The sequence below is a fragment of the Scophthalmus maximus genome, chromosome 17 (genome assembly GCF_022379125.1).
Source record: "Scophthalmus maximus strain ysfricsl-2021 chromosome 17, ASM2237912v1, whole genome shotgun sequence".
In the NCBI taxonomy this organism is placed as follows: Eukaryota; Metazoa; Chordata; class Actinopteri; order Pleuronectiformes; family Scophthalmidae; genus Scophthalmus; species Scophthalmus maximus.
Window position 1 is genome coordinate 1,605,617 of NC_061531.1, and position 144,179 is coordinate 1,749,795.

Here is a 144,179-nt window from a genome sequence, read left to right on the forward strand (position 1 = left end):
GCACAGTTAAGCAGTACAGTATGATACAGTATGCTTGGTTGTGTAATAGATAGTGCAAGTAGATTGTTCGGTGAAGCTAAGGCTCTCAGATAAAAACAAAACAGATATAGTTTACTAGATCTGATTCATTGGTCGAAACAAATTAAAATGATGGCAGCAGTGATAATTGCCCCAGAACACGCTCGTAATCCGCCTCCTTCAAGTGCACAACACGATGCCCTAGCAGCGTTCGTGGCAGTTCAGCTGCTGCACAACTGAACCTGTGCTGCTTGACACAGCAAAGTCTGTGGAATCATATTCCACGGCCAGGACAAAGGAGGCATATGGCCTGAAGAGTGTTTTTCAGATGGCTCTTTATACCTGCTAGGCCTGCTATTCTGGGATGAGTGGCTGGTTGCCATAGAGAAAGCTGGAAATGTTGGACTTGTTATTGGGTGCTGATTTGTGCATTACCAATGAATGGGAGAATCACATTTCAATGAAGGGGAGGAAAAAGCAAAATGGAATGTTTTAAAGCCTGATTGTGTCCATGCTCTGACTGTATGAAGATGTTATTTCATCCTGCTTCTTTTCAATATGACCGTTTTTTGCCGTGACGGTTTGATCGAGGGAGAGAAATGGGATAAAGGAGAGAGAGAGTGTATAGTAACTATTGCATTTTAGCACTGTCAGACTGGTTGGCAATAACAACAATAAGAATATTACATATAATGACTTCAAATTAAATCAGGTACATTTGAGCCACTGAGGGAGGTGAACGGATATGTTCAGACGCGTGTTCTGGGCGAAAAACAATAAATCAGCGTCCAATACATTTAAATCTTTGAGCATGGTGACCCATTTATTTACAGTCTGTACTTGAACTTCACCACTTCCGTCAAGTCTTCATACAGCACGTCGGGTTTACCACCCCTTTCTCGCTCCCATGGTCGAACACTCAGAAACCCACCCACTCATCACCTGGAGATCACCTATGTGCATTTTCCTCTAATGCTCCACCTAGTGTACACAATATAATACTGCAGGTGATCTTCAAATAAAACAAACAAAAACATATTATGGCTCCAACAACAACAACAACAATAATAATCATTATAATTATAATAATATGAATACATGCATTGTTGTCAATGTAGACAAACAGTTGCCAGAGCTGGTGATGTGATTGGCTGTTCCTTGAGAACAGAAAGGCAGATTCCTCTGAAAATGTTTGTTTATCTGTATCAGAATAAAACTAAAGTAGACTGATACAAATGTGAATCTTATAAGGGAAAACGTCAGATCACAGTAATGAATCTCACGTTTGGACAAGGATTCTGAAAATGGACAGTTTGTCATACTGTGAGTCTATTTATAGGACTACCAGCATTTCCTCAGTTCTGCTTTCATTTTGATTCAATGACTATACCAGTGTTGTTGTCAGGGACAACAGATGCTCCCCAACACTGTATGTAACAGTTAAAAGCCCAATACGTATTTGAGATGAACCAGTGAATTATGGGGGAACGCTTGACCGCTGCAGTACTCACATGAATTCATTCAAGATGTAGTAACATCAGACGGGTGGTGTTTTTGTCGCAGGTCATGTTGGAGCAAATGCAAGGCCTGATGCACCTCGAACTGTCCGGCTGCAACGACTTCACGGAGGCGGGCCTGTGGTCCAGCCTGAACGCTCGGCTAACGTCGCTCAGCGTCAGTGACTGCATCAATGTGGCAGATGACGCCATCGCTGCTATCTCACAGCTCCTGCCCAACCTATCAGAGCTGAGCCTGCAGGCTTACCATGTCACGGACACAGCCATGGCCTACTTCACAGCCAAACAGGTACAACGCCAACACAAAGGACACCTTGGTCTGTTTGTGTTGTGTCTGTGGATTTCAAGGATGTGGATTTGAAATATAATAGATAGTATTGTCACACATTCACTTCCATTATCAAATCAACTTATACCACCCTCCACTGCAGGGCTACACCACTCACACCCTGCGGCTACACTCCTGCTGGGAGATCACCAATCACGGTGTGGTCAACATGGTGCACAGCCTCCCCAACCTGACGGCCCTCAGCCTCTCCGGCTGCTCCAAGATCACCGACGACGGCGTGGAGCTGGTCGCAGAGAACCTGCGCAAGCTGCGCAGCCTGGACTTATCCTGGTGCCCTCGGATCACGGACATGGCCCTGGAGTACATCGCCTGTGACCTGCACAAACTGGAAGAGCTGGTGCTGGACAGGTCAGTGTGTCCTGCCTTCATCCTGCTGACCGGCAGGTAGAGAGAGGTTGTCCTGTGCTCAGTGGAGCCTCAGTCCTTCCACCAGGTATTCTCATTGCACCAGTCTTGGGAAGACTGTGGTCGACTCATGTGTATTGTTGTGTATGACTTCTGTTTTTAGGTGTGTGCGGATTACAGACACTGGTTTAGGATACTTGTCCACCATGTCGTCATTAAGGAGCCTCTATCTGCGTTGGTGCTGTCAGGTAACACAAAACACTATATCTGTCTGTCTGTCTGTCTGTCTGTCTGTCTGTCTCTCTCTATCTGTCTGTCTGTCTGTCTCTCTCTGTCTGTCTGTCTGTGTGTCTCTCTCTATCTGTCTGTCTGTCTGTCTGTCTGTCTGTCTCTCTCTCTATCTGTCTGTCTGTCTCTCTCTGTCTGTCTGTCTGTGTCTCTCTCTATCTGTCTGTCTGTCTCTCTCTATCTGTCTGTCTGTCTCTCTCTATCTGTCTGTCTGTCTGTCTGTCTCTCTCTCTCTATCTGTCTGTCTTTCTGTCTGTCTGTCTGTGTCTGTCTGTCTGCATTATCTAACATCAATAATGTAACATTGACAAACCTTCATTGTAACTGTGAGATATTGCACCATTGTTCACAGTGTATCTTTTTACAAACTGTGTGTGTGTGTGTGTGTGTGTGTGTGTGTGTGTGTGTGTGTGTGTGTGTGTGTGTGTGTGTGTGTGTGTGTGTGTGTGTGTGTGTGTGTGTGTGTGTGTGTGTGTGTGTGTGTGTGTGTGTGTGTGTGATTGCAGGTGCAGGATTTCGGACTGCAGCACTTGTTTGGAATGAGGGGTCTTCGTCTTCTGTCGCTTGCAGGTAAGATTCCTTACCTTCCACCTTCCCCTCAGAAGCAGACCTCACTGTGCCTGTCTGTGTAATCATCACACTGAAACACACGTTCTGAATATAATACCACAACTGATGAACTTTAAGAACCTTTTTTCTTGACACTGTTTACTGTACTCTACAAGAAGGTCAGGTTTCTCTAGTCGAATGCTAATGTGGACCGTACTGAGCTTCTTACTTTCAGATTGTATCGGTAGAGCAGTCGGAGAACTCAATATGAAAGTACACAGACTAAGGATGTGCACATTTGTATATATACAATACATGTATTTGTTTCAGTGAACAGAAAATTTGCCCTAAAATGACATCCATGAAGAGAAAAACGTACATGATCATCTGAGTCGACTTCGCACGGACAATAATCCAAAAATCAGATTATGTTGGAATTTGGTAAATAAACTTTTTGGACATTATGACATATGCTTGGGATAAACTTGTGCACATAGAGGCCACAGCATCATTTTGTAGAACTGAAAAACTAACCAATACAAAATGCAAATAATTCATATTTGCTCTTGGAGAGTCTACACACTTAAGAGCTGAAGGTCGATGAGTTAAGGTTAGGAAAAATCAAATATAGTGTCCAAATATTTTGAAAATCATTATTAAAGTCAGCTTTCAAGCAAAAAGCCAAGCATTTTGTAATTCAAGGTTGTAACATGAACGGTTGGACTAATAAGTAATCAGTTGAATTATGTTGAAGAAATGTAAGATAGAACGGATGCACTGTATGTGGGTCAGCACCACTGTTACCTGCGTTGTCGTCCCCCCCCCCCCCAGGCTGCCCCCTGCTGACCACCACTGGACTGTCGGGCCTCATCCAGCTGCAGGACCTGGAGGAGCTGGAGCTGACCAACTGCCCCGGAGCCACCGCGGAGCTCTTCAAATACTACTCCCAGCACCTGCCCCGCTGCATGGTCATCGAGTAAGACCGCTGACCCCACCCCCCCCCCCCCCCCACCGACCGACTGGCCGACCAACCGCCATGCTTCAACCTTCCTCCTCTTTACTCTTCCTCACCCTCCCCCCCTCCCCCCAATGCTAACCAGGAGACTGAACTGATCCGACAACACCACACCACCCCCCTCATCACCTGCCCCTCGACCTCACGTCTTCCTCCACACCCACTGAGAGGACCGACCCGCCGGCGGACAGGGAGGCAGGAGGGCAGAGGATTGGACATGCCACACCCGGAGGATGACGGGACGGCATTTGAGCTTCACTGAAGAAGATGTCGGAGGGAAGAGCTTGGCGTGACGTCTTGTCTGACAACAAGTTTCTTTTTCAGAATCGACGAAAGGCTTCTGTTTGTGGAGGAGAGCTCCTGTACAGACTGATTTATTTTTTTCCAGCTGAATGGATACTGAAGGGAATATTATTTACAGATAAATATGCAGAGTAAAGATATTGGGAAAAGGGAAATAAGACTTGAGTGTTTGAGCTGATATGGTGGAACTGGCTCACACACATACTGAATATGGTATGGTGAACAAATGAGTACTGATATTTCTATTTCCCTCCCTCTGTGTGATGAACTGCTGCTTTTCTTTTCCTCAGACGGTATCACAGGTTGACTTGTCTTCGTGTAGGGAGCTGGAGGAACAGGAACATTTCAGAAAGTGAAGGACAGGGATGGGACATCTCTTTTTCTCTGCGTGGTGTGGGTCATTGACACGCAGCTTTTTGGGATACCACCAACCTTTTCCATTTTTAGTTCACGTCTTATCAGAAATCGAAAAAGGAGAAAAGTGAAGAAAAAGAACCCTACAAGAACTGTTTACATTGTTATATTTTTGCGTTGGAATTGCACGCTAGATTGGCTTATTGTTTCTCTCCTCTCTTCATTTTTTGTATAAATTATTATTTAATTTACAAATCTGCTGGAGAAGCAGTCATGAACTATGAATGTTGTGTTTTTGAAAGGGGAGTCGTGTTGCCGAGGCAGTGCATCATGAAGCAGGCAGTCTAACAAGAGTGTTCCACTTTCTGCTGAGGTTACTGACATGATGGATAGATATTAATCATAAATAGAAAAGAAGGCAGATGTGGGGCTTCAACTTATATACTAATCAATAACCAGGGAGTTGGGTTGGTGAGGTTTTGTCCAAAACGGGGTGCACATGTTTGAATTGGAATCAAAATCATTATTCCTTTCCATCTTTTAGAATCTGACGGAAACACATTCTGCTGAATCTGCTCATTCCTTGTGTCCTCCATGGTCAGATTACCTCAACGGTCAAATGTGGAGGCCATGGGGTTCCTGTGTTTATTAATATTGTGGAATGAACGAGAGCCCGGGACCCTTGTAATCTCGCAGTTGGGGATTTTACAGTTTTTCCTATGGACCCAGAGTCAGAGGAACTTTTGGTTTAGTATCGCTTATATCTGGGAAATGTGGCCACGTGGCCACAGATGATCAGACGCAAACCTCAACACGATTAACCGAACCTAAGTTGCAATAGACAACAGCTCAGAAGAATATATTGTAATAAATTAGATTATTCCTTAGAGAGACCTCAGATTTCATACACATCCACAAACTGAGCGAAACTTCACAGACAAAAGGTTCTGTCTGATTCTGGGTCGGAGGGGAAAAACAACCAAAGAATTTATTAACAATGGAAATAAGGAGGAAGGTCCTTTCCCACCATCTGATATCTACAGCAGAGGGGATGGATGAGCCCGGCGGTGAGCGACTGAAGGCTTGTCGTCGTTTGTGTTAGTTTGTGCCAAATGCAGCCGCTGCACCGACCCAGAACACGGCAGATCGTGCATGTTTTTCAGTTGGGTCTGCCTCTCTGTTTCGAGAAGGCTCGTTTTAGACGATGCTCCGCATCTCTTCGTTGTACATAAATTTATTTATTTATTTATTTATTTATCCATGTATTTATGTATGCATTAATATATTTTTTTTTGTCCAATTCATGTGATTTATTTATCAAAGAGACATTTTTTTTCAAGGGTTTTATTTTATGGAACTTGAATAAGCTAGTGCATTCATTGTTTTTGTTGTTGTTGTTGTTGTTTTTTTAAATTTCATTTTCAACGACTTTCTGACATGTGAAATAACCTTCATCTCACACATTTGACATGCTCTCTTTTAGACTCCATCATAAATTCCTCATAATGTTCCAAGAGTATATTTTCCTCCGTGTCAGATTCTTTAGCACCGTGTCATCACTAAGAACAGGGGGGGCAAACAGCCTGCCGTCTCTGTCGCGGCGAACCAGTGTTTACAATGTCTGCTGAAATCTGATGTGACAATGTGGAGGATGAGGTTGTGTGGAAGCTTCTCACTGGCAAGACGATCCAACCCAAACAAATCTGGACCGGTCCTGAGTATTATCCAGCTGCAGCAGCTTCAGCGCGAGCTCTGTGCTCACTAGCTTTGGGTTTGGGTGAGCTCACTACTGCGTCTGGACCTTTATGGTGGTGCACAATACTGTACATACAAGGAGTGTGCTGATATGGGTTGGTATGTTTTCATTATAAATAATTCAAGAGGTATCGGACTTCATTCATTGACTGTATCCATCCACTCGAATTGGAGGAAGGAACTGTACGAGACCTGTAGCCAAGACTTACATTGTTTTCACTTCTGGAGTTATTATCAGTCGGCTACAGCCGAGTTCTAGTTTGTCGGAATTCAACACCTGAAATACATAATCAGAAAGAGAATTGATTTGTATTCATATGAAATGTTGTTTTTGATAACTGAATGAAATTGGTTGTCGCAAAAAGTTGAAGCCAACGGGCTGAATTTCTGTTGATTCACCTCAAAACTCAAGTGACGTAAAATGTCAAATCCTGCGGGCTTGTTTGTAATGAATTGATAAACTCTCAAACCCTGACTCAAATTTGACTAGTGAGTAATACTTTCAGTGTTTCCGCTTTGAAAGAGCCCCTGAATGATTCAATTATAAGTTTGCATATCATGAACTGTGACATGTACAGTCACGCGTTTCTCAACTTCAAGTGACAGACTTGAACCTGCCTGAGGTATAATCTACGATACATTTTCTAAGGTAAATAATTCCTGTAATGTCTACTACTGTCTGCAGTCTTTGGTCTACATCTGTCACCGTTTTGTTACAACCCTTGTACAGCACAAATTTAAGAAAGCAGTCAAATAAATACTGACAGTTTACTGACAATGTTGAAGTGGTCAGAATCTGTGTGCTTTGTCCCACTGGTGCCTGTAACGACCAGACTTTGATCCGAGGTGGTCTTTTGCTTGTGTAGGCTCTGTTGGTTACAAAAACGGAACCGGCGTCACACGGACAAACGCCACATCCAGGCGCGCGTGTGGTTGGCGAGAGGACGGGTTTCGTGGTAAGAACAGAAAAGAACTGTTCCGTGTGTAAAGCTGTGCATACGTGAGTATTTCACCTGATGGCAGGTGACATGTTGCTGAGAAGGCCGTCTTCTTCTACAGAAAGGACACACTACCTTGGTAAATGGATCAAATTGACAGATGAAGAACGAGAAATGCAGTTGGGAGCTGGTAAATGCGCCTTGTCATCAAACTACTGTTCAAACTTTCGAAGGAGCCGTCCCAAGTCCAGTGGGCCGGGCTGAGAGTGGAATTCTACACAGGCTACTTGGGTTGAACAACGTATATAATATAACATATATATATATATGAGTTCTTTCAGAAAGCCCTTCTGCCAGAAAAGCCCATGGAGAGCACAAAGAGCCGCAATACGTCCACATTGGGAAGCGTTTTTGCTGGATGAGTGAGTCGAGAAGGGGACTGTCCTCCAGGAGAGCCAGGCTCCTTTTTAAAATTAAATACAACAATATATATATCTGAGTCTATATGCATTTCAGTGGCTTGAGCTTTCATGCAACCATTAGTGGTCATGTGCAGCCCCCTGTTGGATTCTCGGACGCATTGCACTGCTTCAGAAAGGGAAATCCCTGCACCATACAAATAGGAACACAAGAACGAATAAACAGCAGAAGAGAACCGAGGGACGTCACGGCGTCAATAGAAAAAAACTTTACTTGGAATTTACTTACAGCAATTAACAGCAGCAGCAGAGAGGTCACTGATATATTCCTGGGGTTAGGAATATATCAAACTAAAAAAAACGATAGTCTTACAGTCCTGCAGTATTAGTTAGACTCTCTTTTCCAGTAATAACTTTACAGGACATTTGCTGTAGCTGTTGCAGAGATCTGACAGTTCAGTCACAGCAAAGGAAGATTACAGAATGTCAAAATGAGACACAGGACACATGGGAACCATGTGGTGGCCTGTTTCGTCCAGAACCAGGCTTCACAGATCTGAAACTATTACACCCATCTTATTGATCATCCTTTCTTGTTTTCACAACAAAAGAAGGAGAAAGTGGCTTTAACTAGATAATATCATAACAGCGGGTGAATTTAAAACACCAAGTATTAATCCCTACTGTAGATAGTATTGTTAATTATCATTTAATTTACCTTGATCTTTACCTTCAACACCTGAATAGGAAACTTATCTGTCCCATTTGGACTTTTACAGATCAGACTACTGTAAAAGAACAGTCCATGTCAATCAAAAGAGAGGCAAATTCAAATGAATCCTGTTGTTGTCTTCCTCTCATAACATTACCTCCGCAGAGGAGAACATCTCCCATCGCAGATGACGTAAGCCTTTCTTGGATTAATTTTGATGATAATGGCTGACAGCTAATGAAAATCCAAACAGAAACCTTCCACTGGACTTCAAGCAACTTGGATTCTCAGACTCTGGGACCTTGTTTTCCAAATGACATACAAAATGTTCTTTCTTCTGGAAAGAGGAGTAACAGTCCAGTTATTTTTTTTCCTTTGCCCAGGTCAGACACCTCTGACATTGTTTCTGGTTCAGGGGTGGCTAAATATGAGCAATCTGACAGTTGTCGTCGCCCATAGGTGTTGATAGACCAGGAAATACACATTCTGGGGGATTTATTTTTAGCTGAAACATACTGTTACATCACTGCTTGAATTAAATTATGAAAAGTGAGGGGACATGACTGTAAGATGATGAAGGGTCATGACAGGTTCTTTGGCTCGACACCGAGCCCCCCGTGTCCCAGTTGTCCCTAACCCTCACCCTAACCCAACATACAGGAAATATCACCTAGATGTATGAAAACTGGTAAACTGGTTGTGTGTGATATTTGGATCGACAAAAAAGATGGAACCATGCCCTAAACCAGACAGGAAGTTGGCCATTGTGTGGTTTTAATAAAATATAAATAATTTCCATGATATGTTATGTAACATAAAAACAATGGCCTATCCATCAGTATGATTTTACAACTTTCAGTAAGTATTGAGAAGCAAAAAAGTCAAACTGTCATAAAAAACGTAATCATATATAAAGCCTTAAGTGTTGCTTCATTACTCAGTTTTATTCTAAATATGCATAAAATGCTGGCATTTTTTGTAAGGTTCCAAGGTTGTCGGCAACCCTCATTACTTTAATGATAACATTCCTTCAGAGATAATGGACTGTTCCAAAAGTCACATCCGTCCCAGGAAGTGAAATCACCTGCTGGTAGAGTCGCTCGTCCTCCAACCGGAAGGTTGGTGGTACGATCCCAGCTTTCCCCGGTCCGCATGCCCATGTGTCCTTGGGCAAGAACCTTGATCCTGAATTAAATAAAGTTATCTGTTTTAAATTTTAAAGGCACATATATAACGACATGTAGGCGCCTCATGAATGCACACCAGTTGGTGTCAAGACCTCTACCACACGGCTGGTAATGGCTGCCTATAAAAGTTTTCATCAACGCTGTTACCGTCAACCTGTTGCCATTCGAGAAAGCATGCTTTGGCGTGAAATGAAAATATATACTCTTCTTACCAGCAGTCGTTACATAATATACATGTTTTCACAGCTTTCATCCCTAAATATGATCATTTGCGGATCATTTTCCATTGCTTTCACACAAAAGGCATTCAATGACCACACATGACGCTCCCTGTTCTTAATGTTTTTTAAGTCAGTGTGTTGTGACTGACAGTGTTGGATTTCTGAGTGAGACTTGTTGTCAGTGTTGACTTGATGTCTTGTTGTCAGTGACGACGAGCTCATTGTGACTAAATGTTGTGATGCTCAGAGTGAGTGTTGGATGTGACATTCATTGTTTGGTCCAAATGCATGTTGGTTATCAAAAGTGGTTCCAGTACTGAACGATGCTTGTTATCAATTTTTTTTGAAACTGTAAATGATGATGTTTTGACGTTTAACAGCCCTGGTACGATGACATTTACATCACTGTGTCACTTGTAACAGGAAGTAACCCACGTGCGACGATTTAGTGTGTGAACTAGTGTGTCAAGTTCACATCATGTGACACGTTAGCTTCATTATGTCCTCAGACAAACAGAAATCAACACACTAATCAAAGCCTTTTCTTAGATGAGCACAATATGACCTAAAATAAGTTGTTTTAAAACTACATATTTGTCAAGGCCACAAGATGGAGGAATAATGCAACAGCGTCCTGTGTTGTTGTTGAATTTAGTGCTGCGAATTCCTTTATGAATTAGCAGTTCATCACTTGGCGAAAACCTAGAATGACACTTGCAGTGTTGTGTTTTAGTATAAAGAACAATTTCACAGTGATAACATACAGTGAAGCATGTGAAGTGTGGCCCCAGAGTGTGTGTGGCCCCGGGGTCGTCACTCATGTTGTGTTTATATATATATTTATACTGCACTTTTCTAGTCGTTTTGACCAATCAAAGCTCTTTTCTTTACAGCACAAGTCACACCCACATGCAGCACCCGGGTGAAATGTCTTTCCCCAAGGACACCTCGGCATGCAGACTCTGGGAAGTGGGGCTCGAACCACCGACCCTCTGGTTGGTGGACGACCCCCTCTGCCCATTATGTAGGTTTATTACAATGACTTTACACTGGACGGACAAAGTGGCAAGTATTTAATCATAAATCACGTGTTAACATGGATTACTGTTGACACAGGTTACAGAAAAGAGCTGAAAGTCGAGAGCACAGTAAGACGCAGTATGTGACCTGATGTCACTGTGGACGAAAGGTGTCTGCAGAGACAATCTGACCCGACGACAGGTAGTAAAGCAATGACTTAGAAAAAAACAAACCCAAACAAAGAGATTCTCTGTTCTGAAGTTACTGTACTGCGATGAGCCCACCTGAAGGTCAGTGCAACAATGATGGAGTGTTGAGATATGCAAATGTAAAAAACAAACAAACTGTGTGTACGATGGTGTAGTAAGATCTACTGCGAGATGGTGGGAGGGCATGGTTTCATCTCATGCCCTTCCTACTGACCTCCAGTGGTGGAACTGAAGAAGTAGAGCCCGAGCGATAACACGGACTCACGGCAACTCAAAACTGAAAAAAGATCTAAACGTACCACAGAAACTGGAGGGCAGAACTCACACATCTAGTCCCCCGATCAAAAAGCTGACCAATGACGTCAGCCATTGGTTTGTGAGTGACCATTTTGAAGCCTTGGGTTCAGCATTTTGGACAGTGCCATCTTGTTCAAGCTGTAACTGTTTCTCCATGTATATATAGGGATTTTTCAGTTGTGTTTTCTGTTTTGCGGTCATGTTTTTTTGATTCGTTGTTGTGATTGGCACTTCAGGGCCACCGTGCTGAAGAGCATATAAATGCACTGAACGTATGGACTTAACAGTTCTTGTCGAATGAGCACCCTGTGCACACATTGAACGGGATGAAATACGGACGACATAACAACTGAGTTTATTCTAATATGTGTTACAAATGTTACAAAGCAACTCGGGGAGCAGTCGCTCTCTAAACGCGTCAGAGGTTAACCATTCCAACCGCTTCTCTGTTGTTTTGGCACTTTATAAAGGGAATACATGTTTTTAAAAAAAAGTATCTTAGACACAAGTGTGGGCCTGAAATGTTCAGCACATAAACAGTCTTCAGTTTTATCCATGGAAGTGTGGACATGGAGCCCTGAAAGGAAAAAGTCAGCAGGGTGAATAATACAACAAGACATGTCCTCCAAAAATCCTACACTCTAATCATTTTCTTAATATTTCCTACAGTCAGTTATATCATTAACGCAGCTCACAGTCATAAAAGGCAGCCATCTTTCCATTAAAAGCATCATCATCATCATCATCATCATCATCCAGCTCTCCACAGCATTGAGTTCCTCAGATCATAAACTGAAGTCAGACTGAGCAGGGCAGCATTTGGCACAACAGGTTCTAATGTTCAGATTGGACATGTTTCGGGGAGGAGGGGTTAGTTCACCTGCTCTACATGCTGAGTTTCTCCTCCAGGTCACAATCGACAGTTGAACATGAACATTAATCTGCCCTCCGACAGACACTGGAAAGAGTCTGGTCTGTCCACATACTTTTATATGAATGTTTGCTCTTATCGTGCCATGTTGTACTGCCCGCTTCACCATCCTTCCAGAAAATATATATATGAGCTCACATTCCAAAAATATGTTCATATTTGATGCATTTCCTAAGTCTTGTGTAAGAACAATCCACCAGGATCCAAAAAGGACAAAACAATAATAAAAAAAAAGAATCTCATTTTTTTCTGTAGTAAAATATCAGTCATTCAGCAGTGATGGCGCACAGATCAGATCAGAGGTGGCTATCTGATTCACATCTGTCAGCAGCTCCATTCTCCAGCGGCCCAGGGGACAGTCGCCAGTTGCTCTCGTTGAGCCTTCGGACGCGGTACGTCTCATAGTGGATGTTGTGCGTCACGTCTTTCAGGTCCTGCAGGTGAGACCTGCGCACAAACACAAACGGACGTGATTCACAACTTCATATTTCTTTTGCTGCTTCATCCTATATGGCAACGGCGACAGATGCCGGCGTTGGGATCGTCAGACGAGAACGAAATTGCGGTTTTAAACATGCTTTCAGGAAAGCGGCGTAAAAGAAGAAGGTGGTCTGTTCGTCCTCTGAACGACGACAGACACGTCGGGGGCGGACTCAGTGTCCTGTTGAAAACCTCCCTCATTCTCCCTGAATAACACTGTCTGGCTCCAGCTTTCACTTTGGAACTTCACGGCGGACCTGTTTGAGTTTTGCCTCCAACTCGTCCACATTGCCAATGCGCCGGACGCGCCCGCGAGCGTCACGTTACAAAAAACGAGAGGTGCACGACCTCGTGAAACAGCCTAGATGCTCACTGGACGGACCGATGCGTCAAGCATAAATCCAGCTTAAGTGTCCTGTACCAGAAAAAAAAATAATTGCATTAAATAAATAAAATTCAATCATTACTTGGGAGGACATCTCCTAATGATGACATTTTGGAGCCGACAGATCGTTTCATAATGATCCCAAAGATTTCCAATACTTCTCACGGTGACATAAAGGATCTCTGTGTGCCCAGCGGTCCCTCTCTCTCTCTCTCTCTCTCCACGTCGGTGTCCCGTTTAAACATCCATAAAGTTTCCTCGGCAGTAGTTCAGCAGATACTGCTTACACTGTGTACATGATTGAGCCTCCAGCTGCTGTCTGTCACATCACCCTCATCTTCAACACTTCCACATCGTTCACCGTCCTAACAAAGACTCCTGCGTGTTTTGTGATGAATCCAGTCGCGGCGGCGGCGGCACGGTCACACTCACCTGATGAGCAGGTCTCTCAGGTTGGCGAACTCACAGTGAGCCACGTTTTCAACTGTGGAGGGAGACAAATTTTTGTTGTAGGTTAGAAGTCCACTGATTTGAATAATGATAATAACTGGACCTTGTGTTGGACTCATCATATTTACAGATACAGTGGAGAGTTATGTATCTGTATTCCGTTTACTGAAATCACCATGGTACCAAATAAAGACTAAACCGACCTGAATGTGAGAAATACAGAAATAACCAAAGGTAAATTTCAGTTATGACTCATATTTCTTTAAACTTACATTTATCTGGAATAGACACATTACAGTAAATGAAATAGCTAGGTTTTATTTTATCCTGGTTTTTTTTTCAAGCTTGTTAGTAAGTTAGTTAGAAATTAATCTCGTAGTCCCACTGAGGGTAAATGTCATGAAGACACATTATGTGTCTATGTGCCTTAGGACTTATTTTAATTTAATTCAATTTTAATTTGGTTAGCCCCAAATCACAAAAACATTACATCAAGACTCTTTACATAGTGAGGTCGAGGTCTTAATGATAATCATTCATCATCATCATCCAGTAATCCTCCTTATATTAATGACAGGCTGTTAATAAATGGAACATGTTGAGGTTTATCAGGGCTGCTAACAGACTACGGCCACAACAAGACACTTATTGATGAGAGTTTTCTCTGTATTTCCGCCCCCTGTTCAGGCGATAACTGTGGCAATGTCACCGCAAATGAAACATTTACAAAACAGCGTCCGGAGTGTGTGATATCTTAAACTGCCGTCTGTTTCCCTGTGAACAGTGCCCGTAATGTCACGAGAGAGCCTCTCTCCTCATGCTCCTGTTATGCAGTTTGTTTTCCATCATGTCCTGTCGCTGTGGTTAGTTGTTCTTGAAACACAAGTGAACATTACCGCAGCAGAAACAGATACAACAGCTGTGGCTGTCCACACACTGGATGTTAGTAATACATGGGTGTTGGCATGCAGTGGCGCCGTCAAAGGGGGCCAGTGGCGAGTTGCAGTAGCATATGCATACTATGCTACGTGCTGGTAGAATGCTTCTCTCTGATATTTTACATTGGGTACTGTACTGCTAGGATATATTTTTTTTTTATAGTGGTTAAATAGTATATGTGGGTCTAAGTGTCACAGGTTTGGAGGAGCAGGACCCAAATGAAGGTAAAGGGGAAAAAGGAGTATTTTAATAACTAAGGTAACAAAACAGATTTAAAGGAGAATAAACACAATCCAACTCTCCAAACCTCAAATCCAAAGCCCCAAAATATACTACAACGGAATAATAGAATCCTGAAATTCAGTTACGGCTTTTGGATTTGGTGTGCCAGCCCGGGATCTCCACTGGCCCCATCTGGGGGCACCGCTGTTTTCACGGCAGACATGATATCCAGAAATTGTCCACGACAATAGAGATGAGGTTGCACTACCTCCTTACCACCACCACCTGTCACCATCTGTACACAGTGGCAGTATGTACAGTAAGAAGTTCTACACTGACATGAAAACCAGGGCCTTACCTTCGATGATTCCCCACTTTGTTTTCCGGCCCAGCACCTTGTTTCCATTCACCTGGTGCTCCTTGTCGGTGCCCACCACAGCAAAGGGAATGCTTTCCTGAACACACAACACAAATATCACTCGGTGGGGGGGGGTCCGGGGTATCTCTAATCTCTGCACAGTAAAAATAATGATCTTATGGACCAGTTGCATATAATAATGCTATGGTTACAGTTACAATGTGAGCATTATACCAAGTAAAATAATGACATGGAGATCTTAATTATTATAGCAGATTTTAAAAGCTAAATAAACACACACCCACACACACACACACACACACACACATTCATACTGCACTTCTCTATTATATATTACGCTTCTCTATCATAAATCTCTCTTACACTGCCAGCAAGGACAGTGCTGTACCCCCCGAGCCAATTCAACTTGCGGATTGTAACGGACATTATGATGCTCAACAAACCAAATACCATTACAAATTCAAAAACATTTTTACAAACAACCCGGTTGGATTAGCCCCATGCGTCGGCTACATTTCTATAGTGAAGTTTCACACAGACGTTACCCTGATCCTGTCGTTTATGAGGTGCTCCTCTGGATCTTCGTCGTACTCTTTCTGGGGGTAGACTTGAATCCCATTGGAAGCCAAGTCTTGCCTTATCTGACAAAAGGTCAAAGGGGTTAAACACAGGTCAAACGGGGCCTGACGGCCGAGCAGTGCTCTGACAGTTTGATGTTTCCGTGTGTGTGGTGGACTGTCCACTGTTTCCCTTCAAGAGATGACACAGGTACACAATAACCTAGAAACTAATAACAAAATAGGTTATTACTGTAGGTTATTGTGTCAAGACGGCCAATCCCTCCGACTTCCTCTTCAGCATGTATTATTCTTGAAATACATAGCGGTGCACTCTATTTTAGATACTGCGGGCCATTTATGACACAATAGAAGCATCACTATTAACATAGAATGATGTGATTTCATTCAAACCTTTTCTTGTAATTATTCTCATTATTATAATTAATAACAAGGTGAATTTAAAATAGTGTCTCTGGCTGCAGAGCCATGGCTCTGTGCCGCTCTGCAGAATGGCTTGGCCACACACACACACACATCGTGTTCCATCATCCCGTTCCCTCACCCTCTCTTTGAACTCCTGTCTCTCGTCGATGGTGAGCGTGTCGGCCTTGGCGATGACGGGCACGATGCTCACTATCTTCCCCAGCCTCTTCATAAACTCAATGTCGATGGGGCGTAACCTGGAGACAGACACATTCCGGTCAGTCTGGATGAGGATGCAAGTGTCTGGCATTGGAACGTAACAATGTGTAAAGCCGGTGATACGTAGCCAACACTTTGTTAGGAGGATACATACTGTACATAGTTTTCATGGTATTCCTCTCCTTATACTTTATGGAGCACTGGGAGCACCTGCCATGACCATGGTCCTTCTACTGGGACATTAGTCCCCAATCCAGCCAAGATGTTCAATGGTTGCATTTGAAAATCATTGAAAAAACTCAAACCCAAGGGTTTTGTGTAGAAATGTTATATTCATTCAAACTGTATCCACTAGCCTCTGAAGCAGAGAGAAACATTATTAAAACATTTGATAGCTTACTGTTAATTAAATTTGAAGAAAAAAAAATTGGGCAGAGACAATTATTTATAATATTCCCTCAAGGTTAAAGCTCTTAAATGCTTTTGTTTCATGTCTCTATCTGCTTCAGAGGCTGAGAAGTAAAGGTTTTAGTGATGCTGTCTTTACCTCCTCTCAACCTGACATCCCACTGCCTCCTGGGAGGTTATGTTGTCTGTTTGTTTTATTGTCAATGGGTTTATGCAGTACTACAGACCGGATTCCCACAAAACTTGGTGGAGGGACTGGACATGGGCCAAGACAGAACTCTTTAAAATGTGGTGCGGATTTGGACAAAGGAGCAGACCTTTTGACTTTCTTTAACACTGCAAGATTTACCAGGGAATAATGTATGGATCTTCATAATAAAAATGATGCGTTTTTAAGGGACTGACATGGTTTTTGTGCAACGTGGTGCGGTTCACAATAGAAATCCAGATCTTTCTGGTCTGCTGAGTGACATTCGGTTGACATCCAACCCGGTTTGAGAGTGAAATATGGGACTGAGTCTATAAAGTGCAACAGTCTGCTCAGCAGTGAATGAGTACTGACCTGTGTCCGGTGGCTGGGAGGAAGTAGACGCAGCAGTGGACTCTGCTGTCAGGTATCCTCTTCTTGCGGTTGACGTGCAGCTCCTCTCTCAGGTATTTCTCATACTGCTCGGTGACGTACTTCACTATGGGCTCCCAGCTGAGAAGAGGAGCGGTAGAGAGGAGTCAGTGAGCGATTGGAATATTCCGTTCCCTTCTTATCATCTACAACTCCGAAGAAAGGGCCAAACCAACAAGGGAATGCCTTTTCAGTGTGTGGCTGCTGGGACTTGAACTGTGAAGCTACTGTACCCACCAGCCATCACAACTCCCAGGAGGCAGTGGGGTCATATGTGCCCAGGCGTTTCACTCACAGTATGCACAGTGTTCAAAACAAGGGAGAATATGTCGGATGAAACAAAACATAAATGTCCAAATAAGTGAGTGTGCGTGTTCATTGTCATTGTCATGCTGACAGTCAGAATATAGAATATCTCTATGTGAAACTTTTAGGTCTATCTCGTTAACATTGCTCTAAAACACAAAACAAACCAGGAGTTTATAAAGTTAATGATTGTTAGAATTATTCACAAATACTATATTACCTCCACGTATCTGTACTTCACTGTGTCCAACCTCCTGCAACTCACCAGTTTTCATTGTTGATCTGGTCTCCGAATCCTGGAGTGTCGATCACCGTCAGCTTCATTTTCACCCCCTTCTCCTCGATCACTGGACAGAGGAGCACAGGGGGGGGGGGGCTGTATTACTGTATGAATGATGTTCTGATTTCAGCTGCTTTTCAATGAATACGAAACGTGGATTTTCATGGTCAGAGAACTGACTTCACAACAAGAGTCACAGGGCGGCTGTGGCTCAGGGGATGGAGCAGGTCATCCACTAACCAGAAGCCCGGTGGTTCGATCCCTGATCCCTGAGGGCTGAGCTGCATCACGTGTACAATAGAATCGCTGTATGAATGGGTGAACGTTACGTGAGCGGTCGATAAGACTAGTAAAGTGCTACATAAATCTGGCCATTATGACAAAAGTCATTTTATCAGAAATTGGTTTTACAGAAAACAGCAACTGATGTTACAGCAACATCAATGCAGCAACTATGACTTGTCAATGGTAGCCAACAATGGGCGAGAGGTGGGGTACAACCTGAACAGTCCATCACTGTCCAGGTGATGGAGCCAGGATGAGCCAGGATGGTAGAGCCAGGATGGTAATGCATAAAGTGTTTCCATACCAGGGTGCATTTGTGATTTAAGCTGAGCATCAGTGTTGGGTTCAGAGTTGGGAATGGTGCAAAGGTAGTGACTTAGAAGAGTTTTCATCTGAGTGTGGTCTAAAGATGAGGTGAGGATTGTCCATGTGAACAGCAAGCACAGTAAGAAGGACATGAGCGCACTTGTATGAAGATGAGACCAAAGTGGGCTGTGTTGGTGTGAGTGGTGCTCTCACGTGTGTGGCCCTGTGTGAATCTGTGAGGAAACTTAGCAGAGAAGCAAAGACTATCATTTCCAGGCCATTGCCATTTGTTGAGTAAGCTCACAAGAATCCCCTCTGAGCTGCAGCGTGAGCACAAACATCTGGAACCCGGTCATTAAGATTCTCTCTAACCTGCAATAAAGTCCTTTCCGTGTGGGTCTGGACCAGTCAACCAGTCTGAAGAACAGCTCAGGAACTGGTTTCACTGGTTCACACACCACCTTCGACAAAGGCGCGTGATCTAACTCGAAAAACACTTCCTGTTAACACACACTCCTGATGGCTGAAGAGTTGGTTCAGCTTTCATTTGTTCATATTTGTGGCTTTGGAACTAAATTGGCCTTCAGTTGATACTATACATCAGTGGTTCTCAATCTTTTTACATCCTGTACCCCCTCAGAAAATATCCGGCTCTGCAAGTACCAACATCATGACCCATGTAAAAAATACAGAATTAGTAGAATAAGGTCACCCTATTCACCCTAATCACACTGTGCAAAGAGTAGCACTAGAACTGGCACTTAAACTATGGTGAGATATTTGTGCCCCATTTGTGTAGCAATGGGAGATTTTGAGCACATCTTCTTTTTCATCTTATTTTCCTGGGCCCAAAATCTCCCATTACTCCTTCACAAAAGAACAATAACAATTAACAAATAACAACTGTATGTCAATATCATATTTCATTCAAACACATACACACACACACACACACACACACACACACACACACACACACACATACAAAGGGCGGCAGCAAGTGAGAACATTGACAATTAACTAACAAGATGAAACTTATCTTCTCTCTCTCTCTCACACACACACACATACACACACACACACACACACACACACACTACTGAGAAGGGTGTGCCTGCCTCTGTGATCCAGATCAACGATAAGGGAAAATGAACGGTGCACTTTATTTGAACACTGCGGCCACATACACAGACTCATCAGGTGTCTCTCCCTTCTCACGGCGCAGCGGCAACCTTCCTCAAAGGTACAAGATAGAAGTTAACGTTGGCCACCGGCTCCATGCTGCTGCTGGCTGTTGTTTACTACACTCTTCTTCTTTGTTTTTATGGCGCACAGCGCACCTCTTTACTGCCACCTATTTCCACCGTGCACCGCACCTGATGCCGATCGTCAGACCCCGGTCTGCTGCTGTGTGAAGTGGCCAAATGCCGATAAAACGCGGCCCGCGTACCCCTACAGAGAGCCCACGTACCACCAGGGGTACGCGTACCACAGTTTGAGAACCACTGCTATACATGATGTTGGTGGAGTATGAATGAGAACAGAGTTAATGGATTTTGGTCAATTTAGTTTGAAAGCAGTGGAACATGATTGAGAGTTTGGTCCAAAGGGAATCTGTTCACTGAAAGTGTGAAGAGTTTTGACAATGTGACTCCAGGTTTGACCCATGCATGTTAGCAATCCATACAAAACTGGATCATTCACATCTGTTTAGTTGGATATGACATTTCCCAGCAAATTGTGGCATGAAATAGCAAATCCACCTGAATGTGAAGAATCATGGCTAAATATCATTCCACCCCCCAATGGTTTTGAACAGAACTTCAATGAGTTTCTTGTAGAAAGGTAATACGGGTTTTGTTTGTCCCTTCCAGAGATCTTGTTTTGTAGACCTCAAAAGAACATAGAATCAAAAGAACATTCATGTGACAACAAGAACATTCATGTGACATGTATAATACTGGAGAAGGGCAGGTACTGATGAAACCCCTGGGACCCTTTTTGAAAAGACTTCCTCTGTCTTCGGCCACAGTGCATCACACCGCTCCCCATCAGCTTTGAGCGAATCTTCAGTGAACTGAATTGTGTAATCCTTACATGCACTGTGGTTGTGTTGGAAGCTCGCCAGTGTGTCTCTGATCAATCCTCAGGATGATCTGTCGACGTTTGCCTTGAAGGCAAGAGGGAGTTATTTCCTTCATAAAGATCTTTAGTCCACAATGTCTTCCATTTGACCTGTCCACTGTGGTGCACGATTATCCTCTCTCTGGCGTTCACTCCCTTATTATCTTTCACACCATGGATGCCATGGATACCTAACTCCATACCAGCTCCTGGTAACTGTTCTGACATTGTCATAATGCCATGTCATAATGATATCGTCATTCTACCATAAGAGGACAAATGATTGGTTAATCAACATAAGCTGTAGGCTGTGTCTCTAATGTTATTGTGTAACTACACTACATGATCTAATTCTCTGACTCCATAGTGATGTTATGATGACATCATTCCTACCATATGATTCTATCCTTGTTAGGACATTGGATCGACTTCCATTCATTGTGTGCAGTTAACCCTAACTGACAAGCTGTCCCCTGAAACCTGTTGCCAAAGGTTTACAACGGAGACACAGAGACTCTCACTGGCGTTACAGTCGCTGGAGGGTTACAGTTGTGCAACTGCATTTCCCAAGAATTTACAGGCATTGAAGGAGCCAGTCACCGCAGATGTCTGACTCCAGTTTGAGGCTTCAGGGAAGTGACACCAAATGCCTCTCAGTTTGTCCCTGAGGCCGGGGAGGTGGACGTAAAAACCCTCTGTTAAGAGTGAGACTGCTGAATGGAACAACGGGCACAGGTGATCGTCTCCACTGAGGAGTGAATGAGAGTAAACGTATGCTGCAGCAGAATATACAGTATAGTGCCGGGTTACGTTTTAGAGTCAAAAACAGATTGGAGATCCAGGTTCACTGTGACAGTCTCGTCATGCGGAGACCAGCCCCACTTCCTCTTGTCCTCATCACACCACCTTCACTTCCCAAACAGACATCTGTCGCTTCTGAACAACAAATCTGAACCAATGTCCAGAACTTGTACAAAGCTTATATCACAATTTAACACATCGGCTCACCAGGAGATTTTTTTAATAAGCTTTTTAATTACACAATTTGAATGACCTTTCTTCTGTTTGTACACTTTCTCACTGCATTGCTGTCTGTATTACCTAATGCAACATCTGCCTCCTTTGGTTTCAGGCATCACATAATCAAACACACGTGGACCTGACCCGAGCTCGACCGACTGATCGCTTGGTCGCCTTGCACAGACACATTGGTGTTGGGGTTTATGTTTACTGATGTGCGCTGATATGAAAACTTTTCTTTCACAGAATTAACAATGCAGAAAAATGTCTTCATGTTTTACATTTTCATAATTTATAGTTACTTCAAATAAAGTTTGATGGATCATGTTGGTCGGGGCTCGACACTGAACAGAGACGCTTTCAGACATGAACTTTGGACAACATCTGCAGAACTGCGTCCGGCTATATGTGCTGTTCACATATGACGAACGCAGCAGGAGATTGTTCACAACTGCAGATCATCTCAAGAGCATTCTGTGGTGTCAACACACCCACTCGCTCGCTGTGAATTCTCAGGACACTTGACCAGAGGGCGGGCAGGAGAATGTCTGGAGCAACATCTTGGGATATTTGCATTCTCACATACAGCTCAGTGTGTTCATGACAGTGTCCTGACCTCAGTGCATGACTGAAATTATGTTATATTTATGTCTCTCTCCTGAGAGAGCACCTTGAGGAATGGAGCACAGGAAAATATATTTTGCAAACTCAAAATTATATTTGGAAGAGAAACGATAGGCAAGTACAAAAAGATTTTGTCTGAGCGAATACAAATCAATTCTGTGGTCAATAAATGTATTGGCATGTTTACCATAATCCATATTAACGTGCAACAATAACCTCTCTCACGCAGTTTTCGTCATATCCACTCACACACACACTCAGACACCACAGATTGTCTCCATATTCTCCTTCTCCACCTTTACACTGTTGCTCGCTCAAGTTTGCCTGCACACACGCTCAACCTGCCACTGTCACAAAATCAACCAATCAGAGAATGCCAATCCTGATTGGCCGTTGGGTGTCCAATTACAATGTTTCCACAAGAAGACGAAGAGACGGATTTGGGGAACCGCAGCCCAGGTATCTAGCCACTGAACATGACAGAATCAAATACTGACAACAGCTACAGTATGTTAATATGAGAAAGTAATATGAGAAATATTCAAGAGTGACTCCAGCCAGTATCACAAAGATCTTGTTGGGTTGTCAGGGGTGTTCAGTAATAAAACAGAAGGTTTTATACAACAGGGATCAGAAGGTGTTGTCTGTTTCAATAACGTTGCAAAACCATTTGCTTCAGAATTAAAAAATTATCTGTGTCCATGTGAATTTTAGCTTGAAAATGGTCATGGTGTTAATATTAAACTTCTTTAAACTAAAATGTGTTAACCCTCAGGCGTTACTTTTCTACCCTCTTAAGTCATTAAGGACACAAATGTCCACTTCCAAAAAACTGCTATAAAAACTTTACAGATTAATATTTTATTCTACTTTTTTCTGCATAAATCTCTTAAACAACTTCAGCACTGCTCAAAACTACCAAACATCCAATCATTTTGAGGATTTTAACCCTTTAAATGCCAGTTTGATTACTTGATGTCAAAAAAACACAAAAATTTAGTTATTTTCTATTAAACAAATGTCTTGAATATGACAAAGATTATCCAAAATATTGACTTGTATGCATGATTGGTTTTTGTGTAGCATCAGATTTAAAATTGACTACCCTCTTACATCATTAAGGACAAAAATGTCCACTTCCAAAAACTGCTATAAAAATAGTACAGATTAATATTTTTTTCAGGAGTCCAATGTACGCTCTCACATCGGTGCCATCGACATCACTCCAGTTTCGCACTACAAGTCTTCCATTCAGGTTTATCATGTTGATAACAATGTCGATGATCTCTGGAGTCAATAATAAATCAAAAGAGGTTTCCATGTTGCAAATCCTGGTGATGGTGTACCATGTCGGCCCCGGAATCAAACCTCTGGCAACAGGAACATAGTGGGTAGTCTCTGCATTAGCAGGAAAACAGACTTGCCCACTTTTTGAAGTCCATTCTTTTGCAAGATCCATTGTGTCCTCTCTATTTTCAGTGGAAAGGTCACGAGAGAAAGAAGAGGAAGCAGAATGGTCTGACTCCACAACAAAGTCCACATCTGACTCTCCATCTGAGGATGTGGATGTTTCACTTTCCTGCATCTCTCTGGGAGTTACAACCCGCATGATTTCATCCGAAGCCTCTTCCACAGAGAAGCGCCTCTTGGTCTTGCTCCTTGGTTGTCACAGCAATGAAATGACCAGACAGCAGGAAGAGAAGGGGGCCCCATGTTTTTATTTATTTGAAAGAGTGTATGTTTGGCTTTGTTTGACAGAATACTTAAGTTACTTTATCAGACATTACAAGTTCTACAATATGGTCGAGCTAAGGTCAATCTGTCTACTTCAAAGCCACATGAAACAGCAAACACACACACACACACACACACACACACTCACAACACAAGCACAAAAACTAATGAAATGTATTCATAGGCCTATAATGGGGAAATGGCTGATTTAAGTGTTGAACAGTAAAAATGACAAATTTTACTATTTTTCTAAAAAATTAAAACCTAACATTACAGAATGCATGATTATATTTTGTAATGGCTATGAGATTAAAACATGTGGTTTTAATGGGACTTAATGGGACATTTTTGTCCGCAAATGACTTTAAATCTGATGCTACACAAAAACTAATAATGCATCAAATCCAATATTTTGGCTAATCTTTGACATATCCAAGACTGATTTAAAAAATTATCCCCCAGCCACCCAACATTTGCTATATGGAAAATAACTCATTTTTTGGGTGTTTTTTCATAAAAAATATTAGCATCATGTAATCATACTGGCATTTAAAGGGTTAAAATCCTAATAATTATTCAATATTTGATAGTTTTGATCCGGACTGACATTGATCAAAAGATTTAACCCCAAAAAGCAGAGAAAACATATTAATCTGTACTATTTTTAGAGCAGTTTTTTGGAAGTGGACATTTTTGTCCTTAATGACTTAAGAGGGTAGTCAATTTTTTTCACAGTGTTCTATTGATATATCAGAAAAGAGAAAGACTTTGTTACAAAAAATTGTGCCATATGCACTATTACAGCCAAAATGATGGCCAGATCAAGAGGGAACATTTGCCCAAATGGACAAAAATGTCCATAGTGATGCATGAGGGTTAATGTCCATGTAGCATCAGAAGCAATGTATGTCCTACAGAAGATACTATCCCTAAGAGAGCAATACATCACAATATGGTTAATAGAATTATTAAGGCACGTGATATGTTACTGTCATGACAACAAGCAGAGAAAAGAAAGTCTTTACCGTGCTGCGGACAGAGAACAGGGACATAAACAGAATAAACCAGACTCCATGTTTGAAGCCCATATTTGATATTCATGGTACACTGTCTCCTATGAAGCCATAAAGGGACATATCATCCACATACCTCAGTCTCTGGGATCGTAACTCATTCCCTCGGTGTGTGACAGTGTGTGTTTGAATAAGACACTGGGCCTCATGCAAGAACCGTTTGTACGGACACATTTGTTCTTGAATACACGTGATTCAGGAGAACTTCCCGCATTCACCAATTTTCTCTTACGGAAGCCTGTGATAATTCAGAAATGGCCTGTTCGTACGAACTAGCTAAACAAACAGATGTGAGAGAAATTTGGAATAAGAATACAAGAAGGTTTTTGTATGAGGCCCATTGTCTTGGTGCTCAGCTCAAAGCTGCATCTGATCAGTCCCCTCTCCGCTGGCCTCTGTGTGTGTGTGTGTGTGTGTGTGTGTGTGTGTGTGTGTGTGTGTGTGTGTGTGTGTGTGTGAGTGTGTGTGTGTGCATGTATCATAAGAACTAATGGGTGGATTGATCATTGGTTTATGTCCCTCCGGATGAATTGTTATCACTTTTACAGTCACCATTATTTGTGGTCTGATCACACTGAACAACCCTACAGTCATATATCATTCCTGTAATTACCAGTTATTATTATTCATTATTCGAGCTTAACATAGAGATGAGCTCTCAGCACCTCCACCTCTCAGACACATAACCTCTGTTTTTTCTCATCTGCCGTCGTTTGACAGACGACTTCTTTCTCAAGTTCACACTTAATGTGGCCTGCTGCTTCACTGTGAGGACCCAAGCCTCGCCGTGAGGACCTGGCATTGAGGACCCGAGCCTCACCGTGAGGACCCGAGCCTCGCCGCGAGGACCTGGCATTGAGGACCCGAGCCTCACCGTGAGGACCCGAGCCTCGCCGTGAGGACCCGAGCCTCTCCGTGAGGACCTGGCATTGAGGACCCGAACCTCACTGTGAGGACCCGAGCCTGGCATTGAGGACCTGGCATTGAGGACCCGAGCCTCACCGTGAGGACCCGAGCCTCGCCGTGAGGACCTGGCATTGAGGACCCGAGCCTCACCGTGAGGACCTGAGTCTGGCATTGAGGACCTGAGCCTCGCCGTGAGGACCCGAGTCTGGCATTGAGGACCCGAGCCTCGCCGTGAGGACCCGAGCCTGGCAGTCAGGACCCGAGCCTCGCAGTGAGGACCCGAGACTCGCTGTAACCTCTCCATGCCTCGTCTCTTTTCTTTTCCACTGTTGATGTACATTTCTGGCAGCGATTGCTGTTTGGCCAACGGTTGTCAGCTCATTCAGCTCTTGGGAGAACTGTTCTCCAGTCTCGTTCTATACAAGCGCTGGCCCTCTCCCTACCTGATCCTAACCCGACCCCTCTCCCTACCTGACCCTAACCCGACCTGACCCTAACCCGATCCCTCTCCCGACCTGACCCTAACCCGACCCCTCTCCCTACCTGACCCTAACCCGACCCCTCTCCCTACCCGACCTGACCCTAACCCTCTCCCGACCTGACCCTAACACGACCCCTCTCCTTACCTGACCCTAACCCGACCCCTCTCCCTACCTGACCCTAACCCGACCCCTCTCCCTACCCAACCTGACCCTAACCCGACCCCTCTCCCGACCTGACCCTAACCCGACTCCTCTCCTTACCTGACCCTAACTTGAACCCTCTCCCTACCTGACCTTAACCCGAACCCTCTCCCTACCTGACCCTAACACCTGACCCTACCCCGACCCCTCTCCTTACCTGACCCTAACCCGACCCCTCTCCTTACCTGACCCTAACCCGACCTGACCCTAACCCGATCCCTCTCCCGACCTGACCCTAACCCGACCCCTCTCCCTACCTGACCCTAACCCGACCCCTCTCCCTACCCGACCTGACCCTAACCCTCTCCCGACCTGACCCTAACACGACCCCTCTCCTTACCTGACCCTAACCCGACCCCTCTCCCTACCTGACCCTAACCCGACCCCTCTCCCTACCCAACCTGACCCTAACCCGACCCCTCTCCCGACCTGACCCTAACTCGACTCCTCTCCTTACCTGACCCTAACCTGAACCCTCTCCCTACCTGACCTTAACCCGAACCCTCTCCCTACCTGACCCTAACACCTGACCCTACCCCGACCCCTCTCCTTACCTGACCCTAACCCGACCCCTCTCCTTACCTGACCCTAACCCGAACCCTCTCCCTACCTGACCTTAACCCGAACCCTCTCCCTACCTGACCCTAACACCTGACCCTAACCCGACCCCTCTCCTTACCTGACCCTGACCCAAACCCTGACCCTAACAGGTCTCTAAGATCTCTCATTTCTTGACTGTGGCCCAAAGCTTTTATTGTGTGTGTGTGTGTGTGTGTGCGCGCGCGCGTGTGGACTCACCATGGCTGACTGAATGCAGTCTGACTGTTTTGGAGATCTCCTCTGCGTAGTTGGGCATGCAGGACTTCCGGCTGACTTTCGACTTGAACAGCGTGTTGACGAGTGTGGACTTCCCCAGACCACTCTGACCTGCAGACACACAGAGGGGACGCTTTTACCTCCGGCTGTGTTGGAGTGTGCAGAACAAGCTGCCAGCACCATTGAACTATAGTGTTAATGATGTGTTAGCAACTGAAGCCTGCTCATAGCTTGTGATATGATCTCAATGTGAAATAAACACGTACATCATTTCTGTTTGCTAAGTGCAAATGTAGCATGAGGCAGCGATGCACTTCCTGTGCATGGTCTGTCAGAAATTAAAACAATACAGACTGAGTCTATTCCTTGGTTTTCGATGAACTCATAATCGTGAAAACTGTGTGAATTACCAAGTTTTCTGCATTTATTTGTCGGATTCATTTGAGTTAGTGTGAACAAACACAATGTGCATGAGCTGCTGTCGCACAAACCAAATCAATCCAAGCGTTTGTGCCTTCAGTCGTTAAACATTCACAATGTTGGAGGAGCAAGTAAGTGTGAAGATAACTGGCTATACATGGCTTTCATGTTCACATATTCTAAGTTATTGTAAGTAAATAATTAGCATGCTTTAACTTAATTATTAAGGCTAACCTTCCCTTTTCTGCCAATAGCAGTGGCTCCATTATGTCTCTGTGTGTGGCAGGAAAGAGCAAAACCACTTCTCCATCACACAATTACACTTCCTCTTTCAATATGACACACACACACACACACACACAAACACACACACACAGCAGTTTGAATGTAGATTTTTACTTTTCAGTTTGATCTTCTCAGTGAAGAGTGAAATATAAAGAAAAGAAATACCATTGGTCAGACTGAAAGCTTGCCACAGTGGAGAGCTTTCGCTAAGTGGCTCAGAAGAGACTGACCTCACTGAAGAGCTCTGTGATTGGCCGAAAGCACAGCAGGATGGCTGGTTTGAATTGGTGAAAGAAAATCTCAGCTCACACACACACACACACACACACACACACTCACACACACACACACACACACACACACACACACACAGGGGAGGGCAGGGGAATGGGGTGAAAAGTAGCACTCACACAGTCCCAGTCTCCCCTATATTTCTGAGTTATGGTGGTAGATAATAGTCAGGCGTGTCTGTGCAGCAAATCAAGACGTCATAGTGAAATTGATCTTTGAGGACACAACATGTCATCTCTTCATCATTTTATCCAATTAGACATTTGTCTGAAAACCTGTCATGATGACGGTTTGAGATGAGATGAGATGTATTGTCCCTCTGACATGTCTAATGTTTGTTCTCTTGTGTGCTTCCAGGTTGCCTGTGTGTTGATTATATATATGCTACAAACATACATTTTTTAACCAAACTGGAGACTATGTTTAAGGTTTACTATTATTAGTTGCTATTTGTGTTTGTACTCATGTGGGTAAAACTCACCAACCACCATGATGTTGAACTCGAAACCCGCCTTCATGGTCTTGCGCCTCATCTGGTCCAGTACCGCTTCAATGCCAACGTAGCCAAACAGGTCCGTGCCCCGGATGAAGCTCATCTGCTGGCCTGGCAGCGACTGGCACAGCTGCAGCTCCATCTCCAGCTCTTTCTTCATCTCGCCTTCCTCCATTCCCTTCTCCTTCCTCTTCTCCTCCTTCTTCACTGGACAAAACTCCACGCAGTGCTCCTCTTTTTCACTCGTGGAATTCTGGGTATTCGTGCTGGCAAGTTGCGCTTCACTCTTGCCCTCATCTTTTTGCTCTTGTCCCATTATGCCTCTCTCCTTCTCCTCTCGCTCCTCCATTGGGGTGAGGGGTTCTGTCTCGAGCTCTCCAGCAGTGTCTGTGGGCAAAGACAGAGAATGATCAGAGTTGAGTTCAGAAATGCTGTCATTTCCACTGATTTGATACTATTTGTTAATCAATAAGCATTTGTTCCCCTATATAATAATTTTCGTTTGGTTGGTATACCATCGTGCCTGTGAGACCACACTGCATAGCAATGTTCTGGGACCACAGACAAACTGCCGTTTGTCAAGAAGCTCAGCAGATCTCTGACTTCAAGTCAGAGTTTCAATGAGGGAGAATATATAGGTGCAGCTCGCTAAGCAAGTAATTCAATTCAAAAAGTGTAACTTTCATCTATTCTAGATCCATTACACCGACAGTGAAACATGTCAAGCCTTTTCTTGTTTTAATTTTAGATGATTATGTCTTACATCACATGAAAATTAAAAAAAAAAAAAAATCCCAAGATCAATCGAAAAGGGATTTACAATACAGAAATATCCAACATCTGAAAAGAATGTTAATCTAAGCACTCGATCAGCCTGTTGCATTGCCGAGGGGTTGTTGAAGCCCAGGTTGATGTGATAGCGGCCTTTCTCATCTCCCTCTTGACAACAGCCCATGTTTTTCTCTATGGGGCTCAGGCTGGACAGTCCAGCACCGTAACATCATGGTCAGCAAACCGGTCAGTAGTAGTTGTGGCTCTGTGGGCAGGTGCCAGGTCCTGCTGGAAAAGGAAATCAGCCTCTCCATAAAGCCGGTCGGCAGACAGAAGCAGGAACTCTAAAACCTCCTGGTCGACGACTGCGTAGAACACAGTGGACCAACACCAGCAGGTCCTGCAAATCATCTCCCACTGGACTTCAGGCAACTTGATTCTATGACGCTGTTCCTCCAGACGCTGGGACCTTGATTTCCAAATGAAATACAAAATGTGCTTTCTTCTGAAAAGAGGATTTTGGTCGCCCACTTCCTGAAGACGTCTGTGTGTGGTGGCTGTTGATGCTCTGTCTCCAGCCTCAGTCCTCGTGAAGCTCTCCCATGTTCTGGAACCTGCTTTACGTGACGATCTTCTCAAGGCTGCGGTCGTCCCTGTTGCTCGTGCGTCTTTTCCTACCACACTTTCCAATATGTTTCTAGACAGGACTCTGTGAACAGCCAACCCTTTCAGGGATGACCTAGTGAAGCTCACGCCTTCCTGTGGAAGGTGTTGATGACTGTCTCCTGGACTGTCAACTGTCCATTCCGCATGCTCCCCCAAGATTGTTGGTAGCTTATACTGATTTTTACATCACAGTTTTTTTAAACTGATTTAACCTTCACCCTTAACCTTTTCACAATATTCAAATTATTTGAGCTGCAGCTATTCATGAGCAGTGGTTACATGTGTATAGGATAGACACACACACACACACACACACACACACACACACACACACACACACACACTCGTCACTTGGACTTAGCTGAGCTATATGTGACAGAGTCTATCCCTACTCTCATCTGCACCAGGTTGTGTGGGTAGTCCTGTCTGTGCTTTAAGAGGATTGATGGCACTGACAATCCCCATGAGAACTCAGGGCTGTGTGTGTCTGTGTGTGTGTGTGTGTGTGTGTGTGTGTGTGTGTGTGTGTGTGTGTGTGTGTGTGTGTGTGTGTGCGCGCACTTTACTCATAAAATGCACACACAAACATTTCTCAGTTATGCTGGTTTCAGATGACTGTGTCATAATTGTACACACACACACACACACACACTCACACGCTGATGGTAAGTGTTAGTCCACATAATTTAATCAGCTATAAATATCCAACTGTTCAACCATTGGAACAGAACTAATCCTCACGAGTCATGGCTGCGAAGGACTGAGCAAGAGACACAGACAACTCAGTTTCACTCTCTGTTTTACTGTTAAAAGATGTTTGGTCCATTAAATGTCATAAAATTGTGAAAAATGCCTATCGTGTTTCTCAAAACCACAAAATGTTTTTTTGTTTTGTCCACATACCAAATATATTAAGTTTACTGTCACAGAGGAGCAATGAAAAAAGAATGTATTCACATTTAAGAAGCTGAAATCAGAGAATCTTGCCTGAAAAACTACTTGAACTGATAATAGTTGGCGATTCATTTAGTAATCGATTACTGATCGATTGATCGATTAACTGTTGCAGCTCTAGTTTTCATCACTGGGTTGCATCGTAGTTGTCTGTCTTTAGACTGAAGTGCAACAGTTAAAGGAGGACTGTACATATTTCCTTGTCACGCTCTGGAGAACCTTGAAAAAGTCTAATGAAAATACCTCCAGCTGTCAGTGAGCCTATACCTCTGCTCACATTACTGAACAGAAAAGCTGCTTTACAAACTACAAGCAGCAATTTGAATTTGGCAATTCAGTGTCATCTAAAAATAAGCAGTTGGTTGATCCAGTTTTTTGGGAGCTTGACTGATACAAGGCATTAAAAGTCAGGTTATCAAAACCTCCGCCTGATTTGTCATTTTGCTTCACACCTGCATTTCAACAATTTCTGATCAACACATTGTCTATGGTGCATTTCCAGAACTTCAATTGACAACATGTTGCTATCTACAGTAGTGTACCCTCCTGTGGAATGAGATCAGTGGATGGTGTGATCAATACTCATGGTTTTTATGTTTTTAGTGTAATAGACAGTAATGTTCATGTCTAACCCCCTCAGTCCCCATTTAAAACAATGACTGAAAGCCTCACTGCGGACAAACCGTCAGGAGTGAGAGTAACAAAGAGGATGAACCCCTTCGCCTCACTTCCCTGCTCTACAGACAAATACACACAGACGTCTGTTGGACCACATTACCATTGTGTCTGTGTAGACAGCACAACCACCCCAGTTCTCACTGGTTGTATCGAGCAACACATGCTGCAGCACCACAGACACCGCACAGCAATGTACTGTGACATGAAGGAGTTATATCATGTCACTCCTGCCTCACGCTGTGGATCTACAGATGAACCAATGACGGAGCTTCAGACGCGTTGTCTGTATGCTGATCCAGGCTTACCAGCCTGTCCTGACTCATCGAAGTCTTCTGTTTTTAAATGAGGTATACTTCAGTATCACCTCAGTCATTGCCTTGAAACTAGTTTGTACAATGTGACAAAGTGTCCGAACCGTACACACAGTGAATCACTTCTCTGAGTGTGTGAGATTGTTAGACTGAAGCCGGCAATGACCATGAACCATGACAACAAACAGCTGAATTCCCCTGAGGCTTTTACTCCTCAGCCTGAGTCGTAAGTCAGCCTGAACGTACTGCACAGTGAGTCCGAACGAGCGACAGTATGTGTGGAGCACGGCAGTAAACCGACATCCAAACTCTTTGCTTTGCCTTGTTTTTCACACGGTCTGCTTTGCTGAAACAGTTTGGTGCTTCTTCTCAAGAGGAGATCGACTGGCTCTCGACTAGTTATCGCTCTCACTGCGTCAGAGAACACTCAAGCGGGGACTTGATCCAAAAAATTATCCGATCCTTCACTCAAAAGCCACGGATCGATCTGGACCTGCGAGTTTTTGTGATTCGTTGCACCCCTAACAAAGATGCTCAGCAGGGCTGCACCTCGTCGTCGGTCTGTCTATGTAGTGTCTCTTTTGTATGTCTATGACGGTGAAAACATGAGCAGCCCATCGCGGCTCCAGCCTTTGAGTCCATATATGTGAACAGGCCGCTAGAGTCAAGCATTTCTGAGTGAGGCACTGACTATAGGAAAGTTGGGGTTGTGATGTGGCTAAAAACAAACAGTGGACAGTACAACAAAGTCCAGACAGGATTGCAGGAGTGAAACTAGACTCAGCGACAGACAGAGAGATTTCTCTATGGTCCTCGGCACAGACATGAGTTCAGACTGTCTGTCGCAGGTTGGTGCAGTTGCCTCCTGCTGTGGGGCTGTAGTGGAAAGGATTGTGTGGCTACAGCAGACCAACCTGTGCCCATGGAAAAACCCTGAGGCAGCATCAAACAGACAAGTTGGAAACAAACCAACACTTCATCCATATTATCTAAACCTTTCTTTGGAGGTCAAAGTGAAAAGCAAGAGCAACTACAGTAAGTACAGCAGGTGAAGTGTTTCTGTGTAATAATCTTACTTTTGACCTTAACTTTCTCTTCCAAATAACTTTGGTTACCCCAGTTTGTTCCCAACCTGTCTGATCACATGACCCCCCCTGGTTTTTGACTCGTCTGAAGATTCAAGATTTAATAACCTGATTTACCCTTTAATCAAAATTGGGATAGTAGATTCATGGGTTGAAGAAATGAGTGAGGCTGAAAATCAACTGTTTTGATAATCAATTCATTATTTCAACTTTAAAGCATATGACAAACCTTTTATGCGTTGGTTGTGTGTGAGGATGATGTGCTTTTTTCTTCTTTTACCTGACGGGAAACTGAATCTCTATGTATGGGACTGTTGGTGATGACATCACTTTGAGTTTATAAATATTGTGATGATGATTTTTTTTTTTGTATTTTGTTTTATAGACCACGTTATTACTTGATTTATCAAGAGAAAAATCCAAAATTATAATACAAAACATGATTTTAATGCAGTCTGACTGTGTACTATATTGTGTGGTTCTGGGGGAAATAAAATAATAAAGATATAGTATAGATATAAATAAATGAAGGAAATATCAATATTTCTTGTTGTATATTAAAGCCTCTGTGTGTTCAGACCTCTCTTCTCTGTAAAGGGTCTATGACACCAAGAAACATGCAACATGGCTGCCTTCTGGCAAGTTTTGACTCCGATTTGGTTCAGAGGAACCAATACCATTGTTACCGTGGCTACGGCCGTGTTTTACAGCTGGAAGACCCTCTGTAAGTCGCATGACATTTTCAAACACATGCTCTGAGTGATGGACCAACCAGAGCAAACTGGCCTTTTTGAGAGGCCGGCCAAGAGCTTAAACGGAACGAGGGTGAAAAGAGGCGCTGCTGCGGCAGTGAACGGTCTGAGACAAATCATGTGTGACTTGAAAATCACAGCAGGTGAAGCTCTTGCAGCAGACCCCACACTGAAATGACGAACCTGCACATGGCCCAAATATGGACACTTTCACAGATGAGAAGCAGATAAAAGAAAATGCTCTTGGTATTCATACAGCCACTACAGCACCACGTGTACACGTGTTTGAAAACCTCCTCAGCAAAGTAGAACTTTCTGCGTCTTGCAATCCACAGTGCACTTCAGTACAGACGTCAGGGATCTGCCTGATTCAACAGTAAGAAGGCAGCTGAGGTCTAATAACCCCCAACCCCCATTCTGACCGCCAAAGTGGACCAGTCCTGTCAGCCCTCATTGTTCACCCAGAGGACTGAGTGTACCCCACTGATATGCATGGAGAAGGAGAGAAACAAAAAAAACCTACCTCCCCTCATTCACAAAAGCCCGTTGTGTGACTCCCTGGTCGGCAGTGATGGGCTCTCTGAAAAGACCGAGACGGGAATGAACTCTCTCTGCGTCCTAAACTGCTCCTTCTGCAAAGTCCGTCTGCAGTGATGGTGCTGCGCTCGCTCTTTCCCTCTCTGACTGCCTCTGTTTCTCACTGTCGCTCTGGTCCTCCCCGATGTCCGGAGGAGTGGAGAGAGAGGGAGAGGGGGGGGGACTATTCACATGCAAATGGACCAAGCAGCTTCCACTAATCCCCGAGAGGAGCTGAAGAAGTTGGTATAACCAACAACTGACAGCACTTCACGTCGTTGTACCAATTAGATCGACAAAAACTAGGATGTAATCATTTTACATTGTTATCATTTTTCAATGACTACATGAATTGCAACCACATCAGCATGTAAAATCCTTAACGTAAAAGACTAAAATGTAGCACTCAAAGAACTAAACTTAACCAAAATCCCCCTGTAGACTTAAATAACTTTTTTTCTTTTCAAACACTGATATGATCTACAGATTGGCTGCTGCACATTTCTCTTCCTGTGCATTCAGATGCTCTCTCTGGTGACGACAACATGAACACACACACGACACACTGTGGCTGTAGGAGATCAATCACGAGGAGCGAGGGGTAGAGAACATGGCCAAAACTTGATGGGTTTGAAATATAATAATGACAATCTACAGCTACAAAATCCCGACCATGAGGTGATGTTAAATTAAGGCGAGGACCAAGAGCGGTGAGTGGCGTCACATCATCTGTTAGAACCTCATCAGCAGGAAGCTCCTCCGACGGCTCAGTCAGCTCAGATGGATCATGTTTGACTCAAACTTGTGTTGGTGTATTACACATGCTGTCCATGTTATGTCCCAAAACTTTCTTACTAACACATTTCAGGAACGAGACAGCTCAATGTGGTCTTTTGGCAACATCTTCTAGTTGTTGAAATGCCCACATTATAACCTTTTGGAGCACCAACATGCATCTGGACTGAGCTCAACAGAACACAGACAACATTTACTTGTGCAAAATTAAAGGTTGAAACTAAAAACATTTAGAACAAAATTCCAGATAACTCTAAGTCGAAAGGTCAGAAACACAAAGTAGTTTGAGCGGAAGCTCTGTGTGCTGTGTGGACGGAGAGAAACAACTTGACGCGGGAATATGTGGTTCCAAATTAAAGCAGCCTCGAGGTTACGCTCATCGTCTGTTGCAGTGAAAAATGCACACAAAAGAAACAACTTAAAACCTAAAAACCTTAAACTGAAGGTCAGTTACCATGGTAAATCGTATCTCCAACTCTAACGGCGTGACGTAGGAGGACCTCGTTCTTTCCTCGGTTGCCATGGTGACTCGTAGTATCGGAGCTCCATTGATGATGTCTTTTCATAGTGGTCGTCCACGCGCGTTACTCAGAGTGAACACACTCAGAGTTGAGTTTCCTAAAACAGCACCTCTACTGGTGACAGGAGGTACGCCACAAATACTTTGTGTTAACCGGGTATAACTAATGGATGGATGGGTAAGAACCAATGATAAAATGAACATTTTCTTGTCTTTTCATTGAAAATTTAATTGGTATACGATACGTTTATACAAGAAGTTTGTTGATTTCTTTTTTTTAAGATTTATAAAAATAGTAAGATAGCTTCTCCCCTAAATCAATTTTTTTTTTAAGACACTTAAAAAAGCTAGAGCGAGAAACACTTTAAACCAAATGCGCTTTTAAAAGGAGAATAAGGGGAAGGGTGACTGTAAAGTTGTAAAAGGCATTTCCGTGATTTTCACAACCTCCGTTACAAAGACAGTCATTGTCCACACACAGCAAACTGTCAAGTTGAAGTCTGGTGAGCTGTAAAACAATATCATACATTGGTATAACTTTACTGAGGATACATGTTTTCACATAGCAGTTTCAACAGTGAACTGATTCATGTTCCAGCTAACTCCACCCCCCTGAAACAAACTGACCTGTCCCATCTCATTTCATTACGGATGTGTTAACAGGAAGTCGTTTTTGAAAAAAATGATGTCCTCATATTGGGACAATCGGTTTATTTTGCTATATAAAACAATTAAGTCACCGGGGGGTGATCGAGTATAATTTTCTTTTTAATGCCTCAACATTACTGTGCAACATGTGTTTGTTGTTCATAGGAACTGTCGGTGACATCCACTGGTCAGTGTTCACTTTGCAAGCATTGGAGGACATTACAGTCACCCGTGTGTAACAGAGTCCAAACCTGCCCAGTGCTCACTGTTACTGTTCAAGTATAAAACTGTCCACAACTCTTCATTTCCATCCCTGAGCATGGCTTTGCAAAAGCAGGAACATAAAACATATAGTTTTCTTTCTACTTCTGCATTCATTTTCCTTGCTCTATACTCCAAAATAGGAATGTCCTAGGAACAGTCTTTCACACCGACTGGCCTTTGTGAAATGCTGCAGAACAGTTTTGTTCAGTTTGAAATACTCCAGGTAGTACTTGAGCTTTTGGTACATTAGAGGAAGTGTTCCTTTCAGGAATTTAAGTGTTAGCAAAGCTGCCGTCAGGTAAGAATACAAGTTTTCTATTTTAACTGTCGCACAGAGCAAAACTGAGCAGGAGAACCCTCACAGCATCTTAAAATCCAAAGCGTCTCTCGCACACTTGACGATATGTCTGATGAGTTTTTTATATTTTCTATCCCGTACACGAGTCCCACATGCAGACTCAAACCAGCAAGGAATATATTGTGTGTATCAAAGCCTGATCTTATTCATCCACAGAGCTCCATTGTTGTCCAGAAATGATTAGAAACACAAACTGTACGCAGACATGTTCAGTATCAGACATCATATGCCAAGTGTATTTAATAATGCTAACTGTACCTTGAAAACAAGTAACGCTATCATCATATTCCCATCATTAAACCAGCACTATCATCAATGTCAATATTAATCTCAAGCACGTAAAGCATTATAAAGCCACAAATGTCTTACTTTTATTTCTTTCCTCTTTGTTCTCTAGTTGAACTGTTACCAACATGCTCTCTGTTCCCTGAGCTCAGACGCCGACACAGTCACAGCTGACGAGCAGGCGGACTAGTTTTCACACGTTCAGCTCGGGAGTGTGAAACTCTTCCACAACAGAGCGACTAACAGCGTTGTGACTAACAGCATGAGGCAAGCACGTGGAAACGGCCCCGTACGTGTAAGGTGCGGGACTGAGTCTAGGTACAGGTTGTTTAAAGGGGCTGAAAACAGGAAGGAGAGAGCTGTTTTTTTACCTGGTATGGAGAGCCAGCAGTCACCAGTCACACACACGTACAACTGGGCAGGATGTCCTTTCACTGCCTGTGTGTGAAGGGGCGTGGCAGTGTGTGTGTGTGTGTGTGTGTGTGTCAGAGTGTGTGTGTGTGTGTCAGTGTGTGTGTGTCAGTGTGTGTGTCAGTGTGTGTGTCAGAGGATGATGCATTTCCTGGCCTGTGGCGGAAACGGTTTCCTAGTTAGATCTTCTGGCTATAGAACTATCTCCACAACAACTCAGCATTAGATGACAGTAATGTACATCACTATGTTCCAATACAAGGAGTAGTGAACGGGAAACTTTGGGAAACGGGAAAACCCTGGGGAAGAATCCGGACTTTGGGCTGACGGACTGTATGCATCATGTCATGATATGTGGTAACAGCGAGTTCCATCAACATCTTACCCCGTTCACCAGATTGCCATCAGACTGAGCTGGACCACACGACAGGACGGGTGTATGGGAGACACTGTGATCTGATCCGGAGTGTGGCCAGGGCCACGCATTGAACACAATAGCCAATGGAATCGTTCACTATGTTAGGTGCCTTGAGATAATGTACGGTAATGTATGTTAATGTATCAAATTGAATATAATTGATTTGAAATATATTCTGGTTACGAAACACATTTAAATGTCAGATGAGAAGGAGTCTCTAAGTTCAGAGACTCCGATGTCCCTGAATAAAGCATGCACAGATAAAAACAACCCCAATCGACTACATACCTAACCCCTTTGGTGAACTAAGGTCCACCATGTGGACCCCTAACCCTCATGACAGCATGAACCACAATCAACAAGGACTCATTACATCTGACGTTCCTTATTTTATGCTCGTAAAGCAACACGTTTATGCTTGTGCAAGCATCATGTTTCACCAAATAGGCTTCGCAAAAACCTGTCAGGATTCCTCTGTGCCTCGTGCTTAGACAGAAAAAAATCATGTTTTGGAATCCAAACAGTCGTATTATGGCTAGCTTTCTATTGCAAGTATTCACAACAAATCTGTGTACGACAGGGTGTCTGCTCATTGTAGGACAGTTGCAACGAAAGCCACACATCAACAGTTCTCAATTATACACATGGTTTAACAACCACAGTCACGCTATGGCAAGACTGCAGACAGATGTGGCCTCCTATGATACAGTAAACTGTCTATTCATAGCAGAATATTAAACTGTGTGGAAAGTTTGATGCTGTAGCTGCAGTCGGGTGTGAACCGTAGCTTGTCTCCAGGAGACCTGTCCAGGGGGACCCTTCCTCTGGCCCACCGGCAGCTGCAGGCTGTCCCGCCTACAGTGTAACGTCAATCAACACGGCCATCGCGATAATGAAGCAAAAAGGTGACCAGGAAGAGTAAAAACACACACACACACACACACACACTGCAAACATACACACACCCAGGACTGTTGCAATACAGAGGATAATGTGCACACACACGCACAAAAGTAAACATATGATCGTGGGTATTTCCTCAGAGTCTGAGGTGGGTTGATGACCTGTTGATAAAATGTGAGTGAGCGAGGCAGCGAGTGAGTGAATGAGTGGGTGAGGTTTACAAACAAGTTGCACCATGTGCTATTTCCTTCACACTTCTAGAACATTTTTGAAAAACATGATGCTCATGACGTTTGAAGAACACTCCAGAACAACTCGTATATATGTACACTGATAAATTGGTGGATATATTTTTTATTATTTCTTTCACAAATTTGCGTCAGTCGCTTGAGTTGAAATATTTTAACTTGAGCGACATATTCCCGTGACGCGTTGACGCGATAGCCAATGAGCGTTGAGATCCCCCCTCCTGTTGTTGTATCATGAATGGAGGATCCCTGCTGTCGCTGCGTGTGCAGAACGACCGGGTTGGTATTTGTATGGTGACCGGGTGAAGAAGGAGAGGGCTCTGCAGAAAGTGAGCGAGGATGTTGGACACTAAATACGGGGGGGGGGGGGGGGGGGGGGGGGGGGTCACGTACTGTGAACATCTTGGGGGTGGGGGGCGCCGATCATAAATCTCGCCTAGGGCCCCAACATTGCCAGGGCAGGCTCTGTTTGTGTGTGTGTGTGTGTGTGTGTGTGTGTGTGTGTGTGTGTGTGTGTGTGTGTGTTTGTTCAGAGGAGGTTTGTTGGAGAAAGTCAAAAGAAGAATGGCCAGTGACCGAAATGTCGTGACCGCGTTGTTCTGAAACGCCTCCTGTGTGGACGAGAGGCTGCCAACTCTGCACCTCCACTTAGTGACGCTGGCTCTCTGGTATAGAACTGTCATCTCTCAGACTAAGATCAGGCAACATAATGATGTGATGAGGACATTATTATATCTATATTAGTTTAACTTCTGGAGCTTCATTATGCAACTGTTTCCATGGGCTGATCAGCGATCCGTTCCTCATAAACTAAGTCACAAAGTAACATGAAATGTAATATCTGACAGCAGTCTGAAAGGTTCACCATCCTGTGGACGTCAGATCAGAGACAGTTCGCCCTGTAAGTGTCTCCGTACAGCTTGAACTCAGAAACAACCATAAATCAACCAAAGAGGTTCTCTCTCACACACATACACACACACACACACACACACGTATATCAAAGTATATGAACACACTCACTTGAGGGGTCTATTAAAGATGAGTCAGGCTCTTAAGCTTTGCTAAGATTGGTAGTTGAAGCTTTACAGTTTCCTGTTGATGTGGAGTTAAGTACAGTACTGAGCGGCGCTGGCCCTCAGCAAAACATGACACACACACACACACACAGCACAGCAGCTGGATCACCTCCAAACGATGAGAATCTCAGACAGCACTCAGCACGTACCTCTCACAGCTCCTCCAGACACCATGCATACGTTTTTTTTAAATCACATTTGTGTGTGAATATTTTAAATTCGGTAGGAAGAATGTGTTGTGCAATGTGTTTGAAGCATCGGACCGGGTGAGGCTCGAGACCACACCGTCCTGGCTGCTGCAGTGCCACCTGCAGGAATCAAAGAGCACTGCTCGTTGTTAATGTACTGTATGTTTCATAAGTGTTTCCCCTGTGGGTCACAAGCCTATCTCTCCAGCTCAAGTTGAACCCCTCGTCATTTGAAAAAGAAAATATGATTTATTGATAATAATAATATTATTATTAATAATAATAATAATAATAATAATAATAATAATAATATCTGGAATAATGAAAGTTTTCTTGAAAGAACTAGAGAAACACTTCCTGAATATTAGCCAATGACTAGCTTCACACAGTGGGCCTTCCTGTTGTGTGTTCAGAATCTGCTTTCATCAAATGAAAGGAATTTAATAACTCTCTCTCTCCTGTCTTTGCCTGCTCTTTCCCTCTCTCCTCTTCCTCTTCATCACTCTCTCTGTCTGTCTGTCTTAAATTAGAGGGATTAGAAGTGAATGCTGGCCCCCCGGGGGCCAAGGGCCACATTACAAGGACCTGCCCTCGTGTGAATCTCCCAGGAGAAGAGATAATCGTTGGGGATAATGGCAGCTCTGCATGTTAGGGTGGGGTGGTTATGAAAAAGGTCAAACGTGGTATGAAGATTCAGACATGACGGAGATTCTCAGTGTTCGGTCAGGACCTGTTTCAATCTGTTCTGGTGATTATGCGCAAGAAAACTTATTGGTGAGTTTTACTCCAACTTACCATTATACTATACTTGAAAGAGTAACCTTTAAGAGCAGCTCTCAGGTTTGGACCTATATAAAAATATTGTTTATTCTTTTAATTAATTGACAATTACAAAAATCATGTCATGATTATCATACAGTTGTTGCACGTTATGAGGAAAGTCTGTATAACTGTTCAAATATGTCAATCGTGATATGAATAGTGATGAATATGCAAATATTGATGTGCATTGTGTGCATGTGCAGCACTTCCCGCTGACTGACCTCACAATGTAAAACATCAATAAAAACGATTATATTTCTGACATAGTTGTCCTCACCTTACGGAAGCCTCGCTGGACCACTGACGAGGAGCTTCAGCGTTAGTGAGCTCATTTTGAACATTTATGTCCGCACTGACCTCACATTTTAAAACAGTTAACACACACTGAGACAGAAGCACACTGTCCAATATGAATAACAAAATTTTAAACACGTGCAGTAAAAGCAAATATTTCTCTCAAACACCACAACTTGTGGTGAAATGAATATATTCTCTCAACCAATCGTTACTGTGATCAATAAAATACAAAATATAGCATCAGTATTAACCAGTTTGTTCTCACTGTCATCTATGCTATGTGCCTATGTTCTTTTCTCCCAAGATGATTATATAAAACTTTTTTAAGATGCTCAGTTGAATACAGTTAGGGTTTCATTGATATGATTCTAGTCTGCAGGTCTTTATGTGACATGTAAAACCTGCTCTCCTTACTTTCTTTTGGCTTCTCTGATCCCAGTTTGCAAAGAGCAACACGGAGGAGGAACCTTTTATAGTTGGATAAAGACTGAAGCTGAATGAAGATTTGATCAAAGCAGCTTCACACAGGTGCATTACAGATTATTTCTAACAGCTGTGAACAGATGTTTTCCTTTTGTTCAGCTCAGTTAACCCAAAAGAGTTATGTCTTTGTGTCAGATATGAAGTTTAAGTGCTTTAGTTATAATGTCTTCACTCATTATGAGTGAGTAACGGGCTGATATCTGAAGTGGAGACGTGTCGATTTTAAAGGGGCAGTAAGCGATTCTAAAGCAACACACGTTTTGTAAAAATCTGTGAATATTTCGCTTCTGTGTGTGCGCCGAAAAACAATGCGGGTTTTTTGGCTCAGCCCAGGCTCGGTAAATCGAAACCCCCAAAAAATGGTGCGGACTGCACCACATGCGAGTGCAGTTTGTAAACATCACTCGTCGCCACCTTAAGAGACGTGGTAGCGGGGAATGCTGCAGCTCTGTGTTTTTGGCCTAGTGGTTATGCGTCGGACTCGCATTCCGGAGGTCGCGGTTCGCGATCGGCTCGGCAGTAAGCGATGACCGCAAATTTTTTTTCCCGGCACACACAAAAAGCGACAGCTAGAGAACCGTGAGGAAATATTCGCTGATAGAATCGCTTACTGCCCCTTGAATTCAAGTCTCCTAAATGTTTTCACATGTTGTAGTCCGCGTGTCCTTACATTTCAATCATATTAGCTATTAATTAAGATTCTAGAGTAAATATGACCAAAAAAACAACAACTTTTCCTCAGAATCACTGTGCGCTCTTCCTCTGAGAAATACGCTGCACGGCCTTGTGCTGCCGAACACGCCCCCTTAACAGATCGACATCATAACCACCTTTGTAGTACCGTCTAACCCCCGAGGTTCTTGGTTAACCCCCAGTTAAACTCACTTTGTACTACAGGCCTCTGGTCTGTGCACCTTGTAAATAGAAGTGTTTCCCCTACAACTGAATTTGGGGGGGGGGCAATCTGCCCCCACAATGGAAGCCCCCAGCCCCCCGAAAGGTCCCCCAAAAATGTATTTTAAACATATAATGCCAAACAGAAGTAATTTAAGGTAACTTTCCCTATACATCTCATTCCTCAATCCTGTTGGCTCCTATATAATAGATTGTGAAACCTAACCCCGAACCCTAACCGCCCCCCCACCCCAAAACCAGTAAACCCTGGGGGAAAAACTGAATAGAAAAAATATATTGTTCTGGTAACGCCCCAAAACGTCCTTTGTTCAAGTCGCATTAACACTGCATCATATACAGTGAATCCCTGTAATATTAAAAGGGGAATAGACAATAAATAGTATTTAGTAATAGTAAATAGTAAAAGCAATTGCACATAAAACTCTCATGTTGTACAGTAATATTCAAGACAAGCGTCAGCCTTGATACCTCCGACCCTTCTCTCCTCACTCGGCAGGTGTTCGGAGCACACAGGGCGGTTTCCACGGCTCAGGCTTTGGATTGGAAAAGCCAAGGGGTAAACATGTTAGGTCAACTGAACAGATTGACAACAAATCCAAGCCAAGCCTCGCTGCAGGCGACTGCTTCTTTACCTAACACACACACACACACACACACACACACACACACACACACACACACACACTCTGCACGCCCTCTTCCTTCACACATGGCTGCAGTGAGTGAGAGAGACACCTCCGTGACAGGACCTGTGGTTTTCTGACCCTGTAGTCTGGAGCATTCTCTCCAGGGACAGACTGGAAGTGCTGCTGCTGCTGCTGCTGCTGCTGCTGCTGCTGCTGCTGCTGCTGCTGCTGCTGCTGCTGCTGCTGCTGGGACGTGTACTAACCAGTTTCTAACAAGGAAAACAGCAACACAGCAAAAATGTGTGAAACACGATATCCCTCAACAGTTTTGGCAAACAGCACTCATGAGACGAGAGCAGACGACGAGGGACGAGTACTTCTCGTGGACTCCGTCTCCTCCTCCATGTTCATCCTCCACAGGGCTCTGCTCTGCTCGGCCTCCGTCTGAACCTGTTCATTCACTGACACTGACACACCAAGAACAGCTGTACAACCTCCTACCACATGTGATATTCATATTGTGGTAACAGTGGAGTTCTTAATTCATTCTGTGCATTCTCGTGGTTTTATTACCGTCAGGTTAGATTTGGGATTCGTGAGGAGGGGGAGTTCATGCCCCTGTGCCTGAAGCCTGTATTCTCTGGAATGACCAGCAGAGGACGACTCTATTGGTTGTTTCTATAGAAGTCTCACTTGATTTATAATGTGACGAGTTTATGGTCAAAATCCCTGTTGTCAAGTCTTCTTCTATACAGCACGATGTTCAATTTGTACATTATGGTCTCATTCAGAGTCCAATAGATGATAAAGAAGGGTATACACTGGAGTGTGGATACATCGTGACTGCAGTGGACAAGCTCTTATTCAGACCCACCCCCCTCCTTCATCTGGATCCAAAAAAACAAGATGGTGTTGGTCAAAATGCATCACCTTGTCTTATCTCTCCAATTGCACTGCAACACACCTGCCTTGTAAGCCTACCGTCTTGTTGCGGTCTTTCTTAAGTATATGATTTCTCTCCCTGCCCTTTCATCTTGCTCTTATGAGCGGGTCGCTGTATCTGGATTTCAAGGTGCACTTGAGAGCAGCAGACAGCGACACAGTGCTCGTCCTTTGTCAGTGAATTAACATCAACCTCATGAAGCCCGGTTGTACGGCAACTATTCCACCAACATGATAAAATGGTGGGTAGACGTGACCCTATGTTACGGTTGAGTTGAGAAGCAAAAGAAAAATAGAGCAGCTCGGCAAACTCCAGGCGCCCTCTAGTGACGCTGCTCCCCTCGTAACTAAGCCACCCAGAATGTCTTGAAGGCACAGTTCACGATCACAACTGTTACAAAGTCATCAATCACCACCAGTGTCTGGACGCCATGGGGGAGTCATCGAAATATTGGTGTCCGTACAGTAGGTTATTTGCAGGATGCCAGAATCAGCGAAACGCCTTTCCAGTGATAGTGGCATCATGGGTAATGTCCATAAATAAGATAAGAAATATTTTTCTTGCCCTGTCTGTCGACACATTATTTTCATCTGGGTCTCCTACAATTATAACCTTTCGTTTTTCTCAAGACCATCCATCCTGGCCACGTTTGCAATTCTTGTATGGATATCCTGCTACACTACGGACATGATTCATTGCCCCGTTATGGAAACAACCACACAGCTTTTTAATACACTCAGTTTAATCATTTTTTTGAGGCTAGCGTATATATATATATATATATATATATATATATATATATATGGGAACTTAACACAGTGAGACAGTTTCAACCCTTTGATTTTGGTCCTCCTTTCTCCTGGTGTATTATAAATCCAGATTCTTTGAGAGCTACAAATCCACATCCATGCTCTGCTTTGCTTTACATCCATCATCTAACTGTGTGCTTCATATGTTTTGTTGAGAAACTGGAGCAACGTTATTTTTCTTTGACGAAAGACAAATTGTGTCCATGAGACAGCTCGTGACATACTCACTCACCAGTGAGACCCATCATCACCAGTGACTTTAAAAGCCTTGAATCCACCATTTGCTGATTTATGGTGCTTTTGATTTACTGTGCACTCCCTCAGCCCCCTTCTTCTTTCTTGTTTCTGTCTCTCCCTGTATTTAAAGTGGAAGTTACAGTTGAAGATTTATTCCGTGTGGGTTCTTTTGAGACCCTCACTTCTGTAAGAGCCAAGTTTTGGGTTAGAATCAGACATCTTAAGTTTGACACCCTCGCCTTTTCGCATTTTGTCCCTGTTTCCACTGCTGTCTATTCTCGGGCTGTGGGTGTATACTCTGCCTTAACAGGGGGAGCTAATCTTATCTGATGCAGGAAACACATTTCAGGGTCTTGAACCAAACAACTGGACAGGAAACGTCTCTAATCTGAGCCGATGGGAAGGACAAACTAGTGGGTTGAAATAGCAGCAGACAGGAGGATACCTTACGAAAAGATCCAATTGGCTGGTTGCTTCAGCTGCAGTGTTTGTTTGTGCTGGATCACTCAACACTCGTGGACTTTCTGATGAGCAGAACCTGACACAGAATCCTTCTGCTCCCTGTCACAGGTTCATTAAGTGGATTTGGAAAAAAGAACTGAGTCAAAGAAGCAGAGGATTCTTTTTGCTGGTTTTAGCACCAATGCAGGGTCATCCTATTTCAAAGGTCTGGATGAGAGGAAGGAAGCGCTGTCATTGTCATGGAGTCAGTGAGTTGAACTCCACCTGATCCACAGTTTTCCACTGCTGCTGTTTACATTTGTGTGTGCGAGCACTGGACCCCAGGAAGAGTCAGCAGCTGACCTGGCAGCAGCAATACTGATCACACGTTTCTAACGCCATGGTTTAGAGAAAACAAATGATAAGCTCCAAGTAAAATCCACAATATACTTAAAAATCCTGCTCCTCACATAAAAAGCCCTGACTGACCAAGCTCCATCATATCATGAAGAGCTTGTATCATTTACAATTATTAATTGGTATGGATATTATTGCTCCTGTTATTAATTACATTTTTATTAACTGTTATTAATATCATTATTGTAACAACCAATGTTCTCTCCTCTCCTCTGAACTGGTCGAGGGTTAAACATCTAACTGATGATGGCTAAAGAAAAGACCAAGTCCAAATGAAGGAGCAGAGAAGAAGAGCTGAATAAAGTGCTTAAAGACAATGAAGGTGTTGTTTGTGGTGTTTGGACACTCATGGCTGGTTGGCAGTCATGCATGGACGCAAAACCGAGGTAAATAGATGGAGGAATGCAAAACCAATGAAGCAAGGTGTGGAAAATGAAAGGCGAGATAAGTATGGTTTTGTAAGGTGGAGGAGATGTGTAGTCAGATACGAAGAGGGAATAATAATCTATGAGGAGAGGGGAACAAAGAGAACAATACTCATGTGTGTTCGGTATATGACAAGAGTTGTTGACAGCGTTAAATGATGGGTTGGATTCTTACAGTTTTATTTCTCGCTGATGAGATTAAACACATTATTTTGTATTTAAAAAAAACTTTAACTCAAGTTGATCTTGGATATCTTTGTTTGTTGTTGTTTTTTTACTCTTTTTCTGCTTTGTATTCTTCTACTGTCAGACTTTTCCTCTGAGTGTTTCTCCGCGAGCAGAGGAAAAGGCCCCGGGGCTGCTCTTTTGTTTTCATTCTTCTTATGGGAAACAAACCATCTAAGCGAAGCACTGAGCCGAACAAAACAATCATTTCACTGTGAACACCCATTATGGAACATTAGTCTGTTATTAACACTGTTCACATGTGCTCTCAGGGAACCGATCCCAAAGACACATTTTTGTAAAAATATTTGTAAAAAAAAATATTTGTAAAAATACAAAGTGGGTTAACATCAGCTGTACATTCACTGAGTCTGTACATTCATTGACCTTCTGAAATGCCGTGCAGCTGACTGAGCATTCCATTCAGCTCAGCTTATATATGGTGAGACAATAGTTTCAAAATGGTCCCAAGTGTGTATCATTTCATGTAGAAGTGAAAAGTAGGAGTGAACTAGAAGTGCGTAACTTTTGGTACAAATGCGTGTTTGAATCTACACACAAATACACTAAGCAATTTGTGCACATTTTCTTTTTTTTTTACAAATGCACACCAGAATTTTAACTTCAACTTCACAGTTGTACTAATGTTCACTTTGAAATAGCTTCCTGTGAGTACAAATGTCTCAAATATTCGTGACATTCTTTGTATTTGTTTACAGATTGTTAAATGCGAGTGCACGGATTATACGCACAGATCAGCTTACATGTGCATGTGTCACATCAGCTAAACAAAGATTCATAAATGTATGCTGCTCTAACCCTGCGTATAAGTGAAGGTGGAAAACTGAGACATGTTGAATTACAGTGAATTTGTGTGTAATTTCAAGTAGGGAAATATGTTTTTCTAAATAGACAGAACAGCTCGTCGCCACTCGATTATTACACATACATAAATAAATGGATATAGAAATAGAAAAAAAAAGTGGAAAAACAGGCAAATATTGATCTGTCCTGATGGAGTGAGTCTGTTATATTAATAGAGTGCATTATGGCTTGTTTTTTTAGCCTTAGAGTTCCCGGTAGAGTAACTTACTACACGCCACACAAAATAAAGACTCAGAAGTCTTGTTTATCTCTGTGGTTGTTAAGAGAGCCCTCTTTCAAATGTGAATTGAGAACAAAGCCACAGTTGGTTTATCTCTCTTCCTTCTCAGAGGAAGTGGACTAACTCCAGGATGAGCTTGGAGGAGCTGAGGGGAAAGTCCCCTCCTGTTAGGGTAACAACACCCCTTCTGTTTTTTGAATCTGCACTAGACAAGATTCTCATGTAAACATCCAGCCATCCCATCAGATGAAACATTTACTATTTGCCCTGTGATTAGTGGAGGAGAAGCTATCCATCCTGAACCCCTGCCAGAGTAGAGAAATTAAACATTTGTCACACTTTTATTTTTTTATTTTTTTTTATTTTTTTGTACCAGCGCTTTGGGTGCATGAAAAGCGCTTTATAAATCAAATAGAAAAAAAAAAAAGTCACATAAAGTCACATAAACTCTAAGTTAGGGTTAGGCACAGTTCTGATAGATAAGGTTGGGGTAAGGGGATATGGAATGCGATATATCAATTATATATATCCTTTGGGATCATCTCATGAACCACGGACACACAACTTTCACTTTTTAAGAATTTTGAAGAAAAAAATTCTTACCAGCATGAGTCTTCTTCCCCTGTATCCTTGAGGGAAGGGTCACAGTAGGACACCCACTTGGAGAAGACAACCACCCATTACTTTGGGCTGTAGGGTGCTGGGTCACAGCTGCTTGTGTGGTGTCACTGGTAACAGGGCAAGAGAAGGAGGCAATCCTTTGTAAGATTGAGCCTACACTTTCTCTGGCATCAACGGCACTATTCTTCAAAGACCGAATGGCTCCGGGGCTTGAAGGGTTTGAAGAGCTGTAAGGGCCATGCAGGATGGGGAACATCTGATTAATTTGGGGCCCTGAGACAGCCTCCAGCTGAGGGCTCTGTGCTGAAGTCAGGGGGATAGGAGAGCAACTCATCCCTGTGACAGGGATTGAGCCCTGCAAACGAGTTGGGGGACATTTGGAGAAAGACAAAAAGGGATTGGGCAGGGTGTCAGAAGAACCGTCCAGGCTGCTGAGAGAGGCTGAAGGGCTGGCTGACGTGGGTGGTGGGCTGGTGTGGTACTGGAGATCTCCTGTGCTCCTTGGATGAGGCTTGGGAGGGTTGGCTTTCATGGCAGAGTTTTTTGAGGTGCTGCTTACCAAGTTGTCCAGATCCAAGGGAAACTTGTTGAGACGTGGTATCTCTTTGACCTTAGGCTGGGGGGCCTTGGGGACAGTGGGGCTTTGTTGCTGGCACGGGTTTTTGGAGCCACAGTTGCCTTCCACCCCAAAAGAAGTGTCATTATGAAGATGACCATTCCAGGTGACATTGGCATACCTCAACCCTGGAGACACCCTGCCCCCACCTCTTTGCATACCCACTATACCTCCTCCTCCATCACGAATTTGGAGGTCCAGGCTAGGCATGGACCCATGGTTAACCCCCAGAGGCTGTGGAACGCCCAGCATCATCCCTGGTCCCTTGTCCATTTCGGTAGGGAAAACACTCCCATGGGAGGAGAACTTCTTCAGCCTGTGGTTAATTATTAAGTTTGCATCTCCACCCAGGTGCTGTTGTGGGAGTTTGGGCTGGGTTCGGTGGTACTCCACCTGAGATGGAGGGTTAGGGTATGACCCAAGCTTTGAAAGAGGGAGGGCACCGCCACCCCCTCCAGAGTACTCAAGGCTGGACGTGGAGCTGTGAAGGCTGTCGTTGTCACTGCTGGGCCCAGACAACATGGAGTAACTGTTGGGATTTAATCTGCTCTGGAAGGATGAGGCTCTGGTCACAGAGGAGCCGTTATGGTGGATGGTTTGCTTGTTCATGGTTCCTCTGTTGAAGGACAGGCTGCTGACTACTGTACGGGACTTGAGGACTGGGCTGGGACTGGAACCAAGGCTTATGCAGGAGTGATGGGCTGAAGAGCCCAGGTTGTTGTTGTTGTTGTTGAAGGCTAATGAAGGGGATTGACCATCTCCCCCTTGCCCCTCTGTGGCTTTATTGTGATTAAGGAAGAAGTGGGAGGAAGAGGGGGTTATTGGTGTGGAGATAGGGGAAGTCGAGGAGAAGGATGGTATGTCGTCCACATCTTCAATTTCGAAGGATCGCTTCAGAGCTGCAGGTGTGAAGAAAGAAAACATAAGTCATTAACAAAATGGCTCACTTAAACTAAAACCTAACAGTCAAGTGTATAATGTGCAGTATATTATATTCATGTTTTTTTGATACTGTCCAGTTGTTGAAGCTGAAGGCAATATGTAGTCAGAAAGTGATGGATATCTAATATACTCTACCATTCACATGTCTCCTGCTAATCTACAGCTACTATTTCCTGCTCCCACTGAATATACAGTAGCATGTGACCAGACATTTCTGATCTACCCTCGGGGGAGGGGAAAATTTTACGTTTTGTATCCTATGGTGGAGCATGGTGGAGCAACTGCAATCGATGTTTACAATGAACGATTTAGGTCAATCACTTTATCGCTCGTCTTATCTTTCTCTTTCAAATTCAACTAACCTGGCTGTTTGTTTACAACCTGTCTGATCATCTGACTGATCATGGTTCTTAACTAATAGGATCTAATTTCAATGTTGTCACCATCTTCTGAGACCTTAACAATAAACGTGATTAGTACAATGTAATTATCAATGATGGAAATGAAGGCAAGACCTAATAATAAACTATCAAAATTTTATTTAAACACACAGAGATCAATCTTGGATTGCATGCACCAACCACTTAACTTCATCAACATTTAACCTTTACAAGACGCCTGCCTGAAGCAGACTGCTACAACTTCCAAGGGCAGCGACACATGAGCCTGTCTAAAGACAGTCTGATTTGACATCAGTGGCTACAATAGATTCTTGCCAGGTTATGAAACAACAGGATACACCAAACACGAGATAGTGTTGAGCATCTAACCCTGTGAGTAGAATAAGTACACTGAAGCAACACAGCACAACTGTAGATTGCTGGACTAACCAACAGCAACCCAAAAAAGGTCCCTCCCTTAGTTTGCCGGTACTGAAGGGCACAGAGACAAATTCAGTACAAAACTGCAGGCACTGGCTCTTAACCTCAGTAAACAGGTCAAAAAATCTTGGAGTTGTCTTTGACTATGATTTTAGCTTTGAACTCATAACGCTAACAAACATAACAAAAACAAAACACATTGCCAGAGTGCGACCATTGAACTACTACAGAATGCAGCCGCATGTGTGTTGACCAAGACCAGAAAGGGAGCACACATTACACCCATTTTAAAGTCTCTGCACTGGCTACCAGTCCATATACTGGTTTTTAAAGCTCGCAATGGTCTTGGTCCATCTTATCTATCAGATTTGCTTTTAAATTATGAGCCATCTAGAACCCTCAGGTCTTCTGGTAGTGGCCTTTTAATTATTTCTAAAGTTAAAACTAAAACCCACGGCAAGGCGTCTTTTTACTTCTATGGCCCTCGTCTCTGGAACAGCCTTCCTTTTAGCCTTTTCTACTATTTAATATATATAGGCTTAATTTAATTACTTTTTTAATTTTCTTATTAATTTTCATGTATTTTATTAACCCTAATGTCAACCCTACAATTAACACTAATACAACTATTCTCTGTGAATTGCATTATTCTATCCTCTTATATGTATATATGTGTATATATTTATTTATTTCTATTCTATTCACTTTTTTGAGTTTGAGTCTTTCTTTTAGATCTGCCTCTAGTGTTTCCTCATTGTAAATAGGCGAGACAGCATTTCCCTGGGTTCCTCATTCCTGTATTTAATTTTTACTGCTCTATCAAGCCTTGCATCATATGTTTTCTTGTGAGTAAATGTGAGTTTTTTCTCTGTGAAACACTTCGTGTTGGATTTTATTTACATGTGAAGCACTTTGCTGTTTGTTGTGTTGTTTGTATGAAAAGTGCTATATATACAAGTCCAATTAATTGATCAGCCTTAACATACCATGGAATTGTTAATGTAACTGGTAATAGCATAGCATACTATGGTGTCCTGGGTCCCAAGTTACCGTAGTCACTATGGCGTTATATCCATGTTATACAGCCTTCCTTTTAGCCTTTTCTACTATTTAATATATATAGGCTTAATTTAATTACTTTTTTAATTTTCTTATTAATTTTCATGTATTTTATTAACCCTAATGTCAACCCTACAATTAACACTAATACAACTATTCTCTGTGAATTGCATTATTCTATCCTCTTATATGTATATATGTGTATATATTTATTTATTTCTATTCTATTCACTTTTTTGAGTTTGAGTCTTTCTTTTAGATCTGCCTCTAGTGTTTCCTCATTGTAAATAGGCGAGACAGCATTTCCCTGGGTTCCTCATTCCTGTATTTAATTTTTACTGCTCTATCAAGCCTTGCATCATATGTTTTCTTGTGAGTAAATGTGAGTTTTTTCTCTGTGAAACACTTCGTGTTGGATTTTATTTACATGTGAAGCACTTTGCTGTTTGTTGTGTTGTTTGTATGAAAAGTGCTATATATACAAGTCCAATTAATTGATCAGCCTTAACATACCATGGAATTGTTAATGTAACTGGTAATAGCATAGCATACTATGGTGTCCTGGGTCCCAAGTTACCATAGTCACTATGGCGTTATATCCATGTCTCTTTACTGAGCAAGCAACTTTTTAAACGGAGCACAGGGAAATGTATTGTGCAAGCACAAAATTATAAATTGAAGGGAAATGATATGCAACAAAAAATAATTTTGTTCGAGTCTGTTCTCGCTCAACTTTGCCTGCACACATGCTCAACAGCACAATAGTGTTAGGTTTGTGCCACAAAATCAACCAATCAGAGAAGGTCAATCCTGATTGGCTGTTTGGTCCAATCACAACTTTTCCACAAGAAGTGTGAATGCTTTGCCTTCCATGCTGCAGTGCTTCTCACCATTTAAGGCTTTATTTATAGGAAAATTGTGGTGTTTAGTTAAACTTATATTTATTGGTTATGTTCTTGGTCACAGGTATTACTTTGTATCAGAGATACGTAGGTGCAAATTCCAAGAAGTATTATGTTTGGATTACTTTGGCACTATGGGCTCATTATATGCCCCCTTCTTGCAACTCACCAACCCACCCAATCCTTCTCATGGTGTGTCATGTTGCAATGTAACACAAAACCTCACTGGACGCCCTGACTGAACATCTGACCTCAATCCATCCTTTGTGTGTGTGTGTGTTTGTTCAGGAAAGGAAAGGGACACTGTTCCCATATAAAGGCAAGTGGCTTATGGCGTTATATTTGTGTCTCTGACCCTGTGTGTTGTATGACCAGACAATTGACCCAGTGACACACACACACCAACACAAGTGTCTTTGTCTACAAATGTGCATTCACATCCTGTTATTATTACTCGATACTGAATGAATAAAAAACAGAGGTAAAAAAGAGAGAATATTGGACTTAGACACAAACCAGACACAAACACAATGTTGGACTGCTGGATACGAAAATAAATTGTGGGCTTTACTAAAAGCATTTGGAAATCATCAGAAAAGGACAGAGGAATAGTCCCACAATGCCAGGCCTGAATCGACCTCTGGCTAGGCCAAAGCATCGGAGTCTTTGGAGCATCTTGGTTGAAAACACAGATACAATGGTTGGACATCAGTTGGTTGAAACGTGAACGCCAGCCAGCCAGTAACACAGACACTGTCTTAGTGACATCTAGGGATAATGTAAAGGAGGGAAGGTTACAGTTAAACAACCGTAAGACTTTTTTCCAAAGAGCCAAATGAAGGAGCTGATGCTGATGAGGAGGAGAATAAAATCATTGCTGGCTCCACCAGCCTTGGGTATATATATATATGAATGAAAAAACTCTTGAGTCTTTAACATGGGTTAATTACTACTTGAGCAGCTAATTGCTCATAGCCTCTGGAGGCTCCTGGAAGGCTGGGGAGGGGTGTGTGAGTATGTGTGTGTTTGTTGGGGGTGGGGTGGTGTTAGCTGAGGCTACAAGTGTGGACCTGCCCTCCATACGAAAGATAAGGAAACCTGGTATCAGGTAATTTCTGGCACACTGTCAAACACTGGGGAAATAATTACAGGGGCAGTGATGTGCCCTGTCTCCGCTCTGGTCTGGGTGTGTATGTGTGTGTGTGTGTGTGTGTGTGTGTGTGTGTGTGTGTGTGTGTGTGTGTGTGTGAGTTTTGTCTACAAACCCTCCGATTCTCACAGTTGTGCAGACCCTAATCCCCTCCTCTTACACAATGCTTCCTCAATCTGATAAAGAGAGATTGCTCACACACACACACACACGCACTCACTCAAAGTGCTTTACAGTACAAGTCACATTCACCCATGCACACACACATTCTTACAGCTTTTTCTGTCACACACACTGCAGGAATAGCCGTCAGAGGTCTGAAGTGTCTTGCCCAAGGACACTTGGGCATGCAGACTGGGGGAGCAGGGATCGAACCACCATCCCTCTGGGTGGTGGACGACCGTCTCCGCCTCCTGAGCCACAACCGCCCCCAAGGCTGCAGCTTGTCACCTGGCTCCAAGTCACAATGCATTTGTGTGAGCGATATGAGACAGAGAGAGAGAGGCAGTGAAAGTAAGAACACAGATGATACCACAATTATAATAATTAATAGTAGGCCATTTCTAAGACGACAGTACCCAGCTTCAGTTGTTTGTGGACGACTGTAACTCCACTCAGAATACCATGCCTTGGTGTAGAATGCTTGCAGAAGAAAAGGACATTGGTGAAGGAATTTTCAGGAAACCCTGGGGCTAAAGTGCAAAGGTGATAAGGGATTTCATAAAACGGAGGTGAAAGGAATGGTTAAATCAGTCACTCATCTCTTCTGCCCTAATTCATGAATAATGCATTTCTGCAGTCAAAGACAAAATTAAAGTCAGTTGAGCATATTTATGCAGTCAAATTTTTGTGTAATGTTAGTACAAACGAGACTAGAGATGGCAAACGCCTGTCAGATGGTAACAATTCATATTTAACACATTACACATCTTTATGCGCAGAGGCCCCAAAACAGTCATGAAAGTATTTAACAGTTATCTGATCATAAACACCAGTCCAGGCAGACTTTGAGTGCATGGTGTACATGTGTGAGGAGAGATGAACAAACTGGGAGGAAATATGTTTAAATGAAGCGGCACAGAGCGAGTTGTTTGTGTTGATGCGAGGGCTGGACCATTCATCGTTCTCAAATGGAAATTGGGATTTGAACAGCGCGATTTGTAAATCGCAAAGGCAGCGATTTAGAATACATTATGCAGCACATCTGACCCAGGGTTTATACTCTGCTGTCAATGGTTTTACATATTCATGCCGTCCTCCTGGTGTGACAGTCATGCTCACCAATCAGAGGTTGCCCAAGGCGACTGCGTATACGCCCACCAACCACACGGGTGAAACACCAAAAAAACACATTTTGTTAGTGGAGTGGCCTCCGCGGAGCCAGAGGCAACGTTGAAAAGCAGCACTTCGGTGATACGGGAGTAACAAAAGAAGGTATTGTGCAAAACATTCAGTCGCTACATCTCGAGGCAACACCACCAACCTGTATCAGCGCTTGACACAGACACGTAGGCACCGTGAGGTAACAAACACCGTGACTATTCCCTCGCTAAAGAGACAGACTGCTAACGTCTCTACACCTACATCACAATCACAATCGCAATATCTGTCAGAAAAACCTATGTTAGATATTTTCCCCAAATCGTTCAGCCCTAGTTGACGCCTCAGAAATATTACAATATCACCACAACAGCCACTACACCTAAAGTTCAAGGTTACGGTCAGATTTGCATGACAGGTTTATCACAGGTATGTCTGGGGCATGGTAAAAGATGATTCCATTTTGGGAGGATTTTGTCGGAATTTTTCGTCACTATTGTGAGACAGAGGAAAACAACTGAGCCTCGGTGGAGGTGTGTGTTCTCAGTAATCACATCAAACACCATGTTGTCATTCAATACCTGAAGAAGGAAACATTTAAATAACAAAACTGCAAATGTATGTTGACGCCATATGACCTTCATCTATCTCATCCACTGTATTGACTCAGAAAGAACCATATGAGTCGAGCAATATGAGACCGTAAATTAACAACAACTCTTTACTGGAGAAAGAATTTTTGTTGTTTTGTTTTGTTACGTCACATGCACCAAGTGCAGGCTCTACGTCAGTGCAGGGAAACTGTTCTTTTATTGAAAACATTATATTGTGGACCGCTGCAGTTAGCAGTGGTGTTAAACATCTGACTGAACTGTTAATGTAAGTACTGTAAATACACAATATGGTCTGTTATATATAGATCTGCAGAACTACCTGCACACATGCATGCCAATGACGACCAATGGCTTTTAATATGACCAATTTCTAATTTCTGTCTGTTCCTGTTATAAATACATAATATATGAATGTGTTTGTGTCTTTATTCAGCTGTGAGTCTGATGGGAAACAGCTGCATATTTCATCCAATGGGGTTAAAGATCCTCATTGAATCCATATTACATTACATAATGTATGTAAAGCATCTGGCTGGATATTCATGATGTCATCCGTGGATGGTTGCCAAAAACCACAGGAAGGAAGGTCTCATCTGCTTAACAAGCTCTTTGTTTCAACTATTGGTTCCAGGTCGACATTAGAGAAGAATCTCCTCAGCGGCAAGGCTATTCAACAGATTTTAAGACTGCAGCCTTCAAATTCATGTGACAACATGGAATTCACACTTGTGTTGTGTTTAAGAATGTGACTTTTACGTACAGGTGACTTGGTGATGACACAGAAGGGCTAATGTCTGACTTACGTCATGAAGTGAATGTTTGAAAGGGGCTAATGGGTCTTCTTACTCTTGTGTGTAAACCCTGGCAAGTGAAGAGCTACAGTTGTTGCCACTTTTGGCAGAAGGCCAGAACCGCAGAAGAAGGAAAACAAGGAACAACTGGCCCCTTCAGCTGGTCGGGATCATGTTCAGGATGATGTGCTGTGTGAGTGTGTGTTCCCATATTCCTGTGCCTCTATCCTCACAAACGGAGTGTTCTTGTTCCATCTGAGAGACGAGGGAAAACCTTTGGGGGCAAGGCTTTTCGACTTATTACGCAAACAAAGTGTGGAGGTAAACTGCAGCACTCAGAGTTAATGTGGGTGGCTACGCCTCAGAAAGGAGAGCAGGTCTTTGTATAACTGGGGATTCAATCGCCAGCTCTTCAGTCTGCACTGAACCCCAAGGTGCAGAAGTGAGAAGCACTACATGTGCGAATGGGTGACCCACCCATATGTCCCATGGGTGAATGTGACCAATGGTGAATGCTGTGATTGGTCGTTAAGACTAGAAAAGCTGTTCAATGTACCATTTACATGTTGCATGGTTACAATATGCAGTATGTCTGGATGTATTTATCTTAGTATTCACATCCACATTGACGCCACTATCTCCATCTCGTCTCTATCTTCTTTTACAACTTCTTTTCCTTTCCCACAATAGTTTATTGCCTCCTAATGTAGCATTAGATAAAAATATATGCATAAAATTATAATGTCATAATGTTATAACACCACGTAATGAATGATAGTAACGGTTTATGAGAGGTGGAGTTCAACCAAAGCCAAAATACATTTTAAATAGTCTCATAAATATACAGTCCACTTGAATATCACGCAGAGGTGACTTTAATGGGGCCAATACAAATGCTTATCATAATTACTGGAACATATAACATTATCTAATGAAACAACGTTTCTTCACAACCTACAAAAAGGAAGAGAAGGCAGCAGAGTCCTTAACCTTGAACCTTGAACCTTGAACCTTGGGGTAAAGGTAACAGAGAACTGCACAGCTAGAATGTCTGAGGTAAAAACTCCAACACAGGGCAGAGCAGGGAGGTTTGGGGATACTGAACTTATTCTTAACAGACGGAGAAAATGTGGTCTTTGAAGAGATGAGGTTGTCCAACAACCAGAAGGTCTGTGGTTCAATCCCCGCTTTCCCAATCAGCATGCAAAGAGTCCTCGGGGAAGACTTAACCCTAAACTGCATCTGGCGGCTGTGGTGACTGGATGTGTGTGAATCTGTGAATGTGACTTGTACATTTACCAAATGTCCGAGATTCTTAAGGTTTTTCTTTTTTCAGGTGCATAATTTGAAATGCTTTTTTCCCTCTCTATTGTGGTGGCGGCTGAATTGTAAAACCTAAGCAAATGAAAACAACGCACCTCCCATGGCTAGATACTAAAAGCTTCTAGGGGGTTGATGAATTATTGTGACACCACTGAGAGTCGTGATGCAGGATCCTCACACATCACTGACAGAGTCAAACTGCCATTCAGTTTGAACCAGTGCACTGGGAGGAGGAGAGGTCTCGTCTGTCTGGTGGACAACGTAAGGGGATGCTGAGTCTGGGCATGTCTGTGAACAGCCCCCCACCCCCGTTCAAGCTCTCACACACACACACACACACACACAGACTCACACACAGGCATCCCACCCAACCTCCCACCCCCTAACCGGGACATTCCACAAGATTTTCTGACAGACAAAGCAACATGTGCACTGACACGTGCGAACACGCACAACACACGCACAACACACACACACACACACACAGAGGAAGTGAAGGCTACATGTGTTGTACATGAGCCCAATGTACAGCGCGGTTTACATGTGCATATGACATCTCTGATGTATTGTTCTTATTTTGTCGATTCCTGTGAAAAAAGAATGAGGCCATTGTGTCAATAATCTAACAGTATTATTTATTGAATATATTTCACCTGGTTTGCTAAATCATCTCTGGTCACGGTGACTCACAAAGCCAAGACCACAGTCAGACCACCGGGATATGAGCTGGTGTCACACTCTGGTTTGTGAAGGGACGTTTTGACGCCATTTTGGCTCGAGAGCTCGTCCACTGCGTGCCCACTTACCCCTGCAACCCTGCAGCGGTTGGACCGTACAGGCCGTCACTCACGCTGTCTCCAATAGTGTAGCATACCGTGCTTTATCGTCTATTTTACACTAAATGGGACCATCACTAACAAAATGAACACCGTGCTGTATTGAAGAAGATGTGAAACGAATAAACTCCAGAGGAAAAGGTTTACTGACGGTATAAATAAATCAAGGGAGAAGTAGAGTCGCTTTCTCATAGAACTCTACAGAAACAACCAGTGGAGTCGCTCCCTGCTGGTCATTCCAGACAATACAGGCTTCAGGCACTTCTGCCCGGTGACTACGTCCAGTTGTATACGCAGTCTATGGAAGATCTTGAGGAGGATATAAATAAATGACTGACAGTCGACAGTTATCCAAGTAAAAACAGCCGACTGAAAGTGAAGCCAATATGTATGAAGGGACAACTACAAACACAGATCACGATACTGAATGTAAACATATTGATTTTTGATTAATTCGGCTCGTCTGCAATAATGGTTTTCAGAGCGCAACCTTCATATGTTCCCTGCAGTAATGGGTTTGTCTCTGCGCTCTCATTGGCTGATGAGAACTGAGCCAGTGTTTTGTAAAGACCTGACAACTCCAGACATGTCTAAGTACCAGGCAGGCCAAACTGATCTGAGGCCAAACTCTGATCCACTGTGGGAGAACAACTTGGCTGCAAGGCACATCAAGTGCTACCTGAGTGTGTGTGTGTGTGTGTGCGTGTGTGTGTGTGTGTGTGAGAGAGAGAGAGAGCGAGAGAGGCTGGTTAGGGGCAAACACTTTTTACTGAGGCTGAGGGGAAAGTGTTTTGCAACATGTGACTGTACGTGTGTTTAACATTCTGTTATTTTGGGTTTTTTGGTCTTATGACAGAACTCAGGAGTCTGTCGTTGAACAGAACACACACTGTGTGTGTCCCGGGCCGTTGTGCTCCACTGCCTTAATACAGACTGGAATGTCAGAGGGGGACCAGCACTTGTCATGAGCAAAAACAAGGTGTGTGTGTGTGTGTGTGTGTGGCACTGGGTCAGTAAGTCATGGGACCCTCTCTGATCTTTGCAGGGTTCGCGCCCTGCTGCAGCACAGTACCAGGATGTGGCGGGGCTGGGAGGGGCAGTTCTCTGCCTGCCTGACCTCCTCTAATCTCCATGTCATCCAAAGACCCCGACGCCCTCCTTCTCTCCCTGCACTCAAGTGCACACTTTTCATTACCTTCACTCAGCCCGCTGCTTCACACACTTGACTCTCAGGTTGATCTTCTCCTTCATCTTAGTGTTTTTCGCACACATCAAAACTATCAATTCAACCTCTCATCAGTAAAATCAGCCACTGGGGACCATGAAAAGTCAGCTAGTAGCCATTATCTGAAACGAGGAAGCCTTTACACAACTCAGGACTGAACACATGAACACATGGTCCACTCTGATCTGCTCTTCAGTGAGATCAACAACCCTCCACATGGTATCTCTTCAAAGTTTTAAATGTCAGCATCATTTTATTGTTCACTTTGAAGATGTGAAATGAATCTTCAGCACAAAATGTTCAGCCCAACATCATCTCCTGAGGAAAGTGGGGTCACCGACTCCTACACGGGATCGTTCGCATCAGACACAGACATGTAGTCTCTTTGTATCACTGCATATGAAAACATCTTTTCTTTCATTTTCTGTGGCTAATTGGCATTGGGGATGAAGCGGTTACCAGTTTCACTGTAAACCACGGTGAAGTTCCAGACGGTTAGTCCTACCGTTTCAAATTTGAATTATCATTTAAACCGCGGTTGATTAGCTCACTTAGCAACAGTCTCCCAGATGCAGGTTTGTTGATAACTGATGATAACTGTGATACCGTTACATCTGTAATTGGCATTCTGATTAAAAGACTGTGGTAAATTAAATATAGACGCATTTGTGCAAAAGCATCGACGGTGGCTGCAGCAGCCAAAGTTCTACGCCAATTGGTTTCGAGACACAAATCAACACCTGTCCAAACAGAAGAATGTGGAAAGAGAGTAAGCATGAATGGAGAGAGGGGATCTTTTGTTGTCCTGTCCCTGCAGGGTCCCGGGACATGATGGATCACACTGAGCCTCCGTCTCTCACTGAAGTTAATCGGAGCAAGTGAAGTTCTTCATATGCGATCGAGCAATGGTTCACTGCATTGGGCATGAAGCCCCCTACTCCACTCACATGTTTTGAGTTGCTGCGCTTATTTTATCTGCATCACTGCACACAGAGCATTACAGGAGCACCGGTGTGGTGGCTTTACAACTTTGCAAACACAATCTAGTCTCAAAAGGACCAGGCTCCAAAGTTAACAGTGATGGGCTTCCAGTCAGTACGTCTGTACGGCTGCTTTCGGACATGCAGTGAAGTTCCAGAGGGGCCGTATATGAGAACGTAAATTTCCACAAGTGTTGCTCTGGACACTTTCCAGAACTTTTCCTGCCAGCCCCCTGGTAAGATTTCAGGAAAATGTCGTAGAATGTAGCAGGAAAAATTCACAGCCAGCGAGCGGACGTGTTGACGACTGCAAACAAAAACACAGCTTTCTGCCAGTGACTTATCCCCATGGCAGCATGCTCTGACCAGACGCCATTCCGGACATTTTGCGGACTCCATGTCTGAAAACAGCCTCTGTTGGGCTGACAGTGGTGTCAGCAGCCCAACAGTCAGTGAACAGTCAATGCAAGTCATGCCTCAGTTTGATAAGACGGATCTAACAGAGATTAATAGTCTTTGAAGCAAACTCTTTTAATTTACTCTTCCAAAAAAACTGTTGTCTGCTGGTGGGATGAAGTTATTCACTCTCTCTTTCTTAAACACACTCGCACGTGTCTCCATGATTTCAGAGGACATTATCTCAGCTAACATTCATTTCTTGGAGACACACTGTCACATTAACCTTCAGTACTACTTGCCCAAAGCATAACCTGAAAGCATGTCTTGACTTCAAAATAAAAAAATTTAATTATGAGGACTCGCCTTATGTACTTATTATATGACTAAAGAGATGTAGGCCCCCAGAATATGGGTAGTACCAGGACCACACACACACACACACACACACACACACACACCAGTGCGTATGCACAGAAAGCTTTAAGGTGTGTTATTAGAGCTGCTCTGTCCGTGCTGTTGAACATCTGACTCCAGTAATTACAGTTCCACATTTTAGATGGTGAGCTGCTTCAATACAAATGCAGTTAATCAGTATGCCCCTTCCTACTTGGAAAAAAAACAAAAAACATTGAAGTAATTTTGAAATGTGCAGTTCAGTTTCCACACCCATGTGTATAATAATGGATGCAATATCATAACTCATTCCTTTCAGGCATCTATGGATTATTCTGGATGCACATTCACAAACAACCAAAGCTTGCTGCTTTCCCCGCTGGTTGACAGGCCACAGACTTTGTCAATGGGGAACAGCCCCGCCCACGACAGATACAATGGCAGCCATTGTATCTGTCAGCTCTGTCATATCAACCTTGCTTGCAGAGACAACAGCATTCTGCAGCCACAAGAGGGTTTACAAGGTGGACGCCAATGGGCAATAGCATGAGCAAAACAAGAAATCGCTTCCACTTCATTATCATTGTGTAATTGCTACCAATGCCAGTCCTATAAAAGCTGGGTTTATGCTCGACGCCTCGACTGTGACGTCACCGCAGCAGCGGACTGCGTTATGCTCGCACTTCAGGAAACACCACTGGAATCGCGACAAGAAGGAGAAGGGGGCGTCACACACCATTGCAACGGCGGCAAAGCTCGTGTTGAGAAATGCTAGTTTGTTTTGAGCTTGCTTTCAGAAAAGCGAAGTCCTCTGACCGACCGTCTTTAGCGGCGCCACAGAGGTGTGTACGGCTACAGTCTGCCAGGCGCTGACAAGTGACTTTGTGTCCTCGCCCGAATGGGCAAACATTGCACGAGAGTTTTGGAGAGTGTGGAACTTTACCAATTTTTTAGGGAGCGTCAATGAAAGACATGTCTCAATCCGAGCCCCTCCACATGCAGGAAGTGACTACTTCAATGACATAGGTCCATCTCGCCAGTGCTCCAGACGCGCCGCAAGAATCAAGTTACAAAAAATGGGGGTGCGCGACCTCTCAAAACGGCACCAACACAGACCCTGCGCCGTGGGAAGTGACATCAATTTGTGTCGATCAGTCAATGCTTCATCCAATTGCAACCAAACTAGGCTCAAAGTGCACACACTGAGATCATGATGGAAATACAGAGTTTCATGCCATGTTTCCACCTGAGGGCGCTGGAGTGAAGTTAACGAAAATTTTCTCGTGCAATTCGGCCAAGTGCGCCTTTAAACTACTTGTTGATATGTCTTACTTTCTCAAAAACTCTCAAGGCTACAGAAATTGAGACTTGAACGACAGCTAGCCATTTGTGAAAGGGTTATAGCCAAAAGTTGTTGGGCCACCCTGTGGTCAGTTAGTGGTGTGGTTTATTTTACTAATACTTTAATACTTAATGACTTTTCTCACAAATCACACACCAGCACAACAGCAGTGGATGCAGCCATCACAGCGCTTGCTTTAGGAAATGGAGATATCCAACTTCTGATGGAGCTGCTGAAGCACTGCTACTGTAAGTAAATGTAATGTAGCAACTATAGGTTCAACATTCACAATCAGTGATGTTCATTACTAACTAATCTAGCAGTAGTTTCCTCCGTGAATGGATTGTTTGGTCAATAAAATGTCACACAACAGTTTCATTTGTCTTTGATTCACAAACCACAGAAAGTAATTTCCATTTCTTACAACACAGATTTATGATAAACATGGTCTGTTCATAATCTAAATATAACTAGATGTATATATAACAACTAATCAAATGTACTGCAGGCTATATGTGGCTTCCTAACAGTGTGCTCGTGGTGACTTCTGTCTCCACACCGCTGCGTCCTGACGCACAGAGGAGGACGCGCCCGGGGCTGCAGGCGCAGTCCAGCAATAGAACAGAAGGGAACGGAACAAAACAGAAGAGCCCACATACCTTCAAAATCTGATAAAATCCCTTCGAGGTGCTCGTTGACAGAGAGTTCCGACATTGTGTGTGTGTGTGTGTGTGTGTGCGTGCGCGCAGGAGGCTGCGCGGTGCCGCTGCGGGAAGAGGAGGAATCACACTTGGATGAGGAGAGTTCGAATGTGCGCGGACCGACTGAGTTCCTCAGACTAACATCTGTCCTCTGGATGCGGTGTGTCCTCACCGAGCGACCTCCTCCAGCCAGGGGTGGCCCAGCCCCCTGCTCTGCTGCTGCCTCCGGGGGGGGCAATGGTGGGCGGAGCAGCATGCAACACCTGGAAAATATCCTCAGTGAAATTTCTCTTGGCTTTGCCCCCCCTCGGGCTCATAGTGTTCAGAGATCCACTCAGACCCAACTCCACCTGCACCCTGTTACAACTTTTTCCCTGGTGAGGAAAGTTTACACATCAAGATTTGTGAATATGAAAGGATTTCCAAACCGGGAAAAGAAAATGGAAACAAGTGGACAAGAGGTTGTGGACTCTCCGTCGACATCAGACTGAGCTTCACACTCTGACCTACACGTGTAGTTCGTAACCTTTTACAGAACTGCAAGTCGGAATAAGGACACATTCCTGAATGTGTAAAAAGACCGTTTGCTTTCAGGTAGCGCACTAAACCCCATGCTGAAGGACACGTGCACACACACACACACACACACACAGAGCAGCCTCTGTGCAGACCATGAAAAGCCACTGTGACATTAATCCTTCTTGGTTCAGAGCCACAGGCCTAATGAGAGTCGTCCACCCCCGTACCCCACCCTTGGCCCTAGCAGGAGGGTGTGTGTGTGTGTGTGTGTGTGTGTGTGACAGAGATAAAGACACTGAAAAAAAATTCAAAACTTAATAAAAGTTTTTGGTAAAAAAGGTTGAATTATAAGGTGGTATAATTTGGGGCCCGATCTGGATGTGTGTGTTGAAGGGGTTCGGGTGTGTGTGATGTGTACATGCTGTGGTTGCTGTGAGAATTCAGTCACATGGGTTTGGCTCCTCTCACTTTTTTTCTCTTGCTCTCTGAGGCTGGTTAATTGGCCCGTTTCCTGTGATATGTTCGATAGTTCCAGACCATTTGTCTGTACACAATACATGTGTGTGTCTGTGTGTGTGTGTGTGTGTGTGTGTCTGTGTGTGTGTGTGTGTGTGTGTTTACCCTTGCTCAGACTCGCCTGAAGGAATCCTCTTCCCAGTGCTGGATGTCTGCTGCAAATTGTCAGGGCCAAAGAATTTAGGCACCACATACCTGAGCAATTTAGAGAGAGGCTCAGAGAGATGATGGAATTTGATACACGAAGCAGAGTGTTACCTCAAAGGAAAACTCCCTTTATCTTTTGACACAAGCTGAGTATTATTTTACATTTCTTGCCTTTACAGTTCTTGTCATTGTGTATATGAATATTGCCACACTTCATCCACCAACTTCATTGCTGAGTTTGAGTGCCGCACACCACACAGCTGTGCAGCATACATAGAAGCAAGGAAACACTTTCATCCTCGGATCATTTCATAAATCAACAATGTCTTCTCACTTGGTGTCTTCTTCTTCCCTGTTTTTACTGACACTTTGCAGTATACCATGGCACATTGCCACCAATCAATGGATTAGTGGGACACCAATGGTAGGATGGTGTATTGCATCCTGGATGTATCTGTGGCCGCATTGGACAAACAAACCACTCATAGAAAAAACTGTTCTCTCGTGCTTCTTCAGGTCTAAAACCTCACAGGTCGCGACTACCTAAAACATTTCAGGAATAGTAAGGAATGGTTTTTCCATTGGTACTCATGACCACCATTGCTCCCAGCAGACCCCAATTCTGTTGAACAACTGCATTACTAAGTCACTGTTTGAATTTCATCAAACTGTGCAATACTTCAAACGTGTGTGCAATTTGAATAGCTATAAACAACCCTGTTTGTATTGAATTTATTATTACTATTTTCATATTACCTTATATTTGCATTGCATGTTTTCTTTTAAATTACTTTTTGCTATTACTATCTCCTTTGCTGCTAACACAGCAAATGTCCCCCTTGTGGGACCATATGAGGGAATATCTTGTCTTGGAGGGATCATGTGGCTGCTTCGGGAGTACAGTATGAGTGCCAAGGCCATTTCCATGTGTGATCTGGACGCTGTTCTGCTTCGGTATTTTCATTTGGAGCGGTGCTTCAGGAATGTGAAATCTGTGTAATGTTACACATTCTCCCCATGCCTGTGTTTTTTGGCACCACCATAGGTGTACACACCCTTTGTGGGCACCTCCACCTTTGAGATGACTGGTTGCTGCTCCCTTCTGTTCAGCTCCTATTTAGGGTGAGAGAGAGATAAGTCTGGGGGTGTACAGGGAAAGTCCTGTCTCTCTCTTTGTTTTTGTCGTGATTTTAGTGCACTGACTGAGCCTCGAACGCACTAACCACGAGGCCAAAACCCCTGAGTCGTAACGTCATCTGCTAGCACGTCTCTTAGGGTGTGTTCTTGTTGAGAGTGGCTGTGAACTTGCCTTTCACCTTTAGACGCATCCCTCCTGGGCTCTGCAGAACCATTTTTGGCCTCACTAGCCTGCTTGACTGGCCCCGGTTGTACAGTGTTTCTGGGACTGTGGTGACATCCGCTCCAGTGTATATTTTTAGCAGTGTTGTAGTTGTCCACATTTATGACTGTGATCCATGAACCAGCTGACCAGAATGGCCCTTTGCAGTAATTGAGCACTGCCTCCCTCGCTGTTACATCGTGTGTGTCCTTCTTGTGGTACTTTATTTTTTTTCTCTCTTTATGTTTGAATAAACACAAAAACACATAGACAAAAAAGGATTGGAAAAAAATTATCACAGCAGCTACTATTGTTTTTAATTTATTAAACATGGCAGAGAGGAGAGAAGAGAGAGAAACAAATATGATTGAAAACACACACACACACACAAATGCATCCACCAGAGCATTGGGTTCTTGTCACAGGATTAGTCTGGGACCTGTAAAGTAAGCTACACATACTATTGTGAGGGGAATGATGACCATACTCCACAGAGTGACTCGTTTCCTCAAACCAGAGGAGGTGGGGGCTGGCTGCTCGCCTTGGTGGTCATGAGGAGTTCTCCCGTGTTGCTTGTGGCGTCAATGGTGCCAAATTAGGATTCTTCCTAATAAAGAGCCACAGAAGAGACGTTACATGAACAGAAAACTCTTCCCTAACGTGCTGCTATAATACTGTGCCTTCGATGCCAAGTGTACATTTCTACACAATTATACTGTAGAAAAAATGTGTAGTGGTTACACCTAATTTAATTAGTTTAGTATAGTTATGACTTGGTTGAATCCTTTAATTCTGATTTAGTATAAATTTTAATATTTCTTTGGCTTGAGACAAACATTTTCATTCACACAAACTAAATAGAAAACTTTTATCTTAGAATGATCTAATTATATTGTTAAGTCTGTTACATGCAATTTTATTAACTTTTTCCAACTTAAAGTTTTAGAGTCGGTACAAACTCCAATGTTTTCTTCAGTCACAAGCCAAAATGTTACTCAACGTATGTCAGTATTATAAAAACTTACTTTTTTACAACTTAAATTCAACAACATATACAGTCTAAGTTCGCTTAATGTCAAAACTTAAACATTTTGTTACAGTCAATGAATAATGACAGGAAAATACCTTAATATTTACTGTGAAGTCCACATGCATCACACATACAAAAAATAAAATACAAACATCAAAGTAGATAAAACCGAAGGGGTTTTGGGTAAGCTAGGTTAAGTGCATATATCAAACCTAGTAGCAGGGCACAAGCTGAGGCAACTGAAGTCAGTTGATTCAACACTTCCACACCCTCAATGACAATGCCAATGTCTTCAGGCGGCTCCTGCAGTCCTTCCCCCTCCTTTCGAATGACAAATACTGCCATGGTGAGCTGCTCCAGTTCCGTCTCAGCAAGTCCTGCTCGAGAGTCCTGAAGAAGAATTCACTGATTATTCCGATGCCCTAATCTTGATGAGAAAATTAAAAATCTACCACTGCAATATATATAGTTTTTGGTGGACTGCACAATAATAACAGATTATGACTGAATAGTAACGACTATGACTCATTGAATTATGCCAAAAGGGATCAGACTATATAGATTTGGTACAGGGTTATTTGGTTGATGTGTGTTATGTGCTGGACCATTCCTTCGCTGCATGTCACCACAACCAGCTGAGAGAGTGGTATCAATCTGACCATCAAAGAAAGAAGATTGCATGTGTCAAAACTATTCCTTTAATCTTGTACAATCAACTAATAATAGGTATCACTATTACTTAAAGAAAAACAAAGTATATGGATATATAATAGTGTTCCAGGTTCATATTGTTACATTTTTGTGCAATGTATTTGAAGTCTACATATCGGCAGCTTTCTCCCAACTCTGCAGGGTGTGGATGATCAGAAAAGTCATTGAATATTTCGATAAAAATGCAGTAACAGCCCTATCACCAGGATCAAATGTTGACAGATAGTGTTTCTACAAACTTCTCTTTAACAAAGTTTCTTTAACAGTTTGACTGTGTTTGCTATGTGTTGTTGCTAGCCAAGTGTCCAAGATTACTTTTTTGTTATTAAAAAATAGAACAGCTTTAGCTGTTATGGTTATTACAACTAAGAAAATCTCGTGTCTGAAAATGTTTCTGTGTCCCTTTGAAAAGATGTGCCAACATGCATATTACTTACGAGATATTCCTTAATCAGGTCATCTGGATCTTCTCCCAGGTAGACGATGAGAGTTTTCAGTACACACTCTCTCCGAAGATGAATGTTCTCATTCTAGGACAACACAATCTTGATTAGTTTCACCGTTTCAAAATCGTGAAGACATTTGCCTTTAGTCTCACAGCTAAATTCCTATATTTACTTCATTCAAAAACTTGTGATGGTAGTCATTCATTAAAAAAAGGGATGAGAGTTCAAAGGTGTCCCTTTTTGAGTAGCTGAAAACATGTCTAGCATATGAAACATCAGTTAATGTATTAATATTTATACAGATAAAGTGTGCCACTCCTCGCAGATATCAAGGAGCGTCTTTCATAAAGTAGAGCTACCTGATCAAAAGCGGCCATGATGTCAGCAGTCTTCTGGCGGGTTGCTCCTCCTTTAGCAAGGACGACCCTCATCAGCTGACTTGTGCAGACATCCAACTGGGCCATGAATTTCGGCTCAAGACTAACAGTCATGAGCCTCTGGAACTCTGCATTGATCTGGAACAACAACAAAAAAATGAAAGTGGATATTGTATTCTGACTTTAAAGAAATGCAACTGGCCTTAGCCAGTGAACAATCTCAGTTTTAACAAAGTAACGACATAAGAATGCTGTACAATATTACCTCATTCTGTTGGAACAGTGCCGGCCATCTGTCTTGGAAGAACTTAATGCTGGGTTCTTGGTTCACCACCTCCTGCCGTCTGATGGCAAACGTGTGCGCCATTTTGTCTGCAATGACCCTTTCATTGTTCCTTATCCCGACCTCTGACAGAAGTTTAAGCCTCTCTTTCTCAAGGCTTTCCAGAGTCTCCCCAACAGGGAAGGATGGATAAAAGTCGGCTTCAGCTCGTTTTGGCCTCTTCACTTTTTTAGCAGGAAAAGCACTGTAGTAGCTTTGGATTTCAGGGAATTTACTGACAACTCTGGACACCCCTGCAATTTCAGCTGGGTCCTGTAGTTTCCCATTTTGTACTTCAATCGCTGTTTCCAACTGTAGCAGCCATTGAAGGAACGAGGCTCTTTCAAACAAGGGTGCCTCTTGATTAAGGCCTCTGCAACTACCCTCTGGGTAGGCCTTGTATTGGTAAATGTCCTCTCCTAGTATATTTAGGATATCAGACTTGATTCGGGAGCTGACATTCAACATTTTTTGGCTATTTTGGTATTCAGAATTCCCTTTCTCTAACTGCAGCTCTGTGTCAAATCTGGGAATTTGAAATTCCATTGGCCACTGCTGATTTCGAGAAGACACAGATTCAGGGGATGAGATGATTATTGTTTCATTTGATGCCAATGAAACAGAGTCCTCTGATTCAAAGGAATGGAAATGAGATGATGTGGTCTCAGGGGCACTGATCAAAGGTGGACTTGTTTGCTGGTTGACTACCTTGATTGTTCCCAAGTCCTGAACTTCAGAGGTAGAATTCAGATTGAAAAAGTCATTGCCAAAATCTTGGTCCATGTATTGCAATCTGATGTTGCCCTTAACCTAAAGGTAGTCTTCACTTTGCAAAGAAGCTCATCGAATGACTCTGGAATGCCATTTGGGAGTGTCAGTTTTTCAATATTGCTCTCCCCCAAAATCACCTTCAGTCTTGTAGGCGACGAACCAGCCATGGCAGTCTGAGAAGTGAACACGGAAAGTTAGTAATGTTCAGCAAGTCAGGCAAATGAGCATTTATACTGTAACTGCTATTAAAAAAGGCACATTAAAACAAATGTACAGGTGTTCTTCAGGTAAAGGGTCAACCATTTTGACAACGTAAAAATCCCACACACTGTTACTGTGCTCTTGGAAATTATGTGCTGTTATTAACTAATTGTGTGTCAAATGTTACAGACCACCTTAAAGACCATTTTGGTGTATGGCAAGAAGCAGATTTGTTTTGAGAACACAATGGTGTCGTCCCCCCCCCCCCCCACAAATAACGTAATCACATTGAGAGGCCTCACCCTTTAAGCATGGATATATCATTTCATCGTGACAAGACGCATTCCTTCAATTTTATAGTCTCCCAATGGGTATGCGTCATGTACTTCTTGTGGGTCAATAAGTTCCATTTCCTTGCCTGGCGATGTTTTAAGATCATAAGCTCTATAGTGTTCAGTATACTATCCACTTAGCTTGCTGACAATGAAGACCAACTTGTCCAGCAGGATCACCATTTGGATGATTTCACAAAACTCTGGCAGTCCTCCAAGTGAGCCATGGATCAAGATCATCCCACATTTGTAGTTTAGTCCATTGTATGTCACACTTTTGGCCAAGCACACTGTGTCAATATTTGAAGACTTCTGTCTCAGAGCATTTGAGATTTCCTTGTTAAGAACATCGATGTGAACAGTAGAAACATTTGTCACTTCCAGTGGAGGCCTGGCAAAGCTACATGCGTGCAAATGATGTGCAATCTCATACTGATGCTTCTCAGAAAGGGAAAGGAGCACATTTTTGAAGCACCTGATATTCCTTGCAACTCTCTTAAAAAAGCTATGCTTTGCTTCAAAGCGCATGGTCCATAGGGCAACCAGTGGACCAAACTGATGGATCAAGTATGGATAATGCTCCACGAAATGGTGTTTTGGTTTAAGCGCACATTCTTGGAAAACCTCTTGAAATGTGGTTCTGTGCTCAGAGATTTTAAAATCAAGATATGCAATGGAGTCCTCAGTATGAACGGGACAGACAACAAGATCAACAATGTCCTTCAGGTCTGTTAAGACCTGCCAAGCTGGCTCCTCACAGGGAACTCTCCCTCCGATCAACAAAGGCAAAAATCTGATGAGACTCCAATTCTCATGTGCATTTCCTCCAACAGTCTTTTTAGATCCAAAACTGACAGCCACGGGATGAGGTCGGTTAGTTTTATCAGTCCACTTAAAGTTGAATGTGCATATTGCCTCATTCAGTGTAACTAATGTGAAATACTTTTTTTTTATGAGTGCATTGAGGCAAAGTGAAAGTTCAAAAGGAACAATTCCTTCAAAAAGATTGTGCACAATATCTGGGGGAAACCCAGTGGTAACGTCAAAATATGAGAGGCGCTTTGAGAAAATACACTGTGATTTTACACCATAATAATTGAGCATATCATTTCCCTCAAGAACTTTCAAATGATCTGAGTGAGTATCTTTGGTTCTTAAAGTAAAGGCTCCACTTCTAACTTCGGATGTCTGGAAGTCTGCTCTTTCTCCAGTGCAAAACCTACATACGTAAGACCCTGAAAAATTTCCACCATTCCAGCAATACCGTGAGCACCAAGGTTGTCAGCAACCACACACTGAACTGTGCCCTTTACCGTTCTGCCTAACTTTGTTACAAATATTCCACTCTGTTCCAAAATAACAAGGTCATTAATTAAAGGTTCTAACACTTTCTCATACCTGTTGCACTTCAGATCATTACTTTTGATTAAAGCAGGCAAATAGATGGAGGATAATGTAGAGTTACAACCTGGTGGCAAATTACCCAGAGTCCAGTACAAACCACAAATCTTATGCTTCCTCCTGGATGTACCAAGTGGGTTACATATTTCAAAATCATCAATATATAATATCAATGAAATGCTTTCCTGCTTAGACAAACAACAGTTGATTTTCTTTGAAGAAGGCACCGTCAAAGAAAGATTTGTATATGTGCACACTAGATCTCTGAGGCTGTTCAACTATAGTATTCAAATTACAAGCTTGATCTAAGATTCTTTCGCAGTCAAGAATTTGCTGCAAAGACTATTGAAATGACTTGCGATTCTTTCGGTCCAGTATATATTCCACTGGTTCCACTACATTAAAGTGTTCTTATAATAGGCCTTTCGCCTCCATGAACTGGAAAGTGGACATTTATCTCCAATTACTTTTTTAACAGGGTTTGTCTCACAGAGTGCAGTGGCTAGCTTTTCAACAACTGATGGGTCAAGCTGGCATCCATGATCTTGCAATACCTGGCTAATAGTCTTCTTAGTAATTGGCAGAGAAAGATAACCAATCAAACTGTTTAACTCCTGCAAAAGTTCATCTAGAGCTGCATTAGACACAAGGAAGATATGTTCCAATTTAAGGAGGACTGAAGCAAGTTTAACCTCAATATCCTTCTCTACATTTTCAGAATGTCCATTGTCAAAAGCAGACTCTAAATTGACATCACTCTCTAAACTTTCTGCATCTGAAATGCCACTGGCAACACTGGCACAGTCTTCAACAGAACTTATCCCAGGTTTAAAGACACGGTCTGTGCCAGAGTGTTTTCAGTATTTATGACTTTTAAAGTTCTCATAGACGTTGGTTTTATATTCACAGTCCTGGAACACACACGTCACAGTCTCCTTACTTTTAAGATGCTGAAAGATGTGTTGAATAAAATCCCTTTCTGTAGAGAGTTGATTATGGCCACAAAGCTGGCATTCGAACGTGGATACAGCTTTGGTAACAGTTCGTTGGGCAGGGTGCTTTCTTGACAAATGGCTCAGTAAAGCGTTCCAGGTCTTGAATCTACATGAACAATTTAAGTAAGTGCACGGATATGCATGGCCCCGTCCGTAATGTCTATGATTTAGTTTGTAGTGCTTGAGGAGTTCAGATCGTCTTGTAACAGTCTTCCCACAGTCTTTGCATTTCCACATGCAGCACAACACTAGAAAAACAAAGACATGGGCTTTACTAGGCATATCTTGGTAGATGTAATTTTTTGTCCACAATTCTACAATTCTTCCACTTTAAATTTACTTTCAATATACACATCTGAAAAAATGTGAACTTAAGTATAGGAAAGATGCAGAAAAAGAGAATGCAAGGGTTGTGGTTCACCATAAGAAAAAATAAAAAAAGGAAGCCCCACCAGAATGGTTAAAGTCTTGTGTTTACATGTTCTCCGTTGGAGGCTCAGTTTTCAGGTCAATTTATATTTCAGGGCTTTTTACAATTAATTTATCAGATGTAAACACAGCTCAAGTCTGCATGGTTACTAGTTAGTATGTTTTAAATCATTGCAAAACGAATATAACACTACCAAACCCTGTTGTTGAAACTGAAGCTTTTGTCCATTAATATTGCGTTGAGGGGAATTTCTTTTTCTGGTTAAACTTGAGTTGTGTAAATTAAGCAGCATCATCCCACTTGGTAGCGGTGTGAGGATAAATTAAAAAGAGAGCCTGCTGCATTTTTTTACACAGCTGCTCGTTAGCACAACTGAGCCTGTTGACGCTTAGCTCACCTAAAACACTTTTAACTGCCGCGAGTCCACTGTGCGAACATGTATCCGTGTCGCCTCTGTACTTTCCAACGTAAATAGAAGGCAGTCCTCTCACCGAGGCTGGGCGGCACAACAAGCTGCTATCAGCGCGTCCCTTCCACACCTGAGTACGGTGTGCTGCATGTCTGCACATAGGTGGGACTCACCTCCATGCGCTCACAAGACCGAGGTGAACTCTTATTACTCCTCGGTGTCGCCGACCGACTTTGTAACTACATTGGAATCAACACTGCCTACATATAACCGCATGCGCTGGCAAAGGTTTAAATCAATGCCAAATGTTCTCCCAAGCACATTAGCCGAAGTCGTATGAAAGGGGGCGCGGGCGCGAAACCTGTAACTATGTAACAAATTATGATAACGTTTATGAAAATGTAGAGAACACAATTAAAACAAATTCAGGCGAGTCCTTTTTATAACTTACTGCATTATTAAATCACAGAATAGCCTGTACTTTTGTCTTAGTTACATTAAACTTACCGTCTTTCCAAGTTACCGAGGAGAAGGAAGATGGCGGCTCAACTCCGAGGAGAAATGTGGAAAAGCCGTGGACGTATTGACGTCAGACGCAAAAAAACGGACGTGTTGACGTCAAACATGAAGCGAAACCTAACTCAAGCGCTTGTACTGAAATGAGAAAAGCAATTTAAAGGAAGAGTCTGTAATTTCAAATTGATATAATCCACAAAAGTGCACTACCACCACTAAAGCACAAAACTGGTTGAGACTCATTCAAAACATTACTTTACTTCAACTAATCCTCAAATACCCTTTTTACAGTGTGCCCAGGGCACCCCATGACTTGGAAGCACTCCTAGTAGAGTGGCACCTCACGCCCGATGGCAGGGCACGGACACTCATCCCATATGCATGGCTAATGACATCCACGACCCAGTGGGAGTGGCATTGCTTGGAGAGAACGCAACCTTTAGCAGAGGAACAGTTGTACTGACTGCCGAATGCCTGCGGTAGCTGCAACATAGGCTCTCAGGGCCCGTACTTGGTACATTTCTGGCTTGTCCCCTCCCTTGCTTGGTGGGGGGTCAAACTGTGCGAGCCTTAGAGGTTGAATGAGGTGTGAATGTTACAGCACTTTCGGCAGGAATGCAGTGTTCGGCCATAAAGTAACACTTGAGCCTTCTGGGTTCCACCTCAGACATAAGGCACTTACTGACAGGGCGTGTAGCTCACTGACACACTTTGCAGAAATAGTGGCCAGTAGGAACGCAGTCTTACCCGATACCCACTTCTGCTCTGCCTGTCCCACGGGCTCAAAGGGAGGCTGGCATAGAGCATCCAGCACAAGGGGCAGGTTCCATGCTGGAGATCTTGAGGCTCTTGGGGGATGCAACCTCAGAGCCCCCCTCAGGAAGAGGGACACCAGATTGTGACTCCCCACTGTATCATCATCAAGCGCTGTCCCTCCACGGAGCCAGGGGAGGGAGGCACTGCTGTGTGACGCTTGGCGTCCAAGTGGAAGCTGTTCACAACTGTTTGACAACTGTCAACACTGCTGTTAGCTTGCCCAAGATAAGCAGGAAGTTGATGACGTAGGGCAATAACCTGCCCATTTGGCAGAGGGCAAGGAAGTTGACAATGTTGTCCACACAGAGAGGGGTGTCTAAGGCCACACCAATGAAGCTTGTGGTCTGAAAGGGGTTCAGGCAACTTTTCTCTAGGTTTACCCTTAGGCCAAGCTTGGCCACGTGGGAGGGAAGACAAGATGGGTCCTGAACCACCTGGCCATGGGAAGGCGTGCAGATCAGCCAGTCGTCCAGGTACAGCAGGATCTTCATGCCCTGAGACTGCAGTTGAACACCCTTGGAGATAGGGAGAGCCCAAATGGTAGCAGCCTGAACTGCCAGTTGCGGCCTCCATAGGCAAAATGCAAAAACTGCCTGTGCTGATGAGCTATGGGGACGTGAAAGTAGGCATCCTTCAAGTCTACAGACGCAAGCATCATCAGTCGCAGCGCATCATCAGGAGACACGATGAGGGATGCGATGGTAGGCTCAACAGCAAGTTTCTGCCGTTAGCTGAGAGTCGAGATTGAGCCCCAGTATTACTCCAACATGCATGAAACCCCTCAAATATTCCTCTGAGTACACAATGTAAGCTGAGCGAAGGGGGCATGAACGACCACCTGCACAGCAGAGGTGTGAGTAGCCAGAAGTCAATATGGCAACAGTTAACTCAGGTCACGGGATACAATTACCAACTATATTGACCTATAAAAACATAAGCTGAGGGAATGGGCCGCAGACGCCGCCTACAGCAGCAAAGGTTAGCGTCAGCAAGATGTGAAATTTTGGGTTCTGCTGATGCAAAAAATGTAATGACTTGCAAAGTCCATAATTAAAGCTACTACAAGGAATTTTCATTTTGTGTTGATTCTGGTGGCCTCTGTGGACAAAAGATGATTTGATGAAACAAAGTGAGTTTTATTTTATAAATAATAATAATAATAATATTAATAATACATGGGATTTATAAAGCGCTTTTCTAGAAACTCAAGGCACTACATTTTAATGCTGTACCGCCACACTACAGCGCTGCTTCTTTCTTCAGGCTGCCAGGCAATTCCTCCACCGCACTCCACCATAAAAAAATGTAGCCTTTTTACAGTATAGTTGTTGTATAAGCATTTATGTTCGCCGATATGTGCAGACACAAAAACTTTTTTAACATGTTAAAACAATGCAGAAATTTGTCCAGCAGAGCTCCTTGATAAGTTTTTCCATGTCTTCCCGAAGGTACAAATTTCAGGCACTTCAGTAGACACTCTCTTTTTAGATTCATCTTGAGGCTCTAGGTTGAGAGCAACTTCATGATGCAAACAATATGCAATGCACAGATGCGCGGTTCTGGTTTTGCCGGTTGGGTCTTAGAGCTTCAACCGGTTTGAATTTGTGCTTACTGACTGAACCGGAATTTGTCAGGTGTAACCATAAACTGTATACAAACATGGACGTAGCGTCCGTGACGTCACCCCTCTCCCTGTGAGGAAGAGCATCACCCAATGTCCTCATCATGCACTGTGGTGACGACAACATGAGGGAGATCAGTAGCATTACTCTGGTCAACATGAAGACAACCTGCAGCAGACTCACCTCCAGCACCTTGTGAAGGGGACCTGTAACTGCTACAGTTGGCAGTGTCACTGCTATTGAATTTTGCCTTCAGGACCACCACATGGAATCCGAAAATCTGAGAGTAAATCTATAACTCCTGGTTCTGGCTCATAAATTCTGTTTACATTTTCACTATTTTTGTCTTTAATACTGACTTAATATGTGAGATTTTACATTCAAATCTGACTATTAATTGACAAATAACTAATACAATAAGCATTAACAGGTTTGTTTGATTTGAATATATTTTAAAAGTTGTGTAATAATACATGTAATGATAAGAACTGACTGTTTAATGTTGGAGACTGAACATGGTCAGCACAGTGGAAGACGTTTGTGTGCCTATGTTCTGTAGATATTCAACTGTGTATTTGAAAGTGGTTTTGGATTTAACAGTTTTCTACCAACACAGTGAATATATAATACAGTATGTATAGAATAATTAATTGTTATGAAAGCTTATGGGCACAGTAGAATCATATTTTGTTCTCATGTTTCACTTGGGAAAAAATGTGTTAAGTTATTCACAAATTATATGAAGAAGAAAAGTGGAGTTCTAACTCCATGATAAAGATTCTTTCCATTAAATGCAATGAGATGTGAAGGTTGGAAAAAAAGTGTTCTCATGCTACTTGATTGGTAAAATCTTTATTTGTCCATTTGCTTTAGAGGAACAATAAACTTTACTGGTGTGTCAGTAAATTCACCTTAACAGTGACAGCACAGAGTGTATTATTATATGTATTATGTCATATAATTTAATGAATATTAATGTATTATGTTCAATACATCATCAGTTTAATAATTCTAGCTTGATTCTTTGTGAGCTATGAAAACATACCTGAAGTCAGTGCTGAAGAGATGAATCAGCGTTCAGTTCTGCCTCATGTTGAGCTTCCACTGGTCCAGTCTCTCTGGATCACCTGGAAGAAATCTTTACACAGACAAATAGATTCACCTCCTTGACAGACTTAAATTTATGTGCAAACAATGAAAATTAAATAACTTAAAAGTTAGGCATCTCATAATAAGAACATTTTAGCAAAAGAAATACGGGTGGTGGACGTCAGCTCCTATTGTCTATCTGTTAAATGGTCTCTTGTGTAGTTACAGGTCTATTTCAAGTATTTTTCATGTGACAGTCATGCTTTGTTTCACTAAAGTCACACCAACAATCAAACCAAATTCTTTCAATATATTGTGTTTTAATAAACGTTACGACACTTTGCACAACTGTAAAAGTAATATTGTATGTCCACGTTACAGGCAATCACAATAAGTCTGTTTCTGCATATTATTTACTTCTTGTGTTGTTCTGTTGCATTTTACGTTACTGTACAGGCGCAATAAAAACTCCATCACAACCAAGAATACACCACATTCTCTATGTTAATGTTATATTCTGAAACAATGCTGATAAGTCATTAACACTTGATGTTAACACCTTAGTGAACCTTGCCAGGTAGCATTACTGTTTTTTGCTTTGTTGACAAAGATCTCACTTACAAGGTTGTTGAAAGCATGTCAGCCATCATTGATGATTTAATGGATTGTATCACAATTGAAATATGTATGGGAAAAATTGAGAATGTCATAGTCATTTGTGTGTATAGGAAACCAGGATCCAACATTGAAATATTCACAGTAAATATGGAAAGGATGTTTAATAAGGTAAAGCGAAAAGTCAACAATATTTGTGATATATTGATAGATTTTAATATAGATTTGTTAAAGTTCGCTTATAGCAGTGGCGCTGGTGTAATGCCCTGGTTAGGCTTACCTGTCAACTGACACATATGACAGAGGATACGTCTTTTTTTACGTGCAGCCAAAAAAAATACCATTTACATTTAAATTAAGATTTTCAAATATACTCTTAATTACTGAGTGGGCGAACAAAAAAAATCTAAGAACAATAAAGTCTTGAAAAAAGGATTCATAGTATTGGTAAAGAAATTGCTCAGTTGAAATACTTCAAAAAGATACTCTATGATTGAAAACCTGATTAATTAACATAGTTTGGCTATTTTTTTTATTTACAAACTACCAAATAATATTCGTTTGGTACCATTTTAGACAGTCACAGTTGTCTTTCATACAGGGAGCTACATAACAAGTAGTAGTGATATCTCAATAAAATAAAAAAACTGCATAATAATGGCAGCAAAAGGCACTATCCCCATTGATTACATTTCCAGTCAGCTGAGAAGTTGACCCAGAAGATGGCTTGGAATATTCATAGAATCTGAACTCTGACATTTCTACTGTTTACACTATGGAAACAACACCCACCAGCTCTTTATAAAGTACATAGCAACTAAATTGAACGTTTTTGTCATATTTGTTTGATGGATCACATCACTAGGTGGGGTTTATAAAGATGTCACCTTTTATGAGTTTGCAGGTCTGCACAACGTTTGACTTAACTTGACATGGGCCAACACATTTTCACACAGCAGATCCCTGAACACATTCAAATACTATCGTTTAAGATCTTGAATCAATTGGACATAAAGTTGTAATAATATTAAATTGTTATATGCATTTTAAATCATGTCAATTCATGCAATAATTAATTTTTTTATTAAAGATGCACTGTTACACTGGAAAATTGACTGACTGACAACACAAAAGCATGACAGATATCTGACAAAGTCAGATTTATTAAATAACGTATCAACAATTCAGCAGCAGTAGGGTGCTATGTGGATAGTTTCTGATAAGTAGAGTATGGCTCAATATGTTTGATGTTGAGATGCATAAAATGTGCAGGATCCCATGGAGGTGAGTTAAGCAGGGATGGTTCAGGGTTTTTTTTTCTTGACTGCCATGCAGGGCTGGGATGGAGAGTCAGTGACGCCTTTCAAGAAAACGGATGACACTGCAGCCTCCGGGGCTGAAGTTGAACTGGACCAGCACTGGTTCGGAGAATGTGATCTTGCCTAACAGGATGTTATAGATGGAGCGGATGAGGCGAGACACTATGGCACAGACAGAAGAAGACAGATTAGCTGCGGAAGTAGACAAAGTCAAAGTTCACTTCAGTACAAGCAACACAGGATACCTGTCATAACATCCATTCATAAACTTAGAAAAGAGAGAAATCCTCTCTCTATTTTTCTCTCTCTCTCCAGCAAGTGGCAGTACAGTTACACTGATTGGCTGTTACCACTGCACTTGTTAAAAAAAGGAACAAAACACAAAATAGCTAAATCAATATTTGTATCTATATATGTATCTATTTATAATATATAATAAATAATATTTATCTACAGTTCCTTGTTCCAGAGGGACGTTCCTGCTGTCGAAACATGGCTATAGCATCACAACTAGGCTTCATTAATACAAATAAATATTAATCTTTTAAAAGGAATAATAATAAAAAAAACTATTAAAAAACGATTTAAATGATGGAAAAATACAGCAAAAAATATAGGGATAGGCGGGGGGAAGGGATGGGTTTTTAGGCATGACTGAAAAGTGCTGAGGGAGTCGGAGTCGTGGATCTCTTGGGGGAGGGAGTTCCACAGCCTGGGAGCTGCCCTGGAGAAGGCTCTGTCCCCAAAGCTGCAGAGGTTGGTTTTGGGGGTGGAGAGGAGACCGGCAGAGGTGGATCTGAGGGGCCTTGTGGGTTGGTAGGGGGAGAGGAGATCAGTGAAAAATTGGGGCGCGAGATGGTGGAAGGCTTTGAAGGTGAGGACCAGGACCTTGAAGGTAATCCAGTGGAAGACAGGGAGCCAGTGGATTTGTTTAAGGACTGGGGTGATGTGGTGCCACAATTTGATGTGAGTGATGAGACGGGCGGCTGTGTTCTGGGCCAGTTGGAGTCTATTGATGGAGCTGGAGCTGATGCCAATAATCGATACAGGAGGAAATGAAGGTGTGGATGACTCATTTGGTGCCGGGGGGTGTGAGTGAGGGTATGATCTTGGCGATGTTACGGAGGTGATATAAGGAGGTTTTGACAACGTGGCGGATATGGGGCTCAAGGGAGAGGGTGGAGTCCAAAATTACGGCAAGGTTGCGGGCCTGGGAAATGGACTGTATTTATATAGCGGTTTTCTAGTCATATAGACCACTCAAAGCGCTTTACAGGAAAGTCACATTCACCCATTCACACACATTCATACAGCGCTGCTATTTACCACGCATTTTTCTGTCACATTCATACTCATTCATGCACTGTCGGAAGAGCCGTCAGAGGCAAGTTAGGGTTAAGTGTCTTGCCCAAGGACACAACTGCATGTGTACTGGCGAGAGGTGGGATCAAACCGCCAACCTTCGGGTTGGTGGACGAACGACTCTACGTCCTGAGCCACAGCCGCCCCATCTCTGGGGAGATGGGGAGTCAGTGGTGCTGTCGATGGTGAGTGTGGGGTTGTTGATTTTGCTGAGTGTGGATTTGGAGCCTATGAGGAGGAGTTCTGATTTATCACTGTTGAGTTTGAGGAAGTTATGTTGCATCCAGGTCTTTATTGCTGTCAGGCAGGAATCAATGTGGGAGAGGGGGGGTTGTGGGGGGATTTGGTGCTGAGGTAGATCTGGGTGTCGTCTGCATAGCAGTGGAAGTCCAGGTTGAAGTGGCGGAATATCTGATCGAGGGGTAGGATGTAGATGATGAAGAGGAGGGGGCTGAGTAAGTAGCCTTAAGAAATGCTTTGTGTGACTGTGGCTGTATCAGAGGTGCAATTGTGGAGAGAGATGAAATCGGATCTGTTGGTGAGGTATGACTTGAGTCAGCTGAGTGAAGTTCTTTCGATATCGAGGTCTTTGAGTCTTGTGACCAGGATATCATGGCTCACGGTATCGAAGGCTGCACTATCGAAGGGGGTGCTTGGTTGAAGGACAAGAAGTCGTTTATGTACACTCATGATTCTTGCACTTTTTAGTAAAATCTTTATAGGTGAATGCACTTATTGTAGGTCACATTGGGAAAAAAACATCACCTAAATGAACGTCAGCTTTAAAAAAGAAACAGCATGTCAGCATTCTCTGTAAGGATGCGTGGATCTCTCCCTGCTCTCTGTACTACTGTCTCTAGGGATGGACCGGAGCTGGAGGGCTGCTCTCCGAACTCGTATTTAAGAAAAGTAGAATCATTTGAGGACATCTTTCGTTTACCTTCAATATAAAAGGCGAATGTCAGCTCATCTGTGTTTTACCCAAGCGTGGTGAAGATACTGGTTCCGAATCTTGGAATCTCTCAATGAACATCCAAGGACTCCAGGTAGGAGATAACATCTCTTAGGATGTCAATGCCCAGGATTGCTCTGGGGCCTCCAAGAGGGTCAAACTGCTTTTCAATATATAGAATGTGTACACTGTCCAGAGTGAAGCGACTCTGAGGCACTCGTACTTGCTCAGGCCAGTTAATATGAGGGGGCTCTCCTCCAGCAGAAGCAGCAGCAGCAGCATCCCCAGTCCCTGCAACTTCAGCCTCTCCTGATAGAGCAGCAAGGTCACCACCTACTGCTCCTGCAGTGCCATCTGTCTCATCACCAACTTCCAAGGGGCCAGATGCAAACAGGTTCCTGATTGCTGTGGTGGGCCATCTCTGCTGCGCTAGGCAACCCCTCACAAACATTTGCAAAGGGGACTGGTGCCTCTATGTACTCAGGCCATGGTGGTTCCACTGGTTGATGAATGCTGTCAAGTCCCTGTTGATCCTGGGTAAATAGACGTAGAATGCAGTTCCCAGAGATGAATTTCGCTGTCAGCGTCCACTATACCTTCACTCTCAAGAAAACTGAAGAGGTCATAGAACACATTAATCACTACACGCCACATATCACCCCAGAGTCTTTCAGTTCACTGATTGTGTGTGCTTGTTCCTTTTATGGCACTGCCTCTACCAGAACCTTGGAAGACATTCATCATGATGCAAACGTCATTGTTTTTGCCACCATGGTCTGTCCGTACCCTCGATGGGACTCAATACCTTGCCACTGCTCTCTGAAGCACTCAGACAGTGCTGCTGCGGTTGTGGTTGGACGCATGGAGGAACACAACAAGGCGACTGAAGCCATCTATGCTGCCATTGACAACTATCCTCCACCTAAATGGGAACAAACAAACATTTGGTTGAAATGCAGAGGCTTACTAAAACTATCTAAACAATCAATATTTTATTACTTTTTTAATACATAAATTGTAGGAACTGACAGGATTTAATTTCAATGGAATTGTATTTTATATTATTTCATATAGAACTGAACATACGACTGGATAATCAAGACATGGATTATACTGCACAGGTTGTGTGAGAGTTTGTACACGGATGTGTTGAAATAGTTTTGCTGTTGTTAAACGTGGACCCCTATTTCTTCAATGCATTTCCAAAATTTTTTTTAATTTACCTTTTCAGAATCAGAATCAGTTTTATTGCCAGGTAGGTAACAGGTTACATACGAGGAATTTTGTTTGGTGTTATTAAGGTGCATGTAGCAGTCAACATATATACACAGAATTGGCAAAAGAATATAGAATAAAATTAAATAAATTAAAATACAATTCACTATTAACAATAAATTTACAATAAATATCGGGGTCACATATGGCTGAATGTGTGTGTGGTGGATTACGTTAATATAACGTGTAATTTCCATGGGGAAGGAGTCAGTGGGGGTCCCGGGCCTTGTTGATGAGGCTGAAGGCAGAAGGGAAGAAACTGTCTGAGGGGAGGTTTTGGTCGTGACAGACCTAAGCCTCTTGCTGGAGGTGAGCATTTCAAAAAGTTTGTGTCCAGGGTGGGAGGGGTCTGCTACGATCTTTCCTGCACGCTTCAGAGTTCTGGAGGCGTGCAGGTCCAGGAGGGACGGCAGGTTGCAGCCAATCACGTTCTCGGCACAGCGGATGATACTCTGCAGTTTGCTTTTGTCCTTTGCAGTAGCAGCAGCATACCAGATGGTGATGGAGGAGGGGAGGATGGACTCGATGATGGCAGTGTAGAAGGTGGCAGGTTGAATTTCTTCAGCTGCTGCAGGAACTACATACTCTGCTGTGCCTTCTTGGTGAGGCTACTGATGTCCAGCTCCCACTTGAGGTCCTGGGAGATGATGAATCCACAGTGTCAACTGGAGAGTCACAGAGGGTGAGGGAGCATTGAGCTCCAGGTTGTTCAAACTGCACCAAGTCACTAGATGGTCAATCTCCCACCTGTAGGCAGTCTCATCTCCACCTGAGATGAGCCCGATGTGGGTGGTGTCGTCCGCGAACTTCAGGAGCTTGACTGACTGATGACTGGGGGTGCAGCTGTTAGTGTACAGGAAGAAGAGAAGTGGAGGAAGCACGCAGCCTTCAGGGGAGCCAGTGTTGACTGTCAGAGAGTTGGATACGTGCTTCCCCAGCTTCATGTGCTGCTTCCTGTCAGACAGGAAGTTGGTGATCCATCTGCAGGTGGGGTCGGTCACTTGCAGCTGGGAGAGCTTGTCATGTAGAAGAACTGGGATTATTGTGTTGAAGGCGAAGCTGAAATCAACAAACAGGATCCTGGCATAGGTTTCTGCAGTGTCCAGATGTTGGTGGATGAAGTGAAGAGCCATGTAAACAGCATTGTCCACAGACCTGTTGGCTCTTAAGGCGAACTACAGTGGGTCCAGGAGTGGGTCAGTGATGTCTTCGAGATGAGACAGGACAAGGCGCTCAAAGGACTTCATTACCACAGAGGTCAAGGCAATGGGTCTGTAGTCGTTAAGTCCTGTAGGCTTTGTTTTTTTGGGGACAGGAATGATGGTGGAAGTCTTGAAGCAGGCTGGTACATGGCATGTCTCCAGTGAGGTGTTAAAAATGTCTGTGAACACTGGAGACAGCTAATTAGCACAGTGCTTCAAGGTGGAGGGAGAGACAGAGTCTGGTCCGGCTGCCTTGCAGGGGTTCTGTCTCTTAAATAGTCTGTCTCTCCAGAAAGGAGAGAGGTGTCGAGGGGGGGGGGGGTCTCAGAGGTGGAAGGTTTTGGGGAGGCCTGGGCTCCTGCTGAGGTGGGGGAGGGGGGGCTGGTGATGATCAGGTGCTGGTGTGAGGTGACGTCATGGGGGATGGTGTCAGGTCAAGCCCATTATCCTTCAAAGCGACAGTAGAACTCATTCAGACGGGAGTGTTGAGTGTGAGACAGACGGTTTGTGGTTGGTTATCTGCCTCAGGCCCTTCCAGACTGAGGCAGAGTCATTTGCAGAGAACTGCTGTTGGAGTCTAGTGGAATACAGGTGTTTTGCATCTCTCACTGCCTTGCTAAACCTGTATTTAGCTCTCCGACACTACTCTCCGCCACTACTACTCTCCGACGCAACTCTCCGATACTACTCTCTGATACTACTACTCATGGACACTATTCTCCGACACAACTCTCCGATACTACTCTCTGATACTACTACTCATGGACACTATTCTCCGACACAACTCTCCGATACTACTCTCTGATACTACTACTCATGGACAATCTCCGACACTACTACTCTCCGATACTACCACTCTCTGACACTACTACTCTCTGACACCACTCTCCGATACTACTCTCCGACTCTCTTCAACTCTCTTCTTCTTCTTCTGCTTCTTATACTCCTCATCCTCCTTCTTCTTCTGCTGTGTTTTTGGCGGATGGCTCTGTGCATAACTGTGGACCATTAACTGTGCCAGTGTGGGGTGGGGTATGCCAGGTTCCGGTTGCACTCTTTGCTGATGACATATTGTTCGCAAAGCCTGCAAGATTTACCCACCATGGATAAATGTTATAATTATACATCTTTGATAAATGTCAATGAATTCTCGACGCACGTGGTGCATATCGCCATCTACCTTAACGGAGTATGTAGAACAGGATCTAGTTTAAAGTAGTCTTTAAAAAAAATACAATTTCAAAAATATATATAACAACAACAACAACAATAAAAACACCACATACAAACAAAACAAACTAAAGAAACATAAATAACATCAGTGATTTTAATCATTCCAGTTGTCTCCTAAGTTAGCTCTTTTACTTTCACTAAAGAAAATATTAGCAGAGTTATGACTAACTCTGAAATATGTAATCCCTCATTTTGTTTTTATTTTTAGATTCAAAGATGTTCTGAAATGCCTGGGGCTCCTTGAAAATATGAGGACCCACTCAAACCTCCTCCAGGTTTTTATGTTTGCAGCCATGCCTCTTGTGGCTACAGACATAAGCAACCTTTTCAGGCCACAGCTGTATGACGTGGGGACCAACAGATGGACAGCAGAAAACCGCTGTTTTTGGTGGGACTGGCTGCTGGAAGTCGAAGGTTAGTTGCAAAACCATGAATGCAATTGATTTATGTTAAAAGTCAAATAGCAATTACAATGGTTAAAAGATTTTGTAAGACCACAGTGCATAATGTTTTTTGAAAGCTAGAAATATACAATTTTATTGTTATTACGTTAGAAGAAGGCAACCTAGTTTGTATTCTCTTTGGAGACAATTCTCATCTTTGCATCAGGTGTCTCTGTGATTCCTCGCCATGGATTTCCTGTGAGCTGGACTTTCTCCACTCTCCAGGGAAGATTTTTCCTGAGGCCAACACGTGCCATAATATTTAGGTTGCCTCTACACAATACGTATGAAAATTCTGTGGAACACATGGAGATGGCCATAATGCAGTCTCCCATTTTGGGGTAGTTTGACATATTTACACCTGTGATGCTTTATTTAATGGAATGTTATTTTAAAAGACATTGTCTCACCAGTAATGCGACCACTCTGCCCCCCTTTATGCTTACTGACTCATATGGCACATGAGTGGATGGGAAATACAGCCTCTTATTCTGCAATGGGACACACAACAATTCAGTTCAGGAAGATGGAAAGATGGTAGGCACTTGCTAAACCAGTTTGCCTACTTTTGCTGTAAGATTCCTGAGGGTGGCAGCAGAGGACAATTTATAAATTATTATACCCCCTTTAAAAGTGATGGCCATTTAGAGCATGGAATTAAATTATTTTATATTTATATATCATATTATATATATATATATATATATGTGTGTATTATTATATTACATTTTTATCTGTTTAAAGGACATACTGGGATGTGGGGAAAGTGGAAAAGGCCTGAAATATTTGGTCAATTTCCTCAAGAGGACCGCATTATTATTGCATAATAAAATGCTCAACTTCAGTGGAACCAAGATGGACGTTAGCCGAGACAATGGACACGTGGACATGAATTTGAAGAGAGGCTCAGGGTTTCACCTAGCATCGGACAAATCAAACAAAATGGTAAGAGTCTCAGCTCCACCTGAAACTGTTACAACTGTTGAAACTAACTAATGAAGGATGTAGAATTGGTTGGAATGTGACGTGTGTTTGTGAATCCTGTGCAGTCGGTAATTTAATAATTACTATGTGTGGTAAGGCCGATGATCACTCAGTGCTGGGTGCTGCACACATTGAGGTTAGCATGGATTGTCATGTAGCTAAGCTATATGTAAATTATTAAATCATTGAAAACTTTGTTTCGCACAGATTTCGATTGTATGTAGTTCTAGCTGTAGGCTAAAGGGGAGAATGTGTAAATCTTAAATATGTTCAATTCACATTGTTGTATATTTTATTTGAACTTTGGAAATCTAATTTTATTTCTTTTTTCCCTGAGATCTGAGGTTTTTGGTTAAAATGTATTACCTGGTTGTCCAGTTGTGGGTCAGCAGGATCTGAAACAGACATTTAATTCCTGGAAAGGTTTTTTGAATCCATTTGTGTGATTGCGATACAACTGATGATACTGACATTGAGCATATCATTTTGTTGCATCATTTGTCAGATAATACTTTTTTCTTTAAAATCTCAGGAAAAACGTGTCATGCTTGACCTAAACTCTGCATTTGCCTTTTCTAACAGCATTTCGGTGTCATAGGAGAATGTAGGTATTGGAAACTGGCTTGGCCAAATTTGAGTTTTTGTGGAAACTGAGCTGGAGGGTGTGGACAGGAGCTGTGTCATCTGATTGGGCAGTCACTAGATCATCCATCACAAACAGTAAGATAAGGTCCATGGCTACAATCATCAGTTAATGGGATTACCTTGACAGTAGCCAAATACTCAAGTTCTGCAGTAGATGTCAAGTTCAAAGTCTCTGTCTTGGTACTGCAGTCTTAAATTCCCCCTTAACCCACACACATCCCTGACTTTATCAATAAGCTGCTCCATTGTCTTTTGGAATTCCATTAGAGATAATTTGTTTCCTGGTCTCATCAGGATTCAGAACAACTTGCAACCTGGCTGGTCTTTTTATTGCCATGTCAGCCGATCCAAAGGATCTAATCAAAACAAGAATTAAAACAGTAGTATTAATTGTAGTACAGAATTGGCTGTGACGTGCATCTAATTTTAAAGGTTAAGGGTAAGTATGTATTTTCAGACAATTAAATGGGTTAGGGTTAAAAAAATGTCTCAAATTTCCAAACCCACATCCCTTTATATACAACGTTATGCATGTATGTATCTCTTCAGAGAGATGAGGCATCGTCCTCCAACCATGTAGTTAGGCAGAGGTTAGGGATGTCAGTTCATGCACCCCAATGAGCCATAGTTCCTAAGTAGTAGATGTAACAAAAGCATGAGCTTGATGTTCCAGGTACCAGGCATCCATTTTCTTGAGAATGGAAAGTATTGTCTCTTGTAGAACAATCATATAAACTATTTCACAAAAAACCCTGGAAGACCAGCCAGCGACCCATGGGCAACAACCATTCCAATCCTATAGTTGAAAGCATTGTAGAATGCATTTTTTGCAAGGTTCACAGTATCCATATGTGGGTGTTTCTGTTTCACTGCCAGTGCAATATCCTCATTAATAACATCAAGGGGAAGTGTTGAAACATCAGCAACCTCCAAGGGTGGCTAAGAAAATCTACATTTGCAGATTATATGCGGTATGATATGAATGCCTTTTAGCTAATGAATACCATACATCAATTTTGTATGTCGGATAACTCTTTTGAAGAAGCTATGTTTTGCCTCAAATCTCATAGTCCATAATACAATAAGGACAAAAATGTCCTTTAATTCACAGAGGACTTGCCAGGCTGGTTCGTTTGAACCAGGGAAATGGAGTCTTCTGCTTTCCAAAACTGAAAATGTTTATTTCTCAAATTCGAAGGCGAATAATTAAAACTGAGGTCATACTATCTCATTTTGGATTTAAAAAGCACACCTTTGTCTTTTTGTGTTGATGAGGATATCATTAAAAGGAAATTTGGTTCCAATCATGAGAGGAAGAAATCTCAACCGGTCATTATTGCTTCATTCAAATTGGCTAATGTAAAATATTTTTTAGAAATTAACACAGAAAGACAGAGCAATCTCAACAGGGATAATCCCTTCAATGAGATCATGAGCTATATCTGGGGGGAAACTGAGTCACAGGGAAATATGACAGATTTTCTGACAGGACACACTTTTAAACACCAAAATGACTGGTCAATTAATCTTGAATAGCTTTACGATGAGATACATTAATATCTTTGCTTCTTACAGAAAATGTTCCCGACTTGACTTCTTTTGTTTGTATGTTTACATTTTGTGCTGTGCAAAATCTGCAAAAATCTGCAAAATCTGAAATTTTTTCCAAAAAACCTGCAATACTGTGGGCACCAAGATTGTCTGCCACCAAACAGAGTAAAAAGCCTTTCAGTTTTCCCCAACATAGCAATAAACATCCCTTGTAGTTTTAATGTAATCAGATCATCAACTAAGGGCTTCAATACACTATCATTCCTATAGAACCTAACATCCTCACTATAAATAAGCACGGCTAGATATACTGTATATTAGACAGAGATGAACTAGCAGGTAAATTCCCCAAAGTCCAATACACCCCAAAGATTTGATGTGCTTTTTAGGTGTATGTGTTTGAGTTTATAATGTTTAATAATCTCAGATCTTCGTGAAACAGAAGTACCACAGTCTTTGAATTTCCACATTCATCGGAAGACTAGGAAACTAAAAGAAAAGACCCACCTTACCAATTTGCCATTTAATACAATTTACAAAATGGAGCATTACACTTCTGCATTTAGTTTATAGAAATAGTCATGCTTGTTGTCAATTACGAAATTCTTTTAAGGGCAAAAAAAATGATTGTAATTTTTCTCTTGTAGCATAAATTCTCTATATCAAATTTTGTGGTCATTTCAAACTGCATGAAATTAAATTATATTTATTGCTATCATCTGGTAAAATTTATTTCCATTACATTTGGTGGGTTAAAATGTGTTTTTATTGAGGTCATGTGTTTGCAATTATCGAACTGACAATAAAATGTAAAATGTTATCGTCACACACACACACACACACACACACACACACACACACACCTAAGTCCATAAAAGGTGCATTTCACTTTATAAACTACATCTGCTCCTTTAATGACACTTTCTTCTAATGCTTACTACACATGTAGTTGCCATCTTGGTGTACAATACCTCTTTTCAAGTATTTTTCCTATTTTAGCATTAAATCACATGCATGTCTGTTTGACACAGATAGTAACAGAAATACATTATTGCACCAAAAAGGCTTTTTAACTGAAAGTGCTTATGAACTAAGTGCATTTAGTGTCTTCCCACTGCTTTAGGTCAGACACATGTTTAACTCTTAACATTCAATAAACATATTACATTTAAAACATTTACCGACCTGTGAGAATGAACAAAGGAGACACACACGTTGTGCTGTTGTTACTTCACGCAGGAGGATTTATTCTTCCTCAGTGTGCGTCGGCGATCCTGTTCACTACCCCTTAAACCGAATGCGCCATCTAGTGGCCTGGATTTGAAACAGCAGTGCACTAACTTACAATGCAATGACATTAGATGAATTAAATAAATGAAAAAAATATACAATATGAAAAAAAGTAATAGGGGGTCTGCTTTCTCTTCTTGCAATTACACCTGTTTAACTTTTTCTGCTTTTCACTTATTCTTGAAATCAGATATTTCAACCGTCTGCATAAGAAAATGGCAAGCAATGACGAGCATGCATCACACTGAGGAAAGGCTTCATTATTGTGGTCAGCTCCTGGAGAGCAGGAAGGACACCGGTAGCTTTCTCCAGGGATGGCCAGTAATTGCAAGCCACATCCATTGCAAAGAATTGTGCCTTGGCTGGCATGAGCTCCTTCTGAAGGTATCAATTACAAGCAATGGTGTCATAAAAAGTATGGCATATATTCTCTCAATTTTATTTTGTAGAAGTTGGTAGGCAGAATTAGTTGCAATGAGGAGGAACTAAAAACTAAAAGTATTTTTTCAATTCATGATTTTATTATGCATTTTTCACTGCTTTCTGTCTGGTGTCGACAAAGAGCCCCTCGAAAAAAGAAGGTTCATCAGAGCTGATAAAGAGAGAAAAATAGGAAATAGATGGATAAATACTTTATTCATCCCAAGCTGGGAAATTCTGGTGTAGCAGCAGCACGTTTCACACAGCACACATCACACATTAAAAATATATATATAATATTTACACAATAAATTTAAAATATACGAATTGTAAAATTTTTTAGAAATTAAGAATAATAAATTCACAGAATTTACATGAAATATTGACAGTGGAACAAAGTCTATCTGTCAGCCAGAGGTGAGGTGTTGTATAGTTTGATGGCTTGTGGCAGGAAAGATTTCCTGTAACGGTCCTTGTGACAGCGAAGCTGAATCAGTCTATTGGAGAAGGAGCTCCGCTGTCTGTCCAGTGTGAGGTGGAGAGGACGGTCCGGGTTATCCATGACGGACAACAGTTTGTTCATAGTCCTCCTCTCCACCACTGCTTCAAACGCATCCATCTTGCAGCCTGTTATGGAGCCAGCTTTCTTGATCAGTTTGTTCAGTCTGTTTGTGTCGCTGACTCCGATGCTGCTCCCCCAGCAGACCACAGTGAAGAACAGTACGCTGGCAACAACAGACTGATAGAACATCTCCAACATCCTGCTGCACACGTTGAAGGATCTCAGCTTCCTCAGGAAATAGAGTCTGCTCATCCCCTTCTTGTACAGAGTCAGGCTATTGGTTTTCCAGTTCAGTCCGTTGTCGATGTTGACTCCCAGGTACTTGTAGTCCTCCACTGTCTCCACCTCCTCCCCCAGAATGAAAAGGGGCTGTGAAGCTGTTCTCTTCCTCCTGAAGTCGATCACCATCTCTCTGGTCTTGTCCACATTCAGCAGCAGGTGATTTGCTCCCTCCCACTCCTCAAACCTGTCCACCAGTGATCTGTACCCTCCCTCCTGTCCATCACTTATACACCCAACCACTGCAGTCATCAGAAAACTTCTGCAAGTGGCACAACTCAGAGTTGTACTTAAAGTCAGTGGTGTATATGGTGAACAGGAAAGGAGACAGCACAGTCCCCTGTGGAGCTCCTGTACCACTCACCACCATGTCAGACAGAACACTGCCCAGTCGTACAAACTGTGGCCTGCCTGTCAGGTAGTTAGTGATCCAGGAGACAGTGGACGGGTCGACACCCATCAACCACAGCTTGTCACCCAGTAGCAGTGGCTGGATGGTGTTGAAAGCTCTGGAGAAATCAAAGAAAGCGATTCTCACAGTGCTGCCAACACCATCCAGATGCGAATCCATCTCATAAATATATTCGTAAATAAATCAATAACAAGACTGAAACAAAGAGCACCTCATGTTCTGGTGAACGCAATATAGCTCTCCGTTTCCATCTGCTGAAACAGCCAACATTTCTGGCGTGCAGGCTGGGCAGGTGAAAGGAGCCTCACTGCAGAGCTGGTCCACCTCAAATGAAGTGGAAGAAAACTCTAAGAAGCTGCGCTGCAGTGTATCATGGTTGATATGTCCAGACTGGAAGATATATAGAATGAAATATTGTAGTATTTGTCTGGAGAATCCCGGGGAGATGACCTTACGTTCCTGGAAGGAGCTCTAGAAGTCCACTGAATAAAGTGTGGAGGTGTTGACAGATGCCGGGCAATATCTGCTCCCAAGGAGGTTGTTTAAGTCAGGGGTCCACTGCTGCTGGCACGTTTGACATACATATACTGGCTGATGCAAGTCATAATGCCCTTGGAACAAAGAAATAACAGTGTTTTGCTGCTGCTTAGCAGCTAACAATTTTTTTCATGTGTAGGACAAAAATGTAATGTCTGTCTTTGTTTTGGTAAATTTCAATACCATGTCCTATAGCATGGGTTTTGACACAAAAACATGAAATCTACTAAAACAATCTGAATAGTGAATTGTTCTTACCTATGATGTTAATTAAAATAACTGGTTTGCCTGGTAACACAGTGAAGTTTGTGTCTTTACAGGAGCAGTTTGGCACCTTAACAGTTGTTAAAATGCAAGCTGGCAAAAGAAGAAAAACACTCATTTGCATTGAGTAACTGTACTGTAACTGTCTGCAGAAACATATAAACAGCAAAAATAGGGCTTCAGCGAGAACTGACCCTGCTCAAGGGGGGAATATCCACCCTCCTCTCTAATGACGTATGTGGTTGGAGGAATGGCTTCCAAAAAAAACATGGATCTCCCATTCCCTGTTGTGGAGTGGCTGCTTTTTGTGATGCAGTACTGTACTTCTCAGTGCCCACAGGACCACTCCTCAGGAAGAAACTCTGGACCTAGCGAGGAAATACAAAATGATTCTAATATTTAAAAAATTATTTCAGGTGAATAACTCACAAAAAGTAGTATACAATAAACTTAAGCTATTCTGAATTAAGTTAGATACTAGGTTTGATTTTATATAAAAGATTGAATAGTGGCTCAGTTTTTAGCACTGTCACCTCACAGTAAGAAGTATGAATGTTCAGGAAGCCTGATCTGGGTAATAAAGTTAAATATGAATGAGAACCAACCTAACAGCAGGCTCGTGGCAGAGGCAACACAAGGGATGACCATCAGCCTCATTTGCAATAAGGCATTTCAGATGGTATGGTTTTGCTTCTTTCCAGAGCTCAGATGCAGAGCTTCTAAGAGGCCCAGCAGAAGGACTGATGCCAAAATATCAGAGAGACTCTTCAGAACAGGTTAGGCTATCACTGCATTCATGGATTCATGTTCAACCTACATGCTAACTATACTATAATACCACTAAAATAATATTCTTATCTATTTTAATATATGTATTTTTAGATATTGGAATATTTCAAATTCTCAACAATCAGTTGCAATGTTTTGATTTTATTTGGTCCACCATTTACTCAGTAAATTGATACATATTAATGTCAAATAAGTAAGATCTGTAGCTGAGGCCTGGGCGATATGGAAAAAAAGCTTACCTCGATAATTTTTTTCATATTTCATATTGATCGGTCAATTCACTTTTTCTGTCAAGTTTAAATGTTGTGAGATGTAAAGATATGATATTTAAACCAAAGTTAATTTTGGTTTAAATATTATTTATTTTCTGTGAGCAGTTGAACATGATAAATGTACTGTAGGACATTATACAACTGCTGCTGTAGAATCCAGTTGTATAAAAACTGCTACAAATGTTTTCGACAGTTTGCAGCGCACGGTACTACTCCGCTTCTTGTTGAACTTTTAATATTCCTCGGATGCTTTTTTTAGACAATGTCCTTGACTTTTGAGCCTCATGTCCGTCCGGACATCTTCTTCGGTCGCGCATTCGCTCGAGTTAACATTTCCTGTCGTCGTTTCTCTTTCATCTCGCTCTCACTCCTGACGGACTGATGAGCTGCAGAAGCCCAAACATAGACAGGGCTGCTCGCTGCTTCTTCGCTCTGTGCTGTGTGCGTCAACCTAACTTGACGTGGCTGTAACTCTATTCCAGCCACATGATTGGTTCGGCACGAACATCTGCAGGTAAAAAACAGATGGCAATTTTATTTTGAAGAATTGACAATACAGACCCTAGCTCTGACAAATAGGTCAGTTTTGTACATTGAGCATTAACGGTCGAGCCATACACCAGGTTTTGAGCTTGTCTTGTTTTCTCTTCTTTTTTTGGCACTTGTCTAACCTATTATTTTCTGTTTAGTTTCAAAGATGTCTACATAGGCTGGCCTGGACGTACACATGATGCCAGGGTGCTTTCTAATTCAGACCTTTTCATTACAGCAGAGGAGCGCCAAAATGGCTACCTTTTCCCCAGAGAGGTAAATGCATATTTTCTGTTGACTGTATTGGACAAGGTGGATGCTCTTCAAACTATAAACTGTTACCTAACTGTCTGTGTTTGTGATGTTTTTCCCTTATAGAAATCAAAGATGCTGGATGGGGTGGGGATTCCTGTTCACATCGTTGCAGATGCTGCCTACCCACTGAAGCATGGTTGACGAAAGGATTCACACGCATCTTCAACTTTCACAAGAACAAGCCCACTTCACCCTAAGCTCAGCCAGGATGGCCGTCGAGAACACCTTTGGACGACTGAAAGGACGCTGGAGATGCTTAATGAAGAGGAATGACATTGAACTCTGTGTAAGGATTTATGCTGAAAGTTCTGTTTTGCTGTACTAATAAAATGTGACAACACAACTAGGTCTGAGCCTTTTGAATTTAACAGTTTGCATATAGATTCAGAACAGAAACAGAGATAAAGAAAAGTACATTTACTTTACTGCACTTCAGTACAATTGAGGTACTATCGCTTAATAGCTTAACTGACCTGTCTCCTTATTTCCTCTTCACCACGGATCAGAAGAAGCTCTCTCACCTCGCTATCTTGCCAGTGTTGCATCTTGCAGAATGTTAAAGGGCCACTGTTGCTCGTTGAACACAAAAATAAAAATGTTTGTTGCCGCCGCGACTATTTGTTTACTCAGGCGCCGGCGCGATTCTATGACGTGCGGACGTCATCACGCAAATTAGCGTGTTCACCCGGGTGTGACATTCACATCAATGCTGATTGGAGGTGAAGCCAAGGAAAAAGTGATTAGTGAGCCACGTAAGAGGAGAGCCGAGCTTCAATTCCAAGGAAAACCCATCACTTTCTATGAAGACTACCCCCTCGAAATCATGGAGCAGTGGGCCGTTTACAGAGAGGTTCTCTACAATCTTGAGCTCAGACCTGTCCTCCTATACCCAACCAGGCTGCTGATAACGGCAGCTAACGGGGACAAAATTTGACTCTCTTCGGTGGATGAAGCCAGAAAATACATTGCCAAATATGCCACGTAAATGCAATTCTGACACTCCTCTAAGGTGCCTAGTGGACTTATTTAAATCTAATTTACAATAGAACCAGTCTGCCTAGTTGGAGCTATCCGAATGATGTGTGCCAGTTAATAAGCTAAGATGTAAGCAGTATATGTTTTCTTAGTTTTATTGTTGTATTTCCAATCACAGCTGTTCTTTAGTGGTTTCAAATAGTATTTTTGTAATTTTTATTTATTTATTTTTTGCTCTGCAACTGCTAACTATTACTAAAGCTGCCTCTCCACTCAGGGATATGTTAACATTTCTTAGGGAAGGGAGCACGGGCGGACTATCAATGGGACGAGCCCGGAAGGTTTGTATCCAGAGTGATACCCATGTATACTGTAACGCTGCTCTGAAAAGCTTCTTTTCACGTGAGAGGACGCTGGCGCTTTCTGTTTGCCGCTTCTCCGTCTCCTGCTGCCGCTTCTCCGTCTCCTGCTGCCGTCTCCTGCTGCCGCTGCCCCCGTACACCGGCCGTCTCAACCTCTGGGTATCGGCTGGCTGATACCGAAGGCTTCACTCATGGACAGTCTCTCAGCTGCTCCCCGTAGTCGCTCGGACTCCCTGGCCGGACAACAATCTCGCGGCTAGCTGCTAGCAGGTCGCCCTCGTTCAGTCATCGAGTGGTGGCTCATGCTAGCTGCTACAGCGGCTCACCTGGTTGCCCCCGTCCCTCTCACTCCGCATGGTTCTTCCCACATCTCCAGTGGCTGCACATCTTCTCCTGTCATTCCGTGGACAATCCTGGCAACAGCCTTCCTCCTCTACTCGCCAAGTCCACGGCTAATCGATAACACGGAACTCTCTGTCCCTCCGGATTTCCCTCGCGGCACCATGCTCAAATACTCAACTCCACAGCTGTTTGACCTCTTCAACCTCACCATCCCATCCTGCATCTCATTGATTAAACACCTCGGACTCCTACGCCGACCACGCTACATCCACAACCAAGCATCCCCCCTGGTTTTAGCTACATCTCCAACCCCGCCCCTCCCACCGCGGAGGTGGACTCGCCGTTATTTTCAATCAGAATCTCAGAACTCACCCTCCCCTCAGTAACATCCTTTGAATTCCTTGCCTTCAAAGCCCTATCCTCCACGACAGTTGTCCTCATCTACCGGCCACCTAAACCAAACCCCTCCTTCCTCTCTGACTTCACCGAGTTCCTCACACTAGCCTCATCCCTCTCCCCACGTCTGCTGCTACTCGGTGACCTAAACATCCACATGGACTCCCCCACCTGCAAACTCTCCATTGAATTCACCACTCTCCTGGAAAATTTAGCACTCACCCAGCATGTCACCTTCCCCACCCACGACAAAGGACACATCCTCAACCTCGTCTGCACCATTAACACACCGGTGCTCGACCTCCACTCATGCCTCTTTCCCCTCTCTGACCATAAACTCATACGGTTCACCATCCCCTCTCCCACCCCCCGACCCCGCCTCTCCAGAGAAATCACCTTCCGCAACCTCAAATCCATCGACCCTCACCATCTCGCTGACCTGCTCTCCACCAACCTCCCCCTGGACTCAACCCTCATCTCCCCTGACGATCTCACAAACCACCTAAACTCCATCCTGTCTACTTCCCTTAACACCCTGGCACCCCTCAAAACAAAAACAGTCTCCTTCAACACCTCCTCACCCTGGTTCACACCCGCACTCCGTGTCATGAAACGAACTGGCCGCCAACTTGAACGACTTACAAAAAATCACCACTCACAGTCCACCACGAAGCATACAAAACCCACATTACTGCCTACAAAGATGCCCTCATCGCTGCCAAATCTGCCTACCTCTCCACCATCTTCACGGACCCCTGCCAAAACCCCAGAACCCTCTTCTCCACAGTGACCAACCTCCGACAGGCCCGCACCAACTCCCTTCCTACCTCTACCCCTGATCTCTGCAACTCATTCCTCCGGTTTTTCTCTGATAGAATCAACCTAATAAATCAATCATTATCCCCCATAACACCCCCTGCATCTACTCAAGCACATACCATGGACCCTCTCCTCCCCATCTCCCCTGACCCCCTGACCCCTCCTCCCCACTGCCGCCTCTCCCAGTTTGACCTGATTACCCCCCCGAAATCGCCAAACTCATCAGCTCTTCCAAATCAACTACCTGCTCCCTTGACCCCCTCCCCACTCCCCTGCTAAAGTCCTGCCTCCCCGTCCTCTGCCCCTACCTCACTAACCTATTCAACTCCTCACTGTCCCACAGAACTGTCCCCTCTGCCTTCAAAACTGCCGCTGTCACCCCTATTTTAAAGAAACCTGGTCTCGATCTTTCCTCCCTCCATAATTATCGCCCATTCTCCAACCTCCCCTTCCTTTCTAAAACTCTGGAACGCATTGTTGCCACTCAATTACAATCCCATCTCCACGCCAATAAACTCTTTGAGCCCCTTCAATCTGGTTTTCGCCCCCTCCATAGCACAGAAACTGCCCTGTTAAAAGTCCTCAAGTGTTTGTATGACTGCATCCTTATTTTTTTTTGTCTGTTTATTTTTTCCCTTCTCCCCTTTCCTTTTTTTCTGTTTTTTTCTGTTTTTAATTTTTTTTAATTTTTCCTTCATTTGCATTGCTTGTTCCTCGCAGCTGGTCTTGTCTTCCTCCATTTATCTGCTCATATTTTTACAGAATGATACCAAAAGTTAAGGACCATGTCGTTGAGTGGTAGAAAGGTACGATTTATTTCCTGGAACGTCAAAGGGATGAATAACGCAACAAAAGCCAACAAAGTACTCTCACATTTACAACAACTAAGGGGTGAGTTATGCTTTCTACAAGAGACACATCTCCATCCTTCTGATATCCTATGCATTAAAAGACCATGGATGGATCATGTATTTCACTCAAGTTTCTCGGAGAGGGCCAGAGGGGCAGCGATTATTATTAACAAAGGCGTCTCATTTGAACAAAATATTACTATATCCGACCCCAACGGCCGATATGTTATTGTAACAGGACATCTGCTGAACAAACCAGTTGTGCTAGCCTCTGTCTATGCTCCAACCTGGGGCGACGAAAAATGTATCACCAAATTGTTTTCAACTCTAACTTATCTGAATGACCACCAAATTATAATCGCCGGTGATTTCAACTTGGTTCAAAATGCGGAATTAGACAGATCATCTTCTAATTATGTTTAATTATCACTCTGCTCAACTGGGCATACTGGATCCCTGGAGAACCAAATTCCCCACGAGTAAAGTTTTTTCTCTTTCTTTTCACATGTCCACCACACTTACTCTAGGATTGACTTTTTTTTAGTTGACAAAAAACTACTTCATTATATAAGCTCTCGTGAGTATCATAGCATTGTTATTTCCGACCATGCCCCTATAACTATAGATATTGATTTCCCTAATGGAAATCAATAGCTCGACTCAAATTCCAATTTTCTTAGAAAAATTAATTAAGCTGGCAAATTACTTGCCTATCAAGTGAGAACAGCAAGTGCATCCACGCTGGTTCCTCGATTGGAGTCTCATACTGGCGAAGTTACAACCGACCCAGTAGAAATCTTTACCACATTTTCAAACTACTATTCTAACTTGTCGTTCACTCACTGGACGCTGAAAAAGCGTTCCATAGAGTAGAATGGGAATATTTAGTAGTAGTAGTAGATACTTTATTTATCCCGAGGGAAATTCAGGCATCCAGCAGCATTTACAAACATACATACATTAAACATACATCAGTCCTACATAAAATAAAAATACAAAATTAAATTAAATATTAAACTAACTATAAAAACTAGCTTATTACTACAGTGCAAAACGGGATAATGTGCAAATGAAGGTTGAAATAAATTGTCCTTTTCTATTGTCCTCCCTGCCTTTACTAGGAGCTGTTGTACAGTCTGATGGCCAGGGGGGAAAAAAGAGTTTTTCAGTCCGTTGGTGGAGCTGGACTGGGACAGCAGTCGGCCACTGAACACACTCCTCTGCCTGGTGAAGATGTTGTGCAGTGGGTGGTTGGCGTTGTCCACTATGGACAGCAGTTTGTCCAGGGTCCTTCTTTCTGCCACTGTCACCAGAGAGTCCAGCTCTGTGCACACCAGTGAGCCAGCTCTCCTCACCAGTCTGTCCAGTCGACCAGCGTCTCTCTTCTTGCTGCTTCCTCCCCAGCAGACCACGGCATAAAAGAGGATGGTGGCCACCACAGACTGGTAAAACATCTGCAACAATTTTTTGCAGATGTTGAAGGCCCCAGCCTTCTCAGGAAGTACAGACGGCTCTGCCCTTTCCTGTGTAGAGCATCCATATTTGCTGTCCAGTCCAGCTTGTCGTCCATCTGCAGCCCTGACCACCTCCACATCGACCCCCTCGATGGACACGGGTTGGAGATGTGGTTTCTTCCTTCTGAAGTCCACCACCATCTCCTTGGTCTTGGAGGTGTTCAGTTGCAGGTGGTTGGACCTGCACCACCTCACAAAGTCCTCGACCAGGCTGCTGTACTCCCCCTCCTGTCCATCCTTGATACAGCCAACTATCGCAGTGTCATCCGAGTATTTCTGAATGTGGCAGAGCCCTGAGTTATACTGGAAGTCAGATGTATACAAGGTGAAGAGGACAGGAGAGTGCTGCTGACCACAGTGTCTGACGTACAGCCCTGTAGTCTGACGTACTGTGGTCTCTCCGTGAGGTAGTCCGTAATACATGTCACCAGGAGTGGGTCCACCCTCATCTCTGTCAGCTTGTCTCTCAGCAGGAGCGGCCGGATTGTGTTGAAGGCGCTGGAGAAGTCAAAAAACGCGATTCTCACAGCGCCGCTCTCCTTGTCCAGGTGAGAGTAGGCCCTATGGAGCAGGTAGAGGATGGCATCCTCCACGTCCACCTTCTCCTGGTATCCAAACTGCAGTGAATCTTGTGCGTGGTGGACCTGAGGTCTGAGGACATGGAGCAGCAGCCGTTCGAAGGTCTTCATGATGTGTGATTTCAGTGCTACTGGTCTGAAGTCACCCGGCTCCCAGGGGTGTTTTTTCTTGGGAACCGGGATGAGACATGAAGTCTTCCAGAGCCCTCGGACCCTCCCCAGCTGCAGGCTTCGGTTGAATACGTGCTGGAGTGACTCCCCCAGTTCAGCAGAACAGGCTTTAAGCATCCTTGGACACACTCTGTCTGGGCCCGCTGCTTTCCTTGGACGAAGCCTCCTCAGCTCTCTGCTCACCTGATCCTTGGTGATGATGGTAGGGAGGAGGGTTGGTGGTGAGGAGGGGGGTGAACTGTCCATGGGTGTGGAGGGTGGGGGTGGTCTGAGGTGGTGATGGACATGGTGGTAGCATTGGGGGAGGTGATGGACATGGTGGGGGTGTGACGTGGGCCATCGTTGTTTGTGGGAGCTGGAGTATCAAACTCTCCCAGCATCCCCCACTCCTGTGAAGTTGCCCTTCTTCTTGCAGCCTGTGATGGTTTTCATGCCATCCCAGACCTCCCTCATGTTGTTGTGCTGCAGCTTCTGTTCTACCTTCCTTCTGTATTCCTCCTTTGCCTCTCTCACATGGACCTTGAGTTCCCCCTGTACGCGCTTCAGCTCCTCTCTGTCACCATCCATGAATGCCCTCTTTTTCCTGTTCAGAATGTCCTTGACATTACTTGTGATCCAGGGCTTGTTATTGGGGAACCAGCGTACCGTTCTAGTGGGGACCACAACATTCATGCAGAAGTTCAGGTAGTCAGTAATGCAGTGTGTGACCCCCTCGATGTCCTCACCATGTGCTTCCTGCAAGACGCTCCAATCAGTACATTCAAATCAGTCCCTCAGAGCCTCCGCTGTCCCAGGAGACCATTTCCTGAAGGAGCGTGTGCTCGTGGACTGTCTCTGGATCTGTGGTTTGTACTGTGGCATAAGCAGAACCAGGTTATGATCAGACTTTCCCAGTGGGGGTAGAGGAGTGGCAGTGTAAGCTTCCTTCACGTTGGGATACAGGAGGTCTAATGTCCTGTTCTTCCTTGTGGGGCAGTTTACAAACTGGTGAAAGTCTGGCAGTGTGGAGTCCAGTGTGACGTGGTTAAAATCTCCAGGGATGGCGATGAATGCGTCTGGATGTTGTGTTTGCAGTCTCGCGATGGTGGGGTGCATGACGTCACACGCGGTGTCTGCGTGCGCACGCGGAGGAACGTAAACACCAACAACAATGGCGTGGGAGAACTCTCTTAGCATGTAGTACGGTCTGAGACCTACCGCCAGCAACTCGATGTCTCTGTTGCACACGATCTCTTTCACCGTAACATGACCCTGGTTGTACCATCTCCTTTGCTTTTGCCGCTGTGTCCACAGTCCCTGTCCACTCTGACTGTAGTGAATCCAGGTAGATCCACATTAGCGTCCTGGGTGGTCTGGGTTAGCCAGGTTTCAGAGAGGCAAAGTAAACTGCACTCTCTGAACGTCCGGTCCGTCCTCACAAGGGCAGCCAGCTCGTCCGTCTAGTTGGTCAGGCAGTTCACATTCCCCATCACTATCGATGGAACTGAGGGCTTGTACTTCCACCGCTTAGCCGCTAGCCTGGCCTTCACCTTCACACCGGCTCTGCAGCCGCGCTGCCTCCTCCTCAGCTCCTCAGGTATGTGGTGGAAAATGACGGCTCGTCCCATTGTTTGGAGTGAAAGCAGCTTCTCCCTTGAATAAACAAGGTGTCCACCACTATGTTGTCCGTGAAAAGTCATTGTATCCGTAGGATATATAAAGTTCTACACAGCTAGTGCTATATAAAGAGAAAAAAGTTTAAAAAAACACACTTAAAATACTTAAGACAACACGACACGTACAGAGCTACTGGGTAAGCGTCCTGCTCTTGCCGGCGCCAGGTTTGAGTATTTATTTGAGTATGAATTTATTTTATACATTAGGAAAATTTGGCCTTAACTCTGATTTTATCGCTTGGATTAAACTTCTTTACACATCACCGGTAGCTTCAATTAAGAAATGAGGAATAAGATCTGAACCCTTCCCACTGCACAGTGGCACCCGCCAAGGAAGCCTCTTATCGCCGCTGCTTTTTGCGCTGGTTATTGAGCCTAGCCATATGGCTCCGTACAGAGGAGAAGTTTAAAGGAATTGAGCGTTTTGGGGTATCCCACAAGCTTTCCCTGTACGCAGATGACCTTTTACTCTACGTCTCTGACCCCACTACCTCCCTTCCCACAATCCTAGCTACACTAGAAAAATTCGGAAAACTCTCGGGTTACAAACTCAACATCTGCAAAAGTGAATACTTTCCTATCAATGCCGGGGCAGAAAGACTGCCACAGGCCTCATTTCCTTTTAAGGTCACAAAACTCCAGATTTTGTGACCTTAAAAGGTCACAAAATGCCTTGGGATTTTTATAACTAAATCTTTTACTGACCTCTTTAAAAATAATTTCTGGCCTTTAGTGGAGCGCTGCAAACGGGACTTATCCAGATGGTCCTCCCTCCCACTCTCCCTGATGGGACGTGTAAATTTATTTAAAATGGTGGTCTTACCACAGTTTTTGTATCTGTTCCAACATATCCCTCTCTTTCTTACCAAATCTTTTTTTTCTCTACTTGAACAATCAATTAACTCATTCTTATGGGGCAACAAACAAGCAAGAATCAGGAAAAAAAACCTTCAGCTTCCAAAGGAGGATGGGGGTCTGGCTTTACCTAATTTCCGTTACTATTATTGGGCCTGCAACATACTGGAGCTCTAATGTGAAACTGATAGGCCGTCGTGGGCTCAGATCGAGGTGTCATCCTGTCCTTTTTCACTTTGGTCCATAGTTTGTTCCCAACTGCCGCTTCCACATAAACACTCAGTATCAGAATTCAATTTATGGAACACACTCAAAATCTGGAGTCAATTCAGGAAACAATTTGGCCTCCACACAACTACAACCCTAGCACCAATCCTTCATAACTACTCATTCCTACCATCCTCCTCTGACCAAATTTTTCAGGCTTGGCACAAAAAAGGTTGGCGATTTATTAAAGATCTCTATGCTGGTGGCATTTTCACTACGTTTTCTGCTCTAAATTTGGTCTACCAAGCACTCACCTGTCTAATAGATACTGGGCAAAGAAGGCTAATATCAGTCATGTATAAAAACATTTTTAAGATTAAGCAAACAACTTTAACAGCGCTGAGAGACACTTGGGACGCTGACCTTGGTGGTAATCTATCAGACATCCAATGGAGACAGATTTTCTCTTTGGTACATACGTCCTCAATCTGTGCTAGGCACAACTTACTGCAGTGTAAAATAGTACATAGAGTCCATTTTACTAAAGCCAAAATTTAGCCCAATCGATCCGACGCATGCAACAGGTGCCAACAAACACCCACTGATTATTTGCATATGTTTTGGACCAGAATATTGGACTGCCATCTTCAAAACACTCATTACGGTTCTTAGTGAAACAGTGTCTGCTGCTCCTCTTATAGCTCTCTTTGGACTCATGCCGACACCAGTCACACCCAAAGCCTCACGACGCATAGTAGCATTTACCAGTCTTACTAGAATACTTGTTCTCCTCAAGTGGACCCACTCCTCTTCACCCGCTCACAACAGATGGATACAGGAAGTCCTGCAAAATATTAGGCTAGAGCGGTTAAGGTTTTCCCTCAGAGGTTCCTTAAAAGCCTTTCACAAAACTTGGCAACCCTTTGTAGAATACATTGACACTCTGACCATAAGCGAAGAAAGCAACTGATTAACACATATTTTTCCTCTTATTTTAATTAAAAAAAATTCTTTAAATTTGTATGCATTTTTTTTTACATTTTTGTATTATTATCCTATAGTTTATTATTTTACTCCCTGTCTGCATGTGGTGTAAATGGTACCCTGTATAGCAATGATACGGCTGTTTAAATATTGGTTATGCCAGTTAGGCAATTGTACAGGTAATGTTGGAGAAAATAGGGGATTCTGTGATTGTGTGTATGAATCCAAAAGAAAATGTAAATGGTGTTTTTCTTATCAGACTAGAAAACGTGCTGGTTTATTTATTTTTTATTTATTTAATTTTTTTCTCTCTGAAAAGCATCAATAAAAAGATCTGGGGAAAAAATGCATGTCACTCTGAGAACTTTGTAAGTTATTGCAAATGTCTACAATACACTGCTGTTTTCAAGAATGAATTACCTGGTTAGAGGTTGGTTGGTTTATTCAGAACTTATTTACACGTTTGTGAGACAGAGACGGGTACAGCTCTGCTCTCTCCCTCTCTTGCCACAGCCTCTCTACATGAATAAACTTCCAAAACTACGACCGTTAACTTTGCCCTCATCTAAAATGATTTCACCTGCAATTGACCGTTAGATATGCCCAAAGCCCATCTCTGAGGCACAGGGAGCTGGATGAAAGGGAAGAAGAGATGGAAAATAAAAAGCAGGAGCAGCTGGACAAGCTTATTGACATTTATTGGAAATTAGTGGATAAAAATAAGTTATTTTAGGGTTTGAATATTGCGTGTCATGCACGAAACCTCCATAACCCACAAAATTGTCCAAAAATCTCCCAGAGGAGTCACAGATGCCTTCATTGAATGGAATGAAATTGATTGTGGTTGAAATAATCTGCCTGGTTATGCTTTGGTGGTTTGATGCGTATGTGACACCCATCTATGGCCCCCACACCCTTATTGAAGGCCTCATGCTGTGCAAGCTGGCCAAACTGGTGGCCAACAACTTGGACTGGGGAAGAAGATGACTTTGGCCTTGCATCTATGAATCTCCCTGGCAATCATGTGCACGACTCTGAAAATTGTTGATATGGGCACATCAAAAGCCTGTGCCATCACATGATAAGATACCCCATGGGTCAGCCAATTAGCAAAAATTAGGACCTCTAAATGATGTCCCCAGGCATGATCCCTTCTGGTGCGAAGTTTGGAGCAGCCTATTTAATCCCTGCCTTGACATCCTGAAGTCAGTCCTTGGGTCTTGCTCCACATTAACATATATTCTGAGGACTGGCATGTGTGTTCAGCCTGTCATATTGGGTGTGCTGGTATGAATACATTTAAAAAGAAACACTACATTAACAAGGTTTTTTAAAGATGTTACATTAAAAACACATTGAATCAGAGGAAGGCAATCATATATTACACACAGTTTATCCTTCAACCATTTTTTTTATTTATTCTTGCTTAACCATGTGGTTTTGGGAGGGACAGGGATTAAATTAATATTTAAATTATTTGTTTCCAAATTACCTCTTGTCCGCTCTGTAAGGCAAGAGGCTAGAACATGTTCAAACCCAGATGGTTTCTTGAGTGCCTTGGCAGTGATGAAAGTAAAAAGCCCTAAACTCACCATAGTCAGTGACATGTTGTCAAGGTGACAAAGTTTTAACATGGTGAAGGTAAGGTGCTGTCCCATTCCAATATATACCATTCCAGGCCCTTGCAGACTCGCCCACTCAATCACTTACCAGGTAAAGTCAATTAGGTGTGTGAGGGTTCAGGACTCAAGGGCTCAGGGGGGGCATTGAGATTGGGCCTTCACCTGATGACTGATCTGCAAGGTAATACATCTTGTGTATATTTATGTTCACTGGCAGCGAGGACAGGATATCGCCACTGATCTGCAGGTCGGCCACAAATCATTAGGTCAGTGTTTCAATCCACGGCTCTTCCAATCCACAGTTGGAAATGTCCTGCATACACCCACACTGCTATTGTGTTTGTGTGTGTGTTTGTGTGTGTGTGTGTACGTACAACATAGTGGCCATCCTTCCGTGGCAATATGGCTGGCACTGACGGCTGTGATAGTTCCAGTTACTGAGTCGATGGGTAATTGGTCTCATAAGAGAGAAATGAAACTGTGTGTCCAGGAGGAGGAAGATAAAATTAAAGAATACCCAAAAAGAGACAATTATAGCTGACCACTTGTGTGACGTGTGAGCACTGTTTGTGATTTAATAAGGTGGACATCATCCTTTTACTGCCTAAAAAGAATATCTGCAGTTGCAGTATTCAAACAAAATGTTACACTTCCAGTTTATAATTACATTAGTTTTTCTCGATTGCTAAGACAAATTTCTCAAAATATTGCTCCATTTCCCAAAACTAAACACAAATGCGTAACTGCACACTCATTTTCACAAACTTCCATGTCAAAACCAAACTCTCCTATCAAAACCATGTTATCTTATATCAAAACAACAAATGTATACATGTTCAACTATTTATATATATATATTTATAAATATATATTTGATGTCATTTGGGAGTGTCTTTGCTGTTGTCATTGTGGAGGCCCCTGTCTCGAACCTGTGCCTCCCATTTGCAGGTCACAAATTAGAGTAACCTTGACTTGCAGTGTCCACCAACGCTCTGACTGTCTCCACAAGCACACCTCGGTTTGGTTATGCTGCCCCAAGTTCTAAACACCAGTACACACCCACCTGTCACTCATGTACAACCTTTACCACTGACTTCACTGATTTCCACATCCCATTCTATATTATATGTGCTGTCAAATACATAGAATAATTTCCCTACCAACACCAAAATATAACCTAATACTGTATAAATAATAACTGAAAAAAAGTTTGTACATAAGGTGGACAATTAAAGGGGCAGTAGGGGATTCTGGAGAAAGCTTATTTCGCTCTTTGTTGTTCTTGTGGTGCTACTGTTCTGGCCGGCCACTATCCCACGACCTCCTGTATGGGAGTCTGACACACTAACCACTAGGCCAAAAGCCGCTGAGTTTTTCGGGGGAGTTTAATATTCACAGATTTTTTTACAAAACATGTTAAGGTAGGTGTGGGTTCCGGACCAGATATGCAGGCACAGGTTTTTGTGGGATAAAGGAAGAACAGGTTTCTTGTCAAAGTGTGCAGATCAGAGAGCAGAGGCAGGCAGGCAGTTGATGGCACACGAGAAGCTCTGGTCCGGGTGGCGCGGCTCATGGACTGAGCTTGGCCTGAGAACCGCACAGGTGGAAAGCCAGATGATCCTGGCTGATTTTGGAGGAGGCAGGGTGGAGAGTGAGATTTGATCCAATCCAATCTTCTGCAGGAAAGGAACAAAGCATGGAATTAGTACACAAACGCAAGAGATACAACTAAACCTCTGTTTAGGGACAGACGATCTACTAACGTGATACAGGTTGAATAATCTGGCAACGAGTCCCCATCAGGCACCCTGTCTTTATGCAGCCGGGGGTTGATCACAATAGCTGTCACCTGTGCAGACGGAGATGAGAGCTAATTACTGGGAGAGAGCACACACACACACAAGACACACACCCATACATGTCCATCAGACACATACAGGACCACAAATACACAGGAGAAGGGGCAGGGTAGCTGGATCCCCCAGCATCACAGTCCAACCGTGACACGTGTATTGCTTTAGAATCGCTTACTGTCCCTTTAAGTCTGTCTCAGTATCCCGTCTCTGGTCTGCGTCAGGGCAGAAAATTTCATCCACATCACAGGCGATATTATCCCAAGCCAGGCAGCGGGGGGGAAAACCCCTTGAGTGCAAGTCTCAACAGTAACATCTAAACAGGCCTCCTCCATGGCCTGGAGGTCAGAGATATATATATATATATATATATATATATATATATATATCTCAATAATTTAACCATTTATTTAATATTGTAACATTTGTTAAAGTGAAAAGTGTTTGCTGAGTTACAACAATACTGTTTAGGTTAAGTATATTGTGGGGGGTTGTGCTGTAGAGAGTGCCTCTCTGTTGGTGTCCTGACCACATGGCATGTAGGTGTTACTTTCACACTTGCAAATAAGGGGGCTGACAAGAAGTGGCCAAACCAATGTTTTTCAAACTTTTTATTTACAATACAAATCATTCACAATTCACAGAACTTAACATTATTACTGTACAATAATTCACACCAGAAAAAACACTAAACACATACACACAATACAAATATACAGTGTTACAGTCAGACCATTCTGTCCTGCCAGGACACACTGCACTCGGGGGAGGTGAAGAAAGTGGCAAAGCTTTCCCTAACTGCACAGGCTTCCCTTGATGCCCTGTTTCCCCCCCATGTGTCATACTGGCGCCATGTGTCCCCCCAGTTCTTCTGCCTCTTCCAGCAGCCTTACATTTTCACCTGGGGCAAGGAGGAAATTGTGTAGGATGCATGCTGCCACCACAAGCCTGTCCACATTTTGGGGGTGAAGGTTAATCCTGCGATGAAAAATACTCCATAGTGACGCCAAAATGCCAAAGGCATTTTCAACTACCATCCTTGCTCTCGAGAGTCTGTAGTTAAAAATCCTCTTCCTGGCGATGAGGTTATGTCCTGGGTAGGGTCTCATTAAGTAGGGCTTCAGAGGGAATGCTGCGTCACCCACCGAAACATGTGGGACATCCCCGAGTTGAGCAGCACCAGGCAGAGAGGTCCTAGGAGGAACATGTAGGGTGTTGTTCTCCATTTCCCTCCCCAAATCTGAACTGGAATACACCACCATCGGACCTTCTTCCAAAGTCTCCCACCTGAATGCACCTGAATCGGTAGTCTGCATCCACAAGTGCCAAAAGTACAATGGAGAAAGTCTTCTTGTAGTTGAAGTACAGACTACCGGACAGGGGTGGGGCTTGAATAACAATATGTTTCCCAACAATTGCTCCCAGGCAATTTGGGAAGTTCCACTTTTCCCAGAAGCGTTGTGCTACCTCCTTCCACGTGTCTTCAGTCGGCCGGGGCAAAAACGTCTGCATCATGACATTTTCAATGGCAGCACACACCATATGTACAGAGTTCATTACAGTTGTGTGGCCAAGGCGGTAGTTAAAGGCAAGGCTGATCAACGAGTCCCCAGAAGCCAAGTATCTGTGAAGTGAATAAACAAAAAAGATTAGTTGAATGTGTGATTATTAGTTTAATCTATCTCTCTTCTTTTTTCAGTTGATGATTGCAAGGCAAAATGGCGGACACTGAGGGACAGCTTTGTCAAGAACCGGAAAAAGTGTTTGCCAGCGGTTCAGCAGGAGGCTGTCAAAAGGAATGGACAATTCCTTGTACAAGTACAATGAAATCATGTCCTTTATTGTGCCCCACCTACAACCGAGGTCTGTATGAAATTATATAACAGTATTGATGACAATATCATCTTTCAATTCGATATCCACATTTAAAAATAAAGTGATAGATAATTATTGTGTGTATGACATAAATGTTTCAGAGGGTCTAAATGTGTGTGTATTTTTTTTTGTGTAGTTCCGAAAGCAATTTGAGTGGTGTGTTGGCAGAGGAGGAAAGATCATCAACGCCACTGTCAGTGTGGATCTGATGAGGCGGGTCCTTCAAGTGCTTCAGTGCCACAGACTGTTTCACCCTCAACAACACAATCTGGGCCCACTACATCTGGGGTGAGAGACAGGAGCCCAAGAGAAAGGATGCCTCAAGGCCATAAAGACCAAAGGATAAGACACAGACCACAGACAGCTGATGTGGAAGAACGGCTTCCTTCTATTCTACAGGAGCCGCTTCCCAGACCAGAATCGGAGCTTGATGAAAGTCATTACTTTGCCATGAGCCTGGTTCCACTCCTCCATAAACTGGACCGGAACAAGAGGCACCAGGCCAAAATTGGTATTCTGAACGTGCTGCAAAACATCGAAAGCAGCACAGACTCAGGTCAACGACCCACTCCAACATTCCACACCCCCACTTCTCGGCCAGGTACTTTCAGGCCAATTCCGACCAATAGGCCCATTCACAGACATGCTGGCCTCGGATCAGGATACACAGTGGGGGAGGGCAGCACCCCCTACAGATAACTAATGCTGTAAATAGTTGTGTGCTCTGTTTTTTTTATATTTAGATGTATATATTAGTTTAAAAGAGAATTCTTAGATTTTGTTGTTTGTAATTTTTCCTATCTGTTTTGTATGCGTGCCTTTAATTTAGAAAATAAATGATCAAACCTATTGTGATGAGTGTTCATTGTGTATGTAATCTTAAGTTCACCTCAGTCCAACAGCCAGTCTCTGCTTTGGTTCTATTGCAGCCCTGTAGTTAGTGTTTTGTCGAGTGACTTCAGGGCCAATGATTGAGAGGAGTTCATCCATTTTCTCTGCACTCATCCTGAAGTATTGGTGATGGCGTTGACTGTCCAATCGCAGTTCAGCCACAAGATAATAAAAATCTCCTTGTTGGGGCCTGCGCTGGTTCAGTGGATTGACCCAGTGCTGGATCCATCTCCTTCTACCCCTCCTCCGCAGTCTTGCAAGCAGAAGTAACAATGCAATTGTCCTCGTCCTAGCAATGGGCACTGAAATGCACGGAATAATTTAGTGAATTACTATATTATTACTGGGTTAAATAAGAAACTAAATTGTCACTCATAAGTAAAATGTAAACCACAGCAATTTAGTTTTACACATTTTTATCATTTCAAAGAACAAGAACAAAAGTTCACTTTATTTACACAGCCTACTACTTTCACAATATATTCAAAAAGGAACCAAAAATAAGTTGATTATATAATTATAACTATTGTACCTACCCATGGTAAAATCACAATAATCTCCACAAAAAAAAGAGAGATCAGCAGGTCAGCAGCGAGTTGTTGCCCTTCTACTCTTCTGGATGGAAATAACTGGTTGTTGGTTTGTGGTTCTCTTTATAGGAACTACACCCTGTTATATCGCGCGATCATGTGTGAATTCGCAAGGTCTCGTGGGTCCTCGTGACGTCATGGCCGCACCGCAGCGCACCACTGTGGCGGAGGCGGTGGGGATTGGCGGGCGGCGGAACACGCAGCCGACACGCTGTGCCGCCGTTTCACAGCCGTTCCGCATCCAGTGGAAATCCAGGGTAAGTGTCTGCTCCAGAGAAGAACATGGCCAGGATGGGCATATGTTCATGTACAACTGCATGGGATTTGGGTCCTTCATGAAAAAAAGTTTTAAAAATCTTGGTGCTATATTTATATTTTTTTCTTATTCACAAGGTTTGTTTTTTAACATTTATTAAACTATATCAATTGTCTGAAATGAATTTTTGATGTCTACCAGAAGTCTGTGTGGTGTTTACTTGAGATATTTCTACATCTGTCATTGCTTGATAGGCAGTGTAAAAGCTCACCTATCTTCCCAGTGTCTGTGTCAAAAAGTATAATTACTGTACATGATAAGCAATATTCTACTTAGACTAAATATATTTATGACATATGAGGTACAGGAACTTCTTGCATTGACATAGTGCTGTTTGTGCACCTAACTGTGCAGACAGGTTTGTATGTGGAATGCAGGGTTATCCATTACAATATTAAAAGTACCAAACATCCTCTGTACCTGCCTGTTTATTATGCAGACCTTGATACAGTTAATATAATACAGTATCCCTGGAATAAATGTTGATTCAAGCCATGATTTATTATTTAATATAATCTAATTTTGAGGTGTTAGTTTCATGAATAAGGATAGACTAAAACACCTTGCACTAAAACTACAGTTCAACAGCATTCTTGTGTGTGTACTTACTACAGTATAATAATACATTATATAGCATAATGATTAGACAAATGTACAAGACTTGTTATTAAGGCACATCTGCTGTTCACCCTCTGCCGCATCCTGGCCATCCTGGCTCATCTCTCCCAGACCCGCCTCCTCAGGTGGGCAGCCTCATCTTCAGGCTTCTGGCAAAGCATCCCTACGGCGATGACGACGGCAACGCAATTTTGATGCATTTTATAGTAGTTTTCAATGTTACTCTCCTCACTCACCACAATGTCCTCCATAACCCACCACAACTTTTTTTTCGTAATGCGCCATACACGCTAGGTGCCACCCAACTATTTCCTTTCAATTTCGTAGCCTAGATTTATGTTTTTATTTAAAATAATTTTTCACTGTGTTGTCTGTGTTTATGAATCAACCCAGTAAGAACGCACAGGGCCAAGTCGCCTGTAAGATGCGCTTTCTGTAGTCCATTTTCGGAAATTGGTAGTTTCACAACGGCAGACGCGTCAATGACGTAGTTAAGTGAAAGTCGAGTCGGTTTCTCTGAGCAGCGCTGTCGGCTTTTCCTAAGTCCTATCAGTCCTCCTTTACACCTTTCCTTGACCTTGTGACGTTTTCAAATGAGGTCAAGGAATAGTAGATACGGAGGACAATTCGACCGCACCCTCAGTCTTTTAGAAACTTGGCTCTCCCCCATGGAGAGTAAATCATTAGTCTATTCCGCTAGCCAGTCCCTTCTAGTCCGTGCGAGCTGCCCGAGTGTAGCTTCTTCAGCTCTCCAAGCAGCTCCCGAGAGGACAGGGCGGCTGGGTGACTGTCAGCAACAAGAAGCATAGTTCTAAACTGAAGCTAACAGTTCACCACCAAACACTTCACATCTCCAATAAATTCTCCCTGCTCAGCGACACTCCCGCTGAGGAAACAAATCTGATCATTGGCGACTGTGTTTTGAGGAACGTAGGGTTAGCGAAACCATCGACCACAGTCAAATGCATCCCTGGGGCCAGAGCAGGAGACACGCGACTACGCCAATCGGAGGTCACAAAAGTGAAAATTGATTTGATGTGCTCACATGCAAAAACTTTGTTGGACTCAGTAGTTTTCTCTGGACCCCTGCCTTACCTTACTAATGATGACAACTGTAGCCACACGTCCTCATTAAACCACTGGTTGTCGAGGTTGTGTCTGGATAACAGCATGAATTTCACAGATAACTGGCACATCTTTTGGAGAAAACCTGGTCTGATGCGGATAGACGGTGCAGCTCTCATTTCTAGAAACCTGACTCCGTTACCTAAACGGTCGAAAACCTGACAGTGTGTGACACATTCAAACCTTATAAAAATCAACAGTCATACAATATAAGAACCACAAAATAGAACTATCAAATGTGGATTATTAAATATTAGGTCACTTCCATCTAAATCTTTGTTAGTGAATGATCTGATAACAAAAAACAAACAAACAATGATCTGATAACAAAAAAAGCTTTAATTCATTTGAAAGCCTAACTCTTAGCTTCATACACCCACTCTAGCCTCTAAGTAGTTTTCCTGGGGATGTCTCTTCCAGGTGGCATTGTCTTAACCTAGCCCTTTAGTCTCAGTGAATTCATTCGATTACATATTCAAAAACGTTAAAATGTGACTCTACTGTAGTCGACAAATCCACGATTCTTCAACATTAAACACTCCTGTTACATCGCTAAAGGTCAAGGTGAATAAAGTCTTGTAAAATATATGGTCCAAAACACATACTTACACAAATAAATGGCCAGAAGTAGGTGACGAAAAATTTGAATGTCCTTGTTCAACGAATAAAAAATCCCCCCACCCTCTCTCACATGCATGTATACTCATGCTATACATAGCAAGCTACGTTTTTTAGGATTAAGACGATACCAACCATTACAAAATTCAGCCAGGAGATGCGCAAAAACACCCAAATATACAAAAAAAAGTTAGGCAGTCACCTCACGTCACTCAGCTTTAAAGCCTATAGTAGTCCACAAATCCATGATTCTTTAACAAAAACTCGTTACATCGTAAGTAAAATATTCAGTCCAAAACTCATAATTACACATATAAATGTCCAGAAGTATGTGACGAAAACTTTAAATGTCCAGCAGCAGTGGCTAAGGGATCCCCTCTCTGTGACCCCACCGCCATTCTAGATACTACTACGATTACTCCAGTGGTGTCAAAATGGGAGGCTAGAATCACTGATACGTCGTCTGACCTGATGGGAGCGAGTGTGTGTTCTAGATCCAAACAGAGGGGGGTGGGCTGGGGTTGGTTTGTTGTGACGCAGACTTTCAGCTGCGTCTTTTTTCGGCCCTTTGATGAAATTCTGAACACCGTAGTAAACAAAACCTGAGGTTCATGCGTAAAGTGCGGAAGTTGGACGACTTTTGTGCGCATGCTGGAGTCATGATGCATTTTGAAGGTGCATTTCATTGGAAAAACGGGCAAATTTACTCTGTCTAAATTTATAAATTGGCTGTTTTTAAATTAATTGTTACTTGTGTTTTTGTAGTGTTGATGCATCAACTGAGGATGGGTCATTTGGAAGACTAGTAAATGACGACCATATAAACCTAATGCCAAGATTAAGTACTTTACTGTACAAGGGAAGCCCCATCTGTGTTTATTTGCAGTACGAGACATACGTCCAGGAGGAGATCACCTATAATTATGGTGACTCAAACTGGCCATGGAGATGAAATGTGGTCAAAATTCTACTTTGTGACATTGATAGTTCTCATAAATGATATGCTCTAACTAGAGAAAATCTCACATACATAAATACTATATATTGTCCACCTATTTTTACAGCATTATTCACACCCTTAGTTAATATAGTAAAACAAAACAACTAAACTGCCTCATCAAAAATACTGACTATTATAAAACTTTATTTTACTTGATCTCATTTGTCTGATGTCTGTTAAAATGTTCAGAAACCTGGAAAGTCTGTGGAGATGTTGCATGGTGAGGGACCACTCACATCAGTGCAAAAGTATGTGTGGGGGATGCAAAGGTGGATACTAGTGAAACAGTAAGTTCAATTTGTTGTTTCATGATTTGTATAAAGGCAAGGTTTTAGGCAACCTGTGGATGGTAGATGCCAATATATTGAACTCTTCCTTCTTAAATGGAATCTTGTATATTTAATCTTTTAATGTTGCTGAAGTTATGCACCATTGCATGAGGCTGACATTGACAACTGGCTAGTTAATTGTTCCTAGTTAAACCTTTTCAGTCAGTCCATATTTTTATTATTCTTTTTTTTCCCTCTCTCAATATGCCTACACAGGGGTCAGGAATTGATTTCTTTGTAGTTAAATTATAAGTTCACATGAAAGCACATTTTCTGATTTCCTAGTAACCCAATGGTAGTTTTGTCTGTTAAAATGACCAGGGTTTGAGAATGTAATGTGAAAAAATAAAAGGACATTTGATGAAGTATGAACACAACTACACAGTCACATGTAGGTGGTCATGCTTGTGGGACCACCTACATTTAATCTGCATGTTTGTTTAATGTGTATGGTAAGTTATCAAGTTACATGTCATGAATGGGGACCCAGTCAACAGTAATAAAGGTAATTCATGACAAGATCTCATTTAAATGAACCACATCTAATCTAACAAGTATAAAGGTATGATGTCACTCAGTGAAAAAGGCTTACAGCCACTTCTTCACGGTAGAGTCTGAGATCATTCTAGTAACTGAGTTGACTGTAGATAAACAATGGAACAACAAAATGCTGAATTCAGCATTAACTTTGTGACTGAAGCTGCTGCCATCTGTGTCCCAACAATCAACCCTCTTTCAAAGTCTTTTCTTCTTGTCATCTTCATACAAAATCAAAATCAACTGGGCCTGCTCAGCATTTTTATACATGCCACAGAGCATGATGGGATTTTAACGGCTTAATTGTACGATGCCGTGCACCTGTGTGGAAGCAACTGCATTTAATCAGGTTTTTACTTTAATTTGTCACCCGGCTTCAGATGAGTTGGTGAATAAAATCCTGAAGCTTTTACACCAGATCTCAACCCAGTTTAACTATGAAAAGATTTTGGACCAACATGTAAGACAATGCTCTCTACCATCACCAATACTAAATAATATCATAGAAATTCAGATTTCCAAATCTATTTAGTAAGAAAGTAAAGCTTTATTTATATAACACTTTTTAAAAAGGATTCAAAGTGCTTCACCCACCAACAAAAAAACAAACAATGACTAACAAAGATATATTACAATTACAAAATTACAAACACCACACAACATTGAGAGACTAAACTAGACTGAACCAAAACACAAGACACAGATGTTGAACTTTAGATATATATTAAAGATGTCTGTGACTGTCTCACCTCTCTATCAGCGTGCTCTCGGTTTGTTAATGAGCCATTATGGAAAAATGCACACAATATTTGTCCATAACTGGTTGTGTGGGTCAAGGTATAGCAAACAATAACAGTCAGTGCTAACCTCATTGACTGCACTTCCTGTAGCTGCTTTAAATAGAAGCCTTTTTGTAATTTGTCATTGAAAGCTTTTATTGTGAACAGAGAGCAGCAGAAAAGTTTAGTGATTGATTTCAATTAGCAATGATTCAGTACTGTCAAATCCAGCCCCAATAGGTTATAGGAAATTGGGATAGGTGAAAATTATGATAATTATTCAAGTGATATGCATTTTGATCCTCACGAAGACTGACAGGTCAATCATGATTGTCAGGTTGGTGAACCCCGCTTTAGATTGTTAACTAATCCAATAGGGTTCTTCAGTTTACACCGTAAAACAAATCACAGAATTGTGTTCTGAAATGATGCTACTATATATTATGAACAGAATGTTAAAACGTGTTTTTATTTCCAATTTATTCATGTGAGTTTTAATAATAAATTTACCAGAAGAAATTGCGGTAAGTGACACTGAGTCTGACATTGATGCATCAGGGTGTCACGCTCACCAGAGGATGGACCCACAACTGCATGACTCAGGTAAGTACAAAGGGGTTTTTTTGCAAACTGGCACAAGCTTACAAACAACAGTGTCCAAATCGACAGGCAAACGGGAAATCCAAAAGAAAGAAAATGGTCAGAATCCAGGGGGGAATCAATACTCAGAAAATCCGGATACAGGGGAACAACACTCGAATGTTGCACGTAAGGGCACTGGCACTGGGGTAAGGGGGAAGACAGAGCTTAAATATACTGGGCAGGAACGACAATGAGCCACAGGTGTCACACATTAAGGCGGGGGCAGGTAATCACCCAGGCGAAAGAAAACAGGAAGTATAACAAGCTCACACATAGGGGAACAGAATCACCAAAATAAAACAGGAAATGGAAAAAACTAACAGCAGACATGACACGGTGTGGAACCAGCAAACCTGTGGATATTGCACTCACATTCACAGAGGAGCTTCATGGCACAAGACGTTTTTGTAAGTTACCTCTCTTCATAATTGTGTTTCTGTTGATAAAATGTGTTTTAAAAATTTTAAATTGTAGTAAAATTTAACATGTCAAATTATTTTCTTAGCGGAAATGGTGTCAGCAGTGTAATCGACAGTAATTGAGACTGCCCCTCTGTCTGAAGGCAAGGCAAGATCGATTGTAAAGCACTTTAAATAGGACACAAAAAGAGGTATAAAGGAAGGAAAAGGCAATACAAACACTTTAAGAATATTAAAGATTTAAAAATAATGAAATAAAATAGAATCTAAAAGTAAGATGCAATGGAATTAAACAAAATAAACAGAAGAATAAGTCTTGAAGTGGGGGAAAATAACTGTCAGTACTATTAGCTATTCCATTTTGAATTTCGACAGTTAATAAAATATAGGAGAGATTATTACAATTTTTTTAACCAACCATTTCAGTTATGTGAGTAAAAAAAATAATTTACCATGTACACTAGCTTTGGTGTACGATGCAATGAAGTCTTCAGGCCTGCAATGGAGAACCCTGCAGGGGGGCGGGATGAAAACAAGGTGACTCAACAGCTATCAGAGGAGGCATGTGGTTGTCTCTTGTCAAGCTGGCATACTGTTTGGGTATGATTTGACTTTTGACAGTCTGTTGTATCATCGTCTGACATGTTCACTTTGTGCCCTTTTTGAGACAAGCCAACATTATTGTAAGGGTCATGTAACGTATTTAGATGAGCCGCGGACAGAGAAAAGAGGCAGGTGAGAACACAGAAGCGGTAAGCGTTGCACAGTGCTCCCGGGGTAAAGTGGTTTAGCAAAGGCCACTGGGAATCACCCAGAGAACCTGAGATGGAGAGGGATCAAAATACTAACGGCAGCTTTTAGAATTGCCCGTATGTAAGAAAAAGGTCCGGTACGGCAATGGGTAAAATGCTGAAGTGCTGATACTGCATACTGGTTAGGGTTGGGAATCTCTTGGTACCTCAAGTTCGATTTGATTCTGATTCAGAGGGCTCAGAAGTGATGATAAAACGATTACTGATGCATCCAGAAAAATGTCCCTTGTCCAATCCAATTACTTACTACAGAACTAATTGTTGTATAGTATAATGAATAATAATAATCCATACACTAGCTTTAAGCTTGGAGGTACTGGTCAGATTGTATCCGTCCTCGGTCGCTAACGCTTACACGCAGCCTAGCTCAGGACGTAAACACGACTGGGAACGTAAAGACGTCAGAAGCACGTACGTGTCTCTTGGGCTCCAGAGGTCCATCATATTGCCTGCAGCTCGGAATGCTGAAGTTGTAATAGGCGAGACGAGAACCGTTTCAATGCCCTTCACCAACTCTGTGAAACTCTATTGGAGAGATGCACCTCAAAATGATATTCCCTCATTTATATGTACAATCTTTATTTAATCTGCTCATTTTATTGAGATCAAGAGAGATCAGATGGAAAGTAAAACCAACCAATAGGCAGACATAACAAAAGGACATACAGTGTCATCACTAGGCATCAAGACATCACTAGAATTTAGAGATCAAAGTTTATCTTCATCAAACCATCTGCAGTTAATGTTTCTCAGAAACTGTTTCTTATTCAGATTTTCCTTCGATTTGCCCCCCGTCTGTGTATTCCAAAGTGTCCACACACTATGTGGACTAGTCTAGAGGGTGAAGTATATAAAGTGAGCCATCAAGTAAAAACCTCAAGCAAATACCCAAGAATATCCATCACAGAAACAAGTAAACAATAATTTCTTATCAATTGTGACATTGATTCAACTGGTTTTGATTGCTCCGACTGGCCAACCATTTTGCTTTTTCTGATTTTTTTCTTTTCTTCTTTGAATATCTTACAGGAAAAGATGATCACGAAGCTGGGTCCAGAAGAGTGTGTCCAAAGAGAGTATGGACTAAGGCTGAGGTTGCTGCAGTAATGTGGCATTTCAGGAATCACGTACATAAAGGAAAACTGGCCACCAAAAACTAAGTGCAGTTAATGGAAGGCAGTAGAGGGCCCCGTGTTGGCACAGAGAAATTAGGGAATTAGTTAGAAACAGAAGAATAGCTGCAAAAAGGCAGCAACAAAAACTGTAAACCCACTCTGTATGTGTGTGGGGGTGAGGGGTCGGGGGTTTTAAGTTAGAAGTAGGAAAGCTAATGTGGCTTTAAAAAAGTTGTGGTTCTTGTGCAGTTATGCAATAAAATAACTTTTATTTTTATTTATTCATTTTATGTTGTGGTTATGCTGATGTGTTAAACTTTTATTTAGGAAATGCTGGATAAGACTGACAAGTTGCATTGAATGACAAGGTGTTGTCTTCCATTTACAATTTAAAATTTCAACTCGATTGACTGTGTTCTTTTTTTCTTCATGTTCAAGACTAAGTGCACGTTTTTTTATGCACGTCTTCACGCACATAAGCTGTAAACCCACAGCGATTCTCTTTTGTTTTAATTTATTTATTTTATGTTGTGGTTATGCTGATGTGTTAAACTTTTATTTAGCAACCCCTGGATAAGAGATTTTCAAAGTTGTGTTGAATGACAGGCTGACAGGTCTTCCATTTACAATTTAAATGGAATACATTTTAAAATTTATAGATTAAATTGACCGTGTTCTTTTTTTCTTCATGCTCAGGATTAAGTGCACTTATTTTCATGCACATTTTCACACACTTGTTTCATTCACATATTTTTGTTAATATGTTCATACGTTTGAGTATTATAGATGTGTGGACAGTACTTCATGTGCATGCTCATTTCGTTTGATAACATCATCATATCATGACTGTTCCATTAACGCTAGATGCAGTCAGGTTGTGTATTTATGTTAATGAGTGATTTAAAAAAGTGACATCATTGTCCCTTTAAAGTCCCTATAATGTATGTTTTGGACCTCATAAACCACATATTTCTCAAAAAGAGAACGTCCCAATCATATACAAACCCAAATTCCAATGAAGTTGGGACGTTGTGTCAAATGTAAATAAAAACAGCATACAATACAAGATATTTAATGTTCAAAATAATAAACTTTGTTTTTTTGCAAATATTCACTCATTTTGAATTTGATGCCTGCAACACTTTCCAAAAAAGCTGTGACAGGGGCAACAAAAGACAAGGAAAGTTCAGGAATGCACAAAAAACACCTGTTTGGAACATTCCACAGGTGAACAGGTTAATTGTAAACAGGTCGGTGTCATGATCGGGTATAAAAGGAGCATCCCCGAAAGGTTCACAAGCAAGGATGGGGAGAGGTTCACCACTTTGTGAACAACTGCGTGAGCAAATAGTCCAACAGTTTAAGAACAATGTTTCTCAATGAACAATTGCAAGGAATTTAGGGATTTCATCATCTACAGTCCATAATATCATCAAAAGAGCACGTAAGCGGCAAGGACGAAAAACCAACATTGAGTGCCCGTGACCTTCAATCCCTCAGGCGGCACTGCATTAAAAACTGACTTTATTCTGTAAAGGATATTACCAAGTGGGCTCAGGGACACTTCGGAAAACCATTGTCAGTTAACAGTTTGTCGCTACATCTACAAGTGCAAGTTAAAAATCTACCATGCAAAGCGAAAGCCATTTATCAACAACACCCAGAAACACCACCGGCTTCTCTGGGCCCGAGCTCATCTGAGATGGACAGAAGTGGAAAAGTGTGCTGTGGTCTGACGAGTCCACATTTCAAATTGTTTTTGGAAATTATGGACGTCGTGTCCTCCGTGCCAAAGAGGAAAAGGAACATCCAGATTGTTATCAGCGCAATGTTCAAAAGCCAGCCTCTGTGATGGTATGGGGGTGTGTTAGTGCTAGGCATGGGTAACTTACACATCTGTGAAGGCACCATTAATGCTGAAAGGTACATACGAGCGACATTCATAGCTAATGAATGTCGCTCTGTACACTTGACCTCTCAAGTGTTTTTACGGTTTCCCTACTTTATTTTCTGATATTGGATATAAATGGCTTACTGTGCTGTTAACTGTAATAACAGACCTTCCAAGAAGTCTGTCCTGTTTCATTTATATGTTACCACTAGTTAGCAGGAAAGCTCCCCAGCCGTATCGGCACCTGCCAGCATTGACCGTGCCTGGCTTGTTAGCTCTGGTTTTTAACAAGCTAATGCATTAGCCCAGTACGGGTTGACAGTGCCGACGCTAGTGGGAGCGTATGCTCGGTGAAATTAACCGGCATGCACCGAAGTGAAAACGTTAAAGTGAAGGTTTAGAATTTTAGGTTATAATACTTATAAACAAAAAGCGTCTGTGTGAAGTTAGAAAATAAAAAAAAGGCCCACCTTTTAGTTAGCTTACGTTGTGCAATGTTAGCATGAAACGTACGGGCTATTTAGGTTTTATAATTTAAAAAATTCTACAGGTCACTTTTAAAAATGATAACAGAAATAACATCACTATGTTAATGGTTGAGTTGGTTTTTTGGAGCTAATAGTTTGATTTTATTTGAATTTGACGGCCCAAGTATCTAATCTTTTAAATAAAACAAACATTTTTATGACAAGAATATCATTCTTCTATATTGTACTTCTACTCTCCAAAGGCCTATGACCATGTCAGAGAGAAGTTTCACTTTGCCTTATCCTCAGGCCATACAAAAAAATGATACAGTAGCATCTCTGCAGATCCTGGATTTACTGTTGCTTCATTCATAGCTTTAAAAAGTCATGTTGCTGAGCAGAAGAAAGCAGGAAAAGACAGTTTGCGCTTTGATGATGGATGAAATGTACATTTATAAGCAAACTGAGTTTGGTGGTGATGAAATTCACAGCTATGTTGATATCGGTCCCGGTGAAATGGAGAATGTTGTGGCAACACAAACATTGGTCCTCATGGTTGTTGAAATCAATGAGTCTTGGTAGATCCCCATTGCTTACTTTCTTATCAACAGCATGACAGGAGCAGAGATGGCAAACCTCATGCGAGAGAGCATGTTAGGCTCCATAAAATTGGAGGTAGGGTTGTCTCCTTGACATGGGATGGACCCTCTCAAAACTTCAATGATCAGAGAGCTTGGTGCTCACCTTGATATCATGGACATGAGATCTTACTTTCTCCATCCTGAAGATCAAGCACAAAAAGTTCATGTGCTCTTGTATCCATGTCACATGGTCATGCTCCTTGGAATGTGTTCTCAACAGTTGGGGTTCTTGTAAGAGAAGATGGCCATCAGCTAAAGTGGCAATTAATTGAGGAGGACCATAAGCATAAGAAGGAAGGCTTGCGTCTCGGCAACAAGCTAAAAATGGCGCACATTCATTGGCGGAATCAAAAAATGAAGGTCAATCTTGCAGCACAGCTCTTCAGCAGCAGTGTCGCTGATACCCTTGAGTATTGTGAGTGGGAGCTCAAATATTCACAGTTCCGTGGCTGTGCTGCCACAGTTCACTTCTTGCGCATAATTGATGCAGCTTTTGATGTTCTAAACAGTCGCACCACACTTGGAAAAGGACAGAAGGCACCCATCAAGCAAGGAACTAAACACATGGCCAATGGTTTCTTGGATGAAGCAGTCACTTCTCAGAGGGCTTAAAATTAAAGTAAGAGACAACACCAACATTTGCATTACACACAAAAAAGACACCCATTTATGGGTTCATTGCGTGTTGCAGAAGTGTGATGGACATCTACGAGGACTTGGTTGGGCAGCCAGCTGCCTCATGCTGATATCTCCTCACCTACAAACTCAGTCAGGACCACTTGGAACTTTTCTTCTCTGCTATCAGGTCACGTGGAGGTTACAACAACATCCCCAATGTAAGGCAGTTCGGAGGTGCATACAAGCGCCTCCTTGTAAGGCACCAGATGCAGAAGGGCACAGGCAACTGTCTGTTTCGTGACAAGTCGTCAGCCATCCATGACTCAACACCTGCGACTGTGAACATTGCACGCAGGGTGGATGTGGAGCCTGTGGAGGTGCCTGGGCCTGAGGATGACACCCACTCTCACCTGCCAGATGTTGACAATCTATCGGAGTACAAGGAAGCAGCCATCTCTTACATCACAGCCTTTATTGTAAAAAAGATGATAGTGAAGATTACTTGTATGCCTTGCTCACAAGCACTGACCTCAGAGCACTCAGTGCATCAATTCATTACTTTGAAGGACAGAGGTGTCTTACAGAAACCTTCACCAGGCATAACTGCTGTTTGCCAAGCTACAGAAAAACGCTTTCAGTGGCTTCTAAAAATAAGCAATGACAGACCACAAGCCAGTGTCAATAAAACATTTACTGTACGCTTAGAACACTAACCACATATAACTGCTCGTAAATTATATTTGCATTAACTTATTAGAATAAAAATATACTGGTGCAAAGTACAACCATTATAAATTATAAAAAAATTGGACAGCGTTTCACTCAGTGGATCGGGCACTAGCATGTATCAAAACACAGGTGCCGTTACATTGATGCGATCTTTTAGGAACCGATAAGCAAAACCGAAGTTTAACCTTTTATCTGGTAACACATTACTCACCCCTCCCCTCTTCTCGGGGGCGAGTGTCCGACGGCGCTTCTCGTTGTTTCTTTTCATGTCAAAATAAAAGCCCTGGCAAAGTCGTGTGATTTCGACTTCATGACATTTCATAAAATTCGGAAGCAGCGGCGGCAACAATTATAGAATGTAGTGGAAAAGCTTCAATGACGACAATACTGGAGCCAGGGGGAAAACGACCAGGAAACCAACAGGCAGGAACAGGCAGGAACAGACAACAAGAAAAACAGACTAACCAACACAGACAAAGGGAAGCACAGAGACTAAATACACCCGAGGAGGGCGGGGCAAATAGAACACAGGTGAGACACATTAGGAACAGGTGCAGACAATCACAGGGGCAGGAGACACAGGAAAAACAAGACACCAGAAACAAGACACAGGACAGGAAGTGAAACAACACAAGGAACTTATTCAAAATAAAACAGGAAATGAAAACACAAGATCATGACGTGCATGCATAGTTATTGTCACGTGGTTTAGTGATTGCGAAGCAATGGAAAAATGCCGACAACTAATTCCAGCCGCCTCCTCTGGCTTTTGCCAGGTCCTCTGTCTCAATGTCAAGGCACTGTTCACAAAACCATATCCCAAGAGTCACTTTGGATCTATATGACAGACTTGTCAGTATTTTTGAACAAATGTTGCCCACTATGTAACAAGAGTATCTGTTTTAATATATAACAATACATTTTATTGCCACCTGTGCGTATTTGAGCGAGCGTGCCCGCGGATAAAAAATTTGCATAATCAACACCCCAAAAATACCATATAAGGTTTTTCTTCCTGCCCCAGTCTGGAAGAGTTCATTCAGGAAAACAGTGTCAAAGAGTAAAAAGAAGAAGGTTCAGAATCAGAGATTGAAGTTCTTTTTTCAGAGATCCATAAATTAAAGTCTGTTTTAGCAGTCTCAGCAGGAGTTCAATGACGGACTAAAGCAGATGTGTTAATACTGTGAGTTGCACTGTAAATAAAGAGGAAATGCATGGATATGAAAATGGCTTATAAAAATTTAAAAAACACTCGCCACAGCGAGGTGATCGATGACTAAAGGGTGGTCCAGCTGAGGTCTCTGTCACTGATATGAATGGAAAAAAAAACCATGCCATAACTGTCGATGTTTCACATCTTTTAGCTGCTGCTGGATCACTTCACCTTCATTCATTGCAATAATATACAATATGCAGCATGTAATATAAATTATAAATTATGTGTGAATGCACTCACACAATTATAACATTCAAATCTTTATTATGTGACTTATTATTCTTCCATAGTGGCTATCTACTCCCACAGCTTTTAAGCTAGGAACACCATTTTCGCATCAAAAATCTGTCTCACTTGATGGCTATAACTTTTCTCAGCTCTGACATATTTCAGTGATTTTATATTCATTTTTAAACATTTAAATTTTACCAAAAATCTGTCAGCAGGGGGGCAAAGCTGTGATTTCTTCAAATCTTTTTTCTTAGACAAAATTACTCGTCTATCGAAATCACCTTGTGGAGTGGTGTGATAAAAGTTGGTCATATAAAATAGGTAAAAGACTGTTGGTTCAAATCCAGGTTCTAAAGATCTTTATCAGCATAAAGGATTTTGGTTCAAATCCAGGTTCTAAAGATCTTTCTCAGCATAAAGGATTTTGGTTCAAATCCAGGTTCTAAAGATCTTTCTCAGCATAAAGGATTTTGGTTCAAATCCAGGTTCTAAAGATCTCTCAGCATAAAGGATTTTGGTCTGAATCCAGGTTCTAAAGATCTTTCTCAGCATAAAGGATTTTTGTCTGAATCCAGGTTCTAAAGATCTTTCTCAGCATAAAGGATTTTGGTTCAAATCCAGGTTCTAAAGATCTTTCTCAGCATAAAGGATTTTGGTTCAAATCCAGGTTCTAAAGATCTTTCTCAGCATAAAGGATTTTGGTTCAAATCCAGGTTCTAAAGATCTTTCTCAGCATAAAGGATTTTGGTCTAAATCCGGGTTCAGACCACTCGGGTCCTAGAGAGATGATTAGCCAACTCACTGCAGCTGTGCCAATCGGCGCACATGCTTCAAATGATCTCTCAGCAAAAATCTTTTTGTGTGTGTGAATGCAGAGTATTTTTTGGAGTTTCTTCTCTGCAGTGTAAACCATAGCAGCTTTTGGTTTTTGATTAAAGTGTGGGCAAACTGAATGAATTGTTTTTAACAGGGTAGGTTGCCAGCACTGGTAACAATTGCCAAAGACCAAATTCTGCTATGTAGTCATTGCACTCATTTTGAATTTCTGTCCCTCCGGCTTGGCACAGGTCTAGTGCAAGACCACCAAAATGCTGCAGGTGGACATTGGCAGCATTGACAACAGCATCTGCATGAAGAGTGGTGAGGTCAGCCATACATACACACTTTCTTGGTTTTTGAGGAATGGATAGAAAGACTCCTTTTTTGATGCTGTGGGCTTTTTGTGTCGTTGGTGGTTGCTCTGCCTTTTCTGAGATGGCCCCATGTACTCCAGACTGCTCTTCAAAAATGATATCATCCTCCCCTTGCAGGAATGACCATGGCTCTTGGGAGGGGATAGCACTGTGTTCCCTTAGTTACAAGAAACCTCATTTTATAGTGCTTCCCTATGTCTTTCTGTTTTGGTTGAATCCTCTTTGCTTTCTTATTTCAATACAGTGGTCCAAATGTATACTGTCATAACCCGGCTCATGGGCAATGACAAAAACAGAGAAAGGACACAGAACTCGGACAAAATTAAGCTATTTATTATAGCTAACGTAAATAAACAAGAGTAACAATGATATGAGGTATGCAAGTCAGTGGCATCAGTGGTGTTCGTGTGTGTTTGTGGATCATGTAGTGTAACATATACAATACCAAACATAGCAAACATCTGTGGGTGCCAGCAGCAGGAAAGCTGGGACTTTTTATTCTTGGCACAGGTGCTCCAGATCTGGCTGTGATTGTCTCCTGACCTTTGACCCGGGCAGACAGACAATACTGACAGCACAAACATATAGACAGGGGTCGTCACAATACTCACAATTTTTCTTCAGAAAATTTATTCGGAGTAAGTCCTTTGGCTGTAGCTGAATTGTTAAATAAAATTATAACTGCATTTTAAAAACATGACAATTCCTCACTTGATGCAAGTTTTGGAATTTTATTTCATGCTTTGTTTAATTAATATTTTTTTTTCTAGAGTTCTCTACAGCCGACTGCCACTTACACCAGCATTACATTTATGGTATACCCACTTGTTTGTTATTTTGAAGGGGAAGGCCTTGCATATTGCAGAAATGTAACTCCCCCTCTTTTTCTTCTGGTGTTCCATCTATTTTTCTTCATCAACTCTGAATGTCTGCAAAAAGAAGTAAGAAGTTTAGATGGGCATCTCAAAATCTGCCTTTGTACCTTTCCCAGTAGCAATGCTGTAGTAATGGTTGATGGTATGGTGCAGATTTTTCTGGGCAAATGATAGACATAATGCCTGCATCAATACCATTGAACCATCACAAACAAGCATGATTGGTGACCGTATGCCTTTCAGTCCATAGGTCCTTACCACATCAGTCTGAAATACTTTAAGGAAATATGTGACTGAGGCTGTGGTGCGGTCACAGGTTAGATATGTAGCCACTGGTAGGGGGAGACATTTTGGGGGGGGATTTCTATACCATCAGTTCATACACATAGCTGCCTGTAGCATCAAGATACACAATGTCCTCCATGTATCGCTCCTGAAATATTTGGATACTCCTCATGGACCATCTACATGGCGTCGGGTAATTGTTTTTGTAATTTTTCACCTAAAACAGCTCTCTCATCTTCTCTCACAGGGCGTCATTTTAATTCTGTCCTTTTATGGATGTTCATCCCGCCTTGAAACTCCACTTGTGCTTTGAGGTCCTCTTCATTGTCGACAGATACTGTTACAGTCACTGGGAGTACCCAAGAAACTAGAATTCAGGGCTTCCCATTTTGATGCTAACACCTTCAATCTGTGCCTTTTGAAAGTTATTGAGCAGAATGGATGGATGGTCCTCAATCCTTTAGCTAAGATATTTGTCCATTGATGTCCTTTGAAGCCTCTTAGATGTCCTTGTCCTCTCAATAAAAAAGTATGTGGACTTCCGTGGGACTAGGATCTTGATGATGTAAGGGTATGCAGGAACAGGACCCAAATGCAGAGTGCGGTGTAATTTATTAAACAAAAGGACAAGAAAACAGACTTACGGTTTCTAACCAAAAACAAAATCCAACTTAGAGTGTCCACGAATGTAGAAAAGGAATCAGGAATCACGTTACAGAACAATAGCCAAAAACACAGGTAACCAACAGGGAACAAACAGGTAACAGGTTGGGGCAAAAATCACAGATGAACTGACAAAGGGAAGCACAGAGACTAAATACACTGCTCAAAAAAAATAAAGGGAACACTTAAAAAACACATCTTAGATCTCATTTAATGAAATACTGCAGTTGTAAATTGTTATTCAATATATAGTATAGAGTGCGCTGAGAACAAAATAACAAAAATGATCATTGTAAATCAAAATGATCATCCCATGGAGGTCTGGATTCAGAACCATACTCAAAATAAAAGTGGAAAATCACATTGCAGGCTGCTCCAACGTCAGCGAAAATTCCTCCAGACAAGTCAAAATGAGGCTCAGTAGTAGCCTCCACGTGCCTGTATGACCTCCCTACAGCGCCTGGGCATGCTTCTGATGAGGCGGCGGATGTTCTCCTGAGGGATCGCCTCCCAGACTTGGATTAAAGCATCAGTCAACGCCTGGACAATTTGTGGTGCAATGTGGCTTTGGTGGATGGAAAGAGACATGATGTCCCAGATGTGCTCAATTGGATTCAGGTCTGGGGAACAGGCAGGCCAGTCCATAGCATCAATACCTTCATCATGGAGGAATTGGTGACACACTAAAGCCACATGAGGCCTGGCATTGTCATGCATTAGAAGGAACCCAGGGCCCACTGCACCAGCATATGGTCTCACAATGGGTCTGAGGATCTCATCGCAGTACCTAATGGCAGTCAGGGTACCTCTGGCTAGCACATGGAGGGCTGTGCGCCCATCCAAAGAAATGCCTCCCCACATCATTACTGACCCACCACCAAACCTGTCATGCTGGAGGATGTTGCAGGCAGCATAACGTTCTCCACGGCTTCTCCAGCCTCTGTCACATCTGTCACATGTGCTCAGTGTGAACCTGCTCTCATCTGTAAAGAGCACAGGGCGCCACTGGCGGATCTGCCACCACGTCTCCTGGTGTACTGGCCTGTCTCCTGGTATCTCCTCCATGCTCTGGACACTGTGCTGACAGACACAACAAACCTTCTTGCCACAGCTCGCATTGATGTGCCATCTTGGATGAGCTGCACAACCTGAGCAACTTCTGTTGGTAGTAGACACCGCCTCATGCTACCTCTAGGGCTGAGAACACTAACAAAATTCAAAAGTGACCAAAACAATAGCCAGAAACGAGGAGAACAGAGTAGTGGTTTGTGGTCACCACCTGCAGAACCACTCCTTTATAGGGGTAGTCTTGCTAATTGCCTCTCATTTCCACCTGTTGTCTGTTTCATTTGCACAACAACAGGTGAAATTGATTCACAATTAGTGTTGCTTCCTAACGGGACAGGTGTGATGAACTTGGAGTTACATTGTGTTGTTGAAGTGTTCCCTTTATTTTTTTGAGCAGTGTAGATACAAGGACGCACCGGTGATGGGCAACAGGTGAGACACATTAGGAACAGGTGTTGAGTATCACTGGGGCAAGAGACACAGGTCAAAACTCCCTGATCTAAATATGCGCATTTTAGGATGTTTGGAAAGCAACTATTGTTTAACAGTAGCTTCAAACCATGTCAGTGGGCAGCAGCAAATTAAAATGAACATAAATATTGAACTTCATACCTGCAGGATTTGGGGAAAATTTGTATAAAATTATGAACAAATTATTTCCTGAGGATATTGTAATATATCATGTGATTTTTCCTAATATTTTAAAGACCATAATTCTTTCTGTAATTCTGTTGACTCGTCAACGTCAGATACGTTGTTAATACTGAACAAGCGTGTTCAGGGTTCTGAACAGGTTAGGAATTGAAAAATTAACCAACATAATTTAATGTTAATCACACACAGTGATGACTAATTTATATTGACGGTAATGGGGCTTAACATGAGAAGTTAACACAAACAGTGATGAATAACTTGCTCAGGTGACGACTGTCCTAGTTCCTCTGTGGAGCTTTCATAGTCACCTGTGGCAGAGGAGATGGGGACAAATCTGACTTGTGCTAATAAACACAGAAAACCATTGATTAGTATTTACTGTAATGGGGCTTTACATGAAACAGAAGTTAATACAAACAGTAATGGGGTAGGGGTGCAACAGATCACAAAACTCACGGTTTGGATCAATCCGCGGCTTTTGAGTCAGATCGGATAATTTTTCGGATCAAAAAAAGAGACACTAATATAATTTTGCTTTCCAGAACACAAAGCAGATAACTTTTGTCCATGGTCTTAAATGAAAATAGACTTCAGGTCCGCTGTCTTTCCTAAATATGAAGGAAAAAAAAAATTGAAGTGCAAAATGAGGCATGAATCACTGAACCAGTTGGGAGGGAGAGATGTTCACCGTCTCGCTACGGGACAAACACTCACTTTCCCCAACAGTGAAGCAAAGGACACACCGAAACTTCTTTACACTTATTTATCAAATCGAGGCCTGCAAGCCAAGAAAAAGTGGGATCTATAATAGAGTGTGCCCTGGAATGATGAAGGTTTAAGCGCTGGGCTCCCACACCTTGTAATGGCCTCTTGTAGGGAGTGATGAGGGGGAGTGGGCTTTGGACGCATGGGTACCCGCCATCTGCAAGGATAAAGTGCCCTGGAGGAGGATAGAGTGCTCGCCGGTAGAGTTGGCTGTAACAAAGCCCTCTTGAGTCCGGTACAGACCCAGGCCATCCCACATGTCACAAACAGCCTGCAGGATGATAGACGGTAACAGTTTCCTGTTCCTGTACCACTGACCATCAGGGCCGCTCAGTGGCTTGATGCGGACATGGCAGCTGTTATTCGCTCCAGCTGCTTTCAGAATAGCTTGGTGTCTTGCCAGCCCAGCAAACCCACATGACACTGCCTCCTGGTCCTCTGGGGTCTTTCGGGAGGTAGATGACCTTGTGGGGAATGGCCACCACCTCCTCAGCGACTCTGTGGAGGATGCAGTGAACAGTGGAGCGAAGCATCCCAAACACTCTGGAGACCATCCTGTATTACGTCCCACTAGCCAGCCAGAAAAACAAACACCAGGGTCTCAATTGTGACACCCCATCCATGCCTTCGATCCTGGTTGAGAAGGTCCAGCAGCACTGCCAGGGCCTCCCTGCACAGGAACGAACCAGAAACGAACCAGAAATATCCTTGGTATATATTGAGCTCTTGTAATAAATACTTCTGCATAAGACATCTACGGTTTCTTTCTTCCTGATTCAACTGCATCAATTTTCACGCTGCATTATGTATCATTCCACGCACACTCATCAAATATTAACTCTGAGTAGTGAATCCCTTGCTAGATCTTTTGTGTGTGTGTGTGTGTTTTTGTGTGCGCGCGTGTGCGTGCGTGCAGATCAGTGTGTATGCGGGTCAAATTGACCCGAACAGTGTATGAAGGATATAAATGTGTGGGGGCAATTTAGCGTGTGTACTTTTTTCTCTTTCTTGTACATGTTCTTCACAGAAAATAAGCCATGGCCATGGAGTATCAGGTTAAAAAAAACTGAACTTGTATATATATTAGTGCTGTCAATCAATTAAACGAAATTAACAAATTAATCGCGTTTTCACTGCAACAGATGACGAGGGTAACCTCGAGCTGCTTTAATGCGGAACCACATTAAGGCTTCAAGTTATTTCTCTCACTCTGCATAACAGGAAGAGCGTCCGCTCAAACTACTTCCTGTTTCTTTCAACATAAGAGTATCTTGCGAAATATTGATCGCTTTTCTTTTTGACGTCCATCGTGAAAGTGACAAACAATTCCTGTTGTGTGTGTATCGCATATTTCCCTGTGTCACTTTTCGCCCCTTTTTTTCGTGTCATAACATACTTTAAACTCCTTCCTTCTTTGTATCCATCTTTAGCCAGGATGGCTAACGGTTATGCGGCACACGTCAGCCGCCACACTAATTAAACAAATGCGTTGAAGGCGTTACTTTTTTTTGCGCGTTAAGTAGTTTAAAATTAACGCGTTAACGATGACAGCACTAATATATATACTTTTTAATTAAAAGTTGAAACGGGTCAATTCGACCCAACAAGGGTTAAAAAAAGCAGAGCCTAGATGCCTCTTTCATTAACAATTACAGACCGATATCAAATCTACCCTTCATAAGTAAAATGAATGTGAACGTTGTCCTCCAGCAACTTAATCATTTCCTGACCTCAACTGGATGCTATGACAAATCCGGATTTTGAACACTTCTCAGCACTGCCATTAGACCTTAGTGCTACATTTGATACTGTTTACCTTTCAGTAATTTTGGACAGATTGGAAAACTGTCTTAAGTTGGTTCAGGTCATATCTACAAGATAGGAATTTTTTGTTTTCCATTGGCAACTGTGTATCAGAACTATCTAATGTGATGTGTGGATTCCCCCAAGGTGCAATTCTAGGGCCTTCTTTATTAAACATCCACATTCTCCCGCTAGGGCTAATCATGCAACAAAATAATATTAAATACCATTGCTATGCCGACGACACTCAAATCTATATAGCGCTATCACCAAGCGACTATTGTCCCGTAGATCTGCTTTGCCAGTGCGTTGAGCAAGTCAAAGACTTGACAGATGAATTTAGAAACACAATGTACAGCATGAGATTCTATCCCAACATTACCAGACCTAGCAGCATCACATCACACTGTGCCACTCTTATAGACAATATATTCACTAATGACATTGAAAATAATACAATAAGCGTACTATTCAGTGACCATCTACCAGTTTTGACAGTTTATGAAAGGAATGATAGAAATAATAAGCCAACCCCAAAAAAAGAATACAGATGAGTTAGAACAGAGGAAAAAAGTCAATAATAATGCATATGAGGAATTCCTAAGAATATTCACAACATTATATGATAAAATCTGCCCAATAGCCCAATATTGTAGGAAACTTAAATTTGCAGAATGTCCATGGATCTCGAAGGGTTTACATAATGTCTGTAAAAAGGAAAATATACTGTACCGTGATTTCATAAGACTGAAAACTGAAGAGACTGAGAATAGATATAAAGATAAGTGAACTAATATCAGGACTAGAAAAGAATACTATAGGAATATATTGGAGAAGAACAAAAAAAATGTTAAAGGAATATGTAACATATTAAACAGTGTTATAAAAAATGGTTCTGGACAACATTATCCTAAATACTTTGTGGACAATGAAAAAGGAGGAGTGTGATGTGAATGTCGTGGCCAACAGTTTAAATCAGTCTTTTGTGAATGTTGGTCCTGACCTAGAAGGAAACATTCCTGATCAAAGGACATCTGAGGAAAAACGGGAAAAGTTAATTAATAGAAATCCTCACTCAATGTTCCTCAAAGAAGTGGATGAAAGGGAAATTGTTGATATTGTTATATTATAAGAACCAGAAGTTTTCTGATTGTGATGACATTGAAATGATTGTAGTAAAAAAGCTAATTGAGGGAATTACAAAACCATTCACATACATCTGTAACTTATCATTCCAAACTGGTACATTTCCAGACAAAATGAAAATAGCAAAAGTTATACCTCTGTATAAATCTGGTAACAAACACCACAAACAAATAAATTCATAGATAAACACAATCTGCTCACTGAAAATCAATATGGATGCAGAGCAAATACATCAACATCGCTGGTTTTATTAGATTCAATTGAAGGAATCACAAGTTCTATAGACCAAAAACTGCATTCAGTAGGGATATTCATTGATATAAAAATGCAATTGACACAATAAATAATGATATATTAATTTAAAAAATGGAACGTTATGGCATCAGGGGTATAGTTTCTAACTGGGTTATGTGTTATGAATCCGTCCCCATGACCTTTGTTGACTCAGTCTTTTTGTTTTCTTCATGGACAGTTATTCTTGCTTGTGGATTTTGATTTGATTATTCACTTGTTGTTTCCTTGTGTACCTGTTATATTAGTTTCTTGATCCCTTGTTGTTAGTTCCTGTTTTATTTTGAAGTCCCTTTCACTTCCTTTCCTGTGTCTTGTTTCTGGGGTCTTGTTTTTCCTGTCTCCTGCCCCTGTGATTGTCTGCACCTGTTCCTAATGTGTCTCACCTGTGTTCAATTAGCCCTGCCCACCTTGCGTCTATTTAGTCTCCGTGCTTCCCTTTGTGTTCGGTGGTTCGTCTGTGATGTACCCCCATTCTGTACATGTTCCTGATGTCTCCTGTGCCTTCGTTCTCTCGTTTGTTTTATATTTTGATCTCTAGTGATTGATTTTGGCACTTTGCATTTTGGGTCCTGCTACTTTTCAACCCGTGACATTATGAACTACTTAATTAAAAGGCAACAATTTGGGAAGTTGGGAGATTGTTCCTCCCTGTGTTTAGACATTGCTTGTGTTGGCCCCCAGAGGGGTCAGTGTTTGGCCCAGAACTTTCATTTTATATATCAATGATATAAGCAATGTATTGAAGGTGTTGAAACAGGTTTTGTTTGGTGATGATCTACATCAATTACTGGAGGAGATCACTTCAGAAATGTATAAATTAAAAGTATGGTTCAATAATAACAAATTATCCTCAAACTTGAGCAAAACTAAAATAATTATATTTGGATAAAGCAGAATCAATGATCAAGTAAAGGTGTGTCAAAGTTATTACACTGTCTTTATAAATAATTTCTTAACTTGTTTATATTGAACAGTATATTGGTATGATGTGTAGTGTGAATGCTTTTGTGTTTCATGGTTCTCCACAGCTGTCTGCTGCAGTCAGGGCTGATCTAAGACATGAGCTGAGTTCATGATGCATCATAAGATCATACTCCATGGTTCATCTCTGAGAGCAAGACTTCTCTTCTGTGCAATTCTGGGAATCGCTGTCATGACGCGTTGCATTCTGGGTAGTGGTCGCCATACTTTAGGACATGCAAGACAATGACGACCAGTGGGAGAATTGGAGCGGCAAAAGAGAGAAGAAAAAAAAGTGCAAGATCCCTTACCAGGAGAAACTTAATAACACAAAGGAGAGCTACCTGGAGAAGATAAGGCGGATTAAATTCATCGATCCCTAGGAACTTAGGCCACATTTTATTGAGTTGTTTACTTTCAATAAGTCCTTTCCAGCTAAAACAAAGTTGTTGTTGTTGTTGACGACTAGTTTCTGTGCTGGTGATTCATGTAAAGGTGAAAGCTATTTTTAAAAATGTATTAATTATTCATTTTTTACTTATTTTAATGTTAAGGTTTTGCACTCAACGCCTCAACGAACCCCCGCTCAAGCCATGGGTGATCTTCAGTGGCCAAGTGGATTGTGCACACTGCACATGCATGGCTGGCATAGCGGAGTCTTCTCCTTCTCCCATTAAAATCGTAGCAGCAGTGCGGATACGGGGGACCAAGACCGTAGCTGATGTTCCAGCCTACTGGATGATGCCAAAAAGTAAAGAGGATGTTGTTCCTTCGTAAAAAAGGGTCGGCCAGCAACCCTATGTACGTAACGGTTCCTCTTTTTTTACTAGGTCCTGTTTGGGGGGGAAAAAAAAATCTCAACAAATTGTTGTAGACACAACTACGGTATGAAAAATGTATTTGTTATCTCTCTTTTTACGCAGGAGGAATCCCACAGCAGAGGGGTAACTGCTGGTGTAACTGCATTTATATCCCAGAGAGGGAGCTTCTCAATCGGCAGAGACACGAAGAGGTGCAACTTCTTTATCAGCAGAGACACGAAGAGGCTCAGATTCAACATCAACAGCTGTACGAAGTGACCACCTATTTACTGCGTTTCATGCAGCGTGCAAGACTGGAATAGGTGATGTACAGGGGGGTCCGTAAAGGAAGCGGTGTATGATTGTAACGTTTTTTTAACCTTCTTTTAACCTGGTTTAAGAGATTTTAAACCAGATTACCCCCAGTAACGAACCCTCAAATGCAAATAACCTTGTCGATGTACAGCCTATAGTTTTCTTTGACAGTTTAAACGAGTTAAATAATCTACAGAATCAGCGAGGTGCAGGAAAACCCGATCCTCAACCCACAGACTCTCCTACTGTAAATGATCAGGAAACAGCGCAGCCCAGCTGTTCTACTCATAATGGAGTTGATGCAACTCACCAGGAACCATCAACAACTAGACGCGAGAGATTTAACAATGTTGAAATTATTCAGCCTCTCGACATTGTTAGGCGTGACAAGGAGCTTGATTTTTCAGAATATTATTCTAGGGTGATGGGTATGTTGGAGACTGCTGCCGAAAGAGCCTTTCAACAGACTGGTCGACAAGACGTGGTGCAATTTGAGCTGAGAGGTGAATGCAAAATAGCGCGGGAATGAGCGATGACACAGCCGTAACTCTGAGTGATATACCGAAATTTGAAGCCCAACTAAACTGTAAAATTGTTGTTATTCAGGACCGATGCTAAACGCTTCTAAATTTGTAACTGACAGCCCTAGGAAAGACGATACGCTGTTCCTGATTCTTCATGAAAACCACTATTACGGCATCATCAGCGCAAAAGCCTTTCTCAGATGTAAAAACGTGTGTATAACAATCCGGCAACGCACAGATGTCCGGGTCATTGTAGCGTGTGTTTACACCCAAGTTGCACCGATCATCCCATACGTGCCTTAGTCTGTCCTGACTTTAATAGAACGTGTCGCTCACCTTTGTGTTTTAACAACCATAAAGAGCCAAAAGGCAGACCCCTGGTTCAGAAACACTTCAGTCAATGCGACAGCTTTAAAAAATGTCTAAATTGCCACTGGTGTTACTACGTTCCCCTGACCGGTCAAATTAAGCCACACAAGTGTTCAAAGCTGAAATGTAAAATCTGCGGCAGCACTGCTGAAAGCCAGGCCCACCGTTGTTACATACAGCCATTGAAACCAGATACAGAGTACAGCAAGAAATTGATATTTTATGATTTTGAGACGTATCTAGACGCGAAGGCTGTGCACGTCCGTTTTCTGCTATGTCCTAAATGTTGGACGGCAAAATATGGATAGTTATGGGGAAGATTGTGCTGTACGCTTCATTCTGCATTTCAGGAGGCCCCTGTTCAAAAACTCTGTTTACATCGCTCACAACTCCCAAGGCTTTGACAGCTACCTACTCATCAAAGCTATGCTAACGTTAAACATGCTTCCTGGTCTCACCATGCAAGGTAGTAAAGTGATTTGTTTCACAGACGATGATTACAGACACAAGTATGTGGATTCGCTCAGCTTCCTCACCATGCGTTTAGCTGACATGCCAAAAGCACTGGGGTTTGAAGATGCAGTCAAGGGCTTTTTCCACACGGGTTTAGCTCTGAAAACACGCTAAACTACGTGGGTCCCCATCCTCCACCTCAAACATATGGGGTAGAGTGAGAATGAGAGAGAGGGGGAATTTGAAACATGTACGAGACGGTAAGTTTCATTTTAAAAACGAAGCCGTTCGTTACTGTCAAAACGATGTGGATATTCTCTTTGAAGCCTGCTGTATTTTCAGAAAGGGCTACATCGGTGAAAGTGGCATAGACCCTTTCACCTGCGTCACCATCGTTTTCCGCCCTGAATGAAAGTGTCCCACACAAATTTATTAGCAGCAAACACGCTCGCCATCCCATCACCAGCCAACTATCGCAGACAGTTTAAGTCATTTTCAAACGTCAGCATCCAGTGGTTAGAGTGGGTAGTGTTCAGCGAGAACATTTACATTCAGCACGCACAGAACCAGGGGGAGAAGGCGATAGACAAATACTTTGTAGATGGCTACGCAGAGATGGGGGGTGTGAAATGTGCATGGGAGTTTTTGGGATGTTTTTATCACGGTTGTCCCTCATGTTTCCAGCCTCACGAGACCTCTGACCAGCAAGTCGTTTGAAGAGTTGCATGCACTCTGCGAGGAGAAATTGCAGACATTGCGCTCGGTCCACGGCCTACGAGTCTTTGTCATGAGAGAACATGAGTTGCTTGAGCTGAAAAAATCTAACCCAGCAGTACAGGACTTCCTGAAACGTTACAACCCTCTGCAGCCTCTCTCCCCCCGCGATGCTCTTTACAGGGGTAGAACTAGCTCTGTCAAACTCAGATACACAGCAGCTGCTAATGAAACTGTACAGTATGTAGACGGGACTTCCCTGTACCCTTACGTTAACTGCACCTTTCCGTACCCCCTAGGACAGCCACAAATCATCTACACCGATTTCAAAGAGCTTCAAAGCTACTTTGGTATCATCAAGGCTGTTGTTTACCCTCCCCGGGGCTCTTTTTCCCTATTTTACCTTACAGAACAGCTGCGGGTAAACTGGTGTTTACGGTCTGTCGGGCATGTGCACAACTGAATTACCAGGGAGGCGTGTGTGTGTGCATGACGCAGGGCCAGGGCTTTGCCGGGTGTTTGGGTGACTCCTGAATTTAACAAAGCTCTGGAGCTGGGTTATCGTCTAGGTAAGATCACAGAAGTGTGGCATTTTGAGCAGCGCAGTGATTCTGTCTTTGTAGACTTTCCTCATGCCGTAGATGAGGAAAGTAGAGCCCAATACATCAGGGACTACGAGGCCAACGACGGTTCTAGTCAGCGAACCCGAAGAATTCTTTGGTTACATGTTTCCTGAAAAATATAATGTAAAATACTGCATTCCTCAATGACGAAACAGATCTGATTCAGTGGAGTCACGGTAGTCTTTACATTTCCCCACCAAACAAGACAGATAATGAGTTTATCGCAGCATTCACCACTGCCTACGGACGTCTAACCCTGTACAGTTATCTTCAGCAGCTGCAGGATCGAGTTCTGTACTTTGACACAGACAGTTTGATCTACGTCAGTAAAGAGGGTGAGTCTCAACTCAGACTAAGCCGTTATCTTGGGGATTTAACCGACAAGCTGAGAGGCGACAGTATGTTTGAATTTGCGGCAGCGGGACCTAAAAGTTATGCCCACAACACAATTGGGTTTTGATGCGTGTAGAGGGCATTACACAGACGCCCGAATGCAGTGAACGCATTCATTTTGACAGCGTCAAAGAACTGGTGGAGGGGTTTGTACAAAACAATGCCACAGAAGCTGTACTTGAAACCCCTCAGCACAACATTAAAAGTGATAAAAAGGGCTTTCTGCTGTAAAACTTGTCATTTTCAGAAAGGGATACGCGTTGTTTGACAAGAGACGAATGCTCTCCTCGGGTGAAACTTTACCAATTGGATATTGAGCGGGAGACGAATAAAAAAAAATGTCACGCGCCCCGAAAGAAATTGATTTTGGTCCCAGATTGCAGGTCCCTTTCATGTCAGATTGTGGGTCCTAGTGGATGTGGAAAAACTATTTTTGCAAAAAAAAAAATTGCCTGAAATATTATGTGGATATATACGTCATTTCAACCTCTGTACGCTGAGCTGCAGAAAAAGAATAAAAAGATTACATTTATGGAATTACTGCCTGATTCTTTCGAAGACGAAAACCTGTTTCCCTCTGATCAGAAACACTTGATTATCCAGGACGCCTCTGAACATCCTGAAGTTGTCGGAATTTTCACTCAGTACAGACACCACAGGAATATAAGCGTCATGATGCCCACTCAATGTTTTTCATAAGAATAAAAAATGTAGCACCATCAGTTTAAACAGCAACTACCTGATCTTGTTTGAAAACCCTTGAGATAGATTAAAGGTAAATATATTATCACAGCAAATTTTTCCTTCGCAGAAAAGTTTTTTCTCTGAAAGTTTTAAAGACGCCGTCAGGGACCCTCACGGGTATATATTAATCGACTTGATGCCAAAGTCTCCAGAACGATATAGACTGAGGACGGGTTTATTACCCAACCAGTGGCCCGTCGTCTAACTCCCCCAATCAAGATCCTGTTAATTCATTCATTATGTCTGCTCGTGTAAAAAGGAACGGTCCTTTGCTGCGGACGTTGTACCACGCCACACCTCAGAGACGTAAAGATATTCTCAACAGTTGCTCCACCGACTTTCTTCAGTCTCTGTGAACTCTCTCTGAATGTGTTAAAAGGTAATATTCCTCTGACTTCTGCGCAATACAACAAGCTTAAAAAGCAGAAACAGACGCTCAGACTGCTGGCTGCTAAAAGACCGAGTCTCAAACGCAAACGCAGTGCTCTGATGAAACAATCGGGGGGATTCATTTTGCCTCTGCTCTCAGCGTTCGTCCCCATCGTCGGTCAGCTTATAGGAGGCCTTGTTAATAAAAAGTAAAGAATGTCTCAGAGGTCGAGCCAAAAGATGTTTCTGCTGATGCCTCAGCAGATGACCTGCATGAGTCAAACCGTCTTGGTGGGTGAGACGCACGGCTGAAAATGATTTGGATGTGCAAATGAGGACTATACTAAACAAATCGGGTCAGGATCCTTATGAAAAAATGAAAAAATACAATGCCTTGCTGCAGAGATTTCTGGCATTAAACAGACAAAGGGATGAGTTGAGGGATTCCCCTGAAGGGGGCAGTGGAGGAGGAGGAGCATCTATGCATTGGGTGGACAACGTAGAGGAGGACAAGGGGGAGCAGGAGGAAATGAGAAAAGCCACAGATGAAACGCTCCAGGATGTATTACTAAACTTGGCTCAGCGCAATCATAAAAATGTTCGGTATCATGAATAAATTGTCTAAAAGTGAGAATGGTAGGACTTCGACAGGAGAGTTTATTCATCACGGAACAACAATCAAAGGCTCTCACATGATTGACTTGTTTAGGAATTTAGCAGCTCAATTTAATAAAATATCCCCAGCCACGCAGCCCAAAGGTTGGGAGCAATTTTTTAATTCACTATCAACACTCAACATTCCTCTGTCATCGGTGCCAAACCCTCGTGCACGTGAACATCTTAAAACTCCGGGTATAGTGGAGGAAGAAGAAGTCACGCTGGCGAAAAGAAAAGAAGTTGTTTTATCCCCACATTGGTTGATAATGGAGTGAAATCATAATATCAAATAAAAAAGAAACAAGCCATGACTCTGAGTTTATTTATTATTTCACACACTACGTTAACGTTCTATGGCAATCTTTAAAAATTTCCAGCGAACATACGCGGTGTCTGAAACAATCGGTTCTATATTTCCTCGAAAAGCAACGTTGATATTGTTTCACAAATGGAGACATTTCTGGTCACATCATCATGATACATAAATAGTACGTTCTCCTAAGATAGGCCGCTGGCTCGATGACACAAGTAATAAACACAATGCTGTCCGCATACTGTAGACAGGACGTCTTGAAGCTGTTTCTTTTGGTAGTCTTTTTTTTTTTATGGTTTTAGTGTAGTGATTCAAATCTGGAGGAAAACCAAACAAATTAAAAGAGGTGGCGCCTATGTCACATTCCAAACTGAGGGCTAACCAATGTTCCCCGGGCTGGTGAGAGGGGTGGGTGTTGACTATCCTAAGTGGGAAGCCTGAAGGGGTGCGTCAGTGACTGTAGCTGATCCGAGGCCCACACGCCGCCAAACTTGTAACCCAGTAAACGTCTCAAGATACTGTCCAACTGATGGTTGTTTAGAACAAATCAGTAATAATCCACCAAGACTGCGTTTAGAATCAATCTCAATCAGAGTGGTTGTATGAGGTAGCGGTGCCCTGGATCTCATCTCCAGTCTTAAACTCAAAAATTGGGGATAAGGCATCAGAATCTTCTCCAATGTTTAAATTAAAAACAAACAGGGAATACCCCTGCTCAAATTCTTCTGTCGATACTCAGAGGTAAATCTTTCAAGTGTCGTCCTATAGCCGTAAACATGTTATAAAACTCTCGGACTGAGATGCCGTGGTTAAACTGGGGCTGAAACACTTTTGTAGGGATCTGACGACCATCCTGGCATAAAGCCATGTATTCAACATCGTTATGAATAAAGTTAAACGGAGACAAATCTCTTCTTCCCGTAAACGCTTCTTGATTAACCATAGCAATAACTACGTACTTTGGCATGGTACCTAGGAAGAGATTCTCTTGATTGCATATTCAGGAATTTTCAGGGATGTTTTAACGTTTACTCGAGATAGAGGATAAAGAGCATTACACTTTTGCAATGCAGCCGCATGTCCTAAGCGTACAACGGGTGAGACGCTCCCAGTATTTTTAACTTGTAATTTGTGTTTGCGAGACACATGAGGGCGGTTTAATTTGCAAATCTATAGAATTCAGTAGAAGCCTCTCGCTGAAGAAAATGTCTGCGTGCAGGGGTCCCAGCAGGTGAACCTCTCTAGAGTTGGCGAGTTGATTCAAAAAAAACTTAAAAGATGTCTGCTGATCTGGATCCTGTTGCTGCTGTCTTTGAAGACTTTGTTCCTTTAACTCGGTTTCTGGCGACTGATTTTCTCTTATCAGTGCGACAACGTTTATTACCCCCCCCCTCTGATAAAGGTTGACCAGGAGGTCTCTTTATCGCTCTCCTGGCCAGAACCATTATACCTCCGGCTCCCTCTTGGC

The 144,179-nt window shown here is 42.7% G+C and overlaps 3 protein-coding genes and 2 long non-coding RNA genes across 9 annotated transcripts in view; 1 reads left to right on the forward strand and 4 right to left on the reverse strand.

The window, feature by feature from the left end:
* The window catches only part of fbxl16 (F-box and leucine-rich repeat protein 16), a 17,797-nt gene extending 10,526 nt beyond the window's left edge, over window positions 1-7,271 (forward strand). Inside the window, exons 3-7 of the mRNA XM_035616367.2 lie at window positions 1,582-1,824; window positions 1,967-2,232; window positions 2,393-2,477; window positions 3,024-3,087; window positions 3,898-7,271. Coding sequence (XP_035472260.1) covers window positions 1,582-1,824; window positions 1,967-2,232; window positions 2,393-2,477; window positions 3,024-3,087; window positions 3,898-4,046 — 807 coding nt within the window. The 3' untranslated portion in view covers window positions 4,047-7,271. The remainder of the gene's footprint in view (window positions 1-1,581; window positions 1,825-1,966; window positions 2,233-2,392; window positions 2,478-3,023; window positions 3,088-3,897) is intronic.
* Window positions 7,272-11,030: 3,759 nt separating this feature from the next.
* On the reverse strand, window positions 11,031-64,995 carry sept12 (septin 12). Of its 5 annotated transcripts, XM_035615635.2 has the most exons (11): window positions 64,806-64,995; window positions 49,416-50,948; window positions 29,146-29,544; window positions 27,651-27,779; window positions 18,083-18,164; window positions 17,455-17,592; window positions 16,405-16,522; window positions 15,828-15,923; window positions 15,262-15,358; window positions 13,725-13,776; window positions 11,031-12,874 (listed from the first exon to the last, which is right to left on the reverse strand). In XM_035615635.2, the coding sequence occupies exons 1-11, from the start codon at window positions 64,858-64,860 to the stop codon at window positions 12,724-12,726; spliced, it is 2,850 nt and encodes a 949-aa protein (XP_035471528.2). In that variant the 5' UTR covers window positions 64,861-64,995; the 3' UTR covers window positions 11,031-12,723. The 5 variants fall into 5 exon arrangements, with proteins under 5 accessions (XP_035471528.2, XP_035471532.2, XP_035471529.2 ...); XM_035615639.2 differs by lacking the exons at window positions 49,416-50,948; window positions 64,806-64,995 and adding an exon at window positions 41,029-41,152; XM_035615636.2 differs by lacking the exons at window positions 49,416-50,948; window positions 64,806-64,995 and adding an exon at window positions 38,192-38,344.
* A 2,761-nt stretch (window positions 64,996-67,756) lies between these two features.
* si:ch73-321d9.2 lies at window positions 67,757-70,799 on the reverse strand. Its single transcript, XM_047328167.1, has 5 exons — window positions 70,198-70,799; window positions 69,915-70,070; window positions 69,547-69,639; window positions 68,611-68,788; window positions 67,757-67,975 (listed from the first exon to the last, which is right to left on the reverse strand). The coding sequence occupies exons 1-5, from the start codon at window positions 70,720-70,722 to the stop codon at window positions 67,950-67,952; spliced, it is 978 nt and encodes a 325-aa protein (XP_047184123.1). The 5' UTR covers window positions 70,723-70,799; the 3' UTR covers window positions 67,757-67,949.
* Window positions 70,800-79,184: 8,385 nt separating this feature from the next.
* LOC118289482 lies at window positions 79,185-91,657 on the reverse strand. Its single transcript, XR_004786074.1, has 3 exons — window positions 91,603-91,657; window positions 83,890-84,006; window positions 79,185-80,932 (listed from the first exon to the last, which is right to left on the reverse strand). It is a non-coding gene; the product is annotated as an uncharacterized LOC118289482 (long non-coding RNA).
* A 36,584-nt stretch (window positions 91,658-128,241) lies between these two features.
* LOC118289234 lies at window positions 128,242-129,458 on the reverse strand. Its single transcript, XR_004786033.2, has 3 exons — window positions 129,302-129,458; window positions 128,750-128,853; window positions 128,242-128,492 (listed from the first exon to the last, which is right to left on the reverse strand). It is a non-coding gene; the product is annotated as an uncharacterized LOC118289234 (long non-coding RNA).
* Window positions 129,459-144,179: the final 14,721 nt, after the last annotated feature.

What these genes read in the sequence shown, in the direction of transcription:
- si:ch73-321d9.2 (XM_047328167.1), bottom strand. Translation starts at nt 70,722, where the DNA reads ATGTTGAATGTCAGCTCCCGAATCAAGTCTGATATCCTAAATATACTA. An exon ending in CACTGTTCCAACAGAATGAG is followed by an intron (nt 70,071 to 70,197) that starts GTAATATTGTAC and finishes TTGTTGTTCCAG; the next exon opens with ATCAATGCAGAGTTCCAGAG. An exon ending in ACCTGATTAAGGAATATCTC is followed by an intron (nt 68,789 to 69,546) that starts GTAAGTAATATG and finishes ATTCTTCTTCAG; the next exon opens with GACTCTCGAGCAGGACTTGC.
- sept12 (XM_035615635.2), bottom strand. Translation starts at nt 64,860, where the DNA reads ATGTCGGAACTCTCTGTCAACGAGCACCTCGAAGGGATTTTATCAGAT. An exon ending in CAGATCAACAATGAAAACTG is followed by an intron (nt 17,593 to 18,082) that starts GTGAGTTGCAGG and finishes TCCTCTTCTCAG; the next exon opens with CTGGGAGCCCATAGTGAAGT. An exon ending in AAAGTGGGGAATCATCGAAG is followed by an intron (nt 13,777 to 15,261) that starts GTAAGGCCCTGG and finishes CTCCCTCCACAG; the next exon opens with TTGAAAACGTGGCTCACTGT.